Below are 121,896 nucleotides of genomic sequence, written 5' to 3'. Positions count from 1 at the left end.
CAAATCAGAAAGAGCAGAACTGATCATTCTAACATCCTGTATCGTCATGTGATCTCTCTGTCTTGCACATCATATTCCCACCATGATGCCATCTGCCATTAGACCCTCTCCAGAGGCCAAACCAATCGACCTAACTGATCTTGAACCCTCAGTTTCCAAAACATGGGTTTTTGTTTGTTTGTTTGTTTTGATTTGTGGTGCTGGGAATCAAACCCAGGGCCACCCTCATTCTAGGCAAGACCTCTACCACTGAGCTATTCCCCCAGCCCTCAACCTTCAAAACTTTGTAAATAAACATTTTTACAAAGTTTCTAGCCTCAGGTCTTTTGTTATAGTAACAGAAAATGGAGGAATATAGAGATGTAATTAAATCAAGCATTTTAGGATGATATCATCCTGGATTTAGGGTGGACGTTAAATCTAATAGTGTTCATAAAAGAAAGGAGCCATGTGTGGTGGAACACACCTATAATCTCAGCAACTAGGGAGCCTGAGGCAGGAGCATCTCAAGTTCAGGGCCAACCTCAGTAATTTAGTGAGGGCTTAAGCAACTTAGATCCTTGTAAAAGGGAGAGGGCTGGGAGCAGTGGTGTACACCTATAATCCCTACAACTCAGGAGGCTGAGACAGGAGGATTGCAAGTTCCAAGCCAGTTTCAGCAATTTAGTGAGATCCTGTCTTAGAAAAAAAAAAAAAAAAAGTAAGGGCTGGGGATGTGGCTCAGTGGCTCAAGCCATAGCGCGCTTGTTTGCATGTGCGGGGTGCTGGGTTCAATCCTCAGCACCACATAAAAAAAAATAAAGATGTTGTGTCCACCAAAAACTAAAAAATAAAACTATTTTTTAAGAAAGTAAAAATAAAAAGGCTGGGGATGTAGCTCAGTGGTAAATTTTCTCTGGGTTCAATCCCCAGTACAGAGAGAGAGAGATGGAGAGAGAGGGAGGAAGGAGAGGGAGATTGGAGACATGCACACACACAGAGAAGATGGCCATATGAAGACAGAAGCAGAGATTGGAATGATACAGCTACATGCCAAGGAGAAAGGCATGGAACAGACTGTCCCTCAGAGCCTCCAAAAGAAACCAACCTTGCTGACGCCTTGATTTTAAACTTCTGGCCTCCAGAACTGGGAGAAAATAAATTGCTGTTGTTTTAAACTGTCTGGTTTGTGATACTTCATCACAGCAACCCTAGGAAACTAATACATTCCCACGGCTCTATATTTCCCAAATTCAATTTATAAAATTCTTCCTCCATGACCCCTGGTCCCTAGAAACCCTGATAGTACCAGATTCATATCCAGATTGTGGTGCCAGACATGAAAATGAACTCAATGATACTCACCTCCTGATAATTCATGCCCTGAGTAGCCCCCTCCCACACTGAATAGGGCTGACCCTGTGACAATAGAATACTGCAGCAATGCAAGTATGCGGTTTCCCAGATGAGATTCTAAAGGACTTGCATTTTCTGCTCTGGTGTTTTGGGTTGCTCCCTCTGGGGAGGTGGGAAGCCAGCTGCCATGCTGTCAGAACCCAGGGGCAGCACAGTGGAGAAGTCTACTTCTCCCTGACAGCAGGCCCCAGCTTGCTAACTCAGTGAGGGGCTCCATTGAAGAGGATCACCCAGCACTAGTCAAGCTATCAGATGGGTCAAGCCCTCGCCAGCATCTGGACATCAGACTCATGGGAAACCCTGAATCAGGATCCAAAGATAAGATTGTTCCTGAGATTCTGACTCACAGAAGATTTAGTTTCATTTGCTATGTCACTAAAACAGGCCCCAACTACAGGGTCCTTGGGCCCCACCCCTGCACTAGAACCCAGTAGGAGGCAACGTTGGTGTCTATATGTAAGGATGACACCTGGTTTCACTGCTCTCTGGAAGGTGCTAGGCTGGTCAAGGCTGGAAGGAGTCATCTAAAATGACCATGTTGGGGCTGGGGATGTGGCTCAAGCGGTAGCGTGCTCGCCTGGCATGCGTGCTGCCCGGGTTCGATCCTCAGCACCACATACCAACAAAGATGTTGTGTCTGCCGAGAACTAAAAATAAATAAATAAATAAATAAATAAATATTTAAAATGACCATGTTGGTGGGGGGGATTGTGGCTCAGAGGTAGAGCGCTCACCTAGCACGGGTGGGACCCAGTTCCATCCTCAGGACAAAATAAAAACAAAGGCATTGTGTTGTGTCCATCTACACCTAAAACAAACAAACAAATAAATAAATAAATAAAATGACCATCTGGGCTGCTCACCCATAATCTATTGAGCTCACATGTACGGGAGTCGGGGTGGGGGCTCGTGGCTTCCCTCTGTGCCTCCAGGTACCACCCGGGGTCTGTCCCTCTCCCTCTCTCTGGCCTTACTAGACCCCACAGGCCACCAAAGTCCCAATTTTTTTTTTTTTTTTTTTTTTTTTTTGGTGGTGCTGGAGATTGAGAACCCAGGGCTTCGAGGCAAGCACTCTACCAGCTGAGCTATGTGCCCAGCCCTGATTCAGGCTTCTTGTCTGCAGTTGCACCTGGTGGAGGTGCTCAACCCTGGTTGAGGGCTATGAACAGAATAAGAGAAAGATGCACCAGGTGCTGCTGGAGGTGAGAAGCAACCCTCACTTTCTTCCCCTTTCCCTTGCCTCCGGCCTTGAGGCTGCCAGGGCTGAGCCTGGACCCCCCACCTACAGGTGGATGAGCTGGAGGGCACACACTGCACAACAGGGGCTGGACCTCTGTTGCCCATCATGCTGCTGAATGATGAGGAAACCGAGACTTAACTGTGTCAGGCGCCAGTTTTACATTTTGTGACCGTGTGTGTATCTTTGTTGACACATACCCTGTTTGTTAGTTCTGCAGTGCGTGACCCCAGCCCTTGACCCAATGGCATGATGAGGACAGTGTTCTTGAACTCCATAGTATATATATATTTTATCATTAAAGGTTCAAAACTATAAATAAATAAACAAAATAAGCTGATGCAGTGGCACAAGCCTGTAATCCCAGCAACTTGAGAGGACCAAATTTGGGGCCAGCCTCAGCAAGTTAGCCTGGCCATAAGCAACTTACTGAGACTCTTTCTCAAAATAGAAAATAAAAAGGACTAGGGATGCAACTCAGTGGTAAAGTGCACCTAGGCTAAATCCCCATACCAAAAAAAAAGAAAGGAAGAAAATAAAAGAAAGAAAAAGAAAATAAATTAAAATAAAAATAAATAAAGTGACCATGTGGTTTGGGGACATAGCTCGGTAGAGCACGTGTCAAACGTATTGGAGGAGCTGGGGATGTGGCTCAAGCGGTAGCGCTCTCGCCTGGCATGCGTGTGGCCCGGGTTCGATCCTCAGCACCACATGCAAACAAAGATGTTGTGTCCACCAAAAACTAAAAAATAAATTTAAAAAAATAAAATAAAAAAGCATATTGGAGACCCTGGGTTTCCTCTGACCATCTAATTGGTCATCTAGTTTATCTGGCCCTGGAAACCAGGGAAGCTAAGACCCCGAGATTGCTTCCCAAGGGCAGAGAAGAGGAAAGAGGTCCATGGCCTTTTTAGGTCTTTGTCCAGGTGACTCACCTCCCCCGTGAACAGACCTGCTGTGCACAGACACTGTTGTCCTCTCTAGTTTGCCATGGCTGCTGTAACTAAGTGCCTGCCGCAGACGGGGAAGACCAAACAAAAGCATATCTTGTTGCCAAAAGCTTGGTCCTTGTCCCCAGTGCCAACCCAATAACAAGTACACAGTTTTGAGAAAAAGGAAAAAGAAGGAGAAACGCAGGATACTCCTGTCCCAAAGGCTGTGTTTCTCCCATCAGCAGGAACAGGGGGCTTTTAAAGAGATGACTCAAAACTATGTTCCCCTTTTCTCTGTTGAAGTTGTAATTCACTTGTTAATTTGGGATATAGCCATTTCTGAGATTTTCTGGTAGCATCTCCAAAGTCTGGATTACTTCTTTCCTGTGGTGGGTGTGTGATCGAGGAAAGGCAAATCTGCTTAAAATGTGCAAGAAAGATAATCCTGTTCTCCCTGAGATTAAGGAGGGGCAGAGAGGAAGAAAGAAAAATGTGTCCATTTTAAAAATAAATGGCAGTGGCAGAGAGCATAAAGTGGACCACTGTTAGAATCTCACAGTTCCAGAGGCCAGAAGTCCAAAGACAAGGCATTGGCAGGACTTTGAGAGAAGATGCTATTAAGCAGGGTCCTGTCCTTGGTTTGCAGGAGGCGGTTGTCATGCACACATAGCCTTCTTTTTACATGGCTGTGTCCAAATTTTCCCCTTCTATAAGGATACCAGTCATATTAGATTTGGGTCCCCCAATGACCTTACTTTAACGAAATTGCCTCTGTAAAGACCCTATGTCCAGAGCTAGGGTGTACTTAATGTTAGAGCACTTGCCTAATATGTACAAGGGCCTGGGATCCATCTGCAACACTGGACATTAAAAAGAGAAAGAGAGGTGCTGGGGATGTAGCTCAGTGGTAGAGCACTTGCCTGGCATGCATGAGGCCCTGGTTTCAATCCCCAGAACCACACACTAAATAAATAAATAAAGTCACATTCTGAGGTCCTGAGGGTTAGTACTTCAACAGGGGGATTTTTGGATAGGAACAATTCAACCTATAAGACCCTGGGACTTCCTGTTTAAGGTCAAGGTCAAGATCTCTGCCCATAATCTTTTTTTTTTTTTTTTTTTTTTTTGAGGCAGGGTCTCACTATGTTGCTGAGAACCTCCCTAAATTACTGAGGCTGGTCTCAAACTTGTGATCCCTCTGCCTCATCCTCTTGACTTGCTGGGATTACAGATGTGCACCAACACAACCAGGCTTTTCTGCCCGTAATTTGTGGATTCTCTCTCTGACTCCCTCCAATCCATTTCCTAGGAGACAACAAGAATCCCTCCTGGCATACTTTATTGATGGAGCAAACAACAGACTGAGTCTTCATCAGCAGTTTATGGATATCTGCCAGTCAATATCTTCTGGTTAAAACTTGGCAGAGAGGCTGGGTACACTGGTGCACACCTGTAATCTCAGTGACTCCGGAGGCTGAGGCAAGACAATTGAAATTTCCAGATAGCCTCAGCTACTTAAGAAGGCCCTAGCAGCTTTGCAAGACCCTGTCTCAAAATAAAAAATAAGAAAATCTGGGGATGTGGCTCAGTGTAAAGTGCTCCTGGATTCAATTCCTGGTACCAAAAAAGAAAAAAGAAAAAAGAAAAAAACAACTTGGCAGCAGAGATTGTTGTTTATAGTGTATTTTATTTACAGACAGGGTCTCCCTGAGTTGCTCAGCACCTCACTTTTGTTGAGGCTGGCTTTGAACTTGCTATCCTCCCATCTCAGCCTTCTGAGCCGCTAGGATTAAAGGTGTGCACAACCAAGCCCAACTTGTTGTTTATAGTTTTGATCAGAAATGTCCCCCCAGGGGGCTGGGATTGTGGTTTAGCAGTAGAGCAAATCACCTAGCACAGGTGGGACCTGGGTTCGATCCTCAGCACCACATAAAAATAAAGGCATTGTGTTGTGTTTATCTACACCTAAAAATATAATAAATATTAAAAAAGAAAAAGAAATGTCCCACCAGAACTCATTGTTGAAGGCTTATTCCCCAGTGCAGCAGCATTCAGAGGTGGATTAGAGGTGATTGGATCATGAAGTCTCTGGCCTCCTCTGTGGGTTAATCCACTGATGGATTTATAATTTACTGGGCTATTGTAAAGGGGTGGTAAATTTAGGAGATGGTGTAGTTAAAGGAAGTAGGTCCCCCTTTCTCTTCTTCTTATGTGAAGCATTTAACTCACTTGTTTATTTGTCTATTAATTTATTCAACAGTATTATTAGGTACCTACTATGTATTTGTACAAATTAGGGTCTGGGGATGTGAAAAATTCATAGGCATTTGACCTCCATTCTTATTTCTTTTTATGTTTTGGTACTGAGGATTGAACCGAGAGGCATTTTACCACTGAGCCACACCCCCAGCCCTATTTTGTATTTTATTTAGAGACAGGGTCTCACTGAGTTGTTTGGTGCCTCACTGTTGCTGAGGCTGCTTTGAGCTCCTGATCTGAACCGCTGGTATTACAGGCATGTGCCACCCCATCTGGCTTTTTAATTTTAATTTTTTTTATTTTGAGACAGGGTCTTGCTAAGTTGCTTAGGGCCTCATGAAGTTGCTGAGGCTGGTCTCAAATTTGTGATCCTCCTGCCTCAGCCTCCTGAGTTCCTGGGGTTACAGGTGTGTGCCACCACACTTGGTTTACACTCATTTCTATTATTATTGCCTCTCTTTTGACTTTAAGGAGCTCCTTATATACTGGTAAAATCAGTGGAAGATTGGCAGAAGCAGTATGGAGCCTAGGAGTGTGAATCTTTATGGAGTGAAGGGGGTGGGGCAGTTGAGAAGGGCTAGGGCAGGTGCTTTCCTGAGGAGGTGGTAATTGGGATACCTTGGGCTGATTCTCTCAGCAGCCATTTATTGTATACCTACCATATACCAGTTGTTATTCTAAATGAAGAACTGGGCTTAAAGGGAAGTACTAGGGAAAGAAATTGACCAAAATAAATGGTTATATTTTGTGTATGTAACAATGAATCCCACTAGTGTGTACAATTAAAATAGATCACCGAAGCTGGGATTGCACAAACTTGTAATCCCAGCAACTCAGGAGGCTAAGATATGAGGATCATAAGTTCAAGGCCAGCTTCATCAACTTAGCAAGACCCTAAGCAATTTTGCAAGACCCTTTCTCAAAGTAAAAAAAATAAAAAGGGCTGGGTATGTCGCTCTGTGGTAAAGCACCCCTGGATTCAATCACCAGAAATCTCTCCCCCATCAAAAAGAAAGAGCTGGGATGTTCAGATAAATAAGACAAAGGCCAAAGTCTCTGGGCTCACAGAGGAGGAGATGGAAAGATAAATAGGTAGATAGTTACATTAGACTGTAGTCAGTTTTGAGATGGGGGTGGGGGGAGCCTGGGGTAGAGGTGAATGCCTACACCTATAATCCAGCAACTCAGGAGACTGAAGAAGGAGGGCCACAAGCAGGAGGCTATTCTGGGCCACTTAACACTGTCTCAAAAACAAAACAAAACAAAGCAAAAAAAGTCTAGGGTTGTAGCTCAATGGCTCAGTGGTAGAGTGCCCCTGGGCTCAATCCCCAGTATCAAAAAAAAAAAAAAAAAAAAGAGAGAGAGAGAGAGAGAGAGAGAGGGAGGGAGGGAGCCAGATGTCATAGACAAGGTGACACCTGAGCTTTATCTTTTGGGAGGTAAATAATAATCAGTCAGCAAGAAAAGCAGAAACTGGGGGCTGGTGATATAGTTCAGTGGTACTGCTTGCCTAGCATACAGGAGGCCGTGGGTTCAATGCCCCCCCAAAAATATATAATAAAAAATTAGGAGCTGCATTTCAGGAATCCCATGTACAAGGACTCCAAGGCCCAAGAGAAGACTCGATTCGTGCAGGTAGATGAAGAATCATTTTTAGGATGAATTGTTTCTGAGGTTGTGGTTGCAGGATACGGAACATAGACATTCATTAGGCTCAAGCAATAAGAAAATAAATCAGCTCACGTGACTAAAAAGTTCCGAGGTTCTGTGGCTTCAGCTCAAGTTGGTCTAGAGGCTCAGTGTTGTCACTGAGAAACCAGTTCTTTTGTGTCTTTGTGTGTGTGCATGTGTGTCATTCAGGATTGACTTCAGGGCCTCCTGGATTTTAGACAAGTGCCCTATCACACAGCTATATTCTCAGCCCTTTTAAACTTTTATTTGAAGGGCTAGAGAGGTGGCTCAGCAGAGTGGTAGGGTGCTTGCCTAGCATGCATGAGTCCCTGGGTTCAATCCCCAGCAAAACAAAAACAAACAAATTTATTTTGACCTCAGACTTGTGATCTTCTTGCCTCGGTCTCCAGAGCTGCTGAGATTGCAGGTGGGCCTCTTCCTCCATCTTTTCAAGTCACCCTCAGCAAAGTTGGTTTTTTGTGAAGATCAAAGACAGCAGGCAGAGCTGCTGGGCTTCCTGGGCTTTGTTCCATATTTGCAGCAAGCTGATTGGGCCAGTTCAGGTCCTAGGCCACTTCTGGGCCAATCATGGTGTCTAGGGCCTTGGGGAGGCTGACATGGAGGTGGGATCAAGCCCACAGCACCACAAGGATCCTTGAACAGGAAAGGGCAAGTGGGCGTTAGGGGCACAGACTTTGAAGAAGGAGATAAGGAGCTTGAACTTGAATGTAATCCAAGGATAATGAGAAACAGAGGATTGACTTGATCAGAAGGGCTGATCTGACTGTTGAATAAAGGACAGATTAGAGGAGTCAGGGAGGCCCACTGGGACCAGGCTCTTTCCATACTGGGATGAGAAGCCTTGCTCAGTGGCGCCTGCCTGTAATCCTAGTGACTCAGGAGGCTGAGGCAGGAGGATTGCAAGTTCAAGGCCAGTCTCCGCAACTCTGCAAGGCGGTGTTAAAACAAAAAAAAAAAAAAAAAAAAAAAGAACTAGAACTTAAGATGTAGCTTAGGGTAGAGCACCCTGAATTCAATCTCTAGTGCCACAAAAATAAAATATATAAGTAGATTAAAATGGTCAAGGATGTGGCTTGGTGGTAGAGCACCAATGCGTTTAATTCCTGGTACAGCAAAAACAAAAACAAACCAACAAAAAACCCAATGGAGCCAGATGAAGTGGCTGGGGGTGGAGAGCTGAGGAAGGAGGATCATCACAAGCTCAAAGCCAGCCTCATCAACAGTGAGGCGCTAAGCAACTCAGTGAGACCCTGTCCCTAAATAAAATACAAAATAGGGCTGGGGAGGTGGCTCAATGGTTGAGTACCCTTGGTATTCAAAAAAAGATAAAAAACAAAGCAAAACAAAAAATCCAAAACCTAAATGGGGTAAGGCTGGGTAGCGGCGTTGGGGGAGGTTCATTTACAGCATATATATATATTTTTAATATTTATTCTTTAGTTGTAGTGGGACACAATACTTTTATTTTATTCATTTGTTTTTATGTGGTGCTGAGGATTGAACCCAGGGCCTTGCATGTGCTAGGTGAGCGCTCTACCACTGAGCCACAACTCCAGCCCCCATTGACAGGAATCTGATGGATGGACCTGGGAGTAAAGACGAGGGAAGGGTGGAGGGCAGTTCCAAGTTCCTCCTTTGAATCTTGGCAGGAAGGAGGGTGCCTGCTGGTCATACGACGATAAAGATTCTGAGATCACTTTTGAACAGATCTAAGAGTTAACAAGCTAAACCTCAGTTCAGAAGATAGTTGGTTGGATGTGGGGATATGGAGGTTGGGGGTGTCCATAGCCCTCAGTTGGAGGAATTGAAGGTCTTGGACAGATCCCAAAGAACCAACAGAAGGTCCCAGGATGGGAGCCAGGGAGGAGCTGGTGAGCAGGAGAAGGAGGTGGCCCTCTCTGTCCAGTCCTGCCCAGAGGCTGAGTAAGCCCATACCCCAGAAGGGCCTATGGATTGAGAGATACCAGAACCACTTGTGACCTTGGCAGGGACATGGTCTGTGGAGTGGCATAGGCTGCAGTGGCACTGCAGGGGGTTGGGGAGTGAGTGGGAGGTGGGGACAAAGGTGGAGGGGTGTGAATAACTCAAGAAGCTCAATTTGGGGGAAAAAGATTTTTCTTTCTTTCTTTCTTTTTCTTTTCTTTTTTTTTTTTTTTTTAAGGCAACAGAAGCTTTAGCAGAAAGGGGCCATTAGGGTGACAAGGTCCAGAGAGGGCCAGCAGCACATGGGGCATGAGTGGGAGCAGCTTTTGGTGCTCAAGGGGAGACAATCCTTACGGAGAGGTCGGCGGGGACCAAGCTACTGCAGGGGCCCACAGGGGATATGGACCCTGGGAGTGAGATCAGGCTTGAAGGGAGAGGTGCATCCACATTAGCAGGAGAGGGCAGGAGCTGGATCTGTGGGAGCAGGGGCAGCCATGGAAGGGCTTCTTCCCTGATGGTTTCAGTTCTCTCCAGAAATGACAGGCAAGGCTAAGAGCCACACAGAAGGTGGGGTGGTGGTGAGTGGTGGAGGGCCATGGCGGGGAGGCAGGGTGGGAGGGGTACTTGCTGCCAGACCTGGATCCCTGGGTGTGCGGTCGGCAGGGGCAGAGCTCACCTGCAGGACCCAGCAGTCCTGAGGGGTTGGGCATGGGACCTGCAGATGGGTGGACTAGGCCAGGATTTGCAGGGGGGGTGGGGCGTTCTGGGGTATCAGGTGGGGCTTGGTGGGTAGTGAGCAGACCTGTTTGGCTGGATCAGACACAGGCTAGAAAACTCTTGAGTCCTGGGCTGGGAAAGGAGAGCGAAGCCTGGAAGGCAGTGGGGAACCTTGGAAGGTTGCTGAGCCGGAGTGGGACAGGATCCAAGCTGTATTTGTATTTAAGAGTCTGTCTGGGCGTGGTGGTGCATGCCTGTAACCCCAGCCGCTGGGGAGGCAGAGACAGGAGAAGTTCAAAGCCAGCCTCAGCAATGGCGAGGTGCTGTACAACTCAGTGAGACCCTGTCTCTAAATAAAATACAAAACAGGGCTGGGGATGTGGCTCAGTGGTTGAGTGCCTCTGATTTAAATCCCTTGTACCCCGCCTCCCCATAAAAAAGAAAGAAAGAAAGATAAGAATCTCTATTCAGCACCTGGTGCAGTGGAGCATACCTGCAATCCCAGCCACTCAAGAGGCTGGGGCAGGTGGATCACAAGGTCAAGGCAATTCAGCAAGATCCTTTCTCAAAATAAGAACTAAAAAGGGCTGGAGATGTAGCTCAGTGGTAAAGTGTCTTTGGGTTGGTCTCTAGTACAAAAACAAACAAACAAACAAACAAAAAAAAATGTGTTTTCAGCTCTGTGTGCCTAAAGGATTGGAAGGATCAGGCTGAGGCAGGAATGTGGAGCTGTTGACAAGTCTAAAGGAGGATGTCAATTGTCTGATGTCATGGAGGGGAAGCTTCTTGCTCTGGAGGTTAGAGGTTAGATCCAGGAATCCAACTAGGGATAATCTTGAGCTGGTCTATAGGGTATAAGAGCCATGTGCAGAGAGGGCCCTGCCAGGGTGCTCAAGTAGGGACTCCAGCTTCAGAATTGATGACTTTTATTTATTTTTTTCATTCTGGGGATTGAACCCAGGGACACTTCACCACTGAGTCATATCCCCAGCCCTTTTTATTTTGCATTTTGAAACAGGGTCTAAGTTGCTGAGACTGGCCTTGAACTTGTGATCCTCCTTCCTCAGTCCCTGGAGCCACTGGGATTACAGGTGTGTGCCACTGTGCCCAGCTCAATTGATGTTCTTAACTATATTCCATCATTGAATTCTCTCAATAATCAATGAGATCAGGATGATTGTCATACCTTTTTTTAAAAAATATTTTTTTAGTTGTCAATGGACCTTTATTTTTTTATTTATATAGTGGTGCTGAGAATCAATCCCAGTGCCTTACACATGGTAGGCAAACGCTCTGCCCCTGAGCTACAACTCTAGCCCTCTCATTCCCTTTATAGATGAAGGGATTGGGGTCCAGAGAGGCCAAGGACCTGCACTGAGGCCACACAGTGAGCTGGGACTCACCCTAGATTTGAGCTCCTGGTCTGCCTTTGTCCTCCACACTCTCGTTCTTAAGTCTCCACTGCTATGTTTCTAGGGGCCTCTGCTGCATGTGACTACTCTGAGAGGTTCTCGGTGGCCCTGAGGGGACCATGGTCCAGGCACTCAACCCAGGAACTTGGGGCTCCTACGTGTGCCAGGCTCAGCCTCCCTGGGAAGATGTCTGTCCAGGCTAAGGTAGGCCCCCGCTGGTTCATGCTGCCACCACCAGAGGGCGCAGCTTTAGCCCAGGTAAGGGGAGGGAAGACCCCGCTCACTGCTTCCAGAGAAAAGGAGTGGGTTCCTGGGTCATGCAGCTGCCCCCTCATGGAGCCCAGGAGGTCACTGTTGCCTTTCTGTCTCTGTCTCCTGAGGTCTTGTTGACCCTTCCTCCAGTTCCTGCTTGGCTCAAGGAGTCGGCTTTCCTCATCCTGGGTGTCAGGAAGCTTGGGGTCTCCCTGCTGACCTCATGCTGGCTTTAGCTCTGTCCTTCCCCCAAGCAGCAGCCTTTTACCTCTGTCATCTCTGTCTTTTCACAAGGGACTCCCGGGTAGAGCTGGCTAGAAGGCCAGAGTGTCACCAGGAGGGCCCAGAAATGGGAGGGTAGATACCTGGGCCCAAAGGGTGTGAAGACAGGGAGGGACCAAATTCCTGTCTGGGCAGCATGGGGGGAGGGCAACAGAGACTTCACCTCCCCCCACTCCCAGTTCAGGGGAGCACTTTCAGTCTCCATGATTGATAGTTCAGCCAGGTTCCTGCCCAGGCCTAACTGCCTGCCTACCTCCCCAAGTTTAGCCCCTTGGTTGTGGCCACTGAGGGCCTGGCCAGGGTCCCAGGCACTACACCACAGTGGACTGCCTCACTGGGGACAGTCCCAGTCTGTCTGGCAGGCCTGGAGGGTTGGGGATTGGCTGGAACTGCCCCCGCCTTTGGGAGGAGGGAGGGGGGCTGGATGGCTCACCCAAGGTCACCCTCCTTTCCTTTCCCAGCATCCCTGTGCAACCTTTGTCCCCTCTGCCTCACCTTGAGGGAAGACACAGGATGCCTGGCTGGCAGACTGCAGAAGAGCTTGGAGGAGAGGAATGCTCTGTGGGGCTCCTGGCTTGACCCCGAGTGCCTGCTGTATGACAGGCCCTGAGAACACAGCAGTGATTTCAGTGACACCATCTTACAAATCAAGTACATTTGTGTCCGTGAACTGTGTGGCCGAGCACCAAGTGCATTTGGCCAGGCCAGGGACAACTTCCCTGGGGACCTGAGGGGTGAGGGGTCTTTGGAGAAGGGAGGAAGGCTTCGGGCCGAGGCCTGGTGTGGGAGCCTCAGTCTCCTCATCTGAAGAGTGCAGGAAACAAATGCGCCCTGCTCACCAGCTTCTGCGAGCTGCTAGGCAGCCTGCATCCTGGCCTGCAGCTCTCAAAGAGAAGGCGCTGTCATCCCTCTTCCCGGCTGAAGGATGAGTAGAGCGCCCCAGCTGAAATGGTGGGCAGGGTTTTCCAGGGAGACCTGCGGCTCCCGGCTCTACTTGCCAAGCTTGCAGGTAGCATCAGGGAGGTGAGGGATTCTGGTTCTCACAGCAGGCTGACAAGCCAGGCTACCAGGCTGCTTTGGCCTCTTCCACTGCCTCAGGGTGGAGGAGAGGAGGGGCTGGTCCCTGGGCTGCCTCTCCTCTCCCCTCCCATACCCCATGTTTCTGGCCACGTGGCACCTCTGCACCCCAGGTCTGTGGGAGGATAATTCCTAATGTGGGAACTCAGGGGGCCAGGGAAAGGTACGTGGGATCTGGGGTATTGCTGTGACTCAGTCCTGTGGTACAACAGCACCCCATAGCCCCAGGGCGGAAGGGAGGGGGTGCTGTCTCTTTAAGAGCCTTCAGGCTGCTGGGAGCAGATGGCCAGGCCGGCCGGGGCCCCTTGTCCTTTGTGTGCCTTCGCACAAAAGAGGGGGCCATCTGGGGAGGGGGCGGCTGCAGCAGGTGGGGAGGGCTGGGCCTTGTTCCTCCCCTTTGGAACCCTGCTGTGTGCCCTTGCCCCTTGGGGGAAGGTTGCTCACTAGGAATGCACCTCCTCTCTGGACCCCGTGGCCCCCACAGCTGCCCCCAACTCCTACCATGGCCCTGGGTGTCATGTCTTACTTCTTTAAAACCTCACTTCATAGGGCCTAGGGACCCGATCCCCCTCCCCAAGGAATAAACCTTTCTTCCCTGCCCCCACTTCCAGCGCAGGATCTTCCTTTGGCCCTAAGAGAAGTGTGAACAGAATTAGGTGCTCCAGGTTGGGGACGGTCTCCGTCTCGGCATCCTTGCAGATGGAGGCAAGCTTCGGGCATCACTGGAGGTGCAGGGGGTGGTGGTGAGGAATCGGCTAGATGCTGAGGCCTAGAGGGGTGCTTAGGGGGCTGGGCCCAGGACCCTAGATCTGAGTATGCAAAGAGGCAAGGAGGGGGATGGGGGACCCAACTGAGGCCCTGCCTAATAGGCCTCAGCAGGCAAGATGAAAGATGCCTTGGTGGAAGAGGGTGATGCACACAATGGTTGCCTGCCAGGCAGAACGGGACAGTGACAGCCTCCCTAAAGGGTGGAGGTGCTGGGGGCAGGGATGGCACCCCGCCACTCAGGAGGGCTCAGTCTGGAAAGACTTTTCATCTTGAAGCGGACCCCTAAGCTCCGACCGGGTCTTTGGTCCATTCACTTTTCTCCTTTGTCCAGACCTCTCCACCCTGGGGCTTGGTGCCCAATCCATGATTTAAGAGGAGGAAAAAGGCCCCATAGCCTTGGCCTGAGGTGTGGCGGGCAACGTGGCTGCTGGCTGGGTGGCCCCAAATGCCCCGACAGCGGATAGCGCAGCAGCCGGGTGGGGTCGCGCCTGACTTTGCCTGGCCGCCCGCAAGGAGCCCCCTAGGAACAGGCGGCCCCAGCCAGGTCGTGGCCCCACCGCAGGACCCAGTCCGGTCGGCCACAGGCAGTGTGGGTGGGGGCAGGGATCCCTGGCTGAGCCCTGGGCTGCTTCTAAATTTAGGAATCTGATTACAGAGTGGCCTAGGAAGGGAAGGGAGAGAGGGCGCGAGTGCAGGCGCGACTCGGTCTGGGCACACCGGGGTGTGACCGGGTGAAGGCGTGTCCAAGAGTCCGAGGCTCCAGGTGGGAGGGGCGGCGGGCGGGGGCTTGGGCCTGTGTGCGCTGCAGCACGTGCCCTGGGCGGCGGGGACGGGCTCCGGCGCTGCTAGCAGTCTCAGAGCCGCCGCCGGTGTGTGTGCTGGCTCTTTGTGTGCCTGGCAGGGTGGCTGGGTCTGGCTTTGAAAGTCTCTGCCCACCCCCTCCCCCATCTCCGTCTGTGCCTCCCTACCCGCTTCCCTGTCTGTCACTCTGCCCGTGCTTGTCCGGGGGGAGGGGGATGCTGCTTCCAGCTGGGGTGACAGTGAACCCAGTGGGGAGGAGACCCACTCCTCTCTCCCCTAGCAGTCCAAATATTCCCTTCGACCTTCCACTTCTATCCCTCAGCCTCTGATGCCACCGTTTTGGGGCTGCAGGCTGCAGTAGTTAAAGGAAATTGGGGTGACCCCTGGGGACCCACAGATCCACCAGAAGCCAGGCTCTGGCCCAGTAGCTCCTGGAGGAATTTATTCCTCGCCTGTCCGGCCTCCCATCCGCTCTGGCCCCCAAGGGCGCATGAAGGGGGGTCCCCCCCTGCGGAAGGGGGGGCGGGGAGTTCCTTGGCAGGAAGGGAAATGGAAGGAAAAGCTGGGCTCCACCCGGGCGGGCGGGCAGGCGGCCTCTGGGCCCCCGGGGCAGGCGGCAGTAACCCGAGCCCACTGGTGTGTGGGGCCGGTGAGCGCATGGGTGGGGCTGACCCCCGGCTACTCCTGGGGGGCAGTGGGATCTCCCCCAGGAGCAAGTCTGGGGGCCCAGGGACTGCAGAGGGCCCCAAGGAGGGACTCGCTCCCCACCCCGGTCCTGACCCCACCCCCTGGAGGTCTAGCCCCGGCCCCCAGGCCCCGCCCCCGGGCCCTCCCTCCCACCCCAGGGCCAGATGTTCAGCTGGCGGAGGCATCGGCTGGGGGAGGGGTGCTGAGGCCGCAGCCGGCACTACTTCCCTGCCAGCAGCTTCATTGTGTGCGCGAGGAGCGAGCGGCGGCGGAGAGCGGGCGAGCGAGCAGCAGCGCGAGCGCGGCGGGGAGAGCGAGCGCGCCGGGGAGGGTGCGAGGCGGCGCCCGCGGCTGCGCTCCGCCCGCCTCCCGGCAACTCTGCCCCAGCGCCGCGCGCCGTGCGCGCCGTCCCGCCACCGCCGCGGCCCCGCCGGCTGCCGTCGCGGGCTGAGGGTCTGGTCCGGGCAGGGGTCCTAACCCCGAGACTGGGGCATCCCTGGCGCAGCCGAGAGGCACGGAGCCCGCGGGGGACGTAAATTACGCTGCAGCACTCGCCGGGTGAACGGCGTGGGCAGGCGGACGGCGGGGCTTCTGGCGCCCCGAGGGCAGGGCTCCCCGACTTCTCCAGGGGAGCCTCAACCCCGAGGGGCGCACAGAGCTAGCGTGCCCCAGCAGCGCCGGACCTTGCTCTCATCCCCCGCGTACCCCACTTCTGCACAAACTTTTCTGACGCCCTCGCCCGTGGGGGTCGCGGGGAGCGCTGGGGCTGCCCCTTGGGCTCCCGCCCCGCCGGACCCTAGCCACGCTGACCTCCTGCCTCTTGTAGCCTCAGTGGCGACCTCTCCAGGCCGGGCCGCGCGTGGCACTCGAGGAGAGCGCGGTAACCACCGTCGCTCTCCGAAGGCTCCCGCGCCCCCGGGGGCAGCCGGGCGAGGTAATGCCCTCGGTGATGGAGAAGCCGAGTGCGGGCTCCGGGATCCTGTCCCGCAGCCGGGCCAAGACGGCGCCCAACGGCGGACAGCCGCACTCGGAGGATGACAGCAGCGAGGAGGAGCACTCGCACGGTGAGCCCGGCGGCCTGGGGTTAAAGGCGCACTGACTGGCCCAGGGGCCGCGAAGTGGGGGAGGGAGAAGAGTTGCAGACTAAGGAGCATATTATGGTTCCTGTCCTCCTGGGTTGGAGCCTCTGCCTTGCTTCTGCCTCAAGTCTGGGGCTGCTGGCACAGGGGATCTGGAGGCTTGGCCATGGAGGTAGTCCTGTCCGCCCTGGCCCTGCCCTTACTCACTGAGAGACCTAGGCGTGCCTCCCTTGCATAGATTGGGTCCCTCATACCTTGCCACCTTGCAGGGGACTGAGGTCTGGCTGGGGCAAGGGCCGGAAAGACATCTCGACACGGAGCTGAGGCTCATGTGGTGGGGAGGAGCCTTGGGTTCCTTGCAGGGCTGTGGTCCAGGTCTAGGGTCTGCCCTTCAAGCCCCCACCTTCTGCTGGAACAAAGCACTCTGCTTGGCCTGGCTTGCCCCTTCCCCATCCTATATGGCCATGACTAGGCAGGGTCTCTCTCTTTTCTAGTCCCCTCTTTGGCTGAGGGTAATTGAGGGAAGATCTGGGAAAAGTGAGCCTCCTGGAAGGTGGGGGCCCTGGGTGGTCAGGAGGGAGAACTCCAGCCCAGCTACCTCCCCCGCCACATCCTCCCGCCCTCCCTCCTTCCCTGGAGTCCTGACTGCCTTCCCCTGGCTCCACAGACAGCATGATCCGAGTTGGAACCAATTACCAGGCCGTAATTCCGGAGTGCAAGCCTGGTGAGTGGCAGGACAGGCAGCAGAGGGAGGGGTGGGGGCCGCTGGCTTGGCCTGCAGCCGCACCTGGGGAGCCCTTGGCTGGCTGGAAGGACAGGCTGGCGCACAGGCGGGGGTGGGTGGCCCCATGGCATGGTGAGTTTTCTTGCTGTGCTTTCCTGTCTGGTCTCTGCTCCTCCTTCCCTTCTGGGCCTCACCTCTCAGGCCCCACTCCCCTGCTGCCCTCTGGCCTTGAGTCCAGGCTAGAGCCACCAGGCTAATCTGAGTGTCTTTTCTCCTTCTCTGCCTTTCAGAGAGCCCAGCTCGCTACAGCAATAAGGAGCTGAAGGGGATGTTGGTGTGGTCACCCAACCACTGCGTGTCAGATGCTAAGCGTGAGTAGGGCAGTACCCCGGGCTCAGGCTCAGCCCTGGGAGGGGGTGGCTTGGGTTGAGGCAGAAAGCCAGGTGCTGAGGCCTGTGTTTGTGGTTCCACCTACTTGGGAAGCTGAGGCAGGAAGATGGCTTGAGCCCCAGAGTTTGAGACCAGCCTTGGCAACATAGGGAGACCCCATTACCACCCCCCCAATAAATAAATAAGTAAAAGAAGAAGAAAAAAGTGGGCTGGAGGCTGAACTGAGGTTTCCACCTCTGCCCTGGGACTCAGGTTTAGGGTCCTCGCTCCAGAGTGGGGTACCCCTCCCCTCTCTGGACAGGCCTGGGTTAGGAACTGTGCCCTCCCTTGCAGTTGACAAGTACATTGCTATGGCCAAGGAGAAGCATGGCTACAACATCGAGCAGGTGAACCTGGCCCCTGTGGAGATCTGGGGGAGGGGATGGGACAGTGCTGGGGGCAGTGCAGCCTGAGTTGCCCCTTGTCCTGGGCCAGGCACTGGGCATGCTCCTGTGGCATAAGCATGATGTGGAGAAGTCACTGGCTGACCTGGCCAACTTCACCCCGTTCCCTGATGAGTGGACTGTGGAGGATAAGGTGCTGTTCGAGCAGGCCTTTGGCTTCCACGGCAAGTGCTTCCAGCGGATCCAGCAGATGGTAACGCCCTCCCCGCCCCCAGCGCTTCCCAGCCCTCCACTCCCACCAGCTCCCTTAGGTGCCCACCTCTGGCCTTGCTCCCCCAGCTGCCTGACAAGCTCATTCCCAGCCTGGTGAAGTATTATTACTCTTGGAAGAAGACCCGCAGCCGAACCAGTGTGATGGACAGACAGGCACGGCGGCTGGGTGGCCGGAAGGACAAAGAAGACAGGTGGGGTCTGGGTCATCACAGGGTGGGGGCAGACAGACTTCCTGGGACCCTGCCTCATTCCCTCCTGTGTCCACAGCGATGAGCTTGAAGAGGGACGAGGAGCCGTGAGTGAGGGAGAGCCAGATGCTGGAGACCCCAAGAGAGAGGTGAGGTCTCCAGCTGCTGTGGCCCCACCTGCCCACCTGCCTCCCCCGCCCTCCGGCTCTGCACCACCTGCCCTCTCTCCTTTCTCTGCAGCCTCTGCCCTCTAGGCCCCTGAATACGCGCCCAGGCCCTGGAAAGAAGGAGGTCCAGGTGTCTCAGTACCGCCACCACCCACTCCGAACCCGGCGACGCCCACCCAAGGGCATGTACCTGAGTCCTGAGGGCCTCACTGCAGTGTCAGGAAGCCCAGACCTTGCCAACCTCACACTCCGGGGTCTCGATTCCCAGCTCATCTCCCTCAAACGCCAGGTGGGGACCTAGGAGAGGAGGCCAGCTCCTGGGAACTAAGTTCTGGGGTAGCTGTGATGTAGGGGAGATGGCGCAGGTGTGACACCTGTCATGGCCCCATTCTCTGGGTTGCAGGCCCTCTTTAAAAAGTGGTTTGCAAACAGGGGAGGCTCTCAGTGTCAGCTCCACTGAGTGGTTGTGATGGACCAGGTGCCCAGTGGTGGCACAGCTCTTTGTTGGGGAACGTGGGATTGACTGCACACTGGGGCTCAGGTGAGGCATGGATGGTGACCTCCTGGGACAGAGGGTTAGATGTCCCTCCCTCCTGGCTTTCTCAGGTGCAGAGCATGAAGCAGGCCAACAGCAGCCTACGCCAAGCCCTGGAGGGTGGCATTGACCCGCTCCGCCCCCCTGAGGTAAGGCTCACAACTGGGTGGAAAAGGGGGTTCTCGGAGGCAGAACAGAAAGGGGGTATTGATAAGGGGTATAGGGCTTCTGTTTTCCTTTTTTGTTGTGTGTATGTGTGCGTGGTGCTGGGTTTGAACCCAGGACCTTGTACATGTGAGGCAAGCACTCTACCAACTGAGCTGTATCACCAGCCCCTGTTTTCCCTATATATATATATATTTAATTTATTCCAATTTATTATATATAACAGGAGAATGTGATTCAATTCATATCACACATATAGAGCACAATTTTTGATGTCTTTGGTTGTATACAAAGTGGAGTTACACCATTCGTGTCTTAATACATGTACTTAAAAATAATATGGAACGCTTCACAAATTTGTGTCATCTTTGCACAGGGGCCATATTAATCTTCTCTGTATCATTCCAATTTTAGTATATTTGCTGCTAAAGTAAACATTGTTTTCCATATTTAAAAAAATATTTTTAGTTGTATATGGACACAATACCTTTATTTTATTTAATTATTTTTATGTGGTGCTGAGGATTGAACCCAGTGCCTCATACGTTTGAGGTAAGCTCTACCACTGAGCTACAATTCCAGCCCCTGTTTCCATAACTTTTTACTTTATAAAGATTATATATTCCTTGTTGGGCGTGGTGGGACAAGCCTGAAATCCCAGGGACTCAGGAGTCTGAGGCATGAGGATCACAGGTTTGAGGCTAGCCTTAGCAACTTAGCAAGGCCCTCAGAATCTTAGGGAAGACCTTGTCTCAAAATAAAGAACTGGGGACGTGGTCAATGGTGAAGCAAACCCTCTGCTCAATCCTGGTACCAAAAAAAAGGCTAGGGATGTAGCACAATGGTAAAATACCCCTGGGTTTAAACTTGGTACCAAAACAAAACATATCCCTTGTTCTTCAGGCCAATACCAAGTTCAACTCCCGATGGACCACAGATGAGCAGCTTTTGGCTGTGCAAGGTGGGTTAGACTATTGAGGAGAATAGAAGACCCCAGGAATCCACCTCTTACCTTCCAAAAAGCTGATGGGAAGGGGCAGGGAAGTAACTAGTTCTGAAGGATATTCACACTTTTGCTGCCCTTTTGACCCTTGCAGCCATCCGTAGATATGGCAAAGACTTTGGGGCTATTGCCGAGGTGATTGGGAACAAGACTTTGACCCAGGTGAAGACCTTCTTTGTGAGCTACCGGCGCCGCTTCAATCTGGAGGAGGTGCTGCAGGAGTGGGAGGCCGAGCAAGATGGGGCCCCCGGAGCCCCAGTGCCCATGGAACAGGCCAGGAGAGGGGCTCCCTTGCCAGCCCCAGCCCTAGAGGAGGATGATGAGGTGGGAACGAAGCCCTCAGAGGGGAGGAGAGGTGCTGGAGTGCCCCGAGGCTGGCTGGGGGCAAGCATAAGCGCCCTTCTCATTCTTTCCTCTTTCCTCAGGTCCAGATTACATCTGTCTCAACATCTGTGCCCAGATCGGTGCCCCCTGCACCGCCACCCCCTCCATTGCCCTCCTCGCTGTCCCAGCCTCCCCCGCTGCTGAGGCCACCTCTGCCCACGGCTCCCACCCTGCTTCGCCAGCCACCCCCACTACAGCAGGGCCGCTTTCTGCAGCCTCGGCTAGCTCCTAATCAGCCCCCTCCACCTCTCATCCGCCCGGCCTTGCCTGCCTCCCGCCACAGTGCCCGCCCTGGTCCTCAGCCCCCACCTACCCTGATCGGAGCCCCTCTGGAACCTCCAGCACCCTCACTCTGAGCCTTGGGGTCCTCTACCACCCACGGGCTTCTGAACCCCTTTGCTGGCATCTCCGGCATCTCTGAGGACAGAAGGGACTAGAGCTTTTGCCAGATCTTTCAAAGACCCAGAGCTGCCAGTTGGCACAGCCCAGCCTGTGGGTTCTGCGTGTGTCCTGGCAGCTGAGTTGCAGGCTGGGGCTAAGGGGCCTTCAGAGCTGGCCTGAGGACTCTGCTTCCTGGCTAGGACTGGAATGGCTGCCTCCTTATCTGCAAGGGGCTTGGCCTTTGGGCCTGCCTGTTGTGTGTAGGGGGTAGTGACCTTAGCATGGGGGCAGGGTAGGACAGTTTGGGGTGTTGGCTGTCCTCATTCCCCTTTCCCTTCTTTTAGCAATAAGTCTGGGGTGAGGTGGGGAGGGGTGGGGGGAGGTGGGCAGAGTCCTGAAGGAAGTCCCATTCTTCTGCAGGACCAGGTGGGAATGCTGAAGGGCCCTGAGGGTGCCCACCTCACCTGTCCTCCCCGGAGCTTGGGGAAAGCGGGGCTGGGAACTTAGGGAGACGTGGGTTTATTTTTCAATGTTTTTTAAAAATAAATAAATACAACCTCTTAAGTTGGCTGGGTCTCTTACCTTTGGGTGCCCAGAGGGTGGGAGGGAGCTGGCCCACCCAGCACTAGCCTCCCTCAGCACCACCTCTCCTCAGAGCTGACACAATCAGTTCAGTCCTGTAAGGATGGCTGGCAGGCCAGGCTACATCTTGCCCCTGGGGGACTAGGTCCCTGCCTGGCTGGGAGAAGAAACTGGAGGAGGCAGCTCAGATTCCAAACATTCTCTTTATTACGTGTTTGATCCAGAGGAGAAACTAAGTGCAGGGCCGGGTGGGAGGAAGGGGCTAGGTGGGGAGGGGCCACCTGGCCTGGGTGCCCCTGGCCCTCACCCCCTTTGGGAGCCAAGCCATGCCCTCCCGGCCCCCTAGGAGCACCCGGGCTGTTCCGTAGGGCAGGGGGAGGGAGGGGGAGCCCTTGGTCTGAGCCGGAGCCATGGTGGAGCAAGGGGTAAGGAGGGCTGAGGTTGGCGAGGCCCCTTCCTGGGACTCAAGGGCTCTGATGTGTTGCTGAGCCTGGCCTGGGAGTGGGGGTGATGAACAGGGGTGGAGTCATCATAAATCAAAAAAATAATAATAATAAAATAATAAAATAAAAAATAAAACCCATCACAAAAAAATGTACAACTCAGGTGAGGGCAGGGACAGCCTGTCGGACTCCCTCCCCCCATTTCTCAAGAACTGAAACAGCAGAGAAATAAATTAAGGGATGCAGTGGCCACCACCAGCCAAGCGCCCACAGCCACCCACTCCCACACTGGCCGAGGTTAGCAAGCGGGGGTCGCTTGGCCCATCTGTCCCCACCCCAGGGAGGCAGACACTCCGGGCCCTGCCGCCCAATCCAGCCTTCCGCCAGGCGGCCATGGAGGCCCTGGGCAGTCTCCTGAGAGGAGGGGCGACAGTGTCAGGAAGAAGAAGGCAAGGCCGAGATGAGAGTGGTGCGGGCAGTCACTGCTGTGGATCGAGCTGGTGCCCAGATTAATGCCAATGACGGGGAAGCAGTGGGGAGGAGGGATGGCGAGGGGCTGTGCTTTCAGACAAAGACTCTCCCAGAATGGAGAAGCCCAGCGTCCCTGTCAGGGAGATGAGCAGCCCAAGTGGCCCCCTGGGGGCCGAGGAGCCCATCTGCCCCGCAGTCCCCTCCCCTCTCCCAGCCCTGGGTCAGCCCTCCTTCTGCTGGGAGGGGTAGGAGAAGATGGCACAGACTTTTGAGGAGGGGAACAAACGTCCCCACAGCAGCTTGTGGAAGGAATGCCCAGCTCTGGGGAGGGGGGCAGAGGATACAGTGTGGAGGGAGGCTTGGGCCCCTGCCGCCTGCCCGCCCACGGGGCCCTGTCCTCTCCAGGGCTGTGCAGCACCCCCGCCCAGCCCCCAGCTGCCCAGGCCTGCAGCCCAGGGGCCTGAGGGCAGGGGAAGGCCACCTCTGGTGGTTCGCTTGGAGGGTAAGGAGGGGAGGAGAGGGGAGAAGCCCAAAGTGGGCCTGGCGGAGGGCCTGCCAGGGAACTCCACCACTCTTGCCTGAGAGTGTTCCAGCCCTGAGCCACCCTCCCGGGAAACCCCACAGATCCAGTCTCAACTGTCCCAATGGGGCAGGGAGGAAAGGTGGCTGCTGGGATTTTTTTTTTTTTTTCTTTTTTCTTTTTGGTAATAAAAAATTTCTTGGTTTAGGCGAAATACTCTGTGCAACCGCAGTACCGAGGGGGAGCCCTGCCCCCCCACCCCTCCCCCTCCCTGCCTCCGGTGGGGAGAGAGGGGAAGGAGGGATTTCTGGGCAGGGTGAATGTGGGATGGGGAAGAAACATCTCCCATCCCCCACAAACATGGAAGAAAAAACCAAGAAGGGCCAGGGAGGGGACAAGTGCCAGCAGGGGAGACACGCCAATCCATTGCTGCAGTCTCGCCCAGGTGGGGCACAGGGGCAGGCCCCAGCAGCCAAGTCCGGCTGGCAGGCCTCTGCTGCCCCCCTCCTGGCAGCCTGTTAAAGCTTCAGCTCATTGGCTATTTTGGAGGCAATGTTTTTGAAGGCCATGGAGGTGCCTGATATCCGCTTAAACCGGACACCGTTGAGAGACAGCCGCGGCAGTTTGCACACCTCCATCTCCCACTGCACGAAGCTCTCGTGGCCTGGTGTGCCATGCATGCACAGCAGCATGTACTTCTCGTGCAGCTCGCTCTGGCAGCTGTTGGCGTCCAGCACCTTGCGGATCTCCCGCATCATCTCGTTGGGCTCCATGGAGCTCGTGGTCTTCATACTCCAGGTGAAGCGCAGTGAGCGTGGCTTAGCCTCCCGGAATTCTTCCTTCTCTTTGTCATTGCCTCCACTGCCTACCACGTGGGGTCTGCGAAGAGGGCAGAGGCGGGTGTCAGCTGGGGGCTGAGGCAACCCACCCACAGGAGAGCCACCCTGGCAGACAGACCCTGAGACTAGGGAGGAGAGCGGGAGGGAGCACAGAGCAGCGAGCTGGAAGAGGGAGGGTCACACTCTGGTCCAGGGGCAGCCCGGGGTGAGAGGCGGGGGCAGTCCTCTGGCCCTCAGTCAGGGTAGAGGGTAGGGGGTGAGAAGCCAGGCGGGTGGGGTGGGGTGACAGTTCCATGCGGTTACAGTTTTTTTCTTTGACGAGGGGAGGGCTATGCAAGGAATGAGTGCATTCAAGGCAATGTGGCACAGACTGTCCCTCCAGAGAGGCTGAGGCAGCAGCGAAGGCAGTCAAGGGGCAGGGACCTAGAGCCCCAAACGCCGGAAGCAAGGCTCTGACTTCTGGAATATACTACGATCTGAGAAGGACCCAGAACTATGGCAAGTGCGCCTGGGAAAGGGAAATTCTGTGAGGAAAGGGAGGCCCACAAGAGGGTGCGGACAGGGCAGAACCACCGGAGAAAGGGCCAAGAGGCAGAAGGAAGAGAGGAGCAGGCGGCTTGTGGCAAGCCCGGTGGCCTGGGCAGGGCCAGTGCTGGCTCCGGCCCTCTCACCTGAGCGTCTCCACCCGGTCTTTGCTTTCAGGTTCATTCAGGTTCCTCAAAAAACAGAGCGAGGGAGAGTTTAGTGCTGGGATCTCTCGCTCCTTCCGCCGCCACAGACCCAGATGAGAGTGGGTCTGGGGAGGTGCCACCAGTGGGTGGACAGGACCAAGCCCAAAGGCCACTTGCCCGTCACTTGCAGGCCAACATGGCTCTGCAGTACCTCATACTGGCAGCTCAACTGTCCCTTACCAACAAGGAGCCCAGCACATGGGGCCTGTCCCTCCCCACACTCCCAGAGATGTGTGCTAGGAGGTGCTTCTGCTGGGGGAGGAGGTGTGGCTGCCCAGCCCAGCAGGAGCCGCTAATCCTGGGTCCACTGCCTGGTTCATGCTCTACTGGGGTAGCGGGCTGGGAGCTGGTCCTTTATACCAATATACCAGGGTCTCAGATCAAAGTCTTCGTGGAGGAAGGAGCTGGGAGTATTCAGAAGCCTCTCTCAGAGGCTCAAAGTGCCAAGACCAAACTGTGTGGCAGCTGCTGTGGCTGATGGGAAAGGCCACTGCTCCATGCACTTGAAACTCCCCTATGGTTGGCCTGCCAGGCCGGCTGCTCACACAGGAGGGGGGCTAGAGGTCAGGAAGACACCTGGGTGGGTGGGGAAGAGGTCTGGCCCCGCTGAGCGGCTTCTCCAGCTCCTGTCTGAAAGATGGGTGCCTGAAGCTGGGAAACGGGAGAGCAGAAGAAGGCAGGAAGGAGGAAAGGCTGAGGAGGGAGAGCAGCAGCAGCACATGTAAAAGGGACACAAAGACAAAGACACATGGAGGCCAACAAGCGCACTTTGAGCAAGGCCCAGCTGTGACAGGAAGGAGCCCTAGCTGCTCTCCTCAGGCCCCTGCAGTGCAGACCCAGCCAGCCATGCAGTGAGCTGGGCAGGAGGGGGGGTGGACAGGGAATAGGGAAGTCCTGAGAACCCCATCTGGCCTGTTTCTCCCTCAGCTGAGATACCAATATGCCTACCAGGTGACCCAGGGTCCCACCTGGTCTTTGGTCTGCAGCTTGGTATCTGGCTCACCCAGGGCCACAGAGAGGACGTTAGGCCAGGACTCAAAGAGCCAGGATCCTGGCCACAAGTGAGGTTCTCCTGATGTTCTGTCAGGGATTGGAGGCAGAATGGCCCCTGTCAGAGATTGTTTGCTCCTGCCTCTTTGGCAGGCACAGGACACATGTGGAGGAAGCAGCCCAGAGGAGAGGAGGCTTGACTCATCAAACGCTGCGGGAGGCAGTATGCCAAGCAGGGTGGGCTAGGCTGGTTCTGCAGGAGCTGCCAGAAGGGGGTGCTGCGCCCCATTCATGAGGCAAAGGCTCCCTGGGCCTGGAGGAGTCAGACTTTAGCCTAGGGACCCCAATGTCCCTATAGTACCTCAAAAATCTTGCCATCAGATAGGCCAGGGAGGAAGAAGTCACAGCCCTGAAGTTCAGCAAATCCAAGAGATTCCAAGAGATGCCATCCCAGATGCATTTTTACCCCAGTGGAGCCTCCTCATAGCGCATGCACACAACAAGGGGAAGGGCCAGAGAAGGAACCCAATGCTTGTGACCAAAACCTGGGGTGGGTAAGGAGACAATCTTAAAGGGAGAATCCCTGAAAAGGTCTCTTGCTTGAGGAAAGGTATACCTGTGGCCCAAGGAAGACCCCTTACTTTCAAAGCCATTTGCCTTGGGGGTTCAAAGTCGCCTCGGAGGGGCCCTATGTTCTGAGCCCTGCCTGTCTGAAGGGGGCAGGGAAGGTGGACTGAGGCTGAGGCCTAGTCAGAGCAGTCTTCATCCCTTTAAGATGGCAGAGAGGAAGGCCACACAGAGCAGGTGAGCAGATGGAGAGGAATCAAGAGCTAGAGGGGGGGTTAGTGATGGAGCAGGACAGACACAGGACACATACACACATACACACACACACACACAGTGGGCTCAACGCCTACCTTCTGGCAAACCTGAAAGACAGATTTCTAAAAAAACAAACAAAAAAAGACAAAATAAAAAAAGAAATAAAAAAAAAAAAAAAAAACCAACAAGACGGTATGTGGATAAGCAGGTGGGGAGTGGGCTTCCCAGGTGCAAAGGTCACCCCAGTTTTGGAAGAGCCGCTCAGCGAGACTAGAATCCTGGTTATCAGGTCTGCTCCCACCCTCTGCAGTCCTTACACCTGTACCCTGCGGCTTGGGCAGGGCAGTATCTTCGACTACTCCAGCCCCATGGAGTGATTGAGTGATGCGGGAGACAGGGCGGGCAGGCCCACTCTCCAAAAGCCCCCATTGCTTCCTGAGCTATAACTCCAAGGCGGGGGAGGAGAACGGGTCAGAGAACTTCCCAAGAGGCTGGATACCCCTGACCATCTCAGGGCTTGGGTGTAAGCTGGACCCACGGTGGGCAGCTGTCGGAGCCAAGGCTGTAGAGAGGCCACCGTAGGCCTTTGCCAGCTATTGCACTGTGGGCTTCACTCTGGGAACCCCAGAGAGAAATGGCAGCAGCCAGATACCACCAACTGGTGGAGGAAAGAAGGTCAAGGGGGCAAGTTAAGAGACCAGGAAAAAATTTCCTTGTCAGCTCAGCCTGGCTCATGCCTCATGACTTTGCAGCTGCGTCACCAAATATAAGTTTCCATGGGAACCCAGGAGAGAAGAGGGGGGGCTTTTATTTTAGCATCTGAGTTCACACTCCCCTAGAGAGGAGGCGGTATTGCCCATCTGCTTGGGGCCACAGAATGAGGGGTGCCTGAGAGGAACTGGGGAGAGGCCTAAGAGGATGGGTCTGGACACATAAAGTGTTGACAATGACCCAATTTTTTAGGCTTCCTGAGGCCTCTTCTAACCCTTAGGACCCAATCCCAGTTCTGGCATTTCTACCCGCCTCCCAGGGCAAGGCCTGGCCCCAGCCTCTCTGCCACACTAAGCTCCCTGCTCACCTGCGGACAAACTTGGAGGTGAACTTGCTGAAGATGCTCCCGGAGGCCCCCCGCCGGCCCTGGCTGTGGCCAGAGGGAGAGGCTGGGGTCACACCGTAGGGCAAATTCTGCTGGTCCCGCACCTGTCGGAGTTGCCCAGCATGGAAGGTGCTTCGACTGGACACACCCCGGGGGAAATTAGTTCGGTCTGGGGCTCCACCACTGCTGCTGATGTTGTGAGCGGAGGGGGAGGCGACAGGGACACGCTGGGGGGCTGTGCTGTAGGAAAAAAGGCGGGGCCGAGGGAACATGTCAGGTACAAAGAAGCCATACACCCCCGAGCACCTGGAATATCCTGCGGTGGGGACAGGGAGGGGGAATGCTAGGGCAGAGGCAGCCATCACAGAGGACACAGAAGGAAGGGTGTGACCACTGAAGACAGCAGTGAGGAGGAGTCTTGTGGAGGTGGAGATGATTTGGGAAGGAAGGAAGGGAGACAAGGAAGGACCTATGTTGTGAGAGCAGTACAGAATGGACACAACTGGCTCCTTGGACCCTCGAGGGGACATTGGGAACCAACTCTCAAGGACTGAGGGGTCCCTAAGGAAATCCAGGAAGGTTCAGAACAGAAAAGGCTTCCCTTTGGAGTTTTGAACAGCTTCCTGCATACCTGTTCTGAGAGGGAAGACTAGAGGAAAAGAGGGACATTAATGGTATTTTTTTGTGCCCTCCACTTCCTGGCCTCAGGGGACAGAGCCATTTCTAGTGTTTAAGAGGATAAGAACAGAGCAGGTCGCCTAGGTGGGAAGAAGAGATGGCTGGGGTTAAGGGGGAGGGCAGGCTGAGGGCAGCAGGTGCACCAGCTGCCCCAGCACACTTGCCTGGGCCGCGGCACCTCACAGTTATTCTCCGTGGGGGGCAGCCCAGAGGCCTTGTTGGGGTGCACGGAGGCCGACATGGATTTCTGGTGCTGGCGGGGCCGGGCCGCAGAGACTGCGGCAGAAGCAGAAGCCGTGGAGGCCCGGGACCCTGGCATGGTTAGGCTAGGAGACAAAAGCAGCGGAGAGGCCCGGGTTAGGGGTGGGTGAGGTAGAAGCCTGGGTTAGGAAGCAAGGACAGGGCCAGAGCTAGGAGCATCGGCAGGATGCAGTTCAGGCCTGGTGGGCAGCAGTGAGAGGCAAATCAGAGCTGAGGGTGACAAGATGGGAAGTGGAGGGCAGGGTGAGGAAGCAACAAGGTAAGGCTGAGCCTGGGAAGAGGGAAAGTCAAGGGGAGCCCACTGCCTCTGGCTGCATCGGTGTCCTAGGAACTTTAACAACAAGGCTGTTCCTTCTACAGAAGAGCAGGTATTGCCTAAGGGGAGACCTTCCTCAAGCTCAGAAGAGGTGGAGCCAGGAATCTGAGACACTGAGGAAGGCTAACAGTCAAGACTGGGGCTGTGCTCTCACCAGCACAGCTGGAGTCCCCCTCAGATGGGCAGCTCTTAATTTTGCCCTGCGTTGGGGCCCCAAAGACAAAGTCTTAGGTACCTAGAGGAAGGTAGCTCCAGGCCTGGCCACAGTTAAGAAGCAAGAAGCCCATCTTGATGACCATTGTAATCCTACCCTCAGCAAACAACAGGAGCAGTCAGAGGGGGACAGGGAGGGGGGATGGTGTGGAGCAGGGGAGGGGAAGGTGGACGGCCAGACTAAACAGAGCCACAACGGGACTCCAGGGAGCAGGGGTAGTGCTCTGGGGGGGCAGGAGACGGTGCTACATGAGCCGCTGGGAGAGGCGGCTCCTGTGAGCGTAGCAGATAGCCCAGCACTCACCTGTCTTTGCCGTTCTGGATGGAGGCCTGGCCGAGGCTGGCCCTCTCCAAAAGTGGGGAATTCCTGCTTCGGTTTGTGCTGGTGGAGAGGACGCTATTCTGTAAGGAATGAAGGGCAAGAGTGGTCTCATAGGAAGCCAAGTATTCTCTAGCCAGGCTCTCCCCCAGGGGACGGACAGGCTTCCCTTCCTCCTCCCTTCAAGTAGACAGTTGCAGGTTTGAAAAAGGGATTCTGCACTTCTGGGGTAAGGGCAGGCAGGGGCCTACACCTGCATAGTAAGCAACTGTAGCAGTCAGAGGGCCAGGCCCCACATAGGAAGGGTGGAGGGCAGGAAGGAGGACCTGGGGCTGGGTAGGGGCCATGGCTCACCGTGGAGGGGGTAGGGGTGGTCTTCTTCCTCTCCAAGCCCGGCAGGGGGCTGGCAGGCACTTTGGCGGTGCTACTGGCCTTCCGCCCTGCCTCCCGGTCCTCATCAGGCCGCTTATTTTCTGCATTGTTACTCTGAGTCTTCTTAGAGTAGGAATTAGAGGTGGGAATGGCAGGACCGGCTGGAGGGCCAGAGATGCAATGGAGAAGGTCAGGCGACTGCCCGCTGAAGACCCACCCCATGCATGTCCGGGTTTCACAGACGGAGAGGAAAACTAATGACCTGCCCTTGGCTGTGCTACCCTGAAGAGGCTGAACTAGGACTGAAACTCAACTATCTCCAAAGCTACCACAACCAGTGATGGCTCTGAGCGGAGAAGGGTAGGCCCCACCTGTGATTCTCAAAAGTACATACCCTGGTCACTGAAGCGCCGCTGCTTGGGGTTGGCTGAGACGCTGCGCTGTACCTTATGGGATGGGGATGGGGCACTGCTATTGGTCAGATCAGCTGAAGGCCGAGGTTTTAAGGTGATGGTGTCACCTTCCAGCTATAAGAACAAAACATGGTATCAAGGAGGGCAGGAGTTGCGCAAAGTTCCCTCTCACATACCTTCCTGCCCTGCCTCACAACCATTGCAGGCTCACTAGAGACATCACCCCACGAAACTAACATACACCTAAACATATTCTCCTCTACTCTGGAGACATGCCCTGATACAGATGGGGACACACACGGCCAACAGACACTCCCAACAGAAAGACACCCTGTCTTCAGAGAGGGATACACATGTCCACACATCCAGAGACATGAATACTCACAAGAACACATAATGAGGTTCAAGATACCAGTCCCCTGCCCACCCACCCCCAGAAAGCAATCCAGGCCCATATCAAGTGCTGCCAGACACCACTTAAGCAGATTAAAGTGAGAACCCAGAGGGGGCCCACCAGGCCTCAGGGAAAGCAGAGTGGGAGGCTCTGAGTGCACGTGGGCACTCAAAGAGGACGAACCAAACCCAAATGGGCAGAATTAATCCTAAGGCCTCCGATTCATAGCCAGGAGGACACACACACGCACATGGAAACATATGCCCAGATGCAAGCACCGAGAAGAGGCAACACACAGACTAAAACTTCCATAAGACAGAGACATACACCTCAACCGAGATGTACACTCCCAGACATGGAGTGACATAAAGATGTCTGGGTTAACACAGAACTGCCCATCAGACGACCGAGTCCCATTTTAATCTATGCAGAATAGCCAGCTCAACTCATCCGTAGGGAGCCCAGCCCTGAGCCCAGTCCCCTCAGCTTCCTCACTCCTTCACCAGGGAGATCAGTGAAAGGCCTGAGCACAGTCAAGGCTTCATGCCAGTCGGCAGAGGGCATACCCCCTGCAAACAGGCCTCTGCTGTGGACATGTGTTCAAGGCAGGGGTGCTACCTAGAGCAAGGGTGGCCAGGACAGGGAATGGGGTAGGGAACACGCACCTCAGAGCTCTTATAGCCCAGGAGCAGATAGGTGGCCATCACCTCATTGTACCTCTGGCCCACCAGTGAGTCCTGGATCTCTTCCCGCGTGTAACCCATCGACACCATCAACTCTGCACGGAGAACACACAGGTAAGGCTGGCCTGGACTTCTAGGTAGGTCCAACCTCCTGGCCCAGCAGCAGCCTCACCTGTCCGCCGGGGGTCCTTGTAGTCGGGGAGGGGCTCCACATAAGGCTTCAGCTCATCGTCTTCATGTCCCACATTCATCCACCGATCTTTCATGATTTGCTGTGGAGCAAAGGGAAGGGACAAGGGCAGAGGGGGAAAAACTCAGCTTAGAGGTCAACATGGGGCCCCCAGGACTTTGGGCCAGTTGGTGTTGAAGGCTGCTCACCTCTAAAGTGCCTCTCTTGCTGGGATTAAGAATGAGAAATTTCTTAAGCAGGTTTTCACAGTCCGTGGACATGTAGAACGGAATACGGTATTTTCCTCTCAGTACCCGCTCCCGTAGCTCCTGTGGTTAGAAAACTTAAATCACCCCAAGGACCAGGGAAGACACTAATATCCAGGACCCTTGAAGACTGGCTAGGCAGATGCCTGCCATCCAGAGTGCTTTGGAGGGTGAACACACACAATGCACCCCATTGTGAGATGGGAATCAAGGCTACTAATTTCCTTTGAACTGTGGCTACCTTAGCAGGCCCTTCTCTGAAGTTCTGGCTTGGGGAAAATGTAGACAGTTGCAAAAGGGGAGAGGTGAGGGATAAGACCAGAGGTTGAGAGGAAATGAGAAGTGACAAAAATGATCTAAGCCTGACATCACTCCACCTTGAGGTTCTGTCCATCAAAAGGCAGAGATCCGCTGACCAGTGTGTAGAGGATGACTCCCAGGCTCCACACGTCCACCTCAGGTCCATCATATTTTTTGCCCTGGAAGAGTTCTGGGGCAGCATAAGGGGGACTGCCACAGAAGGTATCCAGTTTGTTCCCAAAGGTGAATTCATTGCTGAAGCCAAAGTCCGCAATCTTGATGTTCATATCTGCATCCAAGAGCAGGTTTTCTGCCTGGGAGGTGAGATGGAAAATGTCAGGACACCAAGCAGATCACAGCGAGGCACTGCGCAGCAGGAGCTGAGGGGAGGGAGACCCAACGGGAAGTCGTCTCCACTCTCAGAACTTTCTTCACCAACTCCAGGGCAGGGTTTCAGACAGCATGAGCAGGCTGGGCAGGAGGAAGGCATGCAGGCCACCCCCTCACACAGGCAGCCAAGGTAGAGCTGGGAGCCACAGCCTCAAGACCCTGGGAGCAGCACAAAGCTTCAGGGTCAGTCAGGCCTAGGATTCACAGTCACGTCATGTTTGCGAGGACTCAGCGGCCAGGGGGTTCACAGGTAGTCTCAAACTCAAGTACCCTGGTAACAGAGATGATGAGTGTGTGTGTGCGTGCCTGCAAAGCAGCTATGACACCACTGTGGAACACTCACTGTTCCCCTGGGCAGTTTCCAGGCCGCCTGAAGGATCAGGAGAGCCTGTAGTGCTGCAGTCATGCCTGGGAGCTCAGAAAGGGCAGAGACCCCTGCTGCCTCTGCAATGGGGGGCTAAGTCCAGGCACAAGGCCTCTGTCAGAGCCAATCCTAGGGGTTTCTTGCAGTTTCCTGAATACACAGGGTCTGATGGCACTGACAGCAATTTCACTGAAGAGGGGGAACACCCAGCTCTACTCCAAAGCACAGGAGAGGAGAACGTGCCTCACCTTTAGGTCTCTATGAACAATGAACTTCTGGTGACAGTACTGCACAGCAGACACTATCTGAAAGGAAGGAAGAAGGGTCAGTCCAGGGGTGTCTGAGAATGGGCCACAGGGCTGGTGGAGGCCACTTATAGCTGGGCAGCTCTTCCTTGTATGTCAAACCCAAAAAGGCAGTGGTCGGCCCTCAGAGAGAGGCACACCCACCTGGCGGAATTTGGCTCGAGCCTCTTTTTCTTTCATCCTGCCATGAGCCACTAGGTAATCAAAGACCTCTCCTGAAAGAGATGGGCAAAAGCCCAGTGAGAGCCCATTAGGGTTGAGAGAGGCAGGAGCACAACAGGAAGGGGCGGTTCCACACCTACCGCCGCTGGCGTACTCCATGACAAGGTACAGTGTCTTCTCAGTCTCGATCACTTCAAATAACTTAACTACAAGAAAAAAGGCCAAGCCTAGAATCAGACAGGGAGCAGGGCCACATGCTAGGCCCAGAATGTCCAGGGACATGGGAGGGACGGAGGTTACTATTTCCAGTCTCCCCTCGACTGGACAAGTCAAACTACTAAGACCAGCCAGTATGCCAGGGGTAAAGCTGGACGTGGAGCTGAGCCTCCCCAGAGGCTTCCTTGACAACCTGGAGGCCTACAGTCTCCAGAAGGCAGTGCCACCGGCAGGAAGGACTCCACTGCCACGTGCGGCCTGGCTAAGAGGGAAGAGGAGGGGAATGGCGGCTGCTCCTCACCTATGTTGGGATGATTCAGAACCTTCATTATTCTCACTTCACGGAAGAGCTAGAAGAGAAAACACCAGGGGTCATGCCTGCTTCCCTTTCTCTCCTCAGATCCCTCCAAACAGAGCCCATTCTAGGAATTTTTCCCCAAAACAACAACAAAATACCCCCAACAACAACCACAACAAAGCCAGGCAAGGAGAAAGAAACAGGGCAGTGTTCTGGCTCACTGTGGCCTCCCGCAGCTGGGAGGCAGGGGTGAAAGAAGGCTGGCCTCTGCTGACCTGCCACCCCAGGCTGCTTCAGAATTGGATGAGCCAGTGGCTCCCCTTCTACATCTGCCCAAATCCAGCCCTAAGACTGTAGCTGGGTCTGGCTGAGGAGTTCTGTTGGGGACCATGAGCCAGTGCAAGTGGATCCTCAGCAAAGCACTCCTTCCCCAGTTCAGTGACCAGACATGCCCCAGCAGGCCCAGCGATGGGGTGGAGCTCGAGGGGCACCCATCTTCTTTAAGCTTGGAGAAGTCAGAGGGCCTGCATTGGAGGATAGGCCTTCTCTCCCGGGCCTCTGGGGTGGTGAAAGAAGAAGCCACTCCTATATATAGCTGATGCCAATTTTAATCAAATCCACCTCCACACACTCACGCTCTCTTTGTGAAACAAAATCAGGGGCTCCAAACCATACATTTCCATAAAGAAAGATGACAGAAATGAACTCCTTCCTCCCTGCGGGGGCCAGAGAATCGGAGGTGGAGTTTTTTGGTAACTTCTAGGCCTCACCACTTGCACAAAGAACAGAACCAGTTGTTTTTTGTTTTATGATTTGGGGTGGGGGTTGTCTGGAGCCCTAATCCATAATACAATTTATAGAATAAAGTGAACATTAACGAGAAAGGAAAAGAGGCAAGTGCCTTTCTAATCTGTAGGAACCTGAACCTTATCAGCTCCCTCTTTGTTAGGGTCCAGGTTTTTCTTGCTTCCTTCCCAGATTCAACAATTACTATAGATGAAAAAGCAAAGAATCCTAGACTCCCCTCAGGGGCAGTAATGGGGAGCAGCACTGTAATGGGGCCCAGAACCAGCAGCCAGGATTCTTCCCCTGAGGACACCCTCTTGGCCTGGAAGCAGCAATCTCCTAGGAGAGACTGGAGTTTTCTGGGCTTGCCCAGACCCTGAAGGGGCTATCTTCTTGATGCTTTAGAGATCACTGCTAAGATCAAATTTAAAGGATGATTTGGGAGCTGGATGGGTGGTACATGCTTGTAATCACAGTGACTCCCGGAGGCCGAGGCAGGAGGATGAGAAGTTTAAAGCCAGCTTCAGCAATTTAGTGAGGCCCTAAGCAACTTAGTGAGACCTTTGAGACCTTAGTCTCAAAAAAAAAAAAAAAAAAAAAAAATTTGGGAGCTGGGCACAGTGGTGCACACCTGTAATCCCAGCAACCCGGAAGGCTTACATGCAGAAGGATTACAAGTTCAAGGCTAGCCTCAGCAATCTGGAGAGACTCTGTCTCAAAAAACAAAAACAAAAAATAAGGCTGGGGATAGAGTTCAGTGGTAAAGTGCCCTTGGATTCAATCCCCAATATCAAAATAAAATAAACACCAGTCCTTCTTCCCATCCTCCTGCAATAAGCAGGGAAGCCCTGGTCAGACAGCATTGTTTCCTTTAAGCCAAACCCTTCAGGGGACACAAGGGAACACCTTGGTTCCAGCTGTCAGCTTATCAGGAACTCGTGCCATCTACCATAGTTCCAGGAGCACTGCACTCCATAACAGTCCCCGGCCCCTAGTCCTGAGCCTCTTCATGCCACTTCGCCTGACACTTCTCGTGGAGTCACCCTCCTAACTGGCTCAATTACCACAATGTGGGGCTAGGGATATAGCTCAGTTGGTAGAGTGCTTGTTTTACATGCCCAAGGCCCCGAGTTCAATCATCAGCACAAAAAAAGACAAAAGAAAAAAAAAAAGTGCTCAATTACCACAATGTGCTCACGAAAAGAAAAACTCGGGGCTGGGGTTGTGGCTCAGCAGTAGAACGCTGTGAGGCCCTGGGTTCGATCCTCAGCACCACATAAAAATAAATAAATAAAACAAATGTTTAAAAAAAAAAAAAAGAATAGAATAGAAAAACTCCACTGGCCACAAGATATAAAGAACCGGGTTCTGGTCAGAAAATCTGAGTCAGGGTCAGCTAGAGAAGGGCCCAAATGAAGCTTGACAGATCTAAATAGGGACAACTTTTATGGAGCCAGAGAGGCGCCTCCTCCTTCTCTTAACTGCTAGAGCCCAGGAAGGGAAGACAGGCAGTTTCCAGTTCTATGGTAACCAGTCACTGGCAAGCTGTCCCCCTCTGCGAAAGAAAGTCTCCCTTTCCTTTCTTACTTCTACCACACTCTAAAGTTCCTTGGGTAGAGGGTTTGTGTTACTGCTGGGGGATTCCTCCATTACATATGGAGGACTTCAGTTTCCCACCGTTAAATGAGTGAAAGAAAAGTTCAACCTTCTCCAGCAAAAACTATGTGCAGAGGCTGGGGCTGGGGCTCATCGGCAGAGCACTTGCCTGGCATGTGTGAGGCACTCAGCACCACATATAAATAAATAAAAAATAAAGGTACATCAACAACTAAAAAATATTAAAAAACAAAACCAAAAACAAACAAACAAACAAAAAAAAACAACCCCATGTGCGAATCACTTGTGACATTTAGCACAGTGAGCCTAGAGGTGAGAAGGCAAATTGGAAGTACCTCTCTTTATTCTGAACACCTTGTCAGGGACTCAGAACTATAGTCCAACTTCTAAAACTTCTAGTCTTCCATATTCACACTCTGAAATAGAGCTGGCAGAGAACACAGTGCCAGGTTCCCTGCCTCTTTACCCTATACTTCTAGAGCCAGTCTCCTGAATTCCTCCAGGCTGGAGTAGCTTGTGTGTGTTTCTAGTAATGCTGTAAACACGTGTTTTTGCACAGGGCTGGCCACAGGCCAGAAGAGAACAAGGTATAGGAAGTAGATGAGACAGGTGGGCCTAGTGGCTGGAAAGGGGCAGAAAGACTGCAGAAGAGCCAGTGCCTGAGGCCAGTAGGCCCACCCAGGAGATCTGAGCAAAGTCCTAGAGAACAGGGCCACGTGGGGTGGGTGGTGGACACAGAGGAATTGCCAGAGGACTTAAAGTAGGAATCCAAATAGAGCCAGTAGATCACTGAACCCTGAGAGAAGCTTGGAAAGGGAGAGGAGGAGCTGGTGCTTACTTTTTGGAGGCTGGAGGAATTCAGTTGAGTCTTGTCGATGATCTTCACAGCTACCTGAACATGAGACAACAAAGCCCAAGATCACTTCTTTGACCAGGCTAAGCCTAGGACCTGATTCTACTTCCTCCTTTGTATTTCCTGCTCCTTTTCATCTCTCAGTTCTTAGCACCTCAGTCAGATCTCATTTTGGCCTGATAAACAAGAGGCTGGCTGCTGGTGTCCCCCCACTACCTGTGGAGTGTCGACAGGATGGGAGCTGCTGCCATAACCCTAGCCCAGTGCTCACCTCTTTCCCAGTCAGGATGTGCCGGGCCAACTTCACCTTGGCGAAGTTACCCTTGCCAATGGTCTTGAGGAGTCGGTAGTTGCCAATATGGGGCTGCTCGTCAGCAGAGGTGGCTGAGTTGCGGCCCCGCAGCATGTTGGACTTACTGCTGGGCTTGGAATCAAGGTGTCCCAAGGTGGGCTGCAGGTAGAAACAGACATACCTTTACACACTAACCTTCAGGTTCCCTAGACCCCTGCCCTCAGTTCTCTTCAAGAGACATAAGAGGCGGAGGCAGACTCCAAGGGGCTGATAGGCAGGGAGAAAAGGGAGGAGGGGAGGACATGGTGGCCAGCCTTCAGTCCAAAGGAGCATGGCATAAAGCACAGCCAAGATCCCAGGGAACAGAGCTGCTCCAGCACGGGTGCTATTGAGGCCCCAGCAATAGCCCAGGAGCTCCTCTGCCTCAGGTAGAAGATATGGCCTCCTACTGTCCTGTTCACAAGAGAAGATCACCGCATCCAAAGTCACAGGTGCAGCATGAGCAGAACTGCTTCAAAGCCTTCACTGACACCCAATCCCTTTATCACTTTACACTTTACATTTATTTGTTGTGGCTCCCAGTGAGAAGAGAGACCCATGAGGGCCTGCATATCTATTTTCTTCACTGATAGATCCCAGCACTTAGACAGACTGAACTACGGTTGATACTAAATGAATCCTTGCACAACAAATGAACTGAATAACTGGGTCCAAGCATGGCAGCAGAAGTTATAACTGGCTCTGAACATCTATACAAATATAATAATATAAGACAATATAAAACAGCATTATGGTTCAGCTGGGCTCAGTGCAGTAACACCTGTAACCCCAGTCAATCAGGAGGCTGAGGCAGGAGGATGGCAAGTTCAAGGCCAGCCTCAGCAACTTAACAAGGCTCTAAGCAACTTAGTGAGACCCTATCTCAAAATAAAAAATAAAAAGGGCTGGGGATGTGGATGCTCAGTGGTTAAGCACCTCTGGGTTCAATCCCCCAAAATTAAATAAATAAAAGGAGAAAAGAGTCTGGTCTAATTCCTATTTTGAGCCCCAAATCACCTGGTGCCAGAGCCTCATTCCAGATCCTTTTGGAACTTCCTTAGAAACTTCAAAGAGACTGAGGTTAATAGGGTGATCAGAAACGTGTGAGTAAAGGTTTTTCCTTTCCTGGTCCCACCTGGCTCCAAGTGAATACTTTAAAACCACAGAGAAAAAGCATGACTTGTTACAACCCAAGGAACTGCAAGACATTTGCTAGCTTGATAGACACTTCTCAAGCAGAAAAATAACAAGCACCCTGATTCTGACTCGCCCTGCTTGCCAATCTGTCAACAGAGGGTCTTTGCATAGTACATGTGGGGTGCTCTTCCATTGAGCTACATCCCAGCCCTTGGGATCCTCCTGCCTCAGCTGTCCCAGTTGCTGGGATTACAAGACTACACCACTATATGCAGCATGTGGGCTATGTTTTTTTTTTTTTTTAATATTTATTTTTTAGTTCTCGGCGGACACAACATCTTTGTTTGTATGTGGTGCTGAGGATCGAACCCGGGCCGCACGCATGCCAGGCGAGCGCGCTACCGCTTGAGCCACATCCCCAGCCCCGTGGGCTATGTTTTTGAGCTCCCTGAGCAGATCCCAGAAGCCCCTTGAAGGAGAAAAGACCCTGTGCACATGGCAAACTGTGAAGCAGGGTCTCTTGACAGACCAAAAGAGTCCCTTTTTGCCTCCATGGCCCTCTCTGCTACATCTCCCCATGAAGACACCGATCCTTTCTGTCTATCCATCCAGCTGCAGAGTTTTTTGGTCTACGATTCTCCCCAAACCCTGAGTCTTGAGTCCGGCTAGATGACCAGATTCTCACATGCCTGCTTTCTCCCTTCCTAAGGAACTCCGGGGTTCCCACCCCCTGGAGACAAGGGCAGTTGTAGGCCCTGCTGGTGTCAAGTGGGGTGTTTCCTTTGAAGGATACTCAGCCCATCCAGCAGGTCTGAAGACCCAGCCTCCAGGGCCTACCACTTCTCAGCCTCATCCTCCCTGACAAGCTGCTGGACTTTCAGTGCCCCTGTCCCACTTCCAGGGAGCCAGCAACAGAAACCTTCCTTCTATTTCAGCTCTCACGAGAGGAAGATGGGTGGGAAAGCTTCCTTGGCAGCTTCTAATGCACTTTCTGGATTTCTGGTTACACTGTTTTTCTGAGGGCACAGCCAAAGGCAGCAGGAGCCTGACAGCCTCCAAGCCTGAACCTGAAATAGGGACTTGGCATCTACCAGGGGATGGGGCAAAGCCGGGAACACCACGCCCATCCAAGCCCGCCCTGTCCATCCATCTTGGTGATTTTGGCCCTGGAGCATGTCTTTGTGGCACAGCAGGACAGCATCCCCCTCAGCTTTGGCTACAGGCTGGACTTCAAGAAACATCAACAACCATAAGTGGTACTCGCCATCCACCCTCTTCCTTATTGGTTAAGGTTAAGAGTGTTAATACCAGAGGTCAACTGCCAAAGTTCAAATCCTAGCTGCCACTTAATGTGTTAACTTCACTAACATCATCCTTAAGAAGAAGGTAAGGATGCAAGAGGTGGGAGTTTGGGGGGAAATCACTCAAAAGATGACCCATGGGTGTTTCCACTCATCTGTGAGGTAATCTACTGGGTTCTGGGTTCTAAGGAGTTCCACAGACCAACAAAACTAGATTTAAGTTCTCCTACCTACTAGCTTTAGTTTTCTTATCTCTCTCTCTCTCTCTTTTTTTTTTTTTAAGAGAGAGAGAGAGAGAGAGAATTTTAATATTTATTTTTTAGTTACCGGCGGACACATCTTTGTCTGTATGTGGTGCTGAGGATCAAACCCGGGCGGCACACATGCCAGGTGAGCGCGCTACTGCTTGAGCCATATCCCCAGCCCAAGTTTTCTTATCTCATAAAAAAGAAATAAAACATTCCCTACTTCTCATAGGTAGATGAGAAAATCCATCTAAAATGCTTTATCCAATGCTGAATAAAAGCAAACAAAGGGCTGGGGTTGTGGGTCAGTGGTAGAGCGCTCACCTAGCATGTGTGAGGCACTGGGTTCGATCCTCTGCATCACATTTAAAAAAAAAAAAAGTAAACAAACAAAATAAAGGTATTATATCCATCTACAACTAAAAAAAATTCTTAAAAACAAACAAACAATCAAACAAAAAAACCCAAATGTTATTGTCCACTAAGCCAATGTCTGTCTGTCTACAAATGTCTACATCTAAGCCAAGTACTGGTAAGGTGGCTGCAGGCCATCAGAGATACCATGGGGCCTTCTACCTGGGAGACTGGTCCAGGCTGAGCATGTGCTACCCTCCATCCCAGCACCTGTGGCCTTCATAAGACAGGAGGGAACCAGACACTCACATGGGGTGGGCTTTGACTCCCTGTTCCAGAGTCACCAATTCCTTTTCAGGCCTGAGCCACCTAACTGTTGGGACTCAAAATACTCAGTTCTTCTCATCATGCCTCTTTTATGCAGCAGTATGTTTCCTGTAGCAGGGATGTAGGACAGGGTGAGGAAGAGTCCATCAGGAGGAAGGAGAGAAAGGAGAAGATGGGAATAGAGAAAGGAGTTTCCCACTGACAATGCTTCTTGCTGGGGCCAAGGCCCCAGGCGAGGCAACTTCCTTGCCTCCACTGCTGCTCTGAAGGGTGAAGAGGAGGCAAGCTGCAGGTGGCTATTATGGAGTTTCCCTTCTATGATTCAGACAAGGCCCATTCATCTTGGCTCTGGATCTCACCAACGGGATGGCAGGCTGAGGCCTATCTGCCCTTGTAGGCCCAAGAAACAGGATCCGGCTAAAGCCCTGGTCTCCCTTTTACCACCAACTCCCTGCTCACAGTAGGATGTACAACACCAGACACCCCAAAGCTCTGGCCTATATCTACATCTATCCCAGGGAGACCCCCAACGCTCTCAAAAAGACTTCAGAAATAAGGGATTTCCCCTGCAAGGCAGTATGTGGAACCAAGGTAGACCCATTACTATTACTCAGCAGGCCTGATCCTACAGAAGTGAGGCGAAAACAACTTGGGGCCTGCAATCAAACAGAGGATAGAAGGCAGGGCACTAAGGGTAAGAGAAGAGTCTTAGATCCACACAGTTTGCTAGAGCCCTTCAGCTTGGGAGCTGAGAACCTGGCTTAGGCGTGTTGCCAGGCTTGCCCGGAAAAGCCTCCACCCTGAAGAGGCCGGGCACTGACTCAGGTAGGCAGGGCCCCCTGCACGAATGCTGGAAGCTCCCACCAACAGTACTCCCCTCTAGAAACTATGCTCTGGGACTCAGCATGGATGGCTGACCTCAAATATTCTGAGCTTTCTCCAGGGCTGGAAGGGGTGATAGGCAGGCTCTCCTCAGCCAGAGGTGGAACAAGGCCAGGCCCAGTGAAGAAAAACGTCCCCTGGGCACTGGCCTGAGATCCCAGCTGGCCCTCACCATAGCTTCTAAGTGCCTCTCTGTTGCAGCTCACCTTCCAGGCCTCCATCTGCCCCAGCAGATGCAAACTCAGAGGAGACTTCCTTTCCTAGTCACACATCTCTTCAACACTGCACTGGGACACCCTTTCCGTGACTCCTACCACTCACTCCATGCTGGTGCCTGGCTCCACTAAGCAATTCCTGAGAGACCCTTGCTTCATGTAGGAGGGAGGGGAGAGGAGAGGAGTCTCAGAGGTAAAAAGGGGGAAACATACCCGTTCGGAGAAAGGGACAAAGATTATCAGCGACTTCCATTCAGTACAGCCCACAGCAGAACCTGTCAGGCAGCGAGGGCAAAGTACAGAGGCCGAGAAGAGCCAGGCCCAGGGCGGGGGCTGCCTGCTCAGCCAGCCACCCTTACTCAGCCGGAGCAGGCGACACCTTCCACCACCTCCTCAGTGAAAAGGAGTAAAGCAGCCAGGCTGAGTGGCTCCTGCCTGGGAACCTGGTCTGTGTTGCAACCGAAACCACCACTAGCAGAGAGAGAGTGGTTTGGCAAGGAGAGCAACGGGGACAGAGCCTGGGGCTTCTGGAAGACCAGGGTCTGGTGGTCAGGAAGGGTGTGCAGTTGTGGGACAGTGCTCCAAGATCAGAGTGGGAGGAGAGGGGCAGGAGAGACAGGGCAGGAAGGGCGACAGAGAAAGAGGCGGGTTTAGATCAACTTCCTTATCCCCTCCCCCTTCCTCCCTCCCCGGAAGTGGGCTGCCCCACCCTCCCTAGGTGTTCTGCTGGGTAACAGCTGGAGAGGGTGAGGAGGAGACTCCCTTCAGCCAGGGCAATCATAAAGCCCTTATCTCACCTGCAGCAGGTGGGACCTGCGTAGGGGCACAGCATTTTAACAAGGCCTCAAACATGGCCAGGAAGGCTATGTGTGACTCACATGTGCTGGCCCAGCGGGCAACCCTGGCGAGGTCGGCAAGCCTCCCTCAGGGTTGCAGCAGAGCCAGCAAGCCCCCAGTGGCAGATGAACCTCCCACTTCCAAACTACACAGCACTTAGCCTTATAAAAATGCACACCCTGCTTGGATACCAAGTATTAAGTATTTTAGAGATTATATCAGGGGTTTGAGGACACTTCGAAGCCCTTTGGAGGTTTAGGTTTACATGCCTTTTTCGCTAAATTGGGAATAATAAACAGGCTCAATCCTAGATTCACTCAGATTGAACAATCCAAATGTTCCTCCTAAATCCCTTCCAACCCTGTTTCTGGAAGTCTAAGGTTTCTGCTCATCTCCAAGTCTCTAGTTACCAACCCCGAACCCCACACACACACAAAAAATGTTAGGGACACTGAGCCTCACACATGCTAAATAAATGCTCTACCACTGAGCTACAACCCCTACCCCTGTATTTGCTTTTTTGCATACCTCTCCCAAAAAGTAAGACTGGCTCCTACAGACTGGCTGAAGGAGAAGACAGAATCTTAGTAAATAAAGTGCCTGGGGCGACAGGAAAAAAGGGTTTCATTGGACCAGGAATGAGTCTGGCTTTAGGGAATTTATCCAGATGGTCCCACAGCAAGCCTTCCTCCTCCTACCCCTCCCCAATAGACCCTGATCTCAGGGGAGGTCATGGTTTACATTGGATCCCAAACTCAGGCTGACCTGGGACCACCTGGCCTTTCATTAACTGGCAAACTTAAAAGCCAGAGAAGGATCACACAACTTGGTTTTTCGAGTCCCCAGGGTTTTGCAATGTGACAGAAGGATTGTTTCCCCAGTCCTATGTGTGGGAGACAGGGGTTTCGTGAACTTGAGGAAGTAGCAAGAACTGACTTCAAAGAGAGGCTATGGAGAGGTAGGGTAGATCAGATGAAAAGGTATTGGCTGTGGAAACCCTCAGCTTTTCAAACCTCCCTCACTCCTTCACTGTATCTAGGAGGCTTCCTTGCATCCTTTGATCCTGGGCAACTGTCACTCTCAACTGGAAGAAATCAATAAACCAGAGGAGCAGGGTGCAGTGGTACACACCTGTAATCTCAGCGTCTCAGCAGGCTGAGGCTAGAGGATGGCAAGTTTAAGGCCAGCCTCAGCAACTTAGTGAGGTCTTAAGGGACTTAGTGAGACCCTGTCTCAAAATAAAAATTAAAGAGAGTTGGAGATGTAGTTAAGTGGTAAAGCACACCTAGGTTCAAGTCCTAGTACAAAAAAAAAAAAAAAAAAAAGCCTCCCAAATTAACTGAGAACATCCACATTCCCTTAATATCCCACTGTAGCAGGAAGCTGAAACTATGCAAAGCTTCAAAGGCATCTCCCTTTTTCCAGCCAGGGTGGATGCCACCAGGTAAGGGACAGCAGCAGAGTCTGCAATTTAAGCCATTGATTAGGTTGTTGGCTATCCTTTTTGCCCTCTTAGCCACAATCCTCAGCCCTGGGCAAGGAGACCAGTGAAAGAACACCCTCAAACCCTGACTAGAAGCCCCACAGCAAAAGCCAGAGGCTATCAGGGAAAAGCAGGTGGAACTAGCAAGAAGTCAGAAAACAGAGAACTCCAGTTCTCGCCTTTCATGCCTGGAAGTCACAGTGCAATAGCCTGCCTCCGTCTTGGATCCCAGAGTCACGGGAAATGTTGGGCTCCTTTTAAAACGGCATATCTTAAAAACTTTTTGTAGTTACAGATGGACAGAATGCCTTTATTTTATTTACTTTTATGTGGTGCTAAGGATCGAACCCAGTGTCTCACACATGCTAGGCAAGTGCTCTGCCACTGAGCTACAGCCTTAGCCCCAAATAGCATATCTATTGAGCACCCAGGGCTTCAGAAGATTCTAGCACCACCTCATCCCTGAGAATGTGCTCACTGCAGTCTGGTTTCTGTCTCTCTCCAAATACTTTTTTTTTTTTTTTTTGGTGCTGAGGATTGACCCCAGGGCCTTGTACACACAAGGCAACACTCTACCAACTGAGTTATATAGCCAGCCCCAACTACTTTTGATCCAGCAAGACTCTGTTGAGCACCTACTTCTGCAGACAGGGGTCAGCTGCAAAGCTGAGTGAGAACTGATGCCTGCCTCTGAGACTCAGAAGAGGGGAACTACAGAAGGGACATCTGTAGTCTCCATTGCTGTTCAAGGGGAGGTGGGCTGGTGGGGAGGTGGGCTGGCAGGCAGACAGCCTGAGAGCGAGCGCTGCCAGGCTACTTATTAGCTGGTTGTACCTGAGCAAGATTACTTTACTCCTCTGATTTGGAACATGAAGATACCAGCTATACCCATTTCCTAGGACCAAAGTGAGAGCACCCATGTGCTTATCCACAATGCCTGATGCTCAGGAATGTCCTGATGTTTCCTATTGCCTCTGTTCACTTCTGTTCCACATCTCAAAGAACCATAGTGACTACAAGTATCAGTGCCACTAAGCTGATTTGCACCACCATGGTCTTCCTCCTAGAACAAGAAAAAGTCATTCCTGCCATGGCTGAGCTGTCAGGCAAAGGGGACCCTTTTTCCTAACATGAAGCCCTCCTGCCAAGAGGCATGTATGAATGAGCATGTTTCATGCCACTGCACTGTTTTGTCCAAGGAGGATGAAGGTTGTCCTGACAGTTCCCACCCAGGTCCTTCCTTTCCTTGTTACTTCCTTAACTTCTTCCTCTCAAAAAAGGTCCAAGAAACAGCCGACATACCAGTACCACATGGTGCCAAGGGCTGGGGGAAGCTCACATTGCCAGCCTTGCACTTCATTTGGCTCCTCCCATACCAGTGGGTTACAGTAACCATGGAGACCAGCAAGTTCCTCCATATCACAGGAGAGCCAGCCTGCCAGCAGCCTAGGGCTCTGGGGGATGGGATTGTGGGGGGAGGCAGAAGGCAGTCTGCAGCCTAAGGTCTGGCTCACTTCACAGGGAACTGGGGGGAATGCATGCATTCTAACCAGTGCACCTGAGGTGCCTGGGCCTCCTGCTAGCCTAACTGAGCAGTTTGTTTTGGGTGTATTCTCTGCACTCTGGGCTTCCACCCCCACCCCTGCTGCTGTGTACTGGGCAGCTGTGTGGCACAGCAGGGAAGAGGTCACTATGAAGCTAGATCTGTGGTGGGATGCAGCTCCACCTACTCTGGCTGCCATGTAGGGACACACTATGCAGGTGCACTTGCACTGGGGGAGAAGTGCACTATCTAGTACATGATGCTGTCTTTTTTTTTTTTTTTTTTTTTTTAGTTATAGATGGACACAATATCTTTATTTTATTTATTTTTATGTGGTGCTGAGAAACGAACCCAGTGCCTCACGCGCCCAGTGCCTCACGCGTGTGAGGCAAGCACTCTATCGCTGAACCACAACTCCAGTCCATGATGCCTTCTTTTAAGGGATCCGGTTAAGCAAATTCTCTTCTTTGTTTATTCCAAATTCACATATTTTCTAAGAGTGTGACTGCCTTCTCTGGACTCTCCCAGCATACTACCTTTACTGTCTCTACAACCTTAACTCCCTCCTTCTCTGAAGGGTCAGAGCCAGTGTCTCACTCACCTTCATATGCCCTTAGTGCCCAACAGTGCCCACACCTGGCTGGCCCAAGTTAACATATTCACAGGTTCAACTTTTGATCCTTAAAGTTGATTTCTCTTGACCTCAGAAGAAAAAGGCAGAGGAAGGAAGATCAAAACTTGCCACGAGACCAATTTCCCCTTTCACGAACTGTTCTAAGGCACTGTTGCCTTAGAAGTTGGTTGGTTACTGTCAAAGAGAGGGAAACTTGGTCTGTCTTATTTGTGACCCAGAAGGACTCCTAGTGCAGTATTTAATCAAGTACTGATCAAATAAATGTGCATGAATGAATGAATAAGAAAACATGTTGGGGAGGCTGGGGCTGTAGCTCAGTGGTAGAGTGTTTGCCTTGCATGTGTGAGGCACTGGATTCGATCCTCAGCACAAAATAAAAATAAATAATATTGTGTCCATCTACAACTCAAAAAATGTTAAAAAAGAAAACATGTTGAGGTATCTTCATGATGGTCTCTGGAACCCAAAACTGATAGCCCCATCAGTGTACATAGACGACATTCAAGTAGACAGTGAGTCCCATAATTCCCTGGATGAAAGGTACTCACCAAAGGAAACTGAAGAAAGACTTAGAATACTGGCATAGTTGGGGACCAACAGGGCCCACCTGCCTCCTGATGCCCCCTCAATCAAACCCAGGCCTGCTGGGTGCAGTGGTGCACACCTGTAATCTCAGAGACTCAGGAGGAGGCTGATGCAGGCTATCCCAAGTTCAAGGCCAGTTTCAGCAAATTTAGCAAGACCCTCTCTCAAAATAAAAAATAAAGTGGACTGGGGTTGTGGCTCAGTGTGATAGAGTGCTTACCTGGCATGTATGAGGCTCTGGGTTCGATCCTCAGCATCACATATAAATAAACAAATAAAGTAGAAAAAAAATCCATTGGCAACTAAAAAATATTTTTTAAATAAATAAATAAAAATTAAAAAGGACTGGGAGGTAGTTCGGTGATAGTTTTTTTTCTCTGCCTCTCTACTTTCAGCCCCTGCACTGCTTTGCTATCAAAACCACTGTGTGGGGCCAGGGTTTTGGTAGAGCACTTGCCTAGCATGCATGAGACACTGGGTTTGACTACCAGCAGCACATAAAAATAAACAAATAAAGGTACTGTGTCCATCTACAACTAAAAAGAATATTTTAAAAAAAAGCAACAACAATACAACAACAACAAAAAAAAAACCATTATGTTTTGTTTCTAGAATGCAATGCAACTTGAGCCATTCCAAAAGTTACTCATCAGCTAAGTGATCATGACTCGTATCAGGCTCGCTGAAGACATTTATTTACCATCTACCACACTGACAGCCCTGCTTTAATGATTCCTTCTTGAACCAATGTGCTGACCGTAAGGCCCTGTCAATCCTAGAAGGCCAAAAAACTCACCAATACACACCTGTCTCCTGTCCTGCTGCACAAAACAGCATTTCTATCCTGCCCCCACCTTCCCAAATTGCCTCCAGTTACAGCAAAGCAATGGAACTAAAAACGGCAGCTGGGAGCTCAGTTGACTCACCAGCATAATCATCTCCTCCCAGAGTCTCCCATCTTCTCCTGGGGTTTTTGCCAACACAAAAGTAAAAAAGAAGCACGAGATCTTAAAAAAAAAAAAGAAAGAAAGAAAAAACCTCTCAGCATTTATGCAACAGCCTTTCTACCTGGGTGTAGGTTTAACCCTTTGTTCCTGTCCTGCGGATGTGGTTTCCTTGATGCCTTTATGCTGAGGAGCGAAGCCATCCCCAGGCTGGGAAGCGGGCCTTCCTGCTCCTGTCCAGTTCCAGTGGCCGCTGGAAGGTGCTGAACAAGACATGCGCCTCTTTCCACTGCATCTTCCCCTGGAAGAGGAAAAAACTACTGCCTCCTACTCCTCCAGGTTCAAAGAAGTTGAAGAAGAAAGAATAAATGTCAGAAAGAACACTGGGACAAAGTTTGCTGCTCTAGAAGTCATCATGGTCAGAGGTAGAGTGCCAGTAAGAAAAAAACCAACAGAAGCCGCCAAGGGTATTCCCACTACCCTGGCCTCACAACTGTCCCTATCAGACCAAGCTTTCAGCAGTGTGGCTGCTCCACCAAGTGACCATTAAATATCCAACTGGCTGCTTTTTCCAGAAGCAAAGTCACACTGGACTGCTCCCGCTGGTGGGCAGAAGTGCTGTCTGCTTCCTGCAGCAGTTCACAGTCAACCCATAGAGGGTCCTGAGCTGCAGGATGAGGCTACGGGACTATGGCTCATCAGCTGGAAGGCAGACCTATCTTTCGGTGCCATCACAAGTATTTGCAACCCCCCAGCAACTGCCCTGGGCAGAAGAGAGGTGTTTCTTTTCCACTTTGCCATTCGGCATCTAACACAACTTACTTGTGAGCTAGATGGTGTTAGGACTACAAAGTGCAAAACACTTCCACAAGCACAGGCAAATCCGCTGACAGGTTTCCTCAAGAAACCCCCTACTTACCAGAAGTTCCCTTCTAGGGTGCAGCTCAGGGGTAGAGCGCCTGCCAAGCTCGCACAGGCCCTGGATTCCAGCCCCAGCACCAGGGAAAAAAAGAAAAAAGTTTCCTTCTGAAAGAACTATTTTTCATAGACATGTCTTATTGATGGTGATCGTGTTTTCAGGTCAGCCCACAAGGGTCCGCCACTGGATCTAAGTGGTATATGAACCATACTTAAAGTTAAGTGATGTAGCAAAGGAAACAGTCAAGAAGGTAACCAGGGCTGGGGATGTGGCTCAAGCAGTAGCGCGCTCGCCTGGCATGTGTGCGGCCTGGGTTCGATCCTCAGCACCACATACAAATAAACATGTTGTGTCCGCCGAAAACTAAAAAATAAATATTAAAAAAATTCTCTCTGGTTTGGGGATGTGGCTCAAGCGGTAGCGCGCTCTCCTGGCATGCGTGCGGCCCAGGTTCGATCCTCAGCACCACATACAAACAAAGATGTTGTGTCCGCCAAAAACTAAAATAAATAAATAAATATTAAAATTCTCTCTCTCTCTCTCTTTAAAAAAAAAAAAAGAACGTAACCAGAGTGCCTAGACAGTGGGAGAAAATCTTTGCTACCTGCACCTCAGATAGAGCTTAAAGAACACAAAAAAATAAAAAATTAATACCCCCTCCCAAAAAAATAATAATAATAACCCAATCAATAAATGGGCGAAGGAGCTTAACAGATACTTCACAAAAAAAGAATTACGGTCAACAAATGTATGAAAAAATGTTCAACATCCCTAGCAATTAGAGAAATGAGGATTAAAACTACACTGAGATCTCATCTCATTCCAATCAGAATGGCAATTATCAAGAAACAAGTAACAGTAACAATAACTCTTGGTGAGAATGTGGGGGAAAAGGCACTCTTACACAATGCTGGTAGAACCGCAATTGGCCCAAACACTTTGGAAAGCAGTATGGAGATTCCTCAGAAAACTTGGAATGGAACCACCATTTGACCCAGTTATCCCTCTCCTTGGTATATACTCAAAGGATTTAAAATCAGTATACTATAGCGATGTGCCACATCAATGTCAACAGCAGCTCAATTCACAATAGCTAAGATATGGTGCCCTTCAACAGATGAATGGATAAAGAAAATGTGGTACATATACGCGTGGAATATTACTCAGCTATAAAGAAGGATGAAATGCTAAGTGAAATAAGCCAATTCTCCCTAAAAAACCAAGGGCCGAATGTTTTCTCTGATATGCAGATGCTGATGACTCACATAGGTGGGGTGTGTGTGTGTGTGTGTGTGTGTGTGGAGGTTCACCAGATTGAGGGGGAAGGAGTGAAGGGAAGGTAAGAGGGATGGGAATGGGAAAGACTGTAGAATGAACTGGACATCACTTTCCTATGTTCATATATGAATACACAACCAGTGTTCACTCCACATCATGTACAACCAACAAGACTGTGAAGTTAATACTCCATGTAGTACATATACATGACAGAAGTAAAAAGAAAAAAAAAAAAAAAAGTTGAACTTGGAACCCTGGAAAATATCTTTGTTCTCTAAGCACCAAGGGCAGCAGACACTGGGGCTCCCTAACCTCCAAACTCTCGGTGAGGACTTGAACATGAGGGCTTCATAGCACTTGGGGTGGCTGGAGCTTGCAGTAAAGTAGGAGACTGGGCTGGAGGAGGTGTGAATTCAGGTGAAGGGGAGGCTGAGGCTGCAGGAAAGAAAGTTGAATGGGTGCTGCCTTCTAGGAGGGAGGGCTATCGAAGGAAGACCAGAGAGGGAAACCTCTTGCTGGAGAGAAGGGAGCCTGCACCAGTGTCCCAACATAAGGGCCAGTGTCCCAACATAATGGCCAGTGCTTTTCAGAGCTGGCTTCCCGACTGCCAACTGAAGCAGGAGAGGTGCCTCCGATCTCCCTTCCCAGGCCTCCACCACTGCAGCTCAAGGCAGAGAATGCTGGGTCCTGTCACTAAGTGGTCATAGCCTGAATGGGCACCTTGGCTCACTTGCCCCATAAATGGGAGAAGGTTCATCTGTCAGCAGTGAGGTAACGACTGGAAAGCCCGAACTTTTCAGTGAGACCCAGTGTGTGTAAGTTTATGGCTCTAGGCCCAGGGTGCACTGTTGCACCCTAGGAACACTGTTGTTCAATTAATGGCAGCAACAAAAGTTTTGCTTTAGGGGGCCCTGGCTGTTTGTACTTTTGGTCTGAGAGCAAGAGTATAGCAAACCAGATGAAAGCCATCTTCCATTATAAGTGTCTTCTTAAAAAACTTTTTTTTTTGCAGTACTGGGGTTTGACCCAGGGATGCCCCTGGGTGACACTCCCAGTCCTTTTTCATTCAGTAAGCTGTGGAGGCTGACCTCCTAACTTGGAAACCTTTGCCTCAGTCTCCTCAGCTGTGCCACCATACCCAGCTTAAAAACACTTTTGCATGTTAATTCATCTTTTCAGAGCCCGTAGGAAGATAGCGTGAATACACTAGTTTCCAAGGGAAGAGAATGGTCCAGAGAAGGGCCAGCTCAGCCCTGGCCAGGGCAGCTGGCAGACCTGGGTTCTAGGCTTTCTGACCTCTGTGACAGGAACATGACAATAGCACTCTTTTGTGAAGATTAGCTCATGTGCTGGTGGAAGCCCTCAGGAACTAGAACTACCAATTAACAGGTGGTGCTGGGGAGGGAGGGGGCCACTTTTAGGCCTTACAAGAGAATGCTGGTTATTCTGCAGCCAAGTCTGCAGCTTTCCACCTCTGAATTCACTCAACAAGGGCAGGGAAGAAAGGAGGGCTACAAGAAGAATGCATATCTTGTCCACTCCCATCAAACTCTAAAGGGCAGCTCTAACTGGCAACAGGCACGGTGACTTAAATCCAGCAATGAAGAAAAAAGCCACCCAGAACACCTCTAATCAGAACTGGGCTGGGCAGCAGGGGGTCACTGCTAGCTGTACTGTTGCCCATTTTAGTCCCTGATAACCACCAAGGACAAAGAACCCCACAGGAATAAGGGGGTCTCTACCAAGTCTTGAAAACAGAAGTAAAATCAGAAATTAGCAAATAATCAATACCACTCAAAGCACTTAGAACAATGCCTGCGAGTATCAACTACTCACGACATGCCTGCTAGTACGATGGTAATTCTATATACTTTCCTTACTCGGTAGGTTTCCAGAAGATACAGTCTGGAAGGCTTTAACTGAAACTTGCCACAAATACTCTGCATTTCTAAAAAGAGATGCATCTTCTCAAACTGGCCCAAGAGAGTTCTTTGGTCAAAGGTCAAGTTCTAGTCGTCTCCTCCATGGCTCAGACATGGACTTAAGTTTCTTAACAGAGCCAGAAAAGGTTCCAGCAGCTCAATTGCTTTATCCCTTCCATAAAAGGCCACTTCACTTGCCCCAGATAAAAAGCACTTTATTTTTATTTTTTAAAAATATTTTTTAGATGTTGGCGGACTTTTATTTTATTCGTTTATTTATCTGTGGTGCTGAGAATTGAACCCAGTGCCTCATACATGCAAGTGCTCTACCACTGAGCCTCAACTTGAGTCCCTAAAAAGCACTTTAAACATACACATCCCACCTCAGGAAAAGACAAGAGCACACCTCGGCTCCCCAGGTACCACGCGTTAGCAATCCTGCCAGGACTTTCTAGATATATAGACCTAGAAGCTGTGTAAATCAGCAGTCACAGTAGGAAATGTGTTTCAGACACACAAATGTGCAGTGGACCAGAACAAGTGCACCTCATATACTTACTAAACCTCAGGCTGCCACTTCAGCTGTGAGAGGAGGGAGCGTGTGTGCATGCAGGGGGCGCAGCGGGGAGTGATGGTGGTGGTGAAAACCCAACCTGGGACTTGCCAGCTGTCCTTCACACAACATAACAGGCTCACTGTTTGGGGGAGAGGGGATTTGGGGTTTTGGATTTTGTCTCCCATGAACTAGCAGGCATCTGTCTCAGAGGCAGTTTCTTGAGACAGCTGCATGTCCTAGGCCCCTGGAGACAGAGTCAAAGAATAGAAGAAAAATAAATGAGATGCCCAAACTAAGAATTCAGGAAAACAAAACCTAGAAGGAATGAAACCCTCATCTTCCCACAGTTTAAAGTCCTGCTCCATGGACGCTCACTTTTCACGCGTGGTCCTCACTAAGGAATCACACCCTCCTGTTTCCGTTCCTTGGCAGACCCAGGCTTGCCTGGCATCTCCCCCTTTAACCTGAGAGCTCTACTCTGTCAAGTGGCTACGGTATCTAACGCTGATGCTGGTTACCCTGTGAAGAGATAACCAGTCATATGAACTGGGCTGACACGTTCCGCTGCACTTGTTTATAGGCAAGAGGATTAAAACAACCTGTCAAAAGGAGGGGAGGGGGCAAACCTTGTGCACAGGACAGCATTGGGAACTGAGCAGAGAGGTCTCCTGCCAAGAAATCTTTTGCTCAAATATAAAGTAGAAATCACTCACTAAATGCCAAACCAGCTCCCTATGCCAAATACCACTTATGATCAAGTGACCTTGAGGCACTGCTTAATTTTTTATTCTTTATATGAAAGGTTTATGTTTGGGGGCTTGGGTGTGAGGGGAGACTAAGGGAAATGGGCAACAGAGAGCCCCTAAAAAGCCCTAAATTCAAGGAATAGCAAAGCAACACCTTCCTGGCCTACCAAGACATACATGTACAGGGCTTAAAAAGAAAGGACATTTTGTCTTTTTTGTGGTGCTGGGGGCCTCACATGTGCTAGACATGTGTTTTACCACAAGCTACAGCCTCAGGAGAAAGAGGGGTTTATTTTTGTATCAGGGATTGAACCTAGGGGCGCTTAATCACTGAGCCACATCCCCAGTCCTTTTATTTTTTTTGAGACAGGGTCTCACTAAATTACTTAGAACCTAAGTTGCTGAGGCTGGCTCTGAACTTGTGATCCTCCTGCCTCAGACTCCCAAATCACTGGGAATGTTTTGATTGTATGTTTGGATAGAGAAAGAGTTCAGTTCTGAGATATCTAAACTCCCGACCAATAGCGAGACTACCAAAACAATATTTTCCATGACCATTTCTTGCCTGAGAGAACTTCAGAACTGGGTTTTGTTTGTTGATGGTTTGTTTTTTGTCTCTTTTTTCAGTGCTGGGGATGGAACCCAGGGCCTCGAGCATACTAGGCCAGTGCTCTACCGCTGAGCCACAGACTCTCTCCCATGTCAGAACTGGGAAGGAAAAAACTGCCTTTAGGTCCAGCTCCAGGGCAGAGAGGGTTAAGCAGTAGGTCAACCTGACAATGACAGCCACAGACACAGGAAGGACGAGTAAAAGGCACCAGCACCTGAGTCTTGGCTCTAACAGCTAAGCCTACAGAAGCTGGCCTTTGGCTCTGTGAAATCAGACTCTTTCTCCCCTGCTCCTCTGTAAAACCATTTGTCACAGCCTCCCCACTCAGCAAGCCTGGCTGCTACCACTGCCTTAGACACTCCAGCCTCAGAGCAAGAGGATGTCCCATGGGGAGCCATAGAATGGTTGAAGGCTGTGGTGCTGCCCCTCCTCTAACCAGCTGAAGGGGAACCTGGGCTCCCTCTCCAGCTACTGCTTTTCTAACCTTCTACCCACAATCCTGTTGAGAGGAAGATGAATCCATGCTAAAGAAACTAAAGGAGGTAAGTCAGGAATGAAAGTTCCCAGCTTAGGAACTAAAGAACCTGGCTTTGCTGGGGTGGGGATGGGGGTGCTGCAAGGAATTCCAAGAATACACTTCCCATATCACCCACCCGCCCAGATCTCCTGAAGATCAGGGGTAGGCCTTGGGCAGGCCTGGCAGACACCTGGCTGGGTCACCATCTCCCCTAAGGATCCCTTGCCTCCACTAATATCAAAATGAGTCCATACCTGCCACATAGGGCAAGCCTCTGTGGCTCTCATAATGTGCACACAGAGTTGGTAATGAACTTCAGCGTCCACATACTCACACATCCATTAATCTTCCTCCAGATCGCTGTTGTCATGCAGAGCAGTGAGGCAGGCTGAGTCCCCACTCAGAGCTGGTCACTCCAGTTTGCCTGGCAGCAAGGGGGTAGGGGGAGGAGGAGGAAGGGAGATTATGATTCTCTACTTTCAAGCCCCGCCTCTAAAGCCCAGGAGGGAAGCAGCTGGATTCCACTGCAGGAGCTCCAATCTCTGGCCACTACAGAGCCAACCAGCTGCATAAGGAGAACTCTGGGGAATGTGCACATCAAACAAGCTGGCGAGAAAGGAGGGGGAACCAACTGGGGTAGAAGAGGTTGGTCTCCTGCCAAGAACTCTGAATGGTACTCCTATCATAACTAGAACACAACAGGAGAAGGGCAGGTGTATGGTCTCTGGGAAAGGCAAAAAGGGAAACGGTTTAAAAAAAAAAAAAAAAAAAAAGACTAGCATGGAACAGGATTCATCCCTGGTGGGAGAGAGACAGTCTATGCAGCCAGAAGTGAAATGCGGTCCTGTGAAGCTTCTCCCAGTCGGACAGTCACATTCTATAGGTCAATTTCACATGCTTTGCTGCTGTGCCCTGACCCCTGCAGTGTGGAGCACGGTCATTTCAACAATCCTAGCAGTTAAGGTCTGTTATTCGGAGCACTTGTGCCACTGACTGCCAATGACAGGAGAGCAGGACTCTCATGGGCTGTGTTGTGCAATTCAGTCTGTGACCAGGGGCAGAGCAGAAGCCAGAGATGATGGCTTCCCACAGGGAGGGGAGGGTGCCTCTCTTGCCAGCACAGAGTCCAAGGCTGCCACAGAGAGGTGCTGTTTAGCGAGACAAATGTTCTTCAGGAGTGGTGGCCATGAAGTACTTCTTTCTCACCAACTGCTACCATGGGCCTCCTTCACAGGCTGCCTGAGAAGCTTGCAGAACCTCCCATGGCAGAAAAGGTCTGTGAGTCACTCCCCCATGAGAAAAGGGAAAGCAGTTCTGACCCCTGGGCTTGATACAGCCCCAGTGTCCCAGGCCAACCCTGTTGCAAAGCCAAATCCACAGCCATACAGTCCCCTGCCAGGAACCTGCACAGAAAAACCAGTCCTTCTTACTCTACAACACGGCACTACTGCAGTGGAGGGTGCACCAAGCCTCCTCTACACAGGGCACCTTGCCCTGGGAACAGGAAGCAATGGTTTTATATACAAAGTACGTCTTTACCAAAACAAAACAAAACAAAACAAAACCTCTCCACATCACAACTGTTCATATGTCTACCTATGTGTGTATGTAAAACTGATTCCGCTCTAGACCCACAGGTTCCTGGACTGTCTCTACAATGGCACTGTGACCTGGCTGCTATCTTTTCTGCCTGCAGCTGGGCTCCAGACATTTGTCTTTGAATGTAGAATTCTCACAGACCTCCAGGTCTTTGCTGCAGCCTCCCACCTTCTGGGACCATCCACTCCCTTTTCTCTTCCTGGTAAGCCTCTCTGTAGATCTTTTTTTTTTTTTTTTTTGGTGGTGCTGAGGATTGAACCCTGTGCATGTGAGGCTCTTTTCTTTTTTTAATATTTATTTTTTAGTTGTAGTTGGACACAATACCTTTATTTATCTACTTTTATGTGGTGCTGAGGATCGAGCGAACACTCTACTGCTGAGCCACAACCCCCACCCAGATCTCACTTTCTCCAGGAAGCTTTCCCAGCTCCACCCAACCACCCCCCCAGCTCAGTTCATGGGTCTCTAGTGTGCCCCTCCAAGTGACCACTCAGGACGCCACTGCTGCTCAGTGGCCTTCCTGACATTTGGTGGCTATGTGGCTCACCATTCAACAAGACTGACCACAACCTCAGGGGAATTTCCAAGACTCAATTATTTCTCTGTCATTGTGCTCAAATTCAGTGCCTGGCACCTCAGTCTCTCCAGAAATGCATCTCTAAGACATGCTGGAGTCATAGGGTCAAGGTTTTCCTGCTTTGTTCAGAGAGGCTTCTCACCCAGTAGTTCTTGATACAGCCCTGCTCCATGTGACCCCTTCAGTGTGAGCTAGGGCTAGAATGCTGGGTGTCCTCTGTCTTAAATCCACTCCCTAGGGTTTTCTGCGGCCTTAATGGACACAATCTCTTGCAGGATTTCAGAGCTCATCTCTAGTGTGTGCAGCTGGGGCCTGCTGTTCTTCCAGCTGTCCCTTCCCAGTTTGCTTCTCCATGAGGCCTATAGGTAGTCCCCACACAGGCCATCTAAGCAACATAACTGCCTCTGAAGTGTGGGCAATGGGGGCATAGTGCCAAGGGTCCCAAGGGAGATCTATTCTAGACCTAGCTCTATCCAAACAAGTTATGTAACCTTGAACAAGTCATCTACCCTCTTGGGACCTGTTTCTACACTGAGAACGTGGAGACTAAGACAAGCTGTAAGGGTCTGTCCTGTGTGGATATGAGGGCTCTCGGTACCTCTGGGCTCACAAGCCTTCCAGTCCTGTCCCCAAGACCACAGCAGGAAGTGAGCATGGGCTGCAAGTCCTGAAAACCACTTCCTGACCTTGGCTTACGTCAAGTCAACCTACCTAAAAGTCTTGCTGCGTAAGTAAACATCACCTAACATATCTTGGACATAGGGCTCCCACACTGGAAGACCTCGCCTAGGATGAAAAATTTAAAGATAATTACCCCATTTACAAGCTACTGGCCCTTCCCAGCCTCTCTGAACACCAGGAACATGGCCACAAGGTGCTGGGAAAGGAACCATGCAGACACAGTCTAGTTCCCACAGGCCCCAGGGCTCTGCAACCTTCTTATGAGCAGCTGAGTAGGCGCAGCCCCTGGTGGGGTGAGCGGCACACCTAAGGCTGGCACCTGCCCCCACCCGCATGGTTCCCATAGCAGCTCGATTCCTCAGGGCTCCTGGGTGGGGAGCTACCTGACTGCCACCAGTAGATAATCCGTGAAGAGAAACTGATTTGGCAAAGCCTAGCGAGCAGCAGTTTCAGTCTCTGTGCCCAGCTGGGGGAGGGGAGGAGACCCAAGCAGACCAGTCTAACAGGTCCTTCTTGCAACTACCCTGCCAGCTGGTGCCTTCTTCATGGGTTCAGAAGGGGAGATAGAGAAGTCTGATGGAGCTTTTACATGAAGACCACAGGGACTAAAGAAAGGAGAAAATGGTCATCTTCTTACTCCTGCCCTACCCAAAATGGTCCTGGAAAACCTCGTACCTGACTTCCTCGGAGTTATTTTTTCCCCTTTTCATCTTTTTTTTAAAAATTTGTTTATTTATTTGTTATTTTTTTAGATAGGGTCTTGCTAAATTGCTGGGGCTGGCCTTAAACTTGCAATACTCCTGCCTCAGCCTCCTGAGTCACTGGGATTACAGGCACGCACCAATGCACCCAACCCCTCACAGTTCTTGGTCCTCAGAAAAGGAACCAGTCTATATCCACACCACTCTGAATGTGCCTGATCTCGTGTGATCTTGGAAGCTAAGCAGGGCTGACCTGATTGGTACTTGAACGGGAGAAAAGCAACTGATCTCCTGAGACACTTGAAGCACAATCTGGGTCCTCGCCACCACCAGGCACTGAGTTGGTGTGAAATCAGTTCTTCCTGTGCCATGCTCCCAAGTTTTTCTCCCCTATAAATAACTGCAGCTATTTGACACAAAGCGCATGATCTCTCCAACTCTGGACAAAATTCTCAACACTCCGAGTACCTGTTCACCCACCACACAGAGGAAAGGATGAGGCTGGTGACGCAAAAGTCCCAGCATATATGGCCTGAGCATCAAGAGCAAGAATAGAACTCAGGCAGAGCCAAGGGCTTAGCTTTCTGCTTTGGTCCCTATTTCGGGAAGCCAGGCAGGGATTCCTCAGCAAAGGATTTTCTCCCTGTGGTTTCCTCTCTTGATTCTTAATCCAGCAATAGTGTAAACCTTCCCTCTCATCCGCAAAAAGTTGTGGGTATTTTGTTGTTTGTTTTATTTTTCTGGTGCTGGCATGGGTCTTGTGCAAGATAAACAAATGCTCCACCACCAAGCTATATCCCCACTCCAAAAAGGAGTTATTTTTAGTAATTATTGTACCTAAGATACTGATTAAGAGTTTGAGGGCTGGGGTTGTGGCTCAGCGGTACAGCGCTTGCCTAGCACGTGCAAGGCCCTGGGTTCAATCCCCAGCACCACATAAAAATAAATAAATAAAGATATTGTACCCAACTACAACTAAAAAAATAAATAAATAAACATTTAAAAAAAAAGACTTAAATAACCAAATAACTGGATAGACACAGATGTCTGGGTTACAAACTAGTATATATACACTTTCTTGAGGATGGTTATAATGGAGAACACCCATATTACAATTTTTATTTTATTTTTTGTGATGCAACAGATCAAACAGCTTGCACTCTACCACCAAGTTACATCTCCAGCCCATTTTTTATTTCTCAAATAATTCATTGAGAGATGACCATGTGCGAAGCACCCTAATAGGCTCTAGGGGAAGGAAGTAGGACCAGGAGGAATAACATAGCCCAACCCCTCACAGTTCTTGGTCCATTCAAAGGGGTTGACAATCTAACAGGAGAGAGAAGCACAAATCACACAGTCCAGTACAGACAAAGCCAAGAAGTTACAGTTGGCCTAATTACCCAGATATATTAGTGGTCTGTGGTCTTTGTTATTTTTCAGAGGAACAATGAGCTAAGAGGGATCAGAGCAGAAGATGCCAGGTTTCACTTCCAGTGAGGACTATCAGTTCTGCCAGGATCTGTCTAGACCCTGGATTGTTAATGAATGTCTAGACCCTGGGTCGTTAATGAATGCACCAAGTGGACCATGTCCTGCAGTACCAGAGTGACCACGACAACAACTCAAGGGACTCCCTGAGGCATGGCTTAGCCTTCCTGTCTTTCATCACCATCTGGAAGCTACAGTCAAGCCTACTGTACAAGCAAAGATGATATGAGAACTTCAAAAGCACAAAATAAGAAAGCTGCTCAGGACTCTTCGTCACAGAAATAAAGTCAGAAAAAGCCCTTACAACAGAAACTGAAGCCAGTTATCCTGGCAAAGATTTGGAAGGGATTCCTGAAGTTCTGTACCAGAACCCCTATCTCAACACTGGCTGTAAATAGGGAGGCACGTTTGTATATTTTCCCTTTATTACCCAGTTGCTGGGAGTCAAGCCTGGTTCCTATAGTTCAGTTCAATTGACATGAGTTTTAAAATCTTACCCCTATCCTTCAGCCTTCCAGCAGGTTCAGAGCTCTTCAGGAAGAGCTCAGGAAGAAATAAATACTTGTTCCTGAAGGTAACTGGGAAGAAAGAAAATTGCCTAGACAAACAGAAGATTTTCTGCCATCTCAAAAAAAAAAAAAAAAAGTCAGTTAATTCAGCACTTGGGGATAAACACTAAGGCCAGGTTTTCTGTGGGGTGAAAAACACAATTCTAAACTAGTTCTTCTCCTGCCTTAAGAATAGAAAAGCTGGGCTGTGGTTGTAGCTCAGCGGTAGAGTGCTTGCCTAGCACATGTGAGGCCCTGGGTTCAATCCTCAGCACCACATAAAGATAAATAAATTCAAGTATTGTGTCCATCTACAACTAATATATATCATATATATATATATTTAAACATATGTTTTTTAAAAAGAATATGAAAATTGGTGAAAGGAAGGGTCCAAATCATTGCAAAAAATAAAATAAAATAAATCACTTCTTGGAATTAAAGAAAAAAATGCACATGAGCATGGGAATGGGTTTGTTTAAAACCTTTCCTTAGAGAGCAGATTAGCTACATAAGACTCTTGTGGAGTGGTTTACCATGAAGAATTTTATAGTGTACGCATGCTGAATGTGAAGCTGGGAGTTCGGCATCTAAACATTTATTATTCAGAAAAATCCTTACACCACAATCATAATGAAGGTTTAACATCAGTGTTTGACATTTTGTCATTAAGGGATTGGTTTTAACAGTCTAGATTTGGCAGCCTGCCCTATAGGCTGTTTCACAAGCAGTTTCTGTGGTTTCAAGAAGGCAGGGTGTTTGCTTTTCAAACACTATCTTAAAAATATATTTTAGAATAGGGTTCAACCATTCCAAGACAGAAGGAAGGAATGAAAACCAAACCAAATAAAGGAATCTGGTGCTGCCAAACAAAAGAGGGCACACCAGAGGGAGAACAGGGTAGGAAGAGATGTTACTCACCACCTGCACCAAAACAGAAGCAGGCCGACTCAGGATTTCTTACTACCAAGTGAGAAATGATGGGGCTGAGGATATAGCTCAGGGTAACGCATGTGCTTAGAAAATGCAAGGCTCTGTGCTGTATCCCCAGTATCACATTAAAAAGGAAATGAGGACACAGAAGTGACATTAACAACATGAGATTAATAAAGGGAATCCCTACACAGATCTTCATCTCTCCAAAGTCAATTTACCTGGCCCAAATCTACATGTTTACTCAAAAACACGAAACCAAACAAAACCACCCCAATGGTTCCACATCCACAGCAAAGGACTGTCATCTAATCAATTAGCGGCCACTCCTCTCTGCCAGCATGCCGTTGGTAATTAAGGTACAATGCTTTCTCCTTGGGAATAGAGTACAGAAGGGCAGAGCCCCTGTGGACTAGCTCAACATGCCAGCCTTTTCATTAGGAGGAGAGCCCTGCCACGCACTCTCCAAGGAAGCCTCTCCAAGGAAGCCGTGGCTGCAACACTGAAGAGCGCTTGCGTGTGACTAGCAGCTACCTCTGCTGAGAGAAAAATGTATGTTGAGATGGGAATGTGGGGAGGGGAGAACCACTCATAAGAAAGTCCACAGGCTGTGTGCTCCTCCAAGTCATTCATGTGGACCTTGGCTTTTCTACCAGAGATGAGTTCTAAAGTAATTTAGATATAATAGCCATAATTTTGGAGAAGTGCATTAGCTTTGAGCACGAACAACATATAATCAAACTCCCGCTTCTCCTCCACTAGGGCACCAAGAGGCGTATAAGTAGCAAACTGTTGCTTGAATCTAGGTCTACAGCTCATCCCTTTGCCCTCACCCCAGACTGGCATCCTCAAGGGAAAGGGAAAGTTTAACTCAAAGTTAAACTAGAGTTTAACTAAAACTCTGTAGAAGGACACATAACATCCACTCCTGGTCTAGAAGGGCCACATGCATAGCTGTAAGCGTCAGCTTCAGGAGAGAGACATGAACCAAAAGAGAGACCAAGTAAATGCAAATAGTATGAAGTGGCATATTATACAAGCCACAGGCTAAAGACACATCAGGACTGCCAGAGTTCAACGCCCAGGATTGAAACAGCAAGCCCCAAATGCACACAGATGTCTGACACTACCAGCTATGGTGCTCTGCACTCTGAACAGTCTAGGTTAAGAGCAAGTAGCACACAGAGGGTTGTAAAGAGAGAACTTGAGTTCATTTCATAGGATCAAAAACACACAGTAAAGAATTACACACAAAAGCTTCTTACTTTTTCTTTGTGGGGGAGAGGATGGGGGTTTAAAAAAAACAGAGTTTCATCATTTCATGGGCGCCACTGAGCAGGACAGCCAAATCTAGAAATCCAAATTGTCCTTTCCATGAGGTTCTTACCTGTTGGTTACCAACAGGACTTCCGTTTTACTAAAGGGATTCTTGAAATTCCAGAAGATGTGAAAAGATACAGCAGCAAACAAGAAGATGGCTTGAGTTTCCCATGGCTCTTCAGGGTGTACTCAGCAAGTGACCTTAGAGCTGCAGCTACTGCACACACCACTGCTGTCACTTGTGTAAATAGATGACAGAAACCATTGAGGTCAGAGGGGACTCTAAATCCAATCTATGAGCCGGGTGTGGTGGTGCTGCCTGTAGTCTTAGGGCTCAGGAGACTCAGGTAAGAGGATCATTAAGTTTAAGGCCAATTTCAGCAACTTAGCAAGACCCAGTCTCAAAAATAACAAAAGAGCTGGGGATGAAGTTCAGTGGGAGAGCACCCCTAGGTACAATCCCCCATGACCCCTCAAAATCCAATCTGTGAGACATTCTTTTTTAGAAGCTAATCCTCAGGGAACTACAGATTCAATATCCTTTATTCACGATGCTTGGGACCAAAACTATTTTGGATGTGTGTGTGTGTGTGTGTGTGTGTGTGTGTGTGTGTGAGATATATTGGAGTTGGGACCCAAGTCTAAACATGAAGCTCATTTATATTTCATATATATCTTATACATACAGTCTAAAGGTAATTTCATAGAAAATTTTTAGTTAACCTGTGTTTTGACTGCAACTGGTGACAAAGAGTCATCTGCAGAGTTTTCCATTTGTATAGTCATGTTGGTACTCAAAAAAGTCTCCGTTTTAGGATGGATGATTTCAGATTTCTGAATTGGGGATGCTCAACTTGTACCTTCTACTGTGAGGATAAAAGTGAAGCCAGGGATGAAGGGCTATCCACAGCCAAAAACACAACACTCACTCAGGGCCACTTGGGTCTTCAGTTTTAAATTGGTGACTCAACATTTCTAACCCTGTTTCCTCATCTGTAAAGTGAGCAAAATAATAAGACCTATTCTCTCACAAAGAGTAAATGAGTTAATGAATGTAAGCCAGTTAAATAAGAGCCTAGGACAGAGAAAGTGCTCAATAAATGAATGGTGGCTATCTTGTGAATAGCTAAAGAAAGACAGCTGCAGAGACAAGCCATGCCGAAGTGAATGGGAATGGGTGAGGCACTACCTATTCTTCAAGTATTCAGTCCACTCCTTTAGGACCAAGTTTCCCAACCACTTGGGACAGAATAATAACCTAAAGGGCCTTCCAAGAGGCACCATTACTGAGTCACTGTCTTAGCTAATAGGAGTACACAAATTTTTGAAAGCAAAAGTCTTTATCTTCTGTACACACCAGTAGCCAGAGAGAAAATAACATATCAAGTTCGATTCTGGAATCAAAATGAAAGCCACATGTGAATCCGAAAAGAAGTATGCTTTGCGTAAAGAACGGAGGGTTGATGGGAAGTCTATGTGTAGTCTCAAACTAAGAGAAGTTAAACACTTGACTAAACAGTTGTTTTTTAAAAATTATTCCAATGTAATTCTGAGCAAATGATTTGCTTAAAGCTGGTGTTAAGTGATTATTAGAGAAGGCCTTCGGGCTACTATTTGTGGTAGTTGCTTTTAAAAGTCACAGGTGCTATGGAAATTGGGGGATGAATATGTCAAAAGAATAAAGTTGAGAATTACAGAGTAGTTTAGAAACTATATGTCTACTACATTTGGGGGGAACGGGGTACCGGGAATTGAACTCAAAGGCACTCAACCACGGAGCCACATCACCAGCCCTATTTTGTACTTTGTTTAGAGACAGGGTCTCACTGAGTGACTTAGTGTCTTGCTTTTGCTGAGGCTATCTTGAACGCTCAATCCTCCTGCCTTAGCCTCCCGAGCCACTTGGATTACAGACTTGCACCGCTGTGCCTGGCACTTTTTTTTTTTTTTTTTAATATTTTTTTGGTTGTTGATAGACCTTTATTTTTATTTATTTATATGCAGTGCTAAGAATCAAACCCAGTGCCTCACACATGCCAGGCAAGTGCATTACCACTGAGCTACAGCCACAGCCCCTACGCCTGGCCATTTTTACCTGCCTCTCAAGACTAATCAAGGAAAGACACACCAAATATGCTTACCTGACAAAATACAGAGTACCTGCCTCAGTGTGGGATTTGGCAGGCATGTTTCACTAAGAAGCAGAGGCTAAGAAAGTAAAGTATGAAAGAAGAAGGAAAAAAGTATGGAGGCCCTGTAGCCATCCAAGGAACAGGCTGATGGGTATTCTGGCTTCAATGACTGCAGCCTAGCAGCCTCCAGCTATTGCAGGCACCAAGGTTCTTCAAGGATAGAAGCTATGCAAGCTTTGCAGTTTTCAAATTTGGAACTGACCAATAGCCAACATACAAAATAAAAAAAAGAAAAAAATACCTACTGTTATAATGAAATTCAAGTAAGCCAAATGATCTTTTTAATGGAATATTAAAAAAAAAAAAAAATCCAATGCTATGCATTCAAAGGAGGAAATGAGCCAACTTTGGTCAAAGTCCCCTGGGTCACTGAGAAACAGCTTCCTCAGCTAGAATGACTACAAACCAAGGCAGCAAGTGCCTTCCTGAGGCTGGGCCAGGACTCTGGAAATTGCAAAACAGAGGCTCATTTATGAGGTCATAGCAAGTTACCAACTAATCAAGGGTAGTGCTGACCAACCTGATATTTACCTACAGAAGTAGTTCTCATATTTATGTTTACAAACTATTTTTGCAGCAATGGGGACTGATCCCAGGGCCTGGTGCATACTAGGCAAGCGCTCTGCCATTGAGATACATCCTTAGCCCTTTTTATTTTATTGTGAGACACGATCTCACTAAGTTGCCCAGACTGGCCTTAAACTTGAGATCATCCTGCCACAGCCTCCTGAGTAGTTAGCATTTACAGGTGTGCCCCTCCACACCCTGCTTAAAATTAAATTGGACAGGGAATCCTAGAAGATGAAAAATACAAGAGTGGAAAAACTAATGAAATCTGAGTAAATTCTGTATTTTGGTCAACAGTATCATACTAAGATTCACTCTTAGTTTTGATACAGTTCTATGGTTACATAAAATGTTAACATAAGGGGAAGCTGGGTAAAGAATGCATGGAAAGTCTTTGGAATATTTTTGCAACTCTTGTCAAGTTTAAAATTATCTCAAAGTTTTAGAAAATAAAAATCAGAACCTGGGAGTACAGCTTAGTACTAGAGCAAGTATTCTGCATGTGCAAGGACCCAGGTTCAACACCCAGCACCTAAAAACAAACAATTTGTTTTTTTCCTAAAAGAAACTCAGAAGGTTGATGTTATGTATTCAAAGGAGGAAACAAGTCAACTTTGATCAGAGACCCTCAGGTCACTGGGACTAGCTTCCTCAGTTATAAGAACTGCAATCCAAAGCAGCAAATGCCTTCCACAGGCACAGCCAAGACTAAAGAAGGGCTGGGAATTGCAAAATAAAGGTTTCTTACATTATAGAGAAGCCAACCAATAAACCAGGAAAAATCAGCCCAAATTTAGTCTACAAGTATGATTATTACATGTTTTAGTCTTAAGAACTCTATGCATTCTTAAAAATAAGTGAGTTCCCAAATAGTTTTTGTTTACATGGATTATATCTACCAAAATATATTAGAAATTGAAGTGAAAGTTTTAACTATGTATCAACTCATTTAAAAGACATTAATACATTTATTACATATAAACATAAATGAGTTATTTTAATTTAATAAAACTATATTTTTCAAATCACAATTAAACATATACCAAATGAAATCTGCAAACTGATCTTATTTGCAATCAAAACCACGGGCTAGGGGTAGCTGAGAGGTAGAACACTTGCCTAGAATGTTTTAAGACCCTGGGCTCCATCCTTAACACCACACACACAAAAAAAGAAAACACAATGGTACAGAAGAGGAGATGGGAGAAACTGGTTATAATGGGTACAAGACAGCTGGATAGGAGGACTAAGTTCTGGAATATAATGACACAGAAGAGTGATTACAGCTAATAATACTGTATTATATAAATCAAAACACCTAGAAGGATTTTAAATGTTCCCATCTCAAAGAAATATTTCTTTGTGTACATAGGGTCTTTTAATTATTTTTTTAAAGTTTTCTTTCTTTCTTTTAGTTGTCAATGGACCTTTATTTTTATTTATATGTGGTGCTGAGAATTGAACCCAGTGCCTCACACATGCTAGGCAAGTGCTCTACCATTGAGCTACAGCCCCAGCCCCAACACAGGGTCTTTTTTGTGAAAATTTCTTTGGTCAGACCATGGATAACCTAATATCCTGAACTGATCATTTCATTCATATTCAGATAGAGAGATAAATAGATAATGAATACACCTTATATATACACACATATGTTCAAATATCATATTGTACCAAATAAACCCATACATTATCTTTCAATTAAAAAATAAATATTTTTAAAAACCGTAGTGGCAGGGCTAGAGTTGTGGCTCAGTTGTAGAGCGCTTGCCTAGCATGTGTGAGGCACTGGGTTCGATCCTCAACACCATATAAAAATAAATAAATAAAATAAAGGTATTATGTTAATCTACTATATATATATATAAAACATAGTGGCGCACACACACACACACACACACACACACACACATAGCAAACAGCTAACAAATTAATGAAAAAAGAAAAAGAAAAAAAGATGAGCCTAAAAAATAAAAAATAGGGGGGAGAAAAGGAAAAGCAAAAGAAAATTAGCTAAGTTTGGTTCAAAGTGCCTCACTTCATAGAGAACCATCTTATGGAGCTGGAAAATTCAAAGGATTGAGTTTTCCTGAGACCCACCAGGGATTACGAAGGGGCTGGGAGCTACAAAACAAGGGCTCCACGAGAAGTTGCAACAAGTGATCCGCCATCAACACCAGGAAGATCTCCTCAAGCTTTCTTTTGGTACTGGGAATTGAACCCAGGGGTACTTTATACCACTGAGCTACATCCCCAGTCTTTTTTGAGACAGGTTATCCCTAAGATGCTGAGGATCTCACTAAGTTGCTGAGGTTGGCCTCAAACTTGCAATCATCCTGCCTCAGCCTCCCAAGTGGCTGGGATTACAGGCATGTACCACCACGCCATAGCAACAAATTGGAATTTGATGAAAGAGTTGCATTGTTTTATATTCCTTTTTTTTTTTCTTTAATAGTACTAGGGATTGAACCAGTGCACTTTATCCCTGAGGTACAATCTCCAGTTCTTTTGTTTTCTATTTTGAGACAGGATCTTGCTAAAAATCTTTGACAGATACAAATTTTCTAAAATTCTAATTTTCACTTGACAATTTAAATTTTATCACTGGCAACAATGAAGGGTTCGGTTTATTCCCTCCCAAGAAAATGTCCAAGCTGCCTGTAGACCCAGCATTCAGGAGGCCAAGACAAGAGAAGCCCCCTGAGTCCAGAAGTTTAAGAGCAGCCTAGACAACACAGTGAGACTCCATCTCAAAACAGGAAAAAACACTAGATTTTCAAGATTGAATAACTATAGATTGTCCACTGGTTATTATCTCAAGCAAAAAATATGATCCACACAAGCTCAAAGCCAGCCTCAGCAAAAGAGAGGCTCTAAGCAACTCAGTGAGACCCTGTCTCTAAATAAAATATTTATTTATATATGGGGTGTGGCTCAGTGGTAGAGTGCCCGAGTTCAATTCCCGGTACCTGCCTCCCAAAATGACAGTCCATGTAGCTGCTTCAGCTCTGCCACACCAGTGCTTTTCCACTGTACAATGGCACACAGAAGCAATGCTTCAAATTTTACATTTTGCCACCCAGAATATTAAAGGAATCTTTATTAAATAGATGGTATTTAATGAAAATCAATAATGATAGTCCTTCATTCATGATATACTTAAGTGCAAATGGCTCTTCCTCCATCAACTGCAAGTGTGTAATGACCATGACTACAATCACCTGTGGTTTGATGCCACTACCTCGATTCATACTATGGCACCAACAGTTTTCTGTGCCATTGCTTTGCACCAACAGTGCAAATGGAAATGAAGTCGTTCCAGGGTAAACTGAGATTCACAAAGTCATTCAGGGAGCTGGGTATGATGGCCCATGCCTGTAATCCCAGCCACTCAGAAGACTGAGGCAGGACAACTTTGAGTTCAAGGCCAGCCTCAGCAACTTAGACTGTCTCAAGACAAACAAACAACAACAACAAAAAAAAAACTAAAAAAGACTGGGGATGTAGCTTAGTGGAGAGCACTCCTGGGTTTCATCCCCAGGACCAACAAAAAAATAAATAAAAATTAAAAAGGTCAGGCAGGGGCTTGGTTTCTATAGCTCAGTGGTAAAGCACTTGCATGAGGCAGTGGGTTTAATTCTCAATACCATGTATAAATAAATAAAAATAAAGGTCCAGCAACAACTTAAAAAAAAAAAGGCCAGGGACTGGGATTGTGGCGGTAGAGTGCTCACCTAGCACGGGCAGGACCCGGGTTCGATCCTCAGCACCACATAAAAATAAAGGCATTGTGTTGTGTCCATCTCCACCTAAAAAATAAATATTAAAAAAAAAAAAAAAAAAGGCCAGGCATGGTGGCATGGTCCTGTAATACCAGGAGCTCAGGAGGCTGAGGCAGGAGCCTTGGCAATTTAGTTAGGCTCTAAACAACTTAGCAAGATCCTGTCTCAAAATTTTAAAGATTTTAAAAGGGCTTGGGGTATGTCTCAATGGTAAAGTACCTCTGGGTTCAATCCCACGTACAAAAAAAATTTTTTTCAACACTCTGAATATTTATCAGCACTTGTGTCTGAGCAGTCACATAAAAGAAGTAATTCTTCAAAGAGTAGTAGGTGCTAGTGAGGCAAGTTGAGCCCTATCTATAGATCTGCTCCTGTTAGGTGAAAGTAAAATCTGTAAACAAGACATTAACCTGGTCTTCATGTTTGTGGCTAATCTTTATTCACCAGGCCCTATAGTATCTGAAGTGCTTGCTGTGAATTCTACTGCTTTTCATCCAGTGGGCATTCAGGAGTGTCAGCTAAGACTTAATTAGTCTCTCAGCTATTATGTGGGGGACTTCAGCCAACAAGATGATAGCAAAACAGTAGAGGGCTTCAGTGACTTTTTCCAACTCTAGTTTGAAAAGTTGGAAGAAATTCTGTCTTTTAAAGTGTTCACAGTGCTAGGCACTGTGGCACACATTTGTAATCCCAACAGCTAGAGAGACTGAGACAGGAATATCACAAGTTCAAGATCAGCCCTGACTCAAAATAAAATATAAAAAGGGCTAGGGATGAGGCTCGGTGGCAAATCGTCCCTGGGTTAAATCCCCAGTACCAAAAATAAAACAAAAAAGTGCTCATAGTATGTATCCCCCACCCCCGGTGGGTGGTGTAGTATCAGGGATTGAACTCAGGGGCACTTGACCACTAAGCCACATCCCCAGCCCTATTTTGTATTTTATTTAGAGAAGGGTCTCTCTGAGTTGCTTAAAGACTCACTTTTGCTGAGGCTGTCTATGAACTCACAAACCTCCTGCCTTACCCTCCCCAGATGCTGGGATATCAGGCGTACGCCACTACACCTGCTATGACTCTTTCTCCTTCTAACCAATGCAGCGGGGAAGGGAAGAGGGAAAGGGGAGCAGTCCAGAATTGCCTCACTAAATTGCTGAGGTTGGCTTTGAACTTGTGATCCTTCTGCCTCAGCCTCCTGAGCCACTATCATAGTATGTATTATTAATATTAAATTCCTTTTTTCTTTAAACTCAATGAACTGAGCATGTAATCCCAGTGGCTCTGGAGGCTGAGACAGGAGGATCTCAAGTTCAAAGCCAGCTTTGTCAGCTAAGTGAGGCCCTCAGCAACTTAGGGAGACCCTGTCTCAAAATAAAAATATACAAAGGGATGGGGATGTGACTCAGTAGTTGATCATCCCTGGGTTCAATTCTTGGTATATTAAAAACAAAACAAGGGGCTGGGGATGTGGCTCAAGCAGTAGCGCGCTCGACTGGCATGCGCGCGGCCCGGGTTCGATCCTCAGCACCACATACAAACAAAGATGTTGTGTCCACCGAGAACTAAAATAAATAAATATTAAAAAATTCTCTCTCTCTCTGTCTGTCTCTCTCTCAAAAAAAAAAAAAAAAAAAAATAACAAAACTATTAATAATGATCTTGTAAGAATGCTGCAACTTGACTGGCACCATAACATTATACAAAAACATGATACAATAATGCAATTATTAGCATCTAGAAAGGAGGAGACAGCATTCATTATTATTTATTTATTTATTTATTTATTTGGTCCTGGGGATTGAACCTGTGGCAAAGTAAGCACTTTACCACTGAGCTACACCCCCAGCCCTTTCTTTCTTTCTTTTTTTTTTTTTTTTGGTAGGTGTTGTTGATGGACAGAATGCCTTTATCTTATTTATTTTTATGTGGTACTGAGAATCAAACCCAGTGCTTCACGAATTCCAGGCAAGTGCTCTACCACTTAGCTACAGCCCCAGCCTCTCCTTTCTATTTTTATTGTGAGAAAGAGTCTCAGTAAGTTACTGAGGTCAGCCTCCAACTTGCAATCCTCCTGCCTCAGCCTCCAGAGTCAATGCAATTACAAGAGTACACTACCATACTCGGCCTTTTTTTTTAATATATACATAATTATTTTAATGTTTTTACTGTATAAAAAAATGAAGACCAAGTATAAAACAAAACAAAAATCTTATAAAAGTAGTGTATATCAAAGTTATCTTCTAGACTAATACTCAGCCTTTTTAAAATATTCTTATCTGCGGTCTGGGATCGTAGCTCAGTGGTAGAGTGCTAATCTAACATGTGTGAGGCACTGGGTTCAATCCTCAGCACCACATATATAAATAAATAAATAAACAAACAGGCAGATCTCCCTTTTTAAAGCTAACAATCCATCCTTAAATATAAGAAAAACATAAATTAGGGGCTGGGGGTTGTGGCTCAGGGGTAGAACGCTCGCCTAGCATATCTGAGGCCCTGGGTTCGATCCTCAGTATCACATAAAAATAAATAAAGACATGTGTCCATCTACAACCAAAGAATAAATATTAAAAAAAAAAACATAAATTATTTTCTATTTCAGAATCAAGCCGGGCACAGTGGCACATGCCAGTAATCCCAGCAACTTGGGAGGCTGAGACAGGAGGATCATGAGTTCAAAGCCAGCCTCAGCAACAGCGAGACACTAAGCAACTCATTGAGAGCTGTCTTCAAATAAAATACAAAATAGGGTTGGGGCTGGGGCTCAGTGGTTGAGTGCCCTTGAGTTCAATTCCTGGTACAAAAAAAAAAAAGCTATTTCAGAATCAAGCAGAATTGTTTGGTATAGTAGCAAACCCTGTGATCCCAGCAACTTGGGAGGTTGAGGCAGGAAGACCACAAAGTTAAGGCCAGCAACAGCAATTCAGTGAGAGTTTAAGCTACTTATCAAGACCCTGTCTCAAAATAAAAAACAAAAGACTTGGGGATATATAAAGCATCCCTGGGTTTAAGCCTCAGTACCATAAGACAAAAAAATAATAATAAAGTTGAATTAAATGCTTAGTTAGAAATAATTTTTTTAAATAAAAGTTTTCAAAAATTTTTACAAGTTTTACAAGTTGTACTTACTTCTTACTGTTTCCTCAAAGGTGCTATGAAAGTGTTGAGATTTCAAAATAATGATTTATTAGACAACAATGAGTTTTATAAAGAAATTATAGCAGGAATAACCAAAGAGAGCCAGTATATGGCTCAGTGGTAGAGTGCCTGCCTAACATGTTCCAGGCTCTGGATTCCACCCCAATCACCAACAAGAACAAAGAAAACTAGTAAGAGCACAAGAACCAAGAACAAACTGAGTTCATCACTGAAAAATTCATACACACACCTGAAAATACTATCTTAAAATTTCTAAAAAACAGCCAGCACAGTGGCCCACACTTATATAATCCCAGTGGCTTGGGAGGCTGAGACAGGAGGATCTTGAGTTCAAAGCGAGCCTCAGCAACTCAGCAAGACTCTGTCTCTAAATAAAATATAAAAAGGGCTGGGCTGTGGCTCAGTGGTTTAAGCACCCCTGGATTCAACTCCTGGTACCCAAAAAAAAAAAAAAAAAAAAAAAAAATCTAGAAAATACAAGAATACAGGAGCTGGGGATGGGGCTCAAGCAGCGGTAGCATGCTCGCCTGGCATGCGTGTGGCCCGGGTTCGATCCTCAGCACTACATACAAAGAAAGATGTTGTGTCTGCCGAAAACTCAAAAATAAATATTAAAAATTCTCTGTCTCTCTAAAAAAAAAAAAAAAAGAAAGAAAAGAAAATACAAGAATACAGAATTATATATTTCATTGGCCATTAGTGATGCATGATGTCATCACACATCATTTAACACTTGGAAAACAAGACTGTACAATGGTGAGAGAATGACAGTGAAAAAAGCAAATGCTGTGTTCATGTTATAATGAAAATAATTCTAACTTCATGTGCCACCTGAAAGGGTCTAAGTGTCCCCAAGGACCCCCAGACCACATTTAGACCAAATTCAAAACTGTACCATCCAAAATTAACCAGCAACTTCCCAGATATCTTAAGGCAGGGTATAGACCTATGGCATTCCTGACAGGTCAGAGAAAATAGCCCAGAACTGGTTTAGACTGTCACCAGGGAAACTAGGATGCCAGGATCCTGTCCCTAATAAGTTGCCAGGTTGACAAGCCTGGCTTTACTGAGGAAGGTAGCTCCAGAGACCTAAAAAGAACATATTTTCCAAAGCAGAAAATCATTAATTTTACAGAAATTCGAGGAATAGAAAAAAGAAAGGAGTGGGTAATGCTGGGATCCTATCAGGTATGAAGAAGCTCTCAGGCGATGGAATGCCTCTTGGGGGCCATGCCACAAACAGCACAGAAACAGGTAAGGGAAGGCGGAAGAAGTGGATGAAGACCTGAGATGAACTGGAACAGAAAAGGGACGATGAAAGAAGGGAGTCCAGGAACACCAAAGGAGGAAAAAGAAAGGAAGAAGCGCAGCAAGTCAGCAGAGGGGTCCAAAGGCGAAGATACGTGAAAGAAAACGCTTCCTGATGAACTCTGAATGGATGCTGTTACTTTTGTCCCTGGCCACAGCTGCAGTGTGAAAAAACCAAGCAACTTACTGTTCTGACAAGGTATTCCTGCTCCAGAAGTGGGAAGAGATGAAGATAAACCAGGAACCCCTAGAGACCATCATCTCAGCCCAAGATCCAAAGTCCACAAACTCACAGAGCATCTGAGAAACCACTGTATCTTTCTGAACTCTGAAAGGGGAGGTAAGAAGACCCTGCCCTTGAAGGCCCTCTGGGCTAGGGAAAGAGGAACCTACAATCATGTGCTGGCAAGTCCCTTGTGGTCTCTAAGAGAAACAAAGAGGTTTATCCTGTGGCCAAAGGATCAAAACTGCCCACCAAAAAACAGATGTGATGAAAGAATCCATGCAGTTGGTGGGTCTTTGCCGAGAACAGCCCAAGGGCTCCCTCTTAACACCTGGGGCCCAACTCTGACACAATGGATGCTCTGGTGACTTTAGATTTGACCTCCCAGATATGCAGGAGGCTACACACAACTGCTATAGCCCCAGCCCTCATTAGCTCTTTTTTCTGTTGGCGGGCAGGGAGTGGGGGGTTGTGGGGGGTAGGGGGTGTAGGGTGTAATGAGTTGGTTTACCAGGGATTGAACTCAGGGGCATTCGACCATGAGCCACATCCCCAGCCGTATTTTGTATTTTATTTAGAGACAGGGTCTCACTGAGTTGCTTAGTGCTTTGCTTTTGCAGAGGCTGGCTTTGAATTTGAGATCCTTCTGCCTCAGCCTCCCCATCTGCTGGGATTCCAGGCATGTCCCACCTCGCCCAGTCATTAGTTCTTTTTATATTCACAGCAACTATACCTGTAAGATAGTTACTATTATTACTCCCATTTCACAATTGAGCAAATAGGCAGAGAGGGATTATGGAAGCTAAGGGTGGCATAGAGTTCAACGTAGGAAGTCTAGCTGCAAAACCAGCTCTTAATCCCAGGGGAACCATTTAGCTAGACAGAAATCAGAAAGTAGTGGGATCTCTTCTCAATTCTGCCAGAAGCTCCACCAGTATGCTATGCTAGACCTAACTGGCCAATGGGGCCCACTCACTTCCCGTGACTGGAGAACCCGTCATTCAAACTCTGAAGGAAGGGTAGGGGTGTCTGTCTAGCATGCACAGAGACCCTGGGTTCTATCCCCAGCAAGGAGGAGGAGGAGTAGGGGAGACTACTGAACACTCATAAACAAGGAGAAAAAGCAACAATCCACAAGTGCCTCCAACACTACATGCAAAGACAGTCAAATAGTGGCCATCTGTGGAGAGGAGGTAGGAAGTGATGGCATAAGCAAAGGTCTAAAGGTGGAGGAAAAGGGGAGACACACCCTGCATATGGGGTATCAGTAATCAAAACAAACTCTTGCAAAATAATACTTAATAGAAGCAATGAGTAGGTCACTATAGCAGTGACAGGAGCTGCCAGCCCCCAAAGATAAGGGCACAGACTGGAGCTCCATCTGCAAGTGGCTTCACTCAGGAATTACCAAACTTTCATACTTGGGAAGTTTCTACTTAGTGATGAGCCCTGGAAAACAATTCTGCTCCAGCACTGATGGCTGCACAAGTCCCCAAATCTGATTCAGTCCTACTCCCTGAGAAAGGCTTCCTAGTGCTGTTCAGGGGGCATAAGCACCAGGCAACTGAGAGCTCCTCTCTCTCACCTTGAGCAGAGGGGAGAGGACAATCCATCTCCTGGGGCTGAAGTTTCTATGACCTGTCAAACACCAAAAATCATTTTCCCTCACTTTTTCCCAGCAGGCCTAGAGACAGTCCCACTGCACTGACCCCAAAGGTCTGGGGTCTCACTGAATTTAGTAGCCAGATCACAGCGACCAGGAATCAGGAGTCCTGATTCCCTTCCAGACGCACAAATGGGCAGCCAACAGCAGACCCTTCCTCCTGGCCAGGCTGAGGGCCTTCTGCCAAACTGAATTGGAAAAGGAGGTCCAGTAAAGAAGCCGTGCCTTGGAGCTTCCAGTGAAGGTGTACAAGATAGACCAGAGGCCTTGCTGGGCAGCACTGGGTACAAAGAAAGCCCCCTCACAGGAGTGGAGGACCAGCTCCAAGACCCACTAGGTATTTGGGGAGGGGGAGGAGTTGTTTACAGACATCTTCCAAATGCATGCCTCAATGAGCACAGCCCCAGAAGAGGCAGACCTCTGTACTGTCAACTTCCCAGAGAGCTCAGAGGAAAATAGGCCAAGGCTGCTCAAAACCAGCTCAACTGGTTCTACAGAGGAGCCCCTGGTCTGTTCCACCTTCCTTATGTTTAAAAGAAAAAGCCAAAAAGGTGGCTTGGAACCAGTCCAGTCCCCACTCCCAACTTGGGGAATTGAACCCCAAGGGGGCTTTACCACTGAGCTACATCCCCAGACCTTTTTATTTTTTATTTCAAGACAGGGCCTAAGTTGCCCCAGCTGACCTCCTGAGTAGGTCTGTGTCACCTCGCCTAGTTGCAGCCAGTCACTGAACACACCCCTATTCTCTTTCTCCTCATCCCAGCTCCAGCTGTCCTCAAGACCCCCATCCCCACCCCATACCAATATCAGTATCCATCTCACATTCTTTTTTACCAAACATTGTGATCCTATAGCTTTATAAGGCTAAAATTAATGAATTGGTGAATAAGGGGAAATTCATTTCTTTTGGGCCACCTTGCTACTTTCTAATGAGAAAGGTAAGGAATAGTTAGAAGTAGGGGAAATGAGTGCTAACCTGAAGACAAGACATCTATGGAAAGAACTCCCCACAGAAACCAAGAAACTTCACTCGACAAAAACAGACCTGCAGATCAAGGGATCCAGACTGCCTACATCCCCAAAGGAGGAGCTGCTCTAATGGTCTGTGAAAGCACAGGGATGCCTCCTGAGAGAAAACTGCAAACCAAGAGGCCAGGTTCTCTCTCGGTGCTGTTCAGAATGGGCTGTACCACCTCTCCAAAGTATGAGCAATGACATTCAATGGCCTACACCGAAAGGCAGAGGTGGGGCAATGACATTGCACAGGGAGAGTAAGAACTTTCAGGGTTAACCTGGGGATAGCCTGCCTCTTTCCATGCCAGCAGCAGGAGAGGGTGATTTCCTCCCCCACAAGGTTTGTAAAGGCTTACTCTTCCCTGTGCTGAGACAGAGGGGAGAAATGCACAGCTAACACTTCAGTGACTCACTCGTGTTTGATGAAGGCTGGGAGAAAGCCTGGAGAACCCAAGCTTCAAGTGCAAAATGTACAAATACTGGAATCTCCCATTAAGAGAAGGAAACTCGGCCACCTATCTGGTTTGTCATTTTGTTCCTCATTTCTAAGGAAGAGGAACAGCCAGGTTTGCACTCCATCACCCTTTCTGTATCCCTCTCAATTTCTGCTGATAGTAAAGTGGTGAGCCTAGCAGCACCACCACAGCTAAAAGGGAACATCTCCAGCCCACAGCTTAACCAAGCCGAGGGAATCAGGGCTGCTCCTGGGCACTGCAGGAAGCCTCATCAAGCAGTTCCAGGGAAGGAAGATGACCATCCTTCTGGCCCTTTCCATTCGCTGAGATTACTTCATGCCAATCCATTAATGGGCTTCAAAGTGCTGCTGGGGGAGTCCATTTAGCAGAGACACTATCAGGGGGCCAAAGGTGGCGCCCAGCCCCCACCCAATTGTCAATAATGGTCCACAAAGCCTGAGGCCTGGCTGCACTCTAGGCATAAAATATTCATTCTAGTTGACATAATACATATGTAGGAACGGAATGTCACGGAAGCTCCTGGGAGAAGGGAAATGCCAGCCAGGTGGCTAAGTGCTCAATGGCAAAGAGTTCATGAAGGCCTGGGTTGGTCCTGGTCAAATGGCCACTGAGAATTGGGTTGCTGTTCCAAAGGAGAAACAGTCTAGCCTGAGAGGCTCGACTTCCAAGATATCTCCCCATGCAAACCTCTTAGGCAAACACATTTTCCATCTTTTCCCACGTCCTAGGAATCAACTGTGCTTATGATGTGTATGCTGAAAAGTATCTCCAGCCCAATCTTTGGTTACAACCTGAAAGATTCAGATAACCTAGTATGAGCTTGAATTTTAACCTGAAGCAGGCCAATTCTCAACGATTGCCTTGCATCCCTCTGTTCAACTACTTCCCCAAGTTCACAGATTGTACAGAAATTATTATAATTGACCACTTAGTTTCATCAGGTTCAAAGAGTATGTATGACATAGCAAGACTATAGGATCGTGGAGTCCTTGCTCTAATTAACACCTCATCACTATCTCTAGGGCCCAGGAGAAGTTAGACTCATTGGTCAGATATTCGCCTGCATCCCTGAGCATAAGGCAGCAACCCCATCAAGGAGCCTCTGCCAGAGAACAAGTCCAGACTCTAGCACCAGCACCCGGAGCAAGGTGACACACAGCTCAAAATGTGGGAACTAGAAAGCTAGCTAATCCAGCCAGCTGACCTGGCGGAGATCAGAGACAAAGCGTCCAGAGCCACACTGGCCAGAGTCGACACCAGGGTCTGATGAAAGTGTGTTTAGTGGCTCAGCTGATCTTTTTTTTTTTTTTTTTTTTTTTTATTTTTTAGTTGTAGTTGGACACAATACCTTTATTTCACTTATTTATTTTTATGTGGTACTGAGGATTGAACCCAGGGTCTTGCAAGGCGAGCACTCTACCGCTGAGCCACACCCCAGCCCCTCAGCTGTTCTTTACAGGATCCTATAATTTAGATTTGCCCTTTTTCATCAAGACTTCTGAACTCCTCTTTCTCAAACTATCTGAAAGAATATACTATACCACTCATACTTTGGAAGAGTGGTGACAGTGCCTTCCCTTGACCATAGCAGCAAAAGCTCAGTGAGCAGCAAAAGGCTCCTGTTTTCTCTTAGGAGTTCTCTGTCTCAGCTCCTGAGACCCAGAGGAGGGTAGGTTCAAGCCATGTGGCCCTTCTCCCGGGGTTACCAAATGCTCCAGCTGGCGGCAGGTGAACTCTGGAAGTTGGACCCTTCTCCACACTTGCCTATTACTGCTGTGCTGGCTGGAAGACAAACAGTCATCTTGCTGATTGCTTTCAAGACTGCCAAGCCTCCGGGCCAGCAGAGCCATTTGGAAAAGGAGTGAACAGAAAGCTCAGTTCAAAGACTAAGAAACCCCAAAACTACCCGCCCCAGGTCAGAATCCTTCTGCAAAAAGAAGGCTGTGAACACATAGCTAGAATTAGGTGTCACAAAAATCATCTTAAAGACAGGGCTTGACTTTCTTTTATCTTCTTTTAGAAGAAGAGTTGACAGCAAACAGGCAATCTCCCTGCAACATAAGGTTTATTTTTATGCTTCAACATTTTCTGTGTATGTTTCAGATATGATCAAAGAGCTCCTAGAAACAGCTTCTCATCAGTCACATTTTTTTAAAGAATAGGGAGAAAAAGCAAGAAAACGGATTAAAGGTATCACTGAAGTTTGTTTACCTATATTTATTTTTTTGGTTGTGGGGAGATACTGGGGATTGAATTCAGGGGCACTCAACCACTGAGCCATATCCCCAGCCCTATTTTGTTTTTTATTTGGAGACAGGGTCTCACTGAGTTGGTTAGTGCCTTGCTGAGGCTGGCTTTGAACTTGCAATCCTCCTGCCTCAGCCACGAGCCACTGGGATTATAGGCATGCTCCAGCTGTTTACCTATTTTCTAGTGAAACAAGTTTTATAAATAATTTAAATAAGGTGATTGTGGATGCTTTTTTTTGGGGGGGGGGGGACGACGAATTGCTCAGCCAAATCCCTTGCTTATTTCCTAACATTAACATTACTCCAATGACTGAGCTCCCAAGGCTACTTTTCCCAAGGCTACTTTAGCTAAAATTACAACAGGACCAAGAAAAGGGTTCTTACTTTCAGTTGGTGGCATGATCTATTCTAAAGGAGGCCAATATTTCTGACATCCCTGTCCTTGTGACCAGAGAAGCTGCTGCTTGTCTTTTTTCTACTTTAAAGAATACAGTGGCTGGGGGATGAAGTTCAGTGATAAAAGCACTAGGAGGCCCTGGGTTCCATCCCCACCAAAACAACCAAACAAACAGAATTACAGGCACTTGCCTAGAAGAGATGCATCCCAGATTTTCCAAAGTTTGGGCTTTCACTGGTATGAGACTTAACATCAACAGTGTGACTGGCTATCCTGAGAACTACAGGGAACTTAAGTCCATAAAGAGTAGAGACAGGATGAGTAATTCATAATTTGGAACAGGATAATATATGCAGCCAGTGCTCTGGATAAAGTTATCACAGAGCAGCTTACATTCCAAAATGGTCACCCGTGACTATTGTCATGAAATCGGTGGACATGCACGAGTCCCTACCACATGCTCAGTAGTATGCTAGACATGTTAAGGAAGAGAGGAAATCAGTGCACACATCACAAGAAATAGACGATGACAATGATGTATTTGTCATTAGTAAACAGCACCTAGAAATCACACTGAGGTAGTCACTAACTCTGTGTTGAACACAATGCCCCCACAGCCTCACAGAGAGTAGGCACTCCAGCCTCTCCCCAAATGCCTGAAGGTGCCAGTCACTTGGCCTCCTCCTACAAGCTCATTTTCAACAGTTTGAAAAGTTCTCCAGTTAAGCAGGATCTACCTGCTAAAACAAAGATTGTGAGAAGAAAAAGGATGGAACAAGCAACCTCAAGAGGGCCTGGAGAAAGTGGTTTCTGGTAGGAGGGAACCAGCTGGCAAGCGAGGGACTATGGGACACAGACCCAACTCCTTGGTTTCCAAAGACCACTGTGCCATGCAAAAACAGCTGCCAGACCCAGTGATGAAACAAATTAACCATTCCTCCCTCTCAACCCTTACTTCACCCCTGAAGCATATAGTCCATTAACAAAAGGGTCAATGACTGTATACAGAGAAAAGCTCCGTCCAGACTCCTCTTAAGTTCCTAACTGTCCAGGTGATAGAGAGCAAAAGGGAAAAAGACAAAAAAGCACAATAAATGAAAAGAGATACCTTTTACAGAGGAGGTTAATAAGCAAGAGACTACAAGAACAGCTCTATCTTACCAGGACAGGAAGAAAAAAGGAAACAAGAGGGAACAAAGGGTGTAATAAGGGAATAGAATGCAAAAAGCACTGCAGCCTCAGGGTAGAAGGGCTCCTTTTTCAAGACAAGTTTTTTTTTGCCTAGTAAAGTTTACCAAGAAAGGCCTGCTGGGCACAGACCTCTCCACAGACCAGGCAGAAAGGAACACTGGAGATGGTGAAAGAAAGTGGACGCCCCTCGGCTCAAAGGTGAGATGAGAACACAGAAAAGGCAAGGCTTGGGTGACAGTTATTGTCAGGATAAGGGGAAGTGTGTAGGGTCATGAAGATGACATGTAGCATAAGAAACTAGCATGCAAAATTCGTGAACTTCCAAGACTACCCAATAGAAAGGGAATGCATAGGAACCCATGGGGTTGGGGAGTAAATATGCTGTGAACAGGGCAGGAGACTCACATGGACATGAAAGGCAACACGGAATAAGAGGCGCACTAAAGAAGATGGGGTGAGGTTGAGAAACAGGAAGCAACAAGCAAGAGGAAGACACTATGAGAAGTGACAGTCACAGAGTGTCGAGATAGAAAGCATCTTGGTTTTCACAGCAGGCAAAAAGGGCAGAAAGGCAGGGACTGTGAGGCAGCCAGGCAGGGAAAGGACAAGCAGGGAAAGGACCGAGCAACAGGTTATGTTACAATAGCAGGACTGCAACAGTGAGTGTCTTTCCTACCACAGCGGGAGGGAAAGGCTGGAAGGACACAGTAAGAAACAGGAGGCCCAGGGACTTAAAAGCCAAACCTCAGAGGGAAGAAGACCAAAGGGATCCAGAGTCTGAAGGGAGTGGTGATTGGAACCCCAAAGACAACCTGTGGGAAAACTATGCGCATGACAGCTGTATGGGAAACACGGAAGCAACACATGCCAGAGCCAGAAACCAGGGAGCTCCTGGCGAAAAGAAGGGAAAGTGATGAGCAAAGAGTAGGCGAACCATTTGGAGAGGTGATGAGGGTGGACCTGGTGGGTTGCAAACAACAGGGAGAGCACAAATTGGAACGGGAAAAAGCTGGGGAAGTCAAAGGGGACGGGGACCTAGAACCCAATCCCAGGCAAGGACCCTGAGGGCGATAACCAGGGACTGGGACTGGGAGAACCGGTGCGGGTGGAAGGGAAGCAAGGCCAGGCAGACGCTGAAAGAGGTGGATAAATCGCGTGGCAAATCGCGGGGTGTTATTCGAGGAGCGGGAGAGTGGCTGCTTTAAGCGTGGGTGGAGGAAGACCAGAAAGGCCCCTGAGAGAAAAAGGGAAGAGAAGGGGAAGCTGGGGAGGTAACACGGAAGAGCGCAGGAGAGCGGTGGTGAGGGGACAGGGGTTGGCAGAAAGACAAGTGTGCAGCTCCGAGTCAGGACAAGGTGGGTCCCAGGTCAGGACTCGGAGAGGGACATAGGGGCCGGATCCCGGGGCCAGATGACAGGACAGCCAAGGCTTGCGGGATGGCAGCAGGGGCACGAGGACAGCAGAGCAGGGAGGAGGCTCCGCAAGGTGCAGGGGCCCATCCAGAGAATTCGGGGAGCCCTCGGGGCTCCTTACCTGCTCCGTGTCCCTCTCGTTCAGCGTGGGTAGGGGGGTCCGGGCGCTGGACATGGCGCCGGTATCTCAGGGGAGGGAACCGAGAAGCTTGAAGGAAGGGAGGGAAGGGAAGGCGCAGAGCCCGGCCGGGCGGGGCTTCTCACAGTACGAGCACCCGCCGCATGGGCCCCGGCCGGGGGTGCGGGGAGGCCGGGCAGCCGCTCACGCTAGCCCGGGGATGCGCCGCTCGGGCTAGGCCGCGCCGGCTCCGAGCGGCTCCGGACCGCACCCCCCCGACCCCCGGCTGGGCTGTGCCGCCTTTCGGCCGGGCCGCGCCGCTCCGCCTACTCTCTGCCGCCGCAGCCGGCCGCCTGCCTCGCTCCTCCCCTGCCCTCAGCGGCACTGCTCCGCGCCCGGCACACAGGCAGCCGCCGCCGGACCTGCTGCTCCCAACATGGCCGCCACCACCGCCGGCCCTCGGCTCTTTCCGCCTGCTGCAGCCGGAAACATCCGAAGCGTCTAGGAAAGGGAGGGGGACGTGCCTTCTCCTCTCTGCCACCGACTAAGGATAAATTCCGGAAACAACCGAAGAAGGTAACCCCGGGGACGCGCGCGCCTCTTCGATTCCGAAAATCGAGCTTCGGCTCTGTTTACGGAAACCCACGAAGTGACTCCGGGCACTCCTGAACCACCCGCCACGCCCACCGGCCTTTCCCCGCCCACTTCGAGCTGGCTTTCGGCAGTTTCCGGAAACACCCGAAGCGGCTCCGCGTGCTGCGCGGGTCACGCCCCCATCCCTCAGCTCAGCCGAGGGCGGTCCTCGGCCATTTCCGGCAACACCCGAAGGCCCGCCGAGCCCCGGGTTATTTCCCTGTGTAGTACCAGGGTCTTACTCTTCGTTTCTTTCCGTCAGTTTTTGGTTATTTTCAAATCTTGAACAGAAAGTCTGGGTCACCTGTGCGTATTATTGGACCGAATAGAAAATAAAGCTATTACCCAACCCACGATTGGCATACTTTGGTTCCCGTCTGTGTCTCCATTTGTCCATCTGTTGGTCAGCTCATAAAATCCCTCTTCTGGTCATCATCCAACCTTTCTATCAACATTTGTGTCACCTGCTAAATGCAATGTCAGTCTATTACCTGTCTACCTACCTCCCACATGCCATTATCTATGTTGGTTTCTTTTTATTTGACATCCTCTCAGTTTAGTGTGCAGGGCTCTGCAAGGTTCAAGACCAGGGTTCTCATCCAGAGGCAGGACCCTGCATTTCAGCCCCAGCCCTACCAAATGAAAATGCTGTGTGGTCTTGGAAAATCACATAACATCTCTGAGGTTAGGCTCTTCTTCCTTATATTTGAAAGGATCCATTCCTTTGTTCCAGCGTTGACATTTGAAATAACATCTTTGAGTTCTAATTACCTTTTTAAATGTCCTACAAGGTTAAGTCAGGAGAGATATTCTCATCTTAATTCGCATTTCAGTTATCCTTCTGAGACAAAGGAACTCATGGAAAAGAAAAAGGAAACATGTTGAAAATAGAAATTCCTGGGGGTGTACCTCAGTGGTAGAGCATGTGCTTAGCATGCAAAAGGCCCTGGGTTCAATCTCCAGTACTAAAAGGAAAAACAAAAACAAACAAAAAAGTTTCCTCAGGCAAAAAGAATGGGCCTCTGGAGAAATTCCTTTTCTTTCTTTCGTTGGGCCTCATTCTCCCTATCAGTAAAGTAAGTTTATTGGATTTATGCAATCTGATGTCCTCAGCTTTGGAAGTTCTTGACTCTAATAGAAAGTTCATGTGACAACCTGGGTCCTTCCTCGCTTCGCCCTTGACTGTCCCACCAAGAAAAGGCGGTAGTCTAAACTGATTTCTCCAACTCCAACTTGTCCCCATCCATTCTATTTAGGACATATTGGAACTGGTCCTTTCTCCCAGGGATCAACAGCAGTTTAAGGTGGGCAGAAGCCAGAGGGCTCATAGGAGCTAGAGAACAAGCAAGAAGTCCCCCTACATATCAGAGTAGAGAGGCCCCAGAGGTCATGGGAGAAAAGTACTGGTTGGACCTCCCACAGCTGATTTCCACCTCCCTGTAACCTCTTCTTTAGTTGAGTCCTTGGTCACCTGAATCAGAGAAATAGCAGATCAGAGGCAATGTGAAGTTAAGAAGAACTTCCTTAGTTAACAGGTACCACCTACAGTTCTTAGTGAATCCACAGGATTCTAGGACATCTCCCATGTTCCACCCCAGCTTCATTCAGGCACCCAACTTCAGGAAAGAACTTGGTGAAGGCATACCCCAAAAGATAGAAAAACAAATGAAGAGGACAATGCCCATTCCACTCCCCCACCCCAAATTCAACCTGAAAATCCATGAGAATAATCTGCCCTCTGGTGGCCAAAGGGAGACAAGTTGCTGATTTTGTGGGGGATATTACCTCTAAGTCTGAGGTCTGGAGCGCAAGGGAGAGAGAAGGGCAAATGCAGGTACATTCAGCTGTCTCTCCCTGGCTCGTGCTTCATCTATATAGATTCTGTCTCCTCCGTGCTTCTCCCTCAAGCCCTGGGCTCACCTCCACATCTCCTCTCCCTTCCTCTTCCTTCAAGCTCTGCCCAAGACTGCCAGCCAGTGTCCCTGCCCAGACTCCCTGCAATCCAGTCACTGGAAATGCCAGAATAATCTTCTTGAAGCCTAGCTCCAATTACATCTCTGCTTTGCTAGAACACTATCACCAGTTCTCCATGGACTGCAGGCAAAGCTGGCTGGCGTCGTGGGCTTATGACCTGTGCAGTCAGACAGAGCTCTGCATTCAGAAGAGCCTTGAGCTTGGTTTAAAGCACCACTGTCAGTGTCTTGAATTTTCTTTTACCCAGGGGGCCCTCATTTTCATTTTGCACTGTGCCCCACAAATTATGTAGCCAATCTGGACTGTAGAAGCCTTTAGCCCCATTCAAAACCTTACTCAATCTGGCCTCAAATTACCTTGCTAATATCCACTCCGACTAAATGTCACTGGTGACATTCCTCCCCAATTCCTGCCCCACCACCAAACACTCTCACCTTTGTGCCTTTGTTTACCCTGATCAGTTCTAGTCACCTACCTCCAGATGTACTTCCAGACCCAGTTCAGAAGTCACCTACTCAAATTTCTGAAGTCACCTAGTTCTCACACATATTTACCCTGCTCTAAATTTGCAAATTCATTCAACAAAATCTGTTGGGCACCCACTATATGCAAAGCACTCGATCAGTGAACAAACAAGGCAAAGAATTTTATTTTTCTTTTTGGTACTGGAGATTCAACCCAGGGATGCTTTACCATTGAGCCACATCTCCAGTCCTTTTATTATTATTATTATTATTTTTTTTTTTTTTGAGATGGGTCTCGCTCAGAAGCTCGCTCAGTTGCTGAGGTTGGCCTGGAACTTGTGATTGTCCAGTCTCAGCCCCCCAAATCGCTGGGATGACAGACATGTACCACCACACCCAGCTGGGGAGAACTTGTCAATTAGGGGAAAGACAAATATAGTAACTATAAGTGGTAAAAGTAAGTTCAAGTGGATCTGGACTGCACAAGTGAAGGGGGTAGAAAACAAGTTAGTTTAGGGTTTTCTTTTGTTTGGATCAGACCTAGGGCCTGGAGCTTGCTAAGCACGTGCTCTACCACTAAGCTGCATCCTCAGCCCAAGTTGGAGTAGGGAGGTGGTCAGGGTCCGCCTCACCAAGAAGAGAGCAAAGAGATCATGAGCTCTGCGGATATCTGGGGAGAAGCATTCCAGGACCAGGGAAAGTCGAGAGCAAAAGCCCTGAGGCAGGCATGCACACAGCGTATTTGAAGAAGGGAAACCAAGAGTGAGTAAGGAGGTGAGTGGGAGGAGAGGACAGAGAGGTAAGCAGAGCCAGGCCTGGTGGGCCAAGGCTTTCCCTCAAAGTGAAAGGAATGACGCCCAGCGGCATGATCCAACTGGCCAAAGGGTTCAGAATGGGGAAGGGGCCTGGTGGGAGCAGAAGCCTGGAGCCCAGGAAGGAGGCTTTCACACTCAATCAAGTGAGAGATGGCAGGGGCTTGAGGCTGGGCAGCAGCAGCAGCACAGTGGGAAGTGGCTGGATCTGGGATGTGTTCGGAAGGTAGAGGTGACAGGGCTTTCTAGACAGGGGTATGTGAGAGAGAGGCGCTAAGGAGGATTCCACGCTTTCTAACCTGAACCACTGAAAACAAAATAAACACAGAAGTTAAAGCAGCCAGCACAGTCCCCAGACCAAGTAGAAACCAACCACTAGGAGCAGTCCTCCAGGTCACCAGTGCTCCCACTGGGACAGAAAGGAAGGAAGGGGCAATGGAGTTTTTGCCTCTAGTAGGCACAGAGGACCTGGGCAACTCTGCTCCTGCACAAGTAGGCACTGAGGCAAGAAGCCTAGGGCAGGCAAAGGTGCCGAAGTAGTGACAGCCTTGTTCTCAGAGCTCTGAAATATTGTGACTCTTTTGGGGGGTGACAGGTAACAGGTATTGAACTCAGGGGCACTAAACCACTGAGCCACCTCCCCAGCCCTATTTTGTATTTTATTTAGAGACAGGGTCTCACTGAGGTGCTCAGCACCTCGCCTTTGCAGAGGCCGGCTTTGAACTCATGATCCTCTGGCCTCAGCCTTCCCAGCTGCTAGGATAACAGGCGTATGCCACCTCACCTGGCATGATTCTTTTTCCTCCTAACCAATGCAGATCACTGGGGATAGAGAAGGGGGGCAGGGGAGCAGTCCAAAATTGCCCTCTGATCAAAAGTCAGATGGGGCCAGGAGCAGTGGCGCATGCCTATAATCCCAGCAGCTTGGGAGGCTGAGGCAGGAGGATCGTGAGTTAAAAGTCAGCCTCAGCAATGTCGAGGTGCTGAGCAACTCAGTGAGACCCTGTCTCTAAATGAAATACAAAATAGGGCTGGGGATGTGGCTCAATGGTTGAATGCCCCTGAGTTCAATCCCTGGTACCAAAAAAAAAAAAAAAAAAAAAGTCAGATGGGGCTCAGAGTGGTGGTACAGGCCTGTTATCCCAGTGACTTTGGAGGCTGAGACAGGAGGATTGAGAGTTCAAAGCCAGGCTCAACAATGGTGAGACGCTAAGCAACTTGGGGAAACCCTGTTTCTAAATAAAAAACAAAATAGGGCTGGGAATGTGGTAGAGTGTCCCTGAGTTCAATCCCCAGTACCCAAACAAATAAATAAAAATAAAAGAGTCAGATGGCTAAAGAAGGACCTCTCCTGCCCTCTGACTTACCAGATACCCTTTCATCTTACAGAGCTTTTACCCTATTTGTCTTGAGATCTCTGAATTTCTGTCAAGCATTTTGTCACCACTGACATATGGCACACTAAACTAGGACATCTCAGAGATGTTGGAACATGAAAAACTATGCCTCTTAGTATTGCTGGTAGAATATGTTTATCAGTACCCCCCACCCCAGCCATGACTCACCTGTAAGCTACACCAGGGCAGGAACCTCTGCTCTTCTTCTCCTTTATTGGTTTTGGCTAAGAACTTGAGAGCTGTGTACTGTACAGGTATTATCACGTTTAATTTTCAAACAATGAGCAGAAAGGCATTGTCATTTACCCCAGTTTACTAATAAGCAAATAGAAGCTCAGGGACACTTGGTTCCTGAGGACTGGAGAATCCTGAGAGGCAGCGCAGCATGGGATAGCAGGCAAACACACATGCCTACCACCTGGGCGCACCCAGCCTGCTCCTTGGGAACTGTGATCTCAGGCAAGCCCCTCCACCTCCCTCCACCTTAGCTTTCCCATTGTTAAATGAAGACAATAATAGTCCCTGCCTCAAAGGGCTGATTTGTGAGAAACAATGATTTAATATGAGGTCGGATACAGTGGCACAGGCCTGCAATCCTATCGGCTTGGGAGGCTTAGACAGAAGGATCTCAAGTTCAAAGCCAGCCTCAGCAATTTAGCGAGGCCCTAAGCAACTCATCGGGCCCCTGTCTCGAAATAAAAATATAAAAAAGGGCTGTGGATGTGGCTCAGTGGTTAATCGTCCCTGGGTTCAAAATAAATAAATAAATAAATAAATAATGAGTTAATATATGAAACACGCTTAGGCCGAGCCCAGGGCCTGGCCACCACATAGTACACATAGGAGGGAGGTTGCTTTAGATTTTTAGGAGAGTGCTGGCCCGCCTCTCCAGTGTTCTTTCACATTTCTCTGCTATATCCTCCCCACTTCCCAGAAAATCAACACTGGATCAGAAGGGAGGGAGCTGGTGGCATGTGGCTTAGGTAGCTCCCTCCCTCTGTGGGGGCCTCTGCGGCCTTTTCTGTACAATGAAAGGGAGGTATATTCGGCTCTATCTGGGGTCTTCCAGCTCCAAAATCCTAAACCAGCAAAGACATCTGTCTCCCTCTCCTTGCCCATGACCCTGGCATCACACCTGTGATGGAGAAGGCCACGCCTCTGACAACCTTGCTCAGACCAGGCCTGCAATGCTTAAGAAAGTCCAAGGGCCCATGGAGGACACTGTCTTCCAATCTGGGGAGATGGCACAGGAAGGGCACTGGACAGAGCCTACGCCCTTCTGAATCTGTTCTTCGTCTGTTCTTTTTGTGCTGCTGGGGTTTAAACTGAGGTCCTTGAACATGCAAAGCCAGCTGTCCAGCAGGAACACCCCAGCTCTCCTCCCTGACCTCCTCCCCAGAAAGACACTCCTGAGGTCCACAGCCCCACAGAGGGCAGGGGCCTGTTCCAGTTCATGGTGGTGTCCCACTCTCCTGCCCTCAAACAGTGCCTAGAAAATTCCAGGGGTCTCTGAATCCCCAGGGAACAGGGCTTTGGCACTTGCATCCCCTCTGCCCAGAAGTCTCTGTCCCTACTTAACCACCTGCCTCTTTCCCTCACTTCATTGAGATTATCTGCTTAAATGTCTCCTGAAAAAGCCCTTCTAGCCTCCTTCTCAAAGTTGCCCCTGTGGAGCTGGGAGTATAACTCAGTGGTGGAGCACTTGGTTCCATCCCCAAAAACCACAAAAGCGAAAGAAAAAAGAGAAAACAGTGGCCTTTGTGGATGGATGAACTTGCTAAACAAGGTCATGGACATGCAATCAACCAGATCCAGAATAAAGAAAATCTGTCTACAGAACAAATCACCGTGTAAGAAAGGAAGGAGGCAAACAAGCAAGAGGGCAAGCAGGAGGGATGGAGGAAGTAAAGGAAAAGGGGGGAAAAGAGGAAAGAAAAGCTCTTGCACAGTAGCATTTGCCTGTAATCCCAGTGACTCAGGACATTGAAGCAGGAGGACAGCAAGTTCAAGGCCATCCCCAGGAATTTAGTGAGATACACAACAAGTTGGTGAGACCTTGTATCAATATAAAAAAAATTAAAGGCTGAGGCAGGAGGATCACAGGTTCGAGGCCATCCTTAGCAACTTAGTGAGGATGTAAGCAACTTAGTGAGAACCTGTCTTAAAATAAAGACTGCAGCTTGGCAGCAAAAGCTCCTAGGTTCAATTCCTGGTACCAATAAAAAAAAAATTAATTTAATTGAAAAAAAAAAAAGACTGGGAGTTGTGGCTCAGTGGTAGAGCACCCCTGGGTTCAATAACCAGTGTCAAAAAAATAAGTAAAAAATGTCAGGAATGTAGCTCAGTGGTACAGCACTTGCCTAGCATGTGTGAGGCCCTGGGTTCCATCCCCAGAATGGCAAAAAATTAATATTTCCTTAATATCATCTAATATTTAGTCTGTGTGCATATTCCCTGATTGGTCAATGAGTATCTACTTATTGGGAAAAAAAAAAAGAATAAATTAAAATGAGCACCCCTCCCTCATGCTCTTTCTTCCTGGCACTCATTCCTTGGAGGATGTTACCGTCAGACTCCCCTGGGTTGGGGGCATCATGGCAGTGTTTTGTCTACCATGCTCCTGGCTGTATTCTCAATGCCTGGAACAATGAGGCCATGAGGGCGAGAGGATCACTCCAGAATGTCTGGGGACCACTTGCTTCTCAACCAGCTCACAGACAGAACCCAGGTCTGCTTGGCTTTGGATTGTGAGTTGTGGCCACTGCATAAATCTGACCATAAATCTGAACTCAGTGAGACGGGTGCGGGCACCTCATTCAGGAAGATATGGGTGCTGTAGTGGGCAAATGGAAAGCCTTGCTCCATGGGCTGGGGATGTGGCTCAAGCGGTAGCGCGCCTGCCTGGCGTGCCTTCGGCCCCGGTTCGATCCTCAGCACCACATACAAACAAAGATGTTGTGTCCGCCGAAAACTAAAAAATAAACATTAAAATTCTCTCTCTTTTTTTTTTTTAAAAAAAAGCCTTGCTCCAGGGGAGTGAGAGGATCCTGAGGGTCTGGGATGGAAAGCCCCATCCTCCATGCCGTGCCCCCTGTAGTGGCCTCAGCTTGTATGGGTATGACTATACCAGTCACTGCTTTTGTACCTTCCAAACACTGAAACTCAGGCTGAGTCGGGGCTAGAGGTCAAACAGGGAGGCCAGGGCTGGAGGCCAGGACCTACCCAGAGGCCCAGGACCCACCTTGAGGAGAAAGGGGCAGGTGAGAAACAGGATGCCCTTCACCCTTGAAGCCCTGGGCTTGGATATCTGTCATTGTCACAGGGTCCTGAGGAAATAAGCACCCTTTCATATCTGTGGTGAGCCCCTCCAATCAGCACTGCCAAGCACAGGGCAGGATCCCAGCACGTTCCAGGACCAGGTGCCAGGAAATGTTGCACAGTGGACAGCTGGGCTCTGGAACCAGAGGAACCTGGGCTTAGGCTGGCTCTGCTCCTTTACCTGCTCTGGAAAGGGAGGCAAGTCACCATGTTCATCTCCCTGTGCCTCAGTTTCCTCATACATAGAGTGGGCACAATGTGGAGTGACCCACTGAGATGGGAATTTGGGGAAAAAAGAGAGATAATGAGCCTTAAAGGAAGTGCCCTTGAATTTGAAATGCAGGAAACACCCAAGAACCACTGAAATGCAGAAAGCCCCATTGAACAAGTACAACTCCTGAGAGAATAGCCCAGGCCCTTGACTGCAAAGGTAACTTGAGGGCATAGGTTGAACATGGGGAAATGGTGCATAATTGTGTAGCTCCGCCCTGACTCCATCTCTCCTCCTAGCAAATATCCCTCTATAAATATTCACACCCCTGCCCAGCAGGTTGCTGTTTCTCCCTCTGGAGATGGACCCGGAGCTTCCTTGATTATGCATCTACTTCTCTAAATAATCTGTTTATGCATTTGGCACATGCTGACATTCTTTTGGGTCCCATGTGCCAAGCAACCCACTGGTCCTGAGTCAAGTTCCCCCTTCTCTCCAGGAACTCCTCATATCCTCCTTCAGAGATATCTCTTTTCCTGTGACACCCTGAGGAAACTAGGGCAGGCGCCTGGTGCCCTGCAGTTCCTACCACAGTGCCTGCCGGTGAGGTCCTTCACTGATATTGGTGGAATCCACCTCTGGACCGTCACCCTCTCCCCTACTGCTTCTGCTTCCTCTGCCCCCTAGATGTGGGGACCTGGAGACCTGAGGCTTTAGCTGCTGTTGGAAAAGACAAAGACTTCTTGGGGGCTGGCACATTTGTCCATAGAATGGGGGAGAAAGGGACTGTCCAGATGTAGCCGTAGGTAGGGTACTGGAGACGTGGGGTACAGCAGAGTCACTGCACCCCTTTTCCCCTTGTGTGAAGGCTGGGAAGTCAACAGATACTCCCTCCAGAGAGCCCTCCAGGGTTGGGGGGTGGACACTAGCTGCAAACCCATCCCAGCCTCCAGCCCCCTACCACACCTCAAGGGTAGGCAGGGCTTCAGTTTACAAATGGCCCTCAATGGACCAAGTCTCATTTGAGCCCAGCTCCACGTGCGTGCATGTGTGTGTGTGTGTGTGCATGTGTGTGTGCGTGTTCCACGTGACCACATCATTCAACGTAGAGGGATGGGAACCACTGGCTGGAGGAACATCCAACGGTTCAGGAGCAGAAGAGAAAAAAAGCCTGTACCCCAGAGTCACACGGCTGGGGTCCGCCCCCTTCCTGGCCACGCCCCTCTTACCACACCCACCCTGGTCACACCCTTTCCTAGTCACACCTCTAACAGGCTCCAGTTTCTCTTCCGGAGGGAGTCGCTGCTCCTTCTCAGTCGCCCCAGACGGTTAGTAGTATTGTGCTATAGAAGGAAAATCTTTGTTCGCTGCAGAGCGGTCCCAAACCCTTGCAAATCCTGAAAGGCGTGAGGGGAGCCTCTTTTGTTATTCATAATGAGCCCCTTGCCGCCACACCTGAGTTCAAGCTCTGGCGACTCCAGCAGGATGGGACTGGTAGCCAGCCGAACAAAACACGTGATCAGAGGATTGGAACTTTCGGTCCCACCCTCTGACCTCCGGGGAGGGAGGAGGGGCTGGAGAGCCAGTGACTCACCAATGGCCAGTGATTTAATCAGGCTTGCCTAATGAGGCCTCAGTGAGAACCCTGAACAATGAGGGTCGGAAAGCTTCCAGCTTAGCAGGAGGCCAGCACACCTATAGGACCGCAGCTTCTGTGCTCAGGGCCCTTGCACACCAGCCCCAGGTACCTTTGTCAGGCTGTAGATCTATATCCTTTGTAACCTTATTTATTTATTTATTTACTGGTCCTGGGCTTTCAACCCAGGGGCGCTTAACCACTGAGCCACATCCCCAGCCCCCAACCCTTTTTTTGTGGTGCTGTGGATCAAACCCAGGGCCTTGTGCATGCAAGGCAAGCACTTTACCATCTGAGCTACATCCCCAGCACACCCCCTCTCCTTTTTTGCTTTTATTTAAAATTTTTTTAGTTGTAAATGGACACAATACCTTTATTTTTATGTGGTGCTGAGGATCGTGCCTCAAGCATGGTAGGTGAGTGCTCTATCTCTGAACTACCACCCCAGCCCCTTATTATTTATTTATTTTAGAATTTTTTTTTTTAATATTTATTTTTCAGGTTTTGGCAGACACAACATCTTTGTTTGTATGTGGTGCTGAGGATCGAACCTGGGCCGCATGCATGCCAGGCGAGCACGCTACCACTTGAGCCACATCCCCAGCACCCCTTATTATTTATTTTGAGATAGGGTCTCACTTCATTACTTAGGACCTCGCTAAATTGCTGAGCCTGGCCTCAAACTTGTGAACCTCCTGCTTCAAGGATTACAGGCAAGCAACAAGGTATCTGGTTCCTAACATACTTTCTTTCTTTCTTTTTTTTTTTTTTAAGAGAGAAACAGAGACAGAGAGAGAAATTTTTAATATTTATTTTTTAGTTTTCAGTGGACACAACATCTTTATTTTTATGTGGTGCTGAGAATCGAATCCAGCGACCTGCACATGCCCGGTGAGCGCACTACTGCTTGAGCCACATCCCCAGCCCCCTAACATACTTTATAATAAATCAATAAAACTAAATAAATGTTTCCATTACAGTAAATCAATACACCTGAGGGGGTTGTGGAAACTCCTAATTTGGGGCTGGTTGTTTAGTACAGGTGACAACTTGGGACTTGCCGTTGGTGTTGAGGCACTGAGCCCTTAACCTATGGGGTCCAACTCTCTCCTAGTACTTATTGCATAATGAATCAGGTATCCAGTGTCAGAGGGTGGGAGAACTTGTCTGTGTGGGGATCCTCCCTCTCCCTCCCCGCCACCAGTCTGATATCTGAAGTGTTGTGAGTGTAGAAAGATTTGTTCTTTTTCAGGTATCCAAAAGGCTCTGCCCATCACAATCCCAAGGAAGGCAGTGGCCAGGGCAGGGGCAGGAGGTGGCTGACTTCAGAAATGAGTACTGAGGAGGCTGGGACATGGCTCAGGAGTTAAGGCAGCAGGACCCTCTTCCCCACCCCTTTCCCCAAGCTGGTGGCTGGGGCCTCAACAGCACACTTGGGGAAAGATGCCACCACCGGCCCTGTGCAAGGCACTTCCCTGGTTTTGCATCCAGGTAACAAGGCTGGAGGTGGAGGGACTCTCAAACAGGGGATTCTGAGATGTCACTTCCATCCTATTGTCCTCCCACACCCTAGACTGGAGTCATGCCCTCAGCCCCACTCTCCATTTCTCCCTGGAAGCTCAGGTGTCCACAGGCAGCTCCTGGTCATACAGCCCCTAGGGTCCTGGCTGCCACTGGACAGACCCCCTGCTGGCTGGAATGTAGAGCTTAAGTCATGGAAGCATCAGGTCAGCTACTCACAATGGCAACACCCCTGTGCAGAGAATACACCCTAGGGTCCAGCATGCAAAAATGTCGCACAGGAATGCACACAGCACAGGAATGTACACCGAGAAGGCACTTGACAAAACATTTATTGAGCACCTACTATGTGCCAGGCCCAGTGCAGGGCTCTAAGAAAACAAAGTCAATGCAATCTGGTTCCTGCCCGAAAGGAGCTCACAGTCTAGGGGGCCACAAGTCATATAATAGAAGCAAAGGTGCATTGGCATCACAATTTTACAACTAACTTTTGTATATGCTTTTCAAGTGTAAACACTCAGTGACACAGCCATGTTGTCTTAAAAGCACATCGGTATAAATGTAAACACAGTTACACCATTGACGGACAGAAATCACCTGCAATGAACACTTGTGCTTTCAAAGTCAGACTTAGCATTATTTGATTCCTCCTGTTAGGTAGTTCACAAGTTTTACCTATCTGCAGAAACAGGTGGAGAGTTCCGTGGCCCTCCTGCCACCGCAATGGCTAGAGGCAAAGTAGCCTGAATCCTCACCTGCTTCTCCACACCTGTTTTTTAGCCTCCTCCAGACAAGGACCCTGGATATTCTTGAGCTCATTCTCTCAAGTTTATCAAATCAGGTGAAAGGACCACATTTCCAGAACCCACCTGGCCCACAGGTGACACCAGTTCAGGCCAGCATTCAGTCTGTACTGCTGATGCCCAGACCCTCCTGATGGAGATGAACTTTCTGGTCAGTGCTCTATGGGGACGTGTCCCTCCAAGCCCTGATCCCCACCTCTTCCAAAGTGCACCTCACTTCTCAGTGCAGCGGGCATTCAGCCCTACTCACCACTTCTGCTGGGGGGTTCTGAACAGGACAGGACGGTGCAGCTTAGGGTTTGAGGGAGCCGCCTGTGACTCCATCTCACCAGAGAGGGCAAGACCAAACAGATTCAGCCTGAGGTGGATTTGTTCAGGACTTACAGAATCTCAAGAGAACTGAAATGGTCCAGGGAGTGGCAGGGAACCAGGTAAGGGCTCAGGTTTAAAGAAGCCGAGGAGAGGATGGGAGGAAGCTGTGTGGAGGAGGGTGCAGACCTACTAGAGAAGGCAGGCTGCCAGGACTCACCCACCCACCCACCTATCTCATGTCACCTCGTGACATCTCTTTACCTGCAGGCAGACTGGGATCATTTCCCTTCAGAAAGGTCATAACCCTCATCTCCTTGGGCGTGAGTGCCCCTGGCCCCTACAGTTCCTTGCCTGGACAGAGGCCTACCAGGTATCATTAGATATAATCTGTTAAAATGGGCTTCTGACGCCATTTCCAGAGTGGGGATAAGATGCAGTGACCCCAGGTCAAGCCTGGTCAGCGAGCCCAGGCTAGAGCCCTGTCCTGCTCTTGCTACTCCATCCTTGGGACAGGTAGGCCTTCTGGCTCCCACCCATGACTATCTTCAAGCCCTCCTGCCCCCAGGCTTGTTCTGGGAGGCCCCTTCCCCAATGAAGGCCCACACGGAACTCTCTTAATTAAAAAAAAATAATTTATTGTCAACAAAGGTGATATATACAACAGGAAAAGAGGTGAAAGGGAGAGTGGGGGTGAATGGAGCCCCTCTGCAGGGATGGAGTGGGAAGAGGTAATGGAGGCCTCCTAGTGTAGAAGCCTAAACAAGTGGGGGAGGAGAGGTGTCCCCCGAGGTAGTGGGACTCAGTTCAAACCCCCTCATGACCACCTCTGTGTAAGGCACTGTGCCAGGGGAGAATGGTGGGGGGCCAAGAGAGGGCGGGAGGAGGTGCAGGGGACAGAGGTGTGGGTCAGTAAAGGACTAGGGTAGGTGTTCTCCACTGGCCCAATGCCCTACCACACGACAGCCTCGGCCACCCTCTACCTCGGATCCAGCCTCAGACCCAGCCAGGGGCAGGCATCCTCCTGTACTCTCAAGCAAGAGTGGATGGGTGCTGCCCCACCCCTCTCTCCTGCCCTGGCACCTGGTTTTAAAACTCTGGGTGGCTGAGCCAGGCAGCTCTGAGCTATAAGCCAAAGGGGGACACTGCCTCCTCCCTCCTGCCCTTTCTCCCTCCCTCTCCAGGAAAGCAACAACTTATACCCCACTCCCTGCCTCTGGCTGCCCCCCGACAGTAGTGCTGGACTCTGACAGAACTGTGGGCCAGTCTGGGGCATCACCTGTTCCCACTCCCTTGGTGCCCCGGGGGTGCTTGGACCAATCTTGCAAGAGGTTGACCGCTGGGGGCTCCTCCAGCCGCACTCGGATAACCTGGAGATCCAGTGTCCCGCGAAGCCCCGGAGGGGGATCTGGGCAGGGATGGGAGCAGAGAGCAGAGTCAGGGCCTTCCAGAGCCTGGGGTGGTAGTGACAGCTTTGCAACCAACCCACCTGTCCCCAGCCTTCCTCATCTTCATTCACAGCCCTGTGCCTGGCCCCAAGGGAGGCCTGAGAACAGTGGGAGTTCCACTCTTGGATGACTCCAGCACCGCCAGCTTCAGAGCCCTCTTGGCCATCACTGGGATGCTGCTCTGAAGCCTTCCTCCCTCATGAACTTGGGCAGAGGGGACTTACTACCTAGGATCTCTCTTCCCCAATTCTCACCTCCAGCCGAATACTTTCACATCACCCAAGGGCAACCCTAAGGTAAGAAGCTCTGCTTGCATGGGGCAGGGGTCAGTGGGGTGAAGAACACCCCAAACCAGCCAGACATTGTGTTGCCCACCACAGAGCTGGTAAGTGAATATGCAGAACAGAGAAGAGCACTGGGCAGACAGCCCTGGGTTGGCAACTTCACCAGTCGTGATCTCCTGAGAGCCTACAAGGATCAGGTGTTGATCTTAGCAGAATGGAACCACTACTCAGAATAGTAAAGCTGGGTCTCAAGACAGGGGAAGGTGGATTACTATGGTCACTGCATAGTCACAGAAATGTCCTGTGACCTGGGCCTATGCAAAAAACAGAAAGTGGCAATTGCAAATGTTATGTATCGAAAGGGATTCTTTGCAGTTTTTCCCTCTAAGTTTTAGAGACAGTTGTTAAAATGTGATAGAGAGAACAGATATAATTTTGTTGTATGGTTCACCAGAGTTTTTAAGATGACTTACCAGGAAGGGGGAAAGGGATAGGGTAGAAGGGTGGTTGGATATAATCAATGCACAATGTATGCATGTATGGAAAACACTGAATCCAATTATTTGTAGAATGGATGTGCTAATGATTACAATAAAAACAAAATGACTTATTCAGCTATTACTTGGTTGTACAATTTAGCAATTTTTTGGGGGGTACTGGGATGGACCCAGGGTCTTCTGCATCTTGGGAAAGCACTCCACCATTGAGCTACACTCTCAATCCCTTTTATTTTGAGACAGAGTCTTGTAAGTTGCTGAGGCTGGCCTTGAATTGAGATTTTCCTGCCTCAGACTCCCAAGTAGGTGGAATTACAGGCATGCACTACCACAACTGGCTGCAACTGTTTGTGTTCCCACAAGGCAGTCTGCATTCTGGGTAACTATTGGCTCCTTGAGGGAAGACTGAATCCCACTCATTTCAACAATAACTTCCTGAGCAACTACTACGATGTGCACACCGCTGTTCTAGTCACTAGGGACACAGTGGTGTATGGAGCTGACCATGTGCCTTCTTGGAATTTACAGTCTAGTGGTGAAAGCCAAAAAGGACAATCAAGTAAAAGCTGCAGAATATCATATGTGAGTAGATGCAAAGCTGCATGCACACACCAGGGAGCTGAGATGCAGAGGACATCAAGGGGCAGCTATGAAGTGAGTGGGGCTCTAGCGTTTTGGGCAGAGGAAGGGCAAGTGCAGAGGGCGGGGAACCTGCCTGCTGCTGCAGGACCATTAAGGCCAGTGCTGCCTATGCGAGGGAGGCAGTGTGATGGGAGAGGTCAGGAGTCTGGAAGAAGAATAACCAGCCCCATGAAGACTCTAGCTTAATCTGAAGTGTGATGGGAGCAGCCTGTAGGGTTCTGCTCCTATGCGTGGCCAGATCTAACCTGAGCTTTCAGCAGGGAGATGGGGTGCTGGCAAGAGCAGAGCACCTGGGCAAAGCTTGGAGCTATAGCCCAGTAGAAGGCTACTGCCAGAACCAGGTGTGTGTGGAGGCAGGGAGAGTTTTGGAGATCTGATGGTGGACTGATGTGGGGTTGGAGAGGAACAGAAAAGGAGGATCCCAATGGTTTGGGAAGAACAAAGTGAAGGATGGGTCTGCCAGTTTATTGGGAAAGCTGCTGGTTAAGGTAGGCTGGCAGAGGGTGATGAGACCTGGGGAGGAGACTGGAGGTTCAGTTTGGAAGTTTAGAAGTCTTTTGAGTCAACCAAGTAGTAATATCACTTGGGGAACTGGGAGACAGGCTGGAACCAAGGAGAGATGGAGGGTAAATGTGGGGTACAACACACAAACGGCAGAACTGTGAGCTGTATGGCTCTCCCAGGGAGCGGGGGATTTAACACACCACACAGAAACAGCGCCTATTCTGGGTCAGGGGGTGCTCTGGCCACCAGGGACAACTTGATCTGAAGGAGTTCCCGTTCTAGAAAGGGCAAGACAGATAATACGCTGTTTCCAGGTTGAGGGGGGTGATAAGCAAGCAAGGGAAACAGAGGCAACAGCCAGTGGGGAGGCATCAAGGCAGGCAAGCAGCTCCAGAGAACCAAGGGAAGACAGTTACTGACAGGAAGGTGGGAAACAGGGCCACTGTTACCCCCGGGTCAAGAGAGGGACGACCAGGGATCTCACTAAATTCATTTTATGGAAGTCAAGGGCAACCTTGCCAAAAAGCAGTTTCGGCATGGAATGTTGAGGATGCACATTTTACTCAAGCAGATTCCACAAAGAGAAGAGAGGCAGTATAGAAAAGGCCATTATCATTGGGGACAAATGGGTCAGGGACTAGAGGGATGGGGGGGGTCAAGGGAGAAATGACAGTTTTGTTACAGGCTGATGGGGAAGACTGAGAAGATATGGGATGACAAGCAGAGAACAGAACCCATGGGCGTTTTTTTCCTTCCCTAGGGCTGGGGACGGAATCCAGGGTCTTGCATATGCTAGGCAAGGACTCTACCATTGAGCTACCCCAAGCTCACCCTTCTTTGGGCAGGGGTCTTAGTATATTGTCCCAGTTGGTCTTGAACCCCTCAGCTTAGTTGGGACTAGAGGCATGAGCCTCCACATCTATGCGAATCCTCTTGTGTAAAATGAAAACTGTATCACTTTCCATAATGCTTTACTTTCATAAAATAGCATACCAGGAAAGTTTAATACATAGCAAGAGTTCAAATACGCTAGGAACTTCTCAAGTCACCAGATCTCACTAAATTCATTTTATGGAAGTCAAGGGCAACCTTGCCAAAAAGCAGTTTTGGCGTGGAATGTCAAGGATGCACATTTTACTCAAGCAGATTCCAGAAAGAGAAGAGAGGCAGTATAGAAAAGGCCATTGTCTTTGGGGACTAATGAATTGCACCAGTTATTTCTGGTAGCAAGAAGGGAAGAGGTAGGTATAAGGATAGGTAGGGAGAGGAGGTCAGGAGAATAAGGCCTGAAATGTGGAAATGATCCAGAGCTCCAGGGATATAAAAAAGCAAGCTGGGCTGGGCACAGTGGCACATGCCTATAATCCCAGCGACTCAAGAGGCTGAGGCAGGAGGATCTCAAGTGAGGCCAACCTCAGCAATAAGACCCTGTCTCAAAATGAAAAAAATAAATAAAAAGGGCTGGGGATGTAACTTAGTGGTTAATAACCCCTGGGTTCAATCCCAGGTGCCAAAAAAAAAAAAAAAAAAAAAAAAGGCAAACTGTTTCCCTTCCTGTCCTGCCCCAATTCCTCTGCTTCCCACCCCACCATCCCTTTTCTCTCCAATTTGGGAGTATGTGCTTACATGTGTTCCACAGAGACCCACTCCTCCTGCAGAGGCTGGGACCCATTCCCCTTGTTTCTCACTAAGGCCAATCTCTGGACAGGGACTCTGGAAATGTCACCACCTGAATGACAAGTGAAGGTAGTCAATCGTCTGTCTTTTCTTTCTTTCTTATAGTACTGGGAATTGAACCCAGGGCCTCACCCATGAGAGGTAAGCACTCTACCAATGGGCCAAACCCCCACTCCTTTTTATTTTGAGACAGAGTCTTGCTAAATTTGCCAGGCTGGCCTAAACAGAAAAGCAAGCCTGCGTCTTGAGTAGCTGGGATTAAAGGCAGGCAGCCCTGTGCCCAGCTCAACTTTCCAATCAATTGTCACTGAGGGCTTTCTTTGTGCCAGGCACTACTCTAGGTGCTGAGGACTCAGCAGTGAACAAAAACAAAGACCTCACAAAGCTCACACTCATGGGTACACATGTACCCTCTCACTGTGCTTCCTCCATGGTCCAGTCTGGAAATACTGTTTGGCCAAGGTTTCCTAACCAGACCTCAGGGTCCTGCTCAAATCAAACACCAGCAAGAAAGAGGTTTTTCCCCCATGACTTGTGAGTGGGTCCTCCTGGCTCACTTTCTCTGCTGGCTTGGACAACACCCCACCCTCTTCTAGCAAGGTCCTTGGAAAGTTCTAGAAACCTTCCCAGACTATCTAATCTTATCAACTAATGTGACCACAGTGAATTTTTTCCAATTCCCAGAGCCGTGAGTTTTAAATTGTTAGAAAAATAAAAAACAATGGCAGGGTCTTTACTCAAATAGCTCTGGTTTCTTTTGTGTGTGAAAGACAGATATTGGGGACTGAACCCAGGGTCTAATGTGTGCTAGGAAATGCTCTACCCTAGAAACACATCCCCAGCCTTGGGTATTCTGAAATGGCCCAAAACCTCAAGCCAGAGCCTGTGCTCTACTTGGAAGCACCATGGGTGCCCACCATTCCTGAAAATCCCCCTGCCTCCAGCAGTGTCTCAAGACAGACTGGGGTCAAATCACTCATGTGATTTCTTAAGATTGATTCCTTGGGGCTGGGCTCCAGGGACACTTGTTGCTACTCAGTGTCTCCTATGGCCATCTCCAACCTCCATAAATTCTACAACTGCTAAAACATCTGCCACACTGCCATCTCTTGACATCTGATTGGGTTGTAGAGACCTATCCTTCTCCCTTTGCCCACTCACACCAAAAGATCCTAAAATCTCAGGGATTCTTTTCTCTTCTACTCACTACCCCAGACCAGTAGTTTCTGCACAAAACACCCTAGGACTAGAAACAAAGACTCCCTCTGAGTATGAAACCAGAAGACCTGTTGGGTGTCAGGGTGCACACCTAATAATCCCAGGTACTTGAAAGTTTGAGGCAGGAGGATCACAAGTTTGAGGCCAGCCTCAGCAACTTAGTGAGACCTTGTCCCCCCAAAAAATAAAACAGGCCAGGGATATAGAATCCCCTGGGCTCAATACTTAGTACTCAGGGAAAAAAATAAAAACAGAAAAGGTAAAGACCTATTAAACCCTAGAGAGGCCATCCATTTAAAGAGGATCCCCAGGAGGGGAAGGAGACAGAAATTAAATCCAGGCCAGTCTCAGTGGCACATGCCTATAATCCCAATGGCTTAGGAGGCTGAGACAGGAGGATCGTAAGTTCAAAGCCAGCCTCAGCAACTAAGAGGCAATAAGAAAGTCAGTGAGACCCCGTCTCTAAAATAAAATACAAAATAGGGCTGGACATGTGGCTCAGTAGTCGAGTACCCCTGAATTCAATTCCTGGTACCAAAAAATAAAAAAAATAAAAATAAAAAGAAGGGCTGGGGATATGGCTCAAGCGCGCTTGCCTAGCATGCGTGTGGCCCGGGTTCAATCCTCAGCACCACATACAAAGATGTTGTGTCTGCCGAAAACTAAAAAATAAATATTAAAAAATTCTCTCTCTCAAAAAAGAAAAAAAAGAAATGCTCAAGTCTAAGCAGGATGCTTTGGTCTAGAGGCAGCGCTGGAGTTGGCTCAAGCTGAGATAACTAAAGTGTGATCTATGTAAAGGGGTGAAGCCCACGTTAAGAAAAAAAAATAAATATAACAAATAAATAAATAAAAGTATGCACACACCCACACAGAGCTTTGTTAAAAGACTGTTAACAGTGGGACCTACTAGTGTGCATAGGGGATCTGCAGAAGTACATAAGTTCACCTTTTTGAGAACACCACACAGGGGAGCCTCTACTAACCATCTTTCCCGGGCTCTAACTCCAAATACATTTCCAGCAAGCTGGTAAAAGGACACAGCACTTCCCAGGTGACCCCTTTACTACTTCAGGAAGCACTTCCTGGGCCTGGAATGCTGTGAGCTAAGAGGGGAACCAGGTTGGGCCTCTGCCCCCATACAATGCATTCCAGTCTCAATTCTCACTGCTTGGTAGCAGAACTATGGCTACCAAAGATGGCCATGTCCAAATCTCCAGAAGCTGGGAATGTTTTATTCCACAGCAAAGGGGAATTAAGGATGCTAATCTGCCAACTAAAAACTAGATAGGGGGGATGGGATTGTGGCTTAGTGGTAAAGCACTCGCCTAGCACATTTGAGGCTCAGGGTTTGATCCTCGGCACCACATAAAAATTAAGTTCATTGTGTATACCTACATCTAAAATAAACTAGATAGGCCTGGGAATGTGGCTCAGTGGTAGAGTACCTGCTTAGCATGTGTCTGTCAGGCTCTGGGTTCTGTCCCCAGCACCAAAAAAACCCTGATTACTCTGGGTAAGGCCTATATAACCCCACCCCCCAAATATTTATGTTTTTGTTGTAGTTGGACACAATACCTTTACTTATTTATTTTTATGTGGTGCGAGGATCCAACCCGGGGCCTCGCCCATGCTAGTTGAGTGCTCTACCACTGAGCCACAATCCCAGCCACAGGCGTATATCATCTTAAGCATCCTTAAACAGGGAAGAGAGAGGCAGATGACTCTGAACCCAAGACCTCTGCTGGGAGCCTCTATGAACCACTACTGGCTTTGAGGCCACAAGCCAAGCAATGTGAGCATCTTTTAGAAGTCATGCAAGGTGAGGAAACTAATTTCCCTAGAGCTTCCAGAAAGGAACAGAGCCCTACCAACTCCTTGAATATAGCTCAGAGAGACCCATATTGGAATTCTGACCTCTAGAACCATATGTTTTAAAAGCCACCAAGTTCGTGGCAATTTGTTCAAGCAGCAAATAGGAAATTCATGCAACAACTGAGAAGGAACCATTTTTTTGAGACTCAGTTTCTCCATCTGAAAAAGGTGATGGGCATCTGCCCTTTAACTATAACATATTTTTGTAAGTATCAAATGAACTGCATAAAGTTTTTTTTTTTTTTCTTCCTTTTGTTATTGACAATTGAACCAAGGGTTGATCTACCACTGAGCTATATTCCCCAGCCTTTTTAATTTTAAGACAATGTCCTGCTAAGCTGCCCAGGCTGGCCTCAAACTTTTGATCAGTCCACCTCAGCCTCCCAAGAAGCTGGGATTATTGGTGTGCACCACCATGCCTGGCTAGAAGTTTCTTAAAATCAGTTTTGTGTGGAGATGGGTGTGAGGCTTTTGAGGAATACTGGCACAGCCCAACCTAATGACCAATTCCAGGAATTTCCTAAGGAGCACTCAGAAGTGCTCGGCTTTCCAGCCAGCCTCCCTGGTCATTCAAATCCCATTGTCCTTATCCTGTCTCCCGGGGAACTGAGCACCAACCTCTTCTCTGGTCTCCAGGGCAGGACAGCCTCACAGAGACCAGAAGCCCAACTTTCCCCATCCTCCCTCTGAGGAGGGCTCACCTGGAGTGGGGCTTTCTGGCTGGGGAAGGCCTTCTGCTGCTTTGCCCTCCTTATGTGAGTCCTTATTGTCGGTGGCCCTGAGCTGGGTATGGGAGAAGAGCTGGAGGACGAAGCCAGGTGGAAAGCTGCCGTCGGTGAAGTGTCGGACTTCAGCTGGTGCTGCAAAGGTCTCTGTGGGGGAGTCGGGGGATGGCGGGTCTGGAGGGCAGACAGGAAGGAGTTTTGAGCAAAGGAGGCCAAATCACAAGGTCTGAGCCCCACGTTGTGCTCACCAACCTAGATTTTAGTTGCAGGACTGCATGAGGGCCTGCACCCACCACTCCCTGGCCTCCCCTCACCTGGGTCAGGGTCCAAGTTTTTGGTCATAGGTCTGCCTCTCTTCTTTCTGACAGGCTCGTCCCCAGGGGACTCCTTCCATCTCTGACCACGAAGTTTCTTATTTCCAGGCTCAGGGACAGGGGCAACTGTAAAAAAAGATCCTAGATCTTTTTAAGAGGCCACCATACCTGCACGATGCCATCCCTGGGCTCCTGAGGACACCTGCTCAGCAGCAGCCCAGAACGCAGGCCTGTGCTTCACCCGGGCCCCCACTCCACCTTACCAGTTCCCCTGCTGACTGACCAGGCAGCTCAAGGGGACGGAGTCCCCTGGGCCGGATCCTTTTTGGGAGGGACGCATTGTCCTCAGAGTCCAGGAGGACCACGATCTCTGCTGGCATCCTAGCAGAGTCTGCATTGCCATTAGGGTCTGGTTCAGCATCCCGGCCTGATTCTGAAGAGACAAAAGCCCAGTGAGCTCCCATGGCTCCCGCGGGCCCTCCCTCTGCCCCCACTGCTTCCCCCACTACCTGAGCTGGGGGGGGAGGGCTGCTCAGCATGAACATCTTGCAAAAGAGCCACTCCTTCACTCCAGGCCTCCAGAATATTGCTTTTCTCAGAGGGGCTCAGGTCTAGGGTATGGGGATGCTGTTCCAGGATGTGCATTCGAGCAGTGTCGGCTGAGGGGAAGCGGATCTCGGCTCCACACACCATGCACAGGGCCCGCCCGCTGCCTCCTGGGCTATTTCCCACCAGGAACTCCTGTTCCCAAGACACTTGTTGCTTAGGCTCCTCACAGCCATCACCAACTATCTCCAGCAGGTTGGGCTGAGGTGGTGGGGTCTTTTCCTGTTGGGTCACTGTGGAGTGAGAGGGAGAGTGCTATCAGTAAAGGAACTCATGAGCCACCATGCTCATAACAAACCTACGTAGGGCAGAGAGGGGAGTATTTCTATCATGTTCTCCATTGCACTGGACACCACAGGCACAAACCACATTGCACACAGGTTGTGCTCAGTGTCACACTACTTTCACCTAAGTACACCTTCTTTCATCTAGTCCCAGGCCTTAGGACTACACATTTCCCAAGAGGCTATGTTCTTAAACTTCTCTCTCTAGCCTGTGCAACCCTGCTCAGCTGAGTGATGGGTATCTGACTCCAGGCCACAGTATCCTTGACGGCAAAGATGCTATATTTCATCACACTCTATATTTACCACCTTGTCTCCACAAGATTGATATTAAGTACACACCTGCCTGTTCCATCCCCTTCAAAAGGCCACCTAGTCCTTCAGAGTGTGCCCAGAGCACTGGCAGCAATGGCCTCGCTCCCATTGAGCTAGGTGCCATGTACACACGTGGCCAATAACCTTTTCAGCTCAACACAGGCAGCTTCAGACCCAAGGCAATCTGGCAGCTCAACACCTCTGTGAAGTGTCTGTGATCCTCTGTGGCTACACCTCTCTCCCACCATTCAGAAGATGGGACAAACTACAAACATGGAAGGGCTAGGTGAAAGGGTAGCATTTGGAAGGGATATGAGCCTTGGCTCAGAAGTGGACAACTCAGGCCCCAGGTGGATTGCACTGCTCTCCTGTGTGACTCTGGACAGAATCTTGACCTCTTAGTTGCAATAGGCTTTCTTCCCCACACTTCCCTGAACCAGCTCCAAGAAGGTCACCAATGCTAAACCCAGAAGGCAGTTCTTCAGCTTTACCTCCTGATCAATTTCTCCATCTTGATTTTCATCACTGATAGCCAGGGACCACCTTCCCTTACTTCCCCTGTTGCTCTCAGGCCCCTGTGCTGATTCTTGTCTCCTTCATCATGTCTTCTCAGATATTTTTACAGCTATCTTGCTTCTTCCAAGTCACTGCTGAAGGCATCCAGGCAAGGTCTGTGCTGGAGCCCAGGAAGCTACCACCTCCCCTACCTAAGCACCTCATTTCCTTTTACTGCACTGTTTCCTCCCAACATAGCATTGTGTTTCACTTGTGCACTGTGTCCCCTCCACACTGTCAGCTTCAATGAGGGCACTCCCCCATACCCTGCAGTGCTACCAACTGAACCAGGGCTTTGTGTATAGGAGACAAGTGCTCTTCCACTGAGCTGCATCTCCGGCCCAACAGGACAGATTTCTGATGGTTTGTACTTAAGTCCAGAATCAAGAACAGAATATGGCAAGTAGCGGCATTCAGGATTACCTGATGTTGGACTGATTCGATCTCTAACCTGTAATCACTGGAGTATTCCAGGATTTAGTCCTTGAACCCCTTTTCTTCTGTTGGTTTCTTTCCTCTGGTTTCTTTCTCACCTATTTCCTGACCTCTAGCAGGACTCTGCCATAAAGTCTAGACTCATATATCCAAACTATTTATCAGATCTCTCCACTTGGACTTGTAACAACACATCTGGAACTTACCATACCATATTGTAATCTTAACTTCCAATATTATATAAACCTACACTCAGTCTCCTCCATCTAAGCAAAAGATTTTCTTTCCACTTGCCTCAAAAACTTTAAATTCACTTTTTTCCCCTCTCATACACAAATTGTTTGAGAAGCTAGTGGCTCAGAACCTTTGTACTTGCTTTTCTGTCTGCAATGCTCTTCCTCCAGCCATCTGTAAGGCTGGTTTCCTTAACTTTCTTCAGTTCTGTGCTCAAAATTCACCTCATTAGAGAAGCCTTTTCTAATCAGTCTAGGCACCAAATAAAACTCTTACTCACCCTTTCTCCTTATATTACTTTTACTGCCACCTTACATACCATATTTATTTACCTGTCAGCTGCTGGGATATGTATGTTCCACAAGGACAGGGTTTCATCTGCCTTGTTGGCCCCTGTTACCACCCCAGACTAAAACAGTGCCCACCATATAGTAGGTGCCCCCAAAATATTGGATGAATAAACGAATCTCTAGACTTCTATTTCCCCCTAACAGTGGGGACAGGCAACCTATGAAGGGAAATTGAAGGGATTAACTAAGAAAGCCTTTGACAATAAGAGCAAGCACTCCATAAATATCAGTGCAAGCAGGAAAATAACGTGTGTTGGACTGAATGCTTTGAGAAGGATGTGGCCTTTATTTCCCTAATTTTATAACACTCCTGATTGGAGGATAAGAGGCAGTGAGTACAGAGAGAGTATATCATTATTTTTAAGTGACAATGAATGGCTTTTCTCTCAAACTCTTTTGGGTACTGTTCTCCTCACCCAAGGAGATATTGGAAAATGAAGAAATATTCTCATTTTTAAGAACATTAAGTCTTCCACAAAGATGGCTCTTTGTTTTCTTAGGATTTGCAAGCTCCTGAGGACTAAGGAAATTGGTGAAGGGGGAGGGGAGAGAGAATGTTCCCAGATTATTCCTGGGAATCCCCTCCCATGCCTAATCTCCCTTTAGATGGCTTCTTTCAGGAAGCCCCCTGGCAAGAACTGCTTTTCCCAAACTAGGTGCTGTGCGCAGTTCCATTCATTGCCCATGTTCGCTTAAGAATCTGACACCTGTGGCTTATGCAAGTGGGAGGCCTGGAGATGGGGTTGGGGGAGGAAAAGATTTATACTTGAAGGGTTCTTAAAATTCTTTTGGAGGTTAGATAGGGCTCTTGCCTCCACCCTCCAAATCGCTCGGGACACCTAGCTACTGGGGCCTAGAGGCCAGGCCACCCCTCGGCCTAGGGCACAGCCTGGTCGGGCAGGGAGACTGCAAGCTGTGGACACCCAGCGCCTCGGGGGATCAGGCCTCCCGCGCTGGGCCCGGGCGAGGGGGCGCTTGGGCACCGGAAGATCCGGAGCGCGCGGGGCGTGGATCGAAGTCTCCAGACCCTGGGCGGGGGTAGGGGAAGGAGGGGGAATTAGGAGAGGCCTTAGATTCCAAGCGCTGGTGGGGGAGGAGCAAGAGCGCGCCCCGGGCCCGGGCCCGAGCGGGAGGGGCGCCCGGCCCGCAGACCCGAGCGGGTGCAGGGGTGGCCACGCTCGGACCCCGGCCGGTGAGGGGCGGCCTGAGCACCCCCCCGCCGGCTCGGACCGTGAGGCGGAAGAGGGGTCCCCTCCCATCCTCACCTCTGAGCATCGGCTCCGGCCGCGGGATTACCGCCACCACCACGGCCTCGTCGTCGTCCTCCCCTTCCTCACACTTGAGCGTCACCTCGAAGCAGTCCAGCGAGGCTCCCTCGGCCTTCAGAGCCATGGTGCGGCCGGGGGCGACTGCGGTGACCGGACACCGGAGGACGGGCGCGCAGGCCTCGGCGCGCCACCGGCGGCCGCCTCCGCCCGGGCCCGCGCCGGGCCCGCGGCCCGCCCCGTGCACCCGCCGGAGCAGCCCCCTCCGCGCCGCCCGGGGTTCGCCCGCCCCGCCCGCGACACAGCTCAGCGAGTGGGGACCCCGGGCGGGCAGGTCTCAATCCGGGGCTCCAGACCCCGCCGCTCCCTTTTATGGAGGCTCATTGTCGGCGGCGCCCGCCGGCCCGCCCCCAGGCCCGGCGCAGCCAATCGCGCACAGCCCCGCCCAGACCCCGCCCCAGGCACGCGGCCCCGTTAGAGCCCGGGGACGCCCGGTCGGCGGGAAGGGTTGTGCGGGCTGGCAGTGCCTGTGTAGACTCCCGGGCTGGGGTCGCCAGGCGCAACTCGCCGAGTCCGGGGGTCGCTGACCGAGTCCGGGGGTCGTTGACCGCTGCGAGCTCTGTTTGCTGGCAATGAAGAACACTACCAGGTTCCCCAGGTTTCAGTGGGGGCCACTTTTACCTTTGCGCGGACCAGCTACCCAGAAGGTGCCCTGGGGGAATAGAACAGTGGGGGCTTGGAAGGGTGGAGACTGAATTCCTTCAGATTTGCCAACTCTGTGACCTTGGCCGCCTTGGGTTTCCTTGGACTAGCACATCCTTTCAACCACGGTTTTGGACTCCTGGGGACAAGGGAATGAGTAGATGAAGAGGAACCAAGTGGAGTGTAGGCGCGTTTCAACCGCTTCCCTCCGTGCTTATGATAAATGCAAAGTTTATTAAACGAGAATCCAGAGTTTTGTGTCCCTATCCAAGGACACACAAGCAATCCATTGGGAGCCCCAAGACCAGTCTGCAGTTGCCATGACACTGCCGCATCCACAGTCGTTCTCTGGGCTAGCTTTTACCTGGCAACATAGAATGGCCACTATCTCTTCTGCAGAAACCCTCATAAAATATTTAAGTTGAGAAATGCAAAATATCCCACCCACGCTGAAAATCCATCTTAAAACACTACCAGAACACACACAGTAGTAATTTAGAATAATCTAGAAGGATAGGGAAGAGGAGGTGTGACCTAGTCTATATGGATCACAGTGTATATATATATATATATATATATATATATATATATATATATATATATATATATATATATTTTTTTTTTTTTTTTAAATTATAGTCGGACACAACACCTTTATTTTATTCATTTATTTTTTATCTTGATTTTCTAGTTGTAGGTGGGCACAATATCTTTGTTTTATTATTTTTTATTTTTATATGGTGCTGAGGATGGGATCCAGGGCCTCACACATGCAAGGCAAGCCCTCTATCGCTGAGCCACAACTGCGGCCACCACAGTATATTTTTTATGGGAAATTTTTGATACTTTCAAGTGTATCCAGTATCTCCAAAGATTTTGCAAATAAAGGTATTATCAATCCTGTTTGGTTTTTATTTTATGGTCCTTCCCTATTGAAGTGAGTTGAACCCTGAAGCAGACAGTTTCTCAGTCTTTAAAGGCAGGGGGCTTCAGGCCTGGTTCTGACTAATGGGAGATATTGGCAGAAGAATGGAAGGTGGGAGGAAGGCAGAAACCAGTGAATGTGTTTTGTTTTTTCTCTTCTGTCTCTGTCTGCCTTGTTCCTGCAGCAGATGAGCCCCTTCCCCTTCCCCTGTCTCCAGCTCCTACTGTGATAGGTAGTCAGGGTCCCAATATCCATTTATTCATGGCCCTGGGCTCCATTAATCCTCCATTCTCCTTTGGTCTCTCCATTTCCATAGCAGAAGGCAGCTTTTTGTTTTTGTTAATCTCTGGGTTGCCTCACTGTCCCCTGTTAGCGCTTCCATCACCTGTCACTTTTGTCACCAGTATCCTGCAATTACTTTTCTCTGTGGTTCCTATTTTCCTGCTTGAACCCTGAGTGATAGTCCTGGTTTTGTAACAGGTGCTTAGAAGTCATTATTTCTCAATCCTCATATGTCTTTTGCAGTTGATCACATTGTTCGTGATTTTTTTTTGGGGGGGAAGGGGGCATACAGGGGTTGAACTTAGGGGCACTTGGCCACTGAGCCACATCCCCAGCCCTATTTTGTATTTTATTTAGAGACAGGGTATAAAGTCCTTGTTTAGCATCTGGATGACCATCTTAAGAAACAGAAGCCATTTTAATGCCCAAGGGCATTTGTAAGAAAGGTTCATCACTCCTTCATACCAACCCAACCCCATCCACCCCCATTAGGACCTGCCCGGCTCTGATCCCTGAGCCTGCCCCATAATAGTCCCAGAACCCAAGCCTGTATTGCTTCTCTCTCCTATAGAAAGATGGCCTTTATTTGTCAGCTCTGACAAATAAACTCTGGTGTGGATCTCTGCCTGGTACCCGTCTTTCATTTCTCATTTACCCATGTCTCGTGCCTTGCTTTTCCTTCACCCACAAAAAGAAACAAAGCAATTCAGAGACTGGCCATCTTTATGTTTATCTGTAAGGCAGGAGGATTAAGACAGGGCTAGAGTCATCTTCAGAAAAGAGTCAATAATCATTCAGAGAAAGGTAACTGTCGTTTTTGTGGTTGTGAAGTGGCCATGTCTTTGTCTCATTCTAAATGTGGTTTATATTCTGCTTGTCAGAGCATGGTCTGAGTATCATCAGAAGGGACATCTCTCACTGTCCTTATATTCCTAAAACTTCTCACTAATATTGATTATAACAAGCACCCCCAGGGTTGAGGAGGTAGCTCAGCAGTAGAGCCTTGGCTAGCATGAGTAAGTCTCTGGGCTCCATCCTCAATACTGCAAAAAAGAAAAAGAAAAAAAAAAATCCCTATTTCAGGGATATTAAAATGGGGAGGGGTTCATTCTAGATTTGATTAAAGGGAACTCTGGCTCTGCTACGTTGGGCAAATAATTTAACTCTTTAAGCCTCAACTTCCTGCTTTATAAATCATGAACAATTGCTAGGCGCCATGGTGCACTTCTGTAATCTCAACAGCTCAGGAGGCTGGGGAAGGAGGATCATAAGTTCAAAGGCAGCCTCAGCAACAGTGAGGTGCTAAGCAACTCAGTGAGACCCTGTGAAGGGAAAGGGAGGAAGGAGAGATGGGTAAGTGAGAAACGAAAGATGGAGACCAGGTAGAGATCCATACAAGAGTTTGTCAGAGCTGATAAATAAAGGCCATCTCTCTATAGAGCCAAAACAGGCTTGGGTTCTGGGACCTTTATGGTACAGGCTCAGAAATCAGAGCAGGCGGGTCCTAATGGAGGTGGTTGGGGGTTGGGTTGGTATGAGGGAGTGGTGAGCCTTCTCAGGAGTGCCCTTGGGCAGGAAAGCAAAACTTTTTCCTCAAAATGGCAGCTGTCACTTAAGGTGGCCACCCAGATGCTAAGCAAGGACCTTATATTCCCCCCTTTTTCATTTTTTACTGGGCCCCTTAGGGAACAGGGTAGGTCAATCTTCTGTAACCCTTCCCTTCCTACTGGCATTTGAATCCCTCATTAGGATGTCACTGGAATGATGACAGAGGTTGAGTGGTGGTGGAATGCTGTCCCCAGTGCCCCAATTTTTTGTGAGGGATTGGTATTCCTGTAACAAAAGCTGGTTTATAGTTTGGCTAGAGATTTTTTGGATCTGGTCTTGAACAAATCTAATGACACAGGGGGCAAGCATTAACAGAAGACCTATGACAAGAAGAGGGGTCAGGAAAGGAAGTGACCACTGGAGAAGGGGGTTACTGAGCTGCCATCCTTCAGCAGAGGAGAGTTGTGGTTTTCGATGTTCAAGGTCCTATTGGAAATGTTTCATCTTGTCCTTTTCTGTACCAGATTGATTGTCATAAAAAGAGCATTCCTCCTGTAGGTGCAAACAAATTCATCTTTTTTGGCCGTTAGAAGATCAAGGCCCCTTCGATTCTGCAGAACCACAGCAGCTAAAGGATCAAGCTGGGACTGTAGGGTTAGTATGGTTTGAGCAAGTTGCTGTAAGTCTCCTAGAAATTGGAATGATAATCCCTGGTAGTGGTCCCCCTGAGAGGTGAGTGCAGAACGAGGGAGGAGGGAAAAAATGAAGAAGGGAAGGGCGGTACTCATGGTTCTGCAGTGTCCTCTGTCCTCGTGGTCTTCAGAGACCGAAGGAAGATTGGGGGTTCCGGCCTTGGAGAAACACAGCTTGAGAGCGCCTGTGGGTGTCACTGTATAGAAGGGCTGAAAAAAACATTTTAAATGGGAGTTATGAACCCAATATGGGATGTCCTCAAAGCGGGTCGCCAAGGGAGTGTAAGAATGACCTGATAGGGTCCATTCCATTTTGCAGAGAGTTGGGTGGGGGGAGCTATTGGGATGGTTAAAAAGCACCACGTTGCCAGGAGACAGAGTGGGAGAAGGGTAAGAGGCAGAACTAGACTTTGCCAGAACAGCATCACTGCATTGCCAAAGAAGGTTCCTAATGCATGAAAGAAGGGGCCAGAAAAGATGAGGAGCCAAGGATAGTGGAGAATCAGAGGGTGGTGAGCTGATCAGGAAGATAGGCTGTCCATACAGAAGCTCAAAAGGGGAGATGTTGAGTGGCTTCTTTGGAAGGGCCTGTAACCTAAGAAGAGCCAAGGGAAAGAGTTTAGTCCAATCTCTGTCCGTGTAAAGGCAAAAATGTCTTGAGAATCAGAATGGAGGGGAATAGAGAAGAAGGCATCTTTCAGGTCTAGCACTAGTAAGAGGTCCTGGAAGGAATGGTGGAGAGAAGGGGATAAGGATTGGTTACCACGGGATGGAGTGGGACAACCACAGAGTTGAGGAAACAGAGATCGATCTTTGACCAAGCGGTAGAAAACATTGGGCTCTTTTTACTGCTGAGATGGGGGTGTTATAAGGGGAATGAGTAGGTCTAAGGAATCCCTTTCTCAAGAGGTCTTGGATAATAGGCTGTGAGCCTCGGAGTTTTTGTCGGGAGAGCAAGTATTGTGACTGGGCCAGAAAATGGAGGGGGTTTTGAGACGGATGTGAATGGGCTCACGGTGTGAGGCGATGGAAGGACTTGAAACATCCCAGACAGTAGGTCCACCTCAGAAGGGGTAAAGGGAGGCACTGACAGTCAGAATAGGGGATGGTCCTAAGGTAAGGGTGAGGACCAGGGGAGCGGCAGGCGAGTCGGATGGAAGCGTATATGAGGGGAGAGGAAAGCATAGCACCCAACTTTGTGAGGATGGCCCTTCCATAAGGGGAACAGGGCCCTGTGGAATGACCAAAAAGGAGTGGGTAAAAATTAGAGATCCAAAAGCGCAAACCAGCCTAGGTGTCTATAAGGGTTGGTAGGTTTACCCTCTACCCGGACAATAGAGGTCATAGAACGAGTGGTAGGCCCCCAGAACCCCTTGATAACTGAATATGTAGCCCAGGTGTCCAGGAGGAAGGAGACAGGCCTACCTGAAATATGCAGAGTTACCCTGGGTTCCCATGGAGTGATGGTAGTGGTCGGGTGATGGGGACCTGGGCCTCCTCAGACCTCTGCAGCCAGTCCTAAGAGTTGGAAATGGGAACCAGAAGGGCTGGATGGCCAGGGCCTGCTATGGGCTCAGGGACAGTCAACAGCCCAGTGTCCCTCCTGATGGCATTTAGAATAAGGGTCAGGAGGCTTGCGAGGTTTGAGACATGTACAAGCCCAGTGACCTGTCTGACTAGGGTCTGGGTGGTCCCAAGGGACCCTTCCATGGGCCAGTGGAACCAGGGACAGATGCTGCAGCCAGACAGATGGCTTGAATGAGCATTTGATATTTCGGTTTCTGGGCCTTCCGGTCTCTCCCATTATACACCTCAAAGGCCACCCACAGAATCTCACTTGGGGAGTTAGGGACCTCCTCTTGAGGCCCCTTAGTTTGGCCTTAATATCGAGGAAACTCTGGGAGAAAAAGTAGGTCATTAGTAGCTGTCTCCCATCTGGAGTCTCAGGGTCCAGGTTGATATATTGTAATAAAGCCTTGGTCAGGGCGTCTGAAAATGCTGAAGGGTTTTCTTTTTTTCTTTCTTTCTTTCTTTTTTTTTTTTCTTAAGAGAGAGAGAGAGTTTTTTTAATATTTATTTTTTAGTTTTCGGCAGACACAACATCTTTGTTTGTATGTGGTGCTGAGGATCGAACCCGGGCCGCACGCATGCCAGGCGAGCGCGCTACCGCTTGAGCCACATCCCCAGGCCAAAGGGTTTTCATTCTTATCTTGAATGATTTCATGGAACTTTTCATAATGATAGCCTTATGGGCTGCCTTTCTCAGTCCTGCCATGAGACAAGTAATGAGTTGGTTCCTACTAGTTACTCCTCCAGGCACATTATAATCCCAACGGATTATAATCATCAGAGACCACTTCAGTGCCAATCAGATGGGCAGGGGAGGTCTGATATACCTCATCACACAATTTCTAGCTTGCTCCCAAACTCACCTGAGCTCCTTGGGCAGTAGGGTGTTAGACAAGACCATATGGACATCATGGAAGGTCAAGTCATATGATTGAGTCAGATGTACCTTTGATATATGTGGTGGGACTTGAATTACAGGACTCAAGCCACTTTTCTACCTGACAAAGAGAAAGGCTTATGAACCGGATTACATGGTCTACCCGGCCACCTTGCATACAGGACACAGAGATGCAGGTTGGGCAGTGGTAGGAGAGAAGGATGGCGGGGCCAGGATGGCAGGGCCAAGGGGACAATTGCTGCAGTGGCTTCATCAGAAAGAGAGTTGTGGTATGGCGGGGGCTCATCCGTGGGGTTGAAGGAAGAGGAGTCCTGGGCAGGAGGGGGCATTCGGCAGAACAGAGGACCTGGTCCCACAGTGGAATTCAAACTGGGGCCCCCGGGACGCTCAGTGACCCTCAAAGAGGGGAGCAGGCATAACAGGGAATTTGATCCTGTGTTTCAGCACCAAAACGAAGGGAAAGTAAAGAACAAGAGATTTGTTAGTGAGAAATGAAAGATGGAGACCAGGCAGAGATCCAAATGGGAGTTTGTCAGAGCTAACAAATAAAGGCCATCTCTCTATAGGACAGAGAGGCAAAACAGGCTTCGGTTCCAGGACTTTTATGGAACGGGCTCAGGGATTAGAGCCAGGCAGGTCCTAATGGGGTGGTTAGGAGTTGGGTTGGGTTGGTAGGAGGGAGTAGTGAGCCTTTCTCAAAACCACCCTTGGGTGGAAAACAAAACTTTTTCCTCAAAATGGCAACTGTCACTTAAGATGGCCATTCAGATGCTAAGCAAGTACTTTATAGTGGGGTGCTGGGGATGAAACCAAGGGCCTTTAGCATGCTGCCTCCAAACTACACCCTCAGCCCTGCCTTAGTTTATTTATTTTTTTGGTATTGAGGATTGAACTCAGGGGTCCTCAACCACTGAGCCAGCCCTATTTTGCATTTTATTTAGAGACAGGGTCTCACTAAGTTGCTTAGTGCCTTGCTTTCGCTGAGGCTGGCTTTGAACTCATGATCCTCCTGCCTTGGCCTCCCAGGCTGCTGGGATTCCAGGTGTGTGCCACCGCACCCGGCCGGCCTGCCTTATTTCTTGACAGTATTGAGTCTGGAATGGGTCCCACTTCCCTAATCCCCGACAGAACTATAAGAGGAAGCCCAAGTTGAGGGAAAAGGGAAGTTTAAGGGGTTTAAGGGTAACCTCGAGGGTACTCTGAAGGTTTCCTAGGATGCATTCTCTTTTTTGCTGCAGTAGGCTAAATCTAACTTTTTTTTTTTTTTTTGGTTACAGGTGGTTTTTGCTCAGAGGCTCAGAGGGATCTGACAACTTTAACCAATTTATTTCATAAGATTTTCATTTTTATGTTTATGAAGTGATATGTAATAAAAACCTGTGTCAAAGTACAGGCTAAGCCAGGCACAGTGGCACACCTCTGTAATTCCAGGGGCTCAGAAGGCCAAGGCAGGAGGATGAGACAGGAGAATCCTGAGTTCAAAACCAGACTCAGCAATGGCGAGGCAAGCAACTCAGTGAGAAACATGTCTCTAAGTAAAATAAAAATAGGGCTGGAAATGTGGCTCAGTGGTTGAGTGCCCCTGAGTTCAATGGTTTAATATAAAATAACAAAAATATATATATATGGTTTAATCTAAAATAACTTTTAAATAATTATAAAATGAAATTCTAAGTGACAAAACATTATTGTGTCATAGTTTGACAGCGTTTTTTTTTTTTTCTTGAGTGTGCCTAAAGTTCATCTTAAAGCTCATAATATCCTAGATTTAATGCAGTGTGGTTGGTTGTAAAGGCGAAATTTGCTCCAAAATATGCCCGAAGAAGCAATCAAACAATGTGTAATCAAGCGATTTGACTCCGTCTGACTGCAAAGCTTGGGCTCTTCCCTGTGACACTTGCTACTGAGAAAGCAGCCCTGGCAGAGACTTGAGACACTGGGCAGGTAGGCAGTGCTAAGTGGGCACTCGAGGAGGGAATGGGAGCTTTAATTGTTGTTCAGCCCCCCTGGGAGAGAGTGGAGCTTTATTATTATTTGGCGGTACTGGGGATTGAACCCAGGGCCTTGAGCATGCAAGGCAATGAGCTATATCCCCCAGCCCTGTAGCTTGACTTTATTTATTTATTTATTTATTTATTTTTAAAGAGAGAGAGAGAGAGAGAGAGAGAGAGAGAATTTTAATATTTATTTTATTTTTTAGTTCTCGGCGGACACAACATCTTTGTTTGTATGTGGTGCTGAGGATCGAACCCGGGCCGCACGCATGCCAGGTGAGCACGCTACCGCTTGAGCCACATCTCCAGCCCATGTAGCTTGACTTTAATTTAGTGAATTTGGCCTTGGAATATGAGATTACTAAAATGGGAGTGGAACAGAGAGAAGAGGGGAGACTTGCTTTTGGCGTGGCTTTTATTGTTGGTGGCATTTTAGATTCCTGGTAGCAAGACAGGATAGTAGGGGGAGATAAAGCTCTAAATGAGGAGAGAACTCAGAGGCCAAGTAAGGGGGTGGGCTTCACTTCTAACTGGTGTGGCATTTTGTTGTGGTCTTCGGCAAAAACTTGGCACATGCCTGTAGTCCCAGCTGCTCCAGAGGCTGAGGCAGGAGGGTCACTTGAGCTCAGGAGTCCAAGGCCAGCCTTGCATAACCAGACTCTATCTCAAAAAAAGAAGGGAGCGCGGGGTGCAGTGGCACATGCCTGTAATCCCAGCAGCTCAGGAGGCTGAGGCAGGAGGATCAGGAGTTCAGATCCAGCCTCAGCAATAGTGAGGCACTAACCAACTCAATAAGACCCTGTCTCTAAACAAAATAGTAGTGGGGATGTAGCTCAGTGGTCAGTGCCCCTGAGTTCAATCTCCAGTACCCACCCCCCCCCAAGAAAAAAAAAAAGAAGTGGGAACCTGGCCTGGTGGCACACACCTGTAATTCCAGTGGCTTGGGAGGCTAAGGCAGAAGTGTCAGATCAGGTGGGGGAGGCTTTATTGAGATATCACTTCCAGGCGGAACTCAATCAGACCCACAGAGGGGACAGGGGAAGGGTCTGAGGAGAAACCGCATAGAAGCTCCACCGGACTGGACTTTTATGGGGCTTACAGCAGGAAGGGAAGGGCTCAGGACAGGAAAAGGTGTTCTTAGGGTCCCTTGCCCCCTTGGAGTTGGTCAGGGGAGTTGGCTGAACTCCAGGATTGGCCAGGGGGGTCCTGTTGATTGACAGGCGTTAGTCAGGAGATCTGGCTGATTGACAGGCATTTCCGCCAGCATCTGATTGATGTTCTTTTCCGGCGCGGGCTGCTTTGTTCTAGGTTGCCACTAAGTCACCACTACCGACCTAACAAGGAGGATCATGAGTTCAAAGCCAGCCTTGGCAAAAATGAGGCGCTAAGCAACTCAGTGAGACTCTGTCTCTCAATAAAATACAAAATAGGGTTGGGGATGTGGTCAGTGGTTGAGTGTCCCTGAGTTCAATCCTCGGTACCCCATCCCCCTCAAAAAAAGAAGGGGGTAAAAAGTCATAGCCATACCTTTTGTTTTCTTGTGGTACTGGCAATTGAACCCAGGAGTGCTCTACCACTGAGCTACATCCCTAGCCCTTTTTATTTTGAGACAGAGTCTCACTAAATCAGCCCAGGCTGGCTCAAACTTACTATCTTCCTGCCTCAACCTTCAGAGTCTCTGGGGTTCCAGGTGTGTGCCACTGTGCCGAACTATATCCATACTCTTTGGCTCAGTAATCCTATTATCAAGAGTCATCCAAAAGAAGAAAAATAATGACCTAATAAAGATGTGCCCAGCAGTTCACTGCTTGAACTATTCAGTCCCTGAAACGCGGCAGTCTGGGTGCGAGGTGTATTGGTAGAGCGCTTGCCTAGCATTTGAGAGACCCTGGGTTCCACCCCAGCACCAGAAACACAACAACAATAACAAAAATTTATTGAACTGTCATTCCAAGGTGAAATATTTTTGTGGTTTGTGCATGTCATTAGAAATTCCCTTCTGCTGTCTCCTGCCTGGCGGGCACACAACAGTTCGCATAGGCTACTCCCTCATCATCCGGGCTCCTCAGAAGGCAGTTCCATTTCTTTTCCATCTTCAGGGTTCCAGCATCGTTCCAGAACTGTGGTGTTAGTATCAGCTCAGGGGCTGCACTTCAGAGTTCCTGCTGCAAAAATCTCAACTCAAATTAGCTTTAACAAAACGGGGGATTTAGCACAGGATGGTAGCACAGGCCTGTAATCCCAGGACAGGGAAGGCTGAGGCTGGAGGATCTTGGGTTGGAGGCCAGGCTCAGGGATTTATTGGCTCAAGGAATTCAAGGAAGGGCTGAATGGCAATGGTGTGAAGGACAGGGATACAGGAGGACTTTAGGAGTCACTGGACCCAGGACCTGAGCGCCACTAGAACAATGATTCTTTCTGAGCATCAGACTTACTCTCTCCTGGCAGATCGTCCCCCCACCCCCCATAGCAGGAGATGTGGCCACGATTTCCCAGTGTGCCGTCCTGCTTTGTGTGTTTCAAATCTTGTTTCTCCTGCACTGTCCGCATGCGCTTCCCGTGCGGGGACTATAAGACCTGCTCATATCACCAGATGATTTTGGCCCTGCACCTTGATGTCACAAAATGAGGCACATCAGCTTGATGGACAATAATAGAATTTCTGAAAACCATTCTTACTCAGGCTTGGCTATCAACTGTAGAGGGAGTGACCACAAACTGTATGAATCTATCCTAGTAACCTACTGCTGGTACTGAATTCAGTAGCTAGAAAATGCCAGTGGCGTTCCACCTGCACTTGACATGAAGGGAACAATGGTGGAAAAGAAGGCAGGGCAGGATCCTAGCACAGGCCTGTGATTGCAGGACACAGAAGTCTGAGGCAGGAGGATCTTGGGTTGGAGGCCAGCCTCAGTAACTTAGCAAGGCCCTAAGCATCTTGGTGAGACCCTGTTTCAAAATGAAAAAATAAAAAGGGTTGGGGATGGCTCAATGGTAAAGTACCCTGGGTTCAATCTCAGTACCAAAATAAATAAATAAATACCCTAAAATTTTTAAAAAGGAGGAAAATCTTAGCTAGCCAATTGAGTGTGATCAAAATTTCTGGAATTGTAAGGAATGGTGGAAGAGCTCCGTAAACTCAACAATCCAAAACAACCGTTTACCTGAGATTTTATTAGCAGGACCATAGTGGCCATCACATTAGAGAAGGGGGGAGGGGGAGGGGAGGGGAGGGGGGAGGGGGAAGAGGGAGGGAGGAAGAAAGAGAGGGGGGAGGGGAGGAGGGGGAGGGGAGGAGGGGGAGGGGAGGAGGGGGAGAGGGAGAGGGAGAGAAGGGGAGAAGGGGAGAGTAAGAGCGGGAGAGTAGACTGAGCAGGAACAGGGTGTTGATATTTATGGGCTCAACGCAGGATGAGGAGGAGCAGGGTGAGTGAGCTGTTGCTTCTTCACTGGCTGAGAGTTCTCGCCACTTCAGGGATTGGAGGTGTGCCATTCAAAGTTCGCGCCATTCACAGGGACTGGAGGTGATGGTTCAGTTGGGCGCTATTCAGTGCATCATGGACCTGAGCTCCCCAAAGAGAAGCCCTACAGGAGCCATCTTTACCAACAGGAATGAAAGAGATTAACAATAAAAACACTAGAAATAACCAAAGTATCCCAAAATAGAAACTGGCCAAATAAATAATGCTGTCTCAAGCAATGCAAAAAAGTAATAAATACACAAATTGTAACTACACAAAAAAGAATTTATGAAAAAAATTTTTTTTCTCAGAGTTTTTTAATATTTATTTTTTTAGTTTTCGGCGGACACAACATCTTTGTTTGTGTGTGGTGCTGAGGATGGAACCCAGGCTGCACGCAAGCCAGGCGAGCGCGCTACCGCTTGAGCCACATCCCCAGCCCTATGAAAAATCTTAAGTGTGAAATTTATACAACCACGACTATGCTAAAACAAAACTCTGCATAATGTATTGATCCTGAAGGGAAGTAGCATGAAAACCTGAAATAAATCTATTAGGATGTCAGAATTATTGGTGAAAAAGTTTATAAACAGATTTAAAATGTAGCAATTATAAGATTCATACAAACATTGAAAATAATGATGATCTACGTTTGTGTATAAAAAGATATTGAAGAAAAAAATTATTCTTCTTGGTACTGGGGATTTAACCCAGGGACACACTACCTGCTGAAGTACAACCCCAGCTCTTTCTCTTAATTTTGAGACAATCTTACTAAATTGTGTGGGGCCTTGATAAATTGCTGAGGCTGGGCAGAAAAAAGCCCTTCCGCCTCAGGTTTTTGAGTTGAGGGATTATAGGTGTGGGCCTTCCCAGTCACCCTACCCTGTCAGTGGATTGATGAAATTCTGTTGTGTATGGTACTGAAGATGGAACCCAGGTCCTCATGCATGCTAGGCAAGTACTCTACCACTGAGCCACATCCCCAGCCTGGGATTGATGAAATTATAATTGACAACAGAGATTGCAAAATAGTATGTATGTCATGATCCTGATTCTGTTAAAGACAGTGTTAGTGTGATTATACATGTCAGAAATTGCATAATAATGAAAAAGTATTAACATTAATTAAGGCTGAGTGGTAGGATTATGGTAATTTTTAAAGTTTTTTTTTCTTTTATATTTATTTTTTAGTTTTCGGCAGACACAACATCTTAGTTTGTACGTGGTGCTGAGGATCGAACCCGGGCCACATGCATGCCAGTTGAGCGCGCTACCGCTTGAGCCACATCCCCAGCCCTTATGGTAATTTTTAAATTAAAAAATTTTCCATATTGGGCTGGGGTTCCTCAGCACCACATAAAAATAAATAAATAAAATAAAGGTATTGTGCCCAATTACAACTAAAAAATAAAATATTTAAAAAAATTTTGTACTGATATTTTTATTTATCTTTTTATAATTTAGATGATTTAGATGCAACATAAATTGTATTTCAATACCTAGATATCTTTTTATAATTTTATTCTGAATCCACAGATGCTTTACCACTGAGCTACATCTCCAGCCCTTTAAAAATA

At 49.0% G+C, this 121,896-nt stretch overlaps 3 protein-coding genes and 1 pseudogene across 13 annotated transcripts; 1 reads left to right on the top strand and 3 right to left on the bottom strand.

Annotated features, from left to right (window-relative positions):
- The first annotated feature begins 14,662 nt into the window (after positions 1 to 14,662).
- On the top strand, positions 14,663 to 21,670 carry Rcor2 (REST corepressor 2). Of its 2 annotated transcripts, XM_076847433.1 has the most exons (13): positions 14,663 to 14,709; positions 16,261 to 16,498; positions 17,181 to 17,237; positions 17,528 to 17,608; positions 17,961 to 18,013; positions 18,102 to 18,263; positions 18,350 to 18,474; positions 18,551 to 18,620; positions 18,712 to 18,927; positions 19,245 to 19,322; positions 20,242 to 20,299; positions 20,436 to 20,665; positions 20,767 to 21,670. In XM_076847433.1, the coding sequence occupies exons 2-13, from the start codon at positions 16,372 to 16,374 to the stop codon at positions 21,079 to 21,081; spliced, it is 1,572 nt and encodes a 523-aa protein (XP_076703548.1). In that variant the 5' UTR covers positions 14,663 to 14,709; positions 16,261 to 16,371; the 3' UTR covers positions 21,082 to 21,670. The 2 variants fall into 2 exon arrangements, with proteins under 2 accessions (XP_076703548.1, XP_076703547.1); XM_076847432.1 differs by lacking the exon at positions 14,663 to 14,709 and having other exon boundaries at positions 15,778 to 16,498.
- On the bottom strand, positions 19,672 to 19,772 carry LOC143393158 (U6 spliceosomal RNA; annotated as a pseudogene).
- Positions 21,671 to 21,872: 202 nt separating the features above from the next.
- Positions 21,873 to 84,411, bottom strand: Mark2 (microtubule affinity regulating kinase 2). 9 transcript variants are annotated; one of them, XM_076847423.2, is made up of 20 exons: positions 81,943 to 82,014; positions 54,676 to 54,765; positions 37,247 to 37,426; positions 36,961 to 37,014; positions 33,723 to 33,771; positions 33,346 to 33,411; positions 33,188 to 33,258; positions 32,987 to 33,043; positions 32,062 to 32,298; positions 31,628 to 31,747; positions 31,422 to 31,521; positions 31,232 to 31,344; positions 30,154 to 30,286; positions 29,742 to 29,920; positions 29,373 to 29,470; positions 28,443 to 28,604; positions 27,583 to 27,840; positions 26,600 to 26,626; positions 24,633 to 24,677; positions 21,873 to 24,001 (listed from the first exon to the last, which is right to left on the bottom strand). In XM_076847423.2, the coding sequence occupies exons 2-20, from the start codon at positions 54,709 to 54,711 to the stop codon at positions 23,641 to 23,643; spliced, it is 2,346 nt and encodes a 781-aa protein (XP_076703538.1). In that variant the 5' UTR covers positions 54,712 to 54,765; positions 81,943 to 82,014; the 3' UTR covers positions 21,873 to 23,640. The 9 variants fall into 9 exon arrangements, with proteins under 9 accessions (XP_076703538.1, XP_076703543.1, XP_076703537.1 ...); XM_076847428.2 differs by lacking the exons at positions 54,676 to 54,765; positions 81,943 to 82,014 and adding an exon at positions 84,358 to 84,411; XM_076847422.2 differs by lacking the exon at positions 54,676 to 54,765 and having other exon boundaries at positions 81,943 to 82,602.
- An 11,221-nt stretch (positions 84,412 to 95,632) lies between these two features.
- Spindoc (spindlin interactor and repressor of chromatin binding) lies at positions 95,633 to 108,614 on the bottom strand. 2 transcript variants are annotated; one of them, XM_076847420.2, is made up of 7 exons: positions 108,246 to 108,614; positions 104,711 to 105,040; positions 104,485 to 104,634; positions 104,202 to 104,327; positions 103,864 to 104,061; positions 100,019 to 100,121; positions 95,633 to 96,425 (listed from the first exon to the last, which is right to left on the bottom strand). In XM_076847420.2, exons 1-7 carry the CDS (start codon positions 108,370 to 108,372, stop codon positions 96,293 to 96,295), a joined length of 1,167 nt encoding a protein of 388 aa, XP_076703535.2. In that variant the 5' UTR covers positions 108,373 to 108,614; the 3' UTR covers positions 95,633 to 96,292. The 2 variants fall into 2 exon arrangements, with proteins under 2 accessions (XP_076703535.2, XP_076703536.2); XM_076847421.2 differs by lacking the exon at positions 100,019 to 100,121.
- Positions 108,615 to 121,896: the final 13,282 nt, after the last annotated feature.

This window comes from Callospermophilus lateralis, chromosome 2, assembly GCF_048772815.1.
Source record: "Callospermophilus lateralis isolate mCalLat2 chromosome 2, mCalLat2.hap1, whole genome shotgun sequence".
NCBI classification, from domain to species: Eukaryota; Metazoa; Chordata; class Mammalia; order Rodentia; family Sciuridae; genus Callospermophilus; species Callospermophilus lateralis.
Note: the sequence above shows the minus strand (reverse complement) of the source record. Positions and strands in the feature narration are given on the sequence as shown.

Excerpts from the sequence above, each read along its gene's own strand:
- Rcor2 (XM_076847433.1), top strand. The coding sequence starts at position 16,372 with ATGCCCTCGGTGATGGAGAAGCCGAGTGCGGGCTCCGGGATCCTGTCC. Across the intron at positions 18,621-18,711 it reads CTGGAGACCCCAAGAGAGAG|CCTCTGCCCTCTAGGCCCCT; the intron begins GTGAGGTCTCCA and ends CTTTCTCTGCAG. Across the intron at positions 20,300-20,435 it reads GCAGCTTTTGGCTGTGCAAG|CCATCCGTAGATATGGCAAA; the intron begins GTGGGTTAGACT and ends TGACCCTTGCAG.
- Mark2 (XM_076847422.2), bottom strand. The coding sequence starts at position 81,996 with ATGTCCAGCGCCCGGACCCCCCTACCCACGCTGAACGAGAGGGACACG. Across the intron at positions 37,427-81,942 it reads ACGAGAGGGACACGGAGCAG|CCCACCTTGGGACACCTTGA; the intron begins GTAAGGAGCCCC and ends TTCTACCTGCAG. Across the intron at positions 31,748-32,061 it reads TTGATGGACAGAACCTCAAG|GAGCTACGGGAGCGGGTACT; the intron begins GTGGAGTGATGT and ends TTCTAACCACAG.
- Spindoc (XM_076847420.2), bottom strand. The coding sequence starts at position 108,372 with ATGGCTCTGAAGGCCGAGGGAGCCTCGCTGGACTGCTTCGAGGTGACG. Across the intron at positions 104,635-104,710 it reads GCCCTCCCCCCCCAGCTCAG|AATCAGGCCGGGATGCTGAA; the intron begins GTAGTGGGGGAA and ends TTGTCTCTTCAG. Across the intron at positions 100,122-103,863 it reads GCCAGAAAGCCCCACTCCAG|GTGGTGACATTTCCAGAGTC; the intron begins GTGAGCCCTCCT and ends CTTGTCATTCAG.